Raw genomic sequence first — 144179 nt, 5'->3', positions numbered from 1 at the left:
ATTAGAATATTATTTTTCATATGTAGATAACATATCTTCACAAGTACCTGTAGTTATCAAATTGAATAAAGTGAAGCCTGCAAAGGTGTTAGGTGAATTTTTCTTAGAAACTAAAGAACTAACATTAGAGTCCATATTTAGAAATAATCTAACTTGCAGCTTAAAGAAGGAGGAGAGGATTTTCTTAGATATGGTTGAAGAAAGGAGATTAAAGATGCAAAGGAAAATACCTGAAGGAAAGGAAGAAAAGACAGTTTGGGATGTTGAAAGAGAAAAACATTTGAAAGGAGAAGCTAGTCCAACGATGGCGTTAGATTGGCCTCAGAAAGGGAAGCTGTGTATTAGAAGGAATCAAACTGCATATGATAATTATTTTGTAGGCACAAGTGATTGGCATGATACATATCGAATCATTGGTGGTGGGGATTTAAAGGAGGAAATGATCCAGTTTTTCCTGGATTATATTTTATCTGCGGGAACAAAGCATATTATCGGTTACCAGACCATTGGTTTGGCACATGTTATGTAGGCCTAGTTTTCCCAAAGATATTTCACGTGGAAAGGGGAAGAGATGGTGTACATGAGTTAGATAGGCAATTAACATGTAGAATCTTGGTCAGAAATTGTGGGAGACATTTTTGGAGCATTGATACCAGCAGCGGGAATATCTCTGAATGCACATAAAATTAGAAAATTATCAACAGTAGTGGATCGCTTGTCAACAAGCACTGCTGGAGGATTTTTATTAGTAAATACAGAAATGGTTGCCATGCGTGCCATGGTAATGCAGAATCTACTTGCTCTTGATGTAATGTAATTTTGGCAAAAGAGGGTGGAGTCTGTGGAATGCTGAAAGTTCAACATTGTTGTACTTACATTCCTGACCAAAGTCAAGATCTAAAGACATATATTAAAAATATAACTGATTTGCATGAAGAAAATGTACCACTGGAGGTTGAAGGTGTTTGGGAAAAGATTGGAAAGAAATGATCATCTATTAAAGATTTCTTTTTTAAATTAGGTAGCACATTTATAGGTAAGATCCTATTTCCGTTAACCTGTGTGATATTTTTAGTATTCATTTTAAGACTAGGATGTTTATGTTGCAAAAGAAAGAAAAAACAGAACAACTTAAAAAGAGAAACTTTGAAAAAGAGAGAGAATAAAGGACGAGAAAGAGAATTTGAAGAAATAGTATTAGAAGAAAAGAAAGATAGTATGTATAGAAAAGCAAGAGAAGAAGAGATAGGTAAAATAGAAATGTGAACTAACAAAACTCAAGAAATTTTGAATTCATTTTGTTTTATCTAAATTTTACTAAATTTTAGGTAGTGTTGTGATATAATCACCAAAGGGGGGATTGATGGAGCCGGTAGTGCAAAATTTTGTATACCTCCACTATTCTTGCATGAAAATACTAATTATATAATCTATTAACTATAATATTATTAAACGAGTGTTGCATGTATACTAATCAACATTGTTAAAACTTAAACCACACGTGGGATTTGCTATTTGCATGGCTAAATAACTCTTATAACTAAAATCTGTACGCATATTAATATAGTATATGTGGTAATAAAATATCGCATGATATGTTGCTTTGTGATGTTTGAATCCTCATGGAGGATCGTAAAAGGTGAATATAATGGCTTTAAATGTCGCTAACGGCTAGATAAATACAATCACATAGAGGGATTAGTAAGGGGTTAACATTAGAATCATCCTTTCTATGAATTAATTATTGTTTTGTGTTTGTTTTGCTTAAGTTGGCATCTTGGCCTAATTCAAGATGGCGGCTGACACCGCGTGCAGAAATGGCCACCGTCTTGTGAGGCGCGGAGTCAATTGTGCATAATCGGATGATATCGTGAACTTCTTTGCAACCTTTATACATCATGTTCCCGGTCAAGGATAAGAATTTGGTGGTCAGCCAAGATATGAGAACAATGAACCTTACAGTAAACCGGAACAAGCCGACACTAGAGTGGACAAGTGACCTCACCCCTCGAACTGTACTGAGAATCTGGGAATAAGAATCGGACGATCCCAACCAACCAATCACCACTGTTCTTGGCCTGAAAATGTATCATGTTAACCTGTTCTTTCATTCTAAAAGAATGGTGGGATAGTGAGAAAAAACTTGACTTGATCTTTGACAGCGACGCCTTTTTCTTGATGGCCCATATGCTGCTCGACCGCTTGATGACTGCAAACATTTCCAAATCCCAAAGGCTATGAAAGATGCTTGCACGATTTCTGGTCCTTTGATAAATTGGGGACTGTAACGTGCTGAGCAGATGACTTTGGACTTTGAGCCTTGGTCTGCTTATTCGGACATTTTACGACAAACTCGGTTATGCAGAACTAATGAATTAGAGGATCTCAAATAGCCAGATTAGGTAAATATGATGCTCTGTGATTTACTTAAATTGATCTAGAAATTCTAAACTTTGATGAGACAAAATGCTAATATAAATCATTATGAAAATTTAGATAAGCAAATATTGATTAACAAGAAATATGAGTTTGTGGTTTTTCCTTAAGAGAAATATGGATTCTAATTCTTAAAAAATGTGTTTTAGCTGGTTCTAACTCACCATCAACCAATCCAACTAATCGGTCCGCCGACCAAGTGGGTGGAGTGCCTTGATGTTTGAGATTAGGGATCTATAGGCGACGGATGTTAATGTATATTTATGTAGAAAATAACTTTTTCTCTCCCTATAGGTTATAAGGTGTTCCCCCACATGCCCAGCGCTTCAATAACTCATCCCTCCTGTGTGCGTAGACTCATGAATGGTGACGTGTGTAAGTTGGTGTATGGGCCCCACCAATGAATGCATGTATGAATGAGTGTGTGTGATGACGGCTCTGCGTCGCAGGGAGGATATCGGTATATGTTGTTCCCCATTACTCAGTTTCGCGCTGGATCAGTTTTTCTGGTAGCAGTATGATGGTTATTATTGTATTGGTTTGATGATTATTGCTTGTAAATTGCTTATTGATTATTGGTTGCAGATGTTGGATGGGTATTGGTTTATGTATTAACACTCTATGTTGAGTCCGGTTGATTTCCATGTTGTTTTACGGCTTCTGGGATTACAGGGTGACGTAGACGCTCTTGATTGGTTCCGTTAGTGTAAATCGCGCTACGATTGGTTAAAACGGCAGAATAGTCGTAGGGAAATCTAGCGATTCTGAAAAGACAAAATAAAATCCACCCCCATATCAATCAGATTCCACATTATTGACACCAAGTGCCCCAATGAGAGAAACTCCACTTAATATAAAATTTTAATCAGTACCACAAGAAGTAGGAAGAAACAATCCTTTTAGAGAAATAGAGAAAACACAACTTGGTAAAACGAGTAATGAAAATTCAGCTGAAATAGCGAAAACCACTTTAGAGTTAACTGAAAAGATAAGGGAATTGACCAAAAATTTGGAAGCCGTAACCGTTCCTGTAGCTATAAGTCCTGTAATGCCTTTTTTTGATTAACAGAAGGATAGTGAGCATTGTCTGACGATTCCTTATAACAGTAATAAACAGACCGAGAATCCAGAAAAAAATTCAGATGAAAACCCATGGAGAACAACAACAGGTATTTCAGAACAAAGTATGCCTAAAAATTTGACAGTATATCAAAGTTTAGTGGATAGAATAATAATGACGACAGAATCAGTCCCAGGATCACCAAAGAGTTCAGAACAAACCGGTAGTGAGAAAAAATCTGTAGGGCCTACTTCAGAAGAATTAAGCGAATGGTTGAGGAGTTTACAGCGGAAAGATACAGAATCCCAATCTATAGATGTGGCCAAGCTGAAGATTGTTTTGGAAGAACTAATAGCAGGGACTATCCCCACGGAGAAGTTAAACGCCTATCAGGATGAAGAATTATTATTTTTATGTGAAAGTATGACCTGGAGAGCAAGAAATCTACACAAAAGACTAGAAGAAGTAGCAAATGAAATGGGTATAGACTTTGAAAGAGTAAAGGCTTTACAAAAACCATACCAAGTAGATTTTTCTGAAAAGGATATTGAAAATCTAAATACCGCAGGAAGAACAACTCAGATTAAAGACATAATCATTTTGTTAAGAAAATGGGGAGATGTAGATAAATGGAAAAGTAGGTGGTTTAGAAAACGAGATGATGTCTCAGACAAAACGTTTGCCGCCTTCCCAGTAAGAGAAAAGGAAAAGGTAGTAACAGAATGTCCCATGAGAGAAATTCCAGGCGGAGGATATGTACATGTCCCTTGGACTTGACAAGATATTTTGTCGTTTAACAATGACTTTCCTCGATTGCGCAAAAAAACAGTCGAGTGGTATAGGCAGGTAGATAGGTTTGTAAAGTTATCAGAAGTTTTATGGATTGACTTAAATAGTCTTTTTGACATAATAGTACCAGCAGATTTCTGGACAGAGTGTAAAATAGTGAATAGCTGGCCTACACAAGAGTACCCTAGAGATCCAAAAACGGGTGCCCCTGATGCTGAAGTAATGAAAAAATATGAACAGGTAATTGCCTTTCTGAAAAACAAAGTACCTCCCAAAGAGACTGATTGGGTAAAAATTGACCGAACTCATCAAGAGGCTAAAGAATCGGTACATGCTTATTATGAGAGCTTAATACTCGCCTTTAAGCTGTTTAGTGGTGATGAAAATTTGAGTGAAAAAGATTTAAGTCTCTTTGTATATCACTTTGTATACCGATTTGTATATGGGCTGCGTCCAGAAATAAGTGAAATGATTAAACAGCATACAGTGGACTGGCAAAATAAGAAAATAGATGAAGTATTTTGGTGACGAAATTGAAGCAAAACAGCGTAAGATAAAAGAAAAGGCTATGTGGGCATAGGTAAAAGTGGCAGAAAGACAGGAGGCTCAATTGATTGAACAGGCAAATGGTGCAGGTATGAAACCTAAATTTAATGTTGGGTAAGGAAAGGGACAATTTAATATAGAAGAAGCCAAAAAGAAATGGCCATGTCATAATTGCGGAAGAATAGGGCATTGGAAAACTGAGTGTAAATTTCCCCCGAGTGCTAATGGTGATAATGCATCATTGAATTCGCAGGTGCAGAAAGAGGTGAGTTGTCAACCACAGTGACAGCAGCAGGTTGTTGCCCAACAGAATCAGGCGCCGAAACCGCCTTTTCCACAAAGCGTAAATCCTCAGAAATACAGTAATGAGACAGGATTCTACAACAAAGAACAGGTAACTAAGCTGCCGCGCGCTAGTGCTGTTTCGCAGTATTGGCTACAACTAGATGAGAGTGAGTCGAAAGAAAGCTATTGACGGTGCCGAGGGGAGGAAGAAGCGTGCGTCCTTGGCGCAACTCTAGAAGTAGACCAGACAGGTCCTTTTGTGGATGGAAAGGTAAATGATGAAAATATTATTTTCCTAGTAGATACTGGTGCTACTCGTTTTAGCTGTCAGGTCAGCTGATGTTAAAAATCTTCCTCTCTCGGACGAAACAATCCAAGTAATTGGAGAATCCAACAGACAGATTAAAACGTATCTCACTGAACCAGTAAAAGTTAACATAGGGAAATTTTCTGAAATGCACTGCTTTGTCGTGTGTGATTCAAGCCCTGTAAATTTGTTAGGAAGAGATTTGCTGTGCAAAATGAATTGCGCCATATTTTGCACTCCTGATGGTATTTCATTTGAAACCCCTGATGAGGATGTACTATATAAAATGACTGTGGCTAATATGGAACCTGAGATTACTGAGGCATTTGCTGCATTTAATCCTGAAGAATTACCAAAAGAACTGAAAAAGACAGTAAAAGCAGAAGTCTGGGATTTCACAGGAGAAGATATGGGATTAATGAAAAATGTAGATCCTGTAAAAGTGACTGTAAAGGAAGGAATAAGGCACCCAAATATTCCTCAGCACAAATTGACACTCAAAATAATTGGGTTACTCCTATAATAGAGAAAATGATTAAACAAGGTATTTTGAGAGAAATAATGAGTAGTCCATGTAATTCACCAATTATGGGACTGAAAAAGCCTAATGTAACGTTTAGAATAGTGCAAGACTTGAGAAAAATAAACAAAATTGTTGTGCCATGTTGTCCTATTGTACCAAATCCATCTGTGATTTTGTATCAGATTCCTCATGATGCGGAATGGTACACAGTAATTGACCTGTGTCATGCTTTCTTTCCATTCCATTGCATCATGACAGTCAGCAGATTTTTGCGTTCCGGTTTGGCGAACGTATTTTGGCATGGTGCCAAATCCCACAGGGGTATACAGAGAGCCCCTCAATATTTAACCAGATATTGAAAAAGTCCTTAGAAGATCTAGAAATGTCCGAGAACTCAGTACTGGTACAGTACATTGACGACCTACTTGTGGTGTCAAAAACTCGAGAAGCATGTGTAGTAGATACCTTAGCATTGCTAAATCATCTGGCAGATGGAGGACTTAAAGTATCCCTATCGAAATTGCAATTCTGTCAGAAAGAAGTACAATATTTAGGCCACAAAATTGAAAAAGGACTGAGAAAAGTAACTGCAAGAAGAATCAAGATAATAAAAGGAATGAGAGCCCCAATGACGCAAAGAGTAGTGAGAATGTTTCTTGGAATGGTTGGATATTGTCGTCAGTGGATAAGTAACTTTTCCCTGATTGCAAAACCGTTGGTACGCCTGACGAGAAGGGATGTAAAGGACCCCATTGAATTAAATAAGGAAGAGTTAACAGCCTTTAATCAATTGAGAGACAGTGTGTGTGAGGCACCAGCACTTGGTATGCCTGACTAGGAGAAGGAGTTCGAATTATACTGCAGCGAAAGAAATGGATGTGCACTTTCAGTATTATTACAGAAACATGGAAAACTGAGGAGACCAATTGCATATTTTTCAGCTATACTTGACCCTGTAGCTGTAGCATTGCCTGGTTGTTTGAAAGCTGTAGCAGCCACCTGTAAGAGTCTGGAACAGAGTGAAGGAATTGAGATGGGATATCCTGTGTGAGTGTTTGTACCTCATGATGTGGCAATCCTTTTAACAAGGAGCCACACTCAATTCATGACGCATAGTCGGCTGACTAAATATGAAAAACTCATATTAGGTGCAACAGATGTGAGCCTTGTAAGATGTCTGAATGTGAATCCTTCAACGTTATTGCCTGATGCTGAGAATGTGGAAGTCAGAGACGATGTGGATCATGACTGTTTGGATGTGCTTGATTTCTGTACCAAGCCACGACGTGATATAAAAGATGTACCTTTGACAGAAAGTGACTATGTGATGTTTGTGGACGAGTCATGCTTGAGAACAGACGAAGGAATTCTGAGTGTAGTATAGCAGCAGTAATGGAAGCAGCTTACCTAAAGGGAGTAAAATCAGCCCAGGTTGCTGAACTTTTTGCGTTAACCAGAGCATGCAAGTTGGGAAAGAATGTAAGAGTGACTGTGATAACCGATAGTCAATATGGCTTCGGTGTGGTGCATGATTTTGGCCAAATTTGGTCCCAGAGAGGGTTTTTGACTTCAAGCGGAACCCCTATAAGGAATGCTGAAGTGGTTGGGAAATTGCTTGAGGCGATACAGCTGCCTAAGCAATTAGCTGTTGTGAAGTGTGCTGCACATACAAGGAATGGAGATTATATTTCAGCTGGAAACCAGTATGCGAACGATATGGCTCAATATTGCGCACGCAATCAGAATTCTGTAAATCGGGCAAAAGAAAAGGAAATGAATTCATGTCCCTTGTTGTTTACTAACATTGTGAATACATGGGAAGAAGTGAGGCAGTTGCAGGAAGAAGCAGGAGATGAGGAAATGAGACAGTGGGTAAAAGCAGGATGTGCTTCAAGGGAAACAGATCATGTGGGGGTTTATCGAGATGGAAGACCAGTTATGCCTGACAGCATGGTGTCCGCCATGGCACGGATGTATCATGGACAAGCACATGTTGGGAGAGATGCAATGCTTAGATTGTTTAAACAAACATGGTACAATGCAAAATTCAGACTTGTAGCTGAGAGCCTTTGTCAAAGATGCCTTATATGTCAACAGTTCAATCCTGGAAGAAAAACAGTTGAAAGTCTAGGAACGTTAGGTCGAGAAGGAGGGCCTTTCACCAGAATTCAAATTCACTTCATTGAAATGCCCCCCTGTAACAGGTTGAGGTATGTTTTAGTGATGGTCTGCCTGTTTTCTAGATGGGTAGAAGCATATCCCACAAGAAGAAGTGATGGAATTACAGTAGCCAAACTACTATTGAGGGAGTTCATCCCTAGATTCGGGTTTCCAGTCACAATTGAGTCAGATAGAGGAAAACATTTCCATAATGAAATCTTGAAACTAATTTGTGAAGCATTGAATGTACAACAAAAACTACATTATGCTTATCGCCCAGAGGCTTCTGGTGTGATGGAACAAGTAAATGGCACTTTTAAAAACAGATTGGGAAAGATGTGTTTAGCTACAGGTTTGAAATGGCCTGATGTCTTGCCTCTAGTACTCATGACTATTCGATCAATCCCAGATAGGAACACAGGGTTGAGTCCCCACGAGATTGTGATGGGGAGCGCAATGAGGCATGTATTCATACCAGTCAACAAGCTGTTGCCTATATCTGATGACTTGGTGTTGGATTACTGTAAGGGGTTGGCTGACTCCGTTCATTCTGTGTTTCGTCAGGTTGGATCGGATGCCACCACCCTTGAAAAGAAGCCAGCTCATGATCTAAGCCCAGGTGACTGAGTGAGAATTAAAGTGCACAGAAGAAGGAATTGTTTGGTCCCACCTTGGGGATAACAACGACAAGTGATTTTAACCACGACAACAGCTGTGAAGTGTGCAGGAGTAAAGAACTGGATTCATGCTAGTCATACCTTGCGAATCCCAAACCCAGTGGATAACAAGGAAGGAGAGTACTTTGAAGAATCAGAAACTAGTTCTGAATCTGATACTGAGGACTCCAGAACAGGACAAAATCCTGAAAGGGGGGAGTCAGAACCAAATCCGACCTTTGCCCCAGAGAACATTCCTTTGAGGAGGAAGTTGCAGATTTATGACACCAGCTCAGACTCGGAGACTGAACAAGCACAGGTACATACTGGAAAAGAAAAAAGCAATGAAGACACAATTAGAGACATTTTCGATAAGGAAGTTCCTGATGGAAAGTTGAGAGAAATTCCACCTGAAGTAACCGAAGCAGATGGTCAGGTGCCAGATACAGAAAGTGATGGAAAGATTTTTGCGGAAGACCCCCGAGGAGTTGTAGGGAATTCAAACATCCAATTAGAGGAAGGGACAGTTAGTCAGCAGGAAGGTTGTGTGGAAGAACCACGAGGAGGGACAGAAGTAGGGAAAATAAAAGAAGTGGTGGAAAGGAAAACAGTTGAATGTAAAAGTCAAGTTGAAACAGAATCAGAGGATAGTGCTGAAGAAGTACAAGAAGGTCAAGTCCTGAGAAAGAGAGCATGGCGAGCTGAGAAAAATGATAATTGAAAAGATCAGCAAGAGATGAAATTTAGCCAAACAAAATAAAGAGATTACGATACAGATTGACATGAGTGAATTCATTTAGAGCTGAACAAGTAAACAAAGTATCTAGCCAAGAGATATTGAAAGACGGAGAAAAAACGACAGCAGAGGAAAATAAGAGACCTAGAAAACCTAATCAGAAGTATAAATCGCCGGAATGGTCATATGTGGCATTGCCTGAAAAAAAAGAAGAGGCGGATAGCCAAGAGAATCCAGAGGTGACTGTATCAGAAGTGGTTGAGGAAGACGAAGAATCGGAAATCCTGAGAGTTATCTTGTCCGATATTGGAGAAGAAACGGATGCTCAGGAAGTTCTGTATCAGGATTATGAAAGAAAAGTGAAAGACGATCAAATGCCAAACTAAAAAGACCAAAAGTGATTCCAAATGGAAAGAAAATAATTTACTGGAACAGACATAACTGATAGAACCAAGTAGGTGCTTAGAGACTTAGGTTAGACAAAACTAGTTGTGAAGTAGAAGAGGCTAAGTCAAAAGACACTGATCATTTTTCGAAATGGCAAACACAGAAAGTAGAAAAACTAAATGTGTATTTCTTAGAAGATGGATTGAAATGTGTTGTTGTTGTTGTACAGGATTACTAATGCTTCTATGGAGTGTGTTGGCTGTAATGATTTCGTTTAAGGTTACACTAGAAACAATAGAAGGACATCTTGAGAATAAAACTAATGTAGAAAAGATTCAGAAAGTATATTCGGCTAAAATAGATAGAAATTACTTACATAAAGACAGGTCTATAAATGATTTCTCTAACAATGTATTTTCAAAATTACTATACGAATATGTAAAGACAATGGACGTGAGGGACTGCTATGTCTGCATGCAGTTACCTGCATCTGTGTCTGAGGGAGTGACATATCATCACCTTCCAGTAACATATGGAATAACATGTAGTGTAATAGCAAGTTTGTTTTATAAAATAGGGAAATTAGAATATTATTTTTCATATGTAGATAACATATCTTCACAAGTACCTGTAGTTAACAAATTGAATAAAGTGAAGCCTGCAAAGGTGTTAGGTGAATTTTTCTTAGAAACTAAAGAACTAACATTAGAGTCCATATTTAGAAATAATCTAACTTGCAGCTTAAAGAAGGAGGAGAGGATTTTCTTAGATATGGTTGAAGAAAGGAGATTAAAGATGCAAAGGAAAATACCTGAAGGAAAGGAAGAAAAGACAGTTTGGGATGTTGAAAGAGAAAAACATTTGAAAGGAGAAGCTAGTCCAACGATGGCGTTAGATTGGCCTCAGAAAGGGAAGTTGTGTATTAGAAGGAATCAAACTGCATATGATAATTATTTTGTAGGCACAAGTGATTGGCATGATACATATCGAATCATTGGTGGTGGGGATTTAAAGGAGGAAATGATCCAGTTTTTCCTGGATTATATTTTATCTGCGGGAACAAAGCATATTATCGGTTACCAGACCATTGGTTTGGCACATGTTACGTAGGCCTAGTTTTCCCAAAGATATTTCATGTGGAAAGGGGAAGAGATGGTGTACATGAGTTAGATAGGCAATTAACACGTAGAATCTTGGTCAGAAATTGTGGGAGACATTTTTGGAGCATTGATACCAGCAGCGGGAATATCTCTGAATGCACATAAAATTAGAAAATTATCAACAGTAGTGGATCGCTTGTCAACAAGCACTGCTGGAGGATTTTTATTAGTAAATACAGAAATGGTTGCCATGCGTGCCATGGTAATGCAGAATCTACTTGCTCTTGATGTAATGTAATTTTGGCAAAAGAGGGTGGAGTCTGTGGAATGCTGAAAGTTCAACATTGTTGTACTTACATTCCTGACCAAACTCAAGATCTAAAGACATATATTAAAAATATAACTGATTTGCATGAAGAAAATGTACCACTGGAGGTTGAAGGTGTTTGGGAAAAGATTGAAAAGAAATTATCATCTATTAAAGATTTCTTTTTTAAATTAGGTAGCACATTTATAGGTAAGATCCTATTTCCGTTAACCTGTGTGATATTTTTAGTATTCATTTTAAGACTAGGATGTTTATGTTGCAAAAGAAAGAAAAAACTGAAAAACTTAAAAAGAGAAACTTTGAAAAAGAGAGAGAGTAAAAGACGAGAAAGAGAATTTGAAGAAATAGAATTAGAAGAAATGAAAGATAGTATGTATAGAAAAGCAAGAGAAGAAGAGATAGGTGAAATAGAAATGTGAACTAACAAAACTCAAGAAATTTTGAATTCATTTCGTTTTATCTAAATTTTACAAAATTTTAGGTAGTGTTGTGATATAATCACCAAAGGGGGGATTGATGGAGCCGGTAGTGCAAAATTTTGAATACCTCCTCTATTATTGCATGAAAATACTAATTATATAATCTATTAACTATAATATTATTAAACGAGTGTTGCATGTATACTAATCAACATTGTTAAAACTTAAACCACACGTGGGATTTGCTATTTTCATGGCTAAATAACTCTTATAACTAAAATCTGTACGCATATTAATAATAGTATATGTGGTAATAGAATATCGCATGATATGTTGCTTTGTGACGTTTGCATCCTCATGGAGGATCGTAAAAGGTGAATATAATGGCTTTAAAGGTCGCTAAAGGCTAGATAAATACAAGCACATAGAGGGATTAGTAGGGGGTTAACATTAGAATCATAATTTCTATGAATTAATTATTCTTTTGTGTTTGTTTCTCTTAAGTTGGCATCTTGGCCTAATTCAAGATGGCGGCTGACACCGCGTGCAGAAATGGCCACCGTCTCGTGAGGCGCGGAGTCAATTGCACATAACCGGACGGTATCGTGAACTTCTTTGCAACCTTTATGCATCATGTTCCCGGTCAAGGATAAGAATTTGGTGGTCAGCCAAGGTAAGAGAACAATCAACCTTACAGTAAACCGGAACAAGCTGACACTAGAGCAGACAAGTGACCTCACCCCTCGAACTGTACTGAGAATCTGGGAATAAGAATCGGACGATCCCATCCAACCAATCACCACTGTTCTTGGCCTAAAAATGTATAATGTTAACCTGTTCTTTCATTATAAAGGAATGGTGGGATAGTAAGAAAAAACTTGACTTGATCTTTGACAGCGACGCCTTTTTCTTGAGGGGCCAGATGCTGCCCGACCGCTTGATGACTGCAAACATTTCCAACCCCAAAGGCTATGAAAGATGCTTGCACGATTTCTGGTCCTTTGATAAATTGTGGACTGTAACGTGCCGAGCAGATGACTTTGGACTTTGAGCCTTTGAGCCTTTGTCTTCTTATTCGGACAATTTACGACAAACTCGGTTATGCAGAGCCAATGAATTAGAGGATCTCAAATAGCCAGATTAGGTAAATATGATGTTCTGCGATTTACTTAAATTGATCTAGAAATTCTAAACTTTGACGAGACAAAATGCAAATATAAATCATTATGAAAATTTAGATAAACAAATATTGATTAACAAGAAATATGAGTTTGTGGTTTTTCCTTAAGAGAAAGATGGATTCTAATTCTTCAAAAAAATTTTTTTAGCTGGTTCTAAATCACCAATAACTAATCCAACTAAGTGGTCCGCCGACCAAGTGGGTGGAGTGCCTTGATGTTTGAGATTAGAGATCTATAGGCGACAGATGTTAATGTATATTTATGTAGAAAATAACTTTTCTCTCCCTATAGGTTATAAGGTGTTCACCCACATGTCCGGCGCTTGAATTACTCATCCCTCCTGTGTGCGTAGACTCGTGAAAGGTGACGTGTGTATGTTGGTGTTCTGGGTCCCACTGATGAATGCATGTAGAATGAGTGTGCGTGACGACGGGTCTGCGTCGCAGGAAGGATATCGGTATATGTTGTTCTCCATTTCCCAGTTTCGCGCTGGATCACTTGTGTTTCACCCTGACAGGAATTGTGGTTGCTGCTTGAGTAAGTTTGTACCCCCCATAACCATTAGCTCAATGTCCTACAACAAGCAAATCCCAAATCATCCTGGGCTCGCCCCTCCAGAACCTTGATACAAAAGAGGTCAGGCTTAACTTAGAGTCAATGTGCAAAGTATTTATGCAGCATTTTAAACAGTAACAAAGTGAAACACTGCACAATAAATTTCTAACACCAGTATTGAAGAATAGAATTAATTCTTTATTCTTCCCCTTTTTTCCCATCTCTTAATTTTCCTTGTACTTTTTAGTCACACAGGCAAATATTTGCAGGCATAACATTGATAATGTACTGATGATGATCCTTTATTTTCTGTAAGAATCGAAACGCCATTGACTTGTTATCCACCCTATACAATTTTACTCAAATCCAAATATGTGTAATGGTGGCTGTACTATAAATTGTTTGTGCTTCCAAAATTGTTTTATACAAACAACCGCACTCTGCCTGAGCCTTTCTGTTTTGCTTTTTCGTTTTAATGTTATGTGAGCTTGGACGCAGGCTTGTGTCCCACTGTAAATATTTGTTCTGCATTCTTATGTTTATCTCACATATTGCATATTAAAATACCCCTATCCGGCTGGATAGCGGCTAAAATATAGTACTGATCGAGTCTATATTGATTTACTCTATACTTTCTCTTCATGCCTAGGGACCACTGTTTTCTGAAATAGTGCAATGGAGATGACATAATGGAGTGAAGGCCAGTGCGTGCATCGCCTGCCAATTACTGTACATGAGCGTGGGACCGGAGGTGTCCCCAGCAAAAGAACTGTATTTTACTAATAAAGAGATATACATTTGTAACTAATTTGTGAACATGTGAATAAAGTTGAAATCCAAACCCTGTAAACGCTTGTGCACAAAGTGATGAAGAAAATGTTAAGTCATGGTGGTGTGACAGATCTACCTCCCCTACCCACCAATCACAGTGCTAGATAGAGCATAAATGCAACATTTAAAGGGATGGACTTGTTGATTTAGACTATATATATTTGGGACTTGACAGGAAATGCTGTTAAAAGAGAGAGGAGGGAGCTATGTCACTGTCTGTCGGTTTCCCTGAGAGGCCTAGCTGATCCATGTTGCTCTGTACCTGTGCAGAGTCTCCGTGTATTCCTGATTATCCTTTGGGGAATCTTTGGTCATCCCTTGGGACCAGGGGTGATCTTCCTATTTCCCTTCATACCGTTAGGTTCGTATGTAGCGTAGGTGTCCTTTAAACTTCTTGGCATTAATATATCTGTTTGAACCTTTGTCTCTCCACCTAACCACCTCATCAGCAATGAATGGTTATGTATATTTCTAGATGAATCTATTGTTTCTTCATCAATCTTTCTGTTAGGTATTATAAATATATATTGCTTGGCTTATTCATTTTTGCTGAACCTTTATGACTCTTACTCTATCCACTCCATCATTGCATATTTGTCATTGAAAATCGAGTCTGTAATCAACGTATTTTATTTTATTTTACAGAGTTTTATATAGCGCAAACTTAACCCGAATCGGGTATCACAGAGCTTTACATAGCACCAGTTGCATTACTTGAGGACACAATAATTTTTTGTTAGGCATGGGGAGATTAAGTGATTTGCCAAGAATCACAGGATGTTCAGTGTCATTGCCGAGACTCGAACCCAGCTCCCCAGATTCAGGTCGACCGCCCTAGCTGTTAAGCCAACTCCTCTCCCAATGTATAAGTTCCCATTCATGAAATTTGGTGTTTATGTAAATGTGACCTAAAAGCATTATGAGCATTTTACTTTGATTTGAGATAAACCTCTCATATTAACCTTACCAAGAGTCTGAAGTTTATTTAAACCAATGTTTAGTAAAATCAGTCTTTTATCATTTCCATCAACTATTCAACTAATTGATCCATCAATCAAGTAGAGGAAGAGGTGACAATAAATTAATAAGTCAGGAATGATTTAAATGACATAAACGAACATTCAAAACAAATGGACCCCCGGCGCAATCAGTGATTTCTGGGTTGAATGCGTCTGGGCCATTGAAGTGATTTGTGATGTTCACCATCTTTAGGAGAGGGAGCGCAAGCACTTAGCACTGGTTAGCCGTGATAAAGTGCAGAAAACGGGAGAATGAAGGCAAAAAGTTTAGGAATGACCCTGCAGAATGGGCCGATTCCAACAGTCAAGTTCTAGAGTTTCACTTGAGAAATGTACGAAAAAAGCAAGACTATTCATCCTGTGACTTGAGCTTTACAAAACACCTTTACTTTTCTTATGCCCAGCACAATTACAGCGAGCTACATTGTGGTATGTTTAACAGAACTAAACATTGGTTGCGCTTTGTGTATACTTATTAGAGGAGTTGATACTGTATGATCACTGCTTCACTCTAACAATATACTCAGATAAGAATTATTTCCATAAACGGCTGACGAATAATGTTTCATCTAAAGGAGAATATAGCTCCTGCCATTTATTTATCTGCTGTAGCATGACAGAAAATGTCACAACATTGTATATTTTCCTGACATATCTTTGTGCATCATCAACTTTCAAAGGAGAATGGAACAATTTAAGTCAAATCTGTTGTCCATCTTTCAAACTAATTGATATTCTAAGAACGCCTGCCTCACATTTGCAGCCCATCTCTAAATGTGCCTGCATAGCATTATGCTAATCCTCATAATACGGCAATTTATTTCACCAATAATTCCGAAGATAAAATGGCCGTGAAGGCTCTGTACCATCAGACACCAAGGCTATTTGTTTAGTTTATGTGATGGCCAACTAATTTGCTAATTTACCCAACGACTATCAGATACTGAAAAAGGACAGTTTTTACTAAATTAAAACGGAGCAACTCATCGTGTTCCTTTGTTCGGCAGTAAAGCTGGGGAATCTTGGAATTACTGTACAATAACCAGAGCCATGAATTGTTTTAGAAGCAATTTCATGAAACTAGACGTAAATTAACCCGTTATCGTAAAATGACCAGTTAAAAGGTTTCTAATGCACTCCAATCTGGCTTTGCATTTATTTCAATGAAGTATGCTGCGAGTCCAGCCATAGCAAATGACACAACTAGCACTTAAAAACGCACAGATTGTGAGCCTGAAAATGAAAAGCAGATTACACTTGAATGATCTTCTCCTTTGTATCACTATGCGTGCCGTAATTGCAATCCTGTAGTGTAGTGTGCGTAGAAACGATTTTTTTGTCAAAATAATTTTTCTACATTATGTAAAATCTTTGTTGCCCAATATTCAGTCTCAGCACCTGTGTCTAGACTTTGCTCAATAAAGCAGTAAAACGGGTAGAAGCCATTCCTTGATCGTATCTTCCCTCTTGCACATCTTACATATGGCAAGCACGCGACCTCCCTTACAGTCTTCATTATCGAAGTGACAGACCTCAGGTGTGAAGTAAATGGCGCAGACGAGCCACTGCTTAATTTGTTATTCAATAAGTGCGGGTGCCCAAAGTATGTTCCTCAGGAGCCACTGCTGCAGAATGTTGGCGTTGCCGAATACTGATGGTCCTGCCTCTTTGGAGCACCGCTTTTCATCAGTTTTTTTCGTTTGTTCACTGTCTTTCTCTTTTTACTTTCCTCCTTTACTTTTTTCTCACTTGTTCTAGGTGAAAGTATTTTGTTTAAATATGTGTGGGTCCGAAATCTGAGTGCTGATGACCCCACCTACAACAACCGGCTTAAGTTAAGCACTCTGGAGAGCACATCCTGTAGGCGCGACTTCCAAACAAGTCAGTGGGATGAATTTCACTGAGCAGGAAATGTCAATTAGCTCGCCTTGTCTCACAATGTTTCTTGGTGTTCTAGTTCTGTCCAAATATTGAAAGAAAAATAGTGAAAATTGTGCATTTTGCAACACAATTTTCAAGCACAATTTTTTAGTAAGCTGTGATGTGATTGGCCTTCGGTTTTAGGTACACGTTATCACACTGTGGGGTCAGCCAGTTCAGAACGATTGACTAGGGACAAACGAGAAAGTGTAGGGTTGGGGTTTTACAATCCACTAACAGTGCTCCAACTTCCTGCCCCTGTAGAGCATGTTCTCTGGGCCGCCTGCCTCACCACAGAAGTCCTATTCATGCGGGCAGCCTGCTGTCAATCAAAGTGACTCTAACTGCTGTCCCATCTCTTGCAATGTGCAAGGCACAGCACGACAACTTTGAGGGTTATACCCTCACACACTATGTTACGCCTGCACTGCTTTCCTGTCATAAATAAATAAAACGATCATCAACTGTAGAGGCATGTAATGCTTCATGGTGCCTCCTTTAATTAATGCTTAGTTTTATACATTGTAGGCATTAAGAAACGGTAACCATGCAAAGAAATAAAATCAAAATGCTTATTTTAAGCCATTTTCCTATTTGATGGTGTGCAGGGCTTTACATATTGCTCAATACAGCTTACATTTTTGGCTGACCTCATGTAATCACCGAAAGGAGCCTAAAGAAGCAGGGCCTTATTTACAAGGAATTAACACACCGCTGTGGCTCATGCCATGTGGCTGCACTGCATTAATTCAGAAGCAACGGGATGCATCATATCTACAACGATATGACGGATCCCTTTGCTCTCCCCTGCGCTGGCGCACAATTAGCTGCCATGCGCCGACGCAGGCACCCTTACACCTTCCTGCTCAAAAACAATCACCAGAGGTGATTTCCTCTCCCTACGTGTGCTTTGGAATGCAGCACGCACAGAAAGAGGAATAAACTAGGAGAACTGAAAACACTTCTCCTTGTTGAGCCTCCCTACAGCCCCCGGGGAGGAGTAGCATTCAGACACATTCCCAGGTTTACGATTTCACACCCATAAAATGCCCATTTCACGCAAAGTGCTGCGTGTAAAGGGGCCGTATTTACGAGGACAGGAAAAGCCACGCAGGGTGGCTTTTCGTGCCCTTGTAAAAATGGGGAACAAAAAGCGATGCACCAATGGCACAAGGGGCTTGTGAAAAGGCCCTGCAGCATTGAGAGGGTGACCTTGGATCCACACCTAAAATGAACTTCTTTATGGGCATTTGATTGGGCACCTGTTATCTGAGCTTTTCTATGATGTAGTTTTATTGCTCAGAACTGGCAGAATAATTGCTAACAGAGACCCCATGTCAACTACAGTAGGAAGGTGCTTTACGTTGTGTAACTCTGTGAAGAGCATAGGAGGAAGGGGTCTTTACATTGTGAACGCCATGCAAAACGTAAAAATGGGGTCTTTCATTGCGAGCTCCAAGAAATAGTATTGGAGGTGTTTTACTGTGTAAACTCTAAGAAACATTCATTGGGAAAGAGTCTTACATTGTGAACTCGCAGATGACAACAGCAGGAACGAGTTTTACATTGTGTACTCTGTGACAAACACATTTGGAAGGGGGGTCACATTGTGGACTCTGTAACTAGCAACATAGGAGGGGGCTTTACATTTTTCACACTGAGAGACCTTCTTACACAGATTTGGACACCTGTTGTGGTGACTCACATACTGAGCAGTTCCACTGCTGGTAACTGATAAAGACATTTTTAATGTGGATCATCTGAAGGAACTTAGCATGGAGTAACCCGGTGACACATATAAGCTCAGTACTAAGGGGTCTTACTTTGTGATGTCTCTGACAGATGCAATCGAGTTTTGCATCGTGGGTCCCCAGACACATGCAGGAGGAAGAGGCTGTGCTGTGTGAGCTCAGAGACAACCAGCATCCGAAGGGGCGTTCCATCGTTGAATCTATGAGACCTCCTAAACAGGTCTCTGGTTCAGGGAGGGCTAGACAGAGCTCGCTGGTATTGTGGACATTTCAAATGTTATTTTTAGTATTCAGAGGAGTGCGAGATGGAATACTTTTAGGCCTGGTCATACGCAGCTATAGCTGTCTGTCAGAGCAGATGAAATAATCAAAAATACCCTTACGAAAAAGTGCTGAGAAAGAAGCATTGGTGGTGCTCCAATGTTGATGCTCTTCAATGGACTGGTCAGCAGCTCTGTTATTCTGCTTCCTAAATGGTTTCACTGCAACGCATGGCTGCTGAAGTTACTTCACCGGAGTTGTATTGATTTAATATAATAATTGAATCTGACTTCCTCAAAATCACCCACTCGTGTGGTGCCTCAGTACAAAACGTATTTCATGATGCCTGCATCAGGAACAGCATAGCCAGCTCGACTTCCTGAAGATTCCCTACAATAAAAGTTACTGGCACTTTTGGGTGTTATGAAGTGACACGTCATTGAGCTTCCTAGGCTGCACATTGTATAAAGCAAGAATCTACAGCAGCTCATGAACCATTCTGCTCCCAGCCGCCCTGTCCTGTGTCTGTAAAAACCATAAACACATTTCAAAGGTTACTGCACAATCATGTCTCAATGAGTTTTGAGTGAAGATAATGAACATACAATACAAACACACATTCATGCACACTTCACAGACACACGTTTCTTCTACATCACAAACACAGAGCACACAGATTGGCATCTGAAGATACACAGTATAAACACACACTACAAACATATGTACACACATACGTGAAGACTCCACTAACAACACATCCTGTGGATCACAAAACACGCACACACCCCAGGCACCGTAGACACTTTCTGCTTACATGTTATTGTGTACACCAAGGCATATTTCATTAGTACAGAAAGTATGGTAATATGTGACACCAAACGATCTTGTCGAAAAACAAGGTTGTTTTGTTTGCCTTTAAACAGGCCTGATGGTGTAAAGAGCTTTGATGCGAAGCAATGGCAGGCCTCAAGTGAAAGTTACAAAGTTAGCTGGAGATTAAAATGAAATAGTGGTAAAAAGTGTTCACCATCTTCAAAGTCTGTGAGAATCATTTGCTGGAGCCCTGGACTGCCCATCAAAATTCTCTGGGGTCTCTATCCAAAATCTAGGAATCAAGTAATTCTATCTATTGGTAGATATCACTGAGCCCAACAACTGGAGAGAGTCTTAGTGCACCAGAGCCAGAGAATTGGCATGCTGCATATTTAGAAAATCAAGAGTGATCTCAAAGATTAGGTTTAATGATCCCTGTACAAGTAACTCGTTCGACCCAGGACTTTGCTTTCTCTGGCTAATAATTTTCAGCATTCCAATGTGCATTCAGGACTTCAAGTACCAGAATGCAAAGCAAATATTGGACTGGGAGAGCTACAGTGCCTGAGAAACCTGAAAGCTCAATAATCTCTCACCTAAAAATGTAGAGCCAAGTTGTCAAGTGGTTTGGAGGATATTATGCACAGTTTATAGATGATACACTGAAGCAGCCAGCAGAGGAAGTGACCAAGGCCCCATGATTCTGCAGCCTGGGAAGTGCCTCGTTGTGTTCATGCACTAAGTTATCTTCCCTCAATCAGGACTTATCTAGGCTCGAACTACTCCCCACTGGTTCTGCAGCACAGCACTAGCTTCTGCTCATACTCCACGACTCTGTTAGTTGCTTCAATGGAGACTAGATATTTCCATGGAAACATACCGATCAGCAAAATCCTTTCTTCCTCTTTAGTATTTCCCAGTCACTGTGATTCTGGGGCCCAGTGAATCGAGCACTGCTGCAGAGGTCACTTCATAATCTACAGCTGTAAATGGCAGAACTGTCCAAAGGGCCAGGTTTCACACACAAACTAATTCATAAACACTAATTATGAGTTTGGTGGACCGAGGACCGCCAAACTCACGGTGGTGCAGCGGTGGCGGTTCGGCCACTGCTGTACCGCCGGTCTGACCGGCAGATTACAACTTGGGTGGTCGGACTGCCATGGCACCGCTGCGACTGCCGTGGCACAGTGGTCTGAGGGCTGCTGTATGCTTGGCAGTGCACTGCAGCACCACCAAGCATATTATGACTTTCCTCACCACCATGCTGTCTCATAGAGGTTCTTACTCCATGAAACTGCTGGCAGTAAGGAAACAAAGGGAGCCCTACAGGACCCCCTCTTGGCCCTGTGCATGGGGATACATGCAGGGGGGGCACATGTTGTTCCCCCCTGTGTGAATGGACTTTAGTTCCCGCACAGCATGGACTGCGGAGTCTATGCCGTGCAGGAACTGCATTTGCTTCTCCCATTGCTGTGCTCAGTTTTAGATGTACTCTGTGGGACCTCCAAAGAAACGCCCACAAGACACAAGAAAACTTGTAAACGGGTGGGCGGTACCCACACAGCTTTGGAGAAGTCGGAGCAGGGTGGTGACGTGGTGGCCCCACTTCCACACCACCAGCCCTAAGTCATATCCACCAATCAAGGATTTAACAGAAAAAAATGGAACAACCAATGAAATACACTTAAAAAAACTAACCAATACAAACACTTTATCAATTAAATAATCACTATAATAAGAACACAAAAATGTACATAAATTTACATCAAAAACACCAGTACTTCAACAAAGCGACACTTTGCTGGAAACTACACTGAAATAATGAAGAAACTAAATCCAATAAAAAGAAAGGCAACTCTAAAAAGTAATGAATATAAACTACATACATTATAACTAACACCAATATCCAAAAGATTTAATAAACTCAGAAATTAATATAATACTTTATATTTATGCTTCCATTACATATAGCAACCACCAACAGTGCAAAGCCAATAATTGGAAGACGAAAATAAGAATAATTTTTTTCTAAACTCTAAACTCAACACATTTTACAAGTAAACAGATATACTTTAATGTAAAATGACTAAAGACAGTGTACAGTTTAAAAATAAATATAAAATAAATTAAAGGTTAAAAAATGCAAAATTATTTTGTAAACATCTAACACTATCAACTGTTGATTCTTAAACAGGTAAAAATCAACACCTGCCCTATAACATTTCAACAAAAATGAAGACCTCAACAAAAATCTTTACAAAGTAAAACAACATCAAACCTGTAAGCAAAAATGTAAAATAATGTAATGCACATTTGAATAATAATCCTACTTAAAAATATAGCTATTACAAACATATAATAATATATATTTCTAAATCCCACAGATATAATGTCAGAAAGAGCCACTTATATTATATATCAAAAAGGCAAACTGTTATTAGGGCTGATTACGATGGCGGGCGGACTTGCTCCGCCCGTCACTGTAGCGGTGTTTGGGGCCGCCCGCCAGACATGCGGTGGTCCCACCACTGCGATTAGGATGCGCCCGCCATACTGGCGGGCGCATCCTCGGCTTTTAACATTGTGGGCGGTGCTGCTGACTGCAGCACCGTCCGCAATGTTAAAAGTGCTTGCACCGCATTTCCCTGCACCGCGTGGCAGGCACCACACGGTGCCTGCCCATTGGTGCATTGAACTGCAGGGGGTTACCATGAGTACCCCCCAGTGCAGAGACACCCCCCAAACAAGGGGGGGCCCTCAATGGGCCCTCAAACACAATCCCACCAGCCTTTCCATGGCGGCATAGCTGCCATGGAAAGGCCTCTTCAAACCCAAATCCTAATGTGGCGGACGGTGCCTGCTAGGCACCACCACCATATTAGTGGGCCCACTCTGCCCGCCAGGCAATCAGTGCGATTGCCTTTGGCGGTGAAGCGGCGGACTGACTTTTCATCCGCCGCAGTACCCACCGCCATCCTAATTTAGCAGTGGGTAAATCACTATGTGATGGCGGAAGAACCGGCATCGCCGGCCTGGTGGTGGAGGTCCTTCCACCATCATAATGAGCCCCATTGACACCAATGAGATATACTTACAGTCAAGAGAACACAAGCACAGAAAATACTTATTGGAAATGTGGAAAGTATTATTCCAATGCATGTAATGGGACGGTTATGATTAGAAACGAAATTATACAAAACATTAGAGAGCATTATCAACTGCCAAATGTTACAGAAATCAAAGTAAGAAATGTGTTACAAGCCCTTAGGGCAGCTTGCTATTTTACAAAATATTGTACCAAAAGTTCCTGAACATACTACAGGACAACTCCTCCCAGGCATACCAAAGTTAAAAAAGATCATAGTCAGAACCAGGAAAGCCACAACTGAAACCTCTGCTGCCCCTAAAAAAATTAAAAACATAAATATCCCTGATAATTTAAATACAATATATAGTGAAGAACTCTTTCTTTCTTTAACAATAGCAGAGTATAATAATGTATGCTACAGAAAACAAACTGCTAAGATTAATGCAAAGCAACACATGGATGATAGGCAGCATCTTTAAATTGTCCTCTCCACCATTCACAGAAATATCTACAATCCTTGATGAATAACACAAGACAAACATACCCTTAGACGCACTTTTGCCTAACACACAAAGAGCAACTTATCACAAACTACTAACTCAAATAAAAACTCAAACTAATAATTACTATCTCCTAAAACATAATCATTGACTTTGAATAAGCATTAGTTCTATCATAAAAAATACATACATCTATACAGGACTGTTGATGCAATTTTTAACAGATTACATGGAAAAATCTTCAAAAAGATGCACTAAGGGGCAGATTCATCATTCTTTCATGCCGTGCAATATAGCAATCTACCTTGCTGCACTGTCAGAAAGGGAAAAGGCAAAAATGCACTGTATTTACCACAATAGAAGCATTCTTGTCCTTTCCTAACACTGGCACACTTTGGCTGCCTAATGCCGATGCAGGTGCCCTTGCGTTATGATGCAAAGGTGCCTGCATTGTAGGCAGGATTGTATTTGTACAGGAAGAAACACCTACCTACACAAATGTAGGCATTTTCCATTCAAAGAGGAAAAACAAGAGGAAATAAAGAAAGTTCTCCTTGTTACCCCTCTTCTGGGAAGGCGTAGCATTTTGACGTATCCCCAGGTCTACCACTAATGATAAATCTAGCAATGCGCCAAACTCCATGAGTGGATGCATGGAAACACCCACGCTCCAGCCATGGAACACCTCCCTGCTGCAGTTTAACACAAGGCAGTGATTTGCACTGCCTTGCTTTGCTCTAGATATATAAATCTAAGCAGGGCCACGCAAGATGGCCTTGCCTGGCTTGAGAAATATCCCTTAGATTTTGCATCACATGTGTTCCTTGCAGAACACAAAACCTTGATAAATCTATCCCTTAGTGTTGAGTACTCAACAAACACCCAAATTACCTACCAAACTTAAACAAATAATTGCCTTGGCACACTTCCCAGTAAAATAAATCACTACAACTTGCTAATGGAACCACCGTACTACCAAACACACAAAGACAAACTAAGGGCTTGATTCCGAGTTTGGCGGTCTGTATACTTCCAAACCTGGGGTGGCACAGCAGTGGCAGTGCGCACCGTCATTTCGACTGACATTTTATGACTATGGTGGTCAGAGCTGTGATCCCTCAGCAGTGGCAGGGCAGTCTGGCCAAGCATATTCTAAGCTTTCTCAAAGCCACAGTGTTCATAGCAGTGAGCCTGCAATGAAAACTGTGGCAGTGAGGAAACTAAGAGGGCCTGACAGGGCCCACTGTTTCCTTAATACCATGAGATGCATGCAGGGGGGCACCTTTTCTGCCCCCCTCTGTGCATAAACCCCAGTTCCTCCACAGCATGGACTGCACCAGTCAATGCCATGCAGGAACAGGTTTTGGTGCTCCATCGACCCTGCAGTGCTAAGGCTCACGTATGAGCCTTTGTACTGCACCACCATGGGACCGCCTGCCAGACCACAAGGAAACTCATAATCTGGCGGACGGTTAACAGTCGAGTCTGACAGTTTGGATGCTGGCGTAACCATGCCTTGCTGGAACTTTTTTCTTGTTCCCATTGCTGTTCCTGTTTTCCAGGCACCGCCATGGGAAAGGCAAAGGAGCGTCCATTGTACACGAGTTCAACTTGTAATACGGTGGGCGGTTCTTGCAGAGATTTGACACAGCACTGCTGACGGAGAGCCGGAGCATCTGCACCAAACTCGTAATCAGGCCATTTACTACATTGGGGAAAGTGCTGGGCTTTCATAGGGCTAGATGTACTATTCACATCCCAATCTAAACTATACTGGGAACAGGGTTGGCCATTGAAAGACTTACATTTACAATTTCCACTCCAGTGTAAGCCATCCTGGGGAAAGTGTTGGATATTGAAAGGGTAGATTCACTATTTCCACTCCAATCGAAGTTACATTGTGGAAAGTGCTGGACAGATTGCTTACCGGTTAACCTCATCACTCTTTGTTATACTGGTCCTCGACCTAGTCATTACTAATGAGTAATCTTCAATCAGAGACAGGAAGAAAAACAGGAAACACTTGCTGACCCCAACCGTCCTTCGGCTAAGGGGTATTCAGACAAAATGTCTATTTGTTTTTAGCAAGGAGTAAAAATATAAAGTTTTTAATATTATGATGCACAAATATCATGTGCAAAAATATTGTTGACGAGAATATTGATTTTAAGATAAATAATATTGATGTGAAAAATATCTATGTTGTTAATATCAATGTTAAAAATATCTAGGTTAATATCGTTTACAAAAATATTGTTACTAATATCGTTTTTTAATTTGTTTTGTGTTTTAGCAAATATTTTAATTGAATATGTTAAAATTGTTTGTATAAGTTTGTTGATGTTTTCAATATAGTTTGTACATTTTTTGTTGTTTTTAAATTTGATTTAATAGCTTATTGTATTTTTAGTGTTGTAGCGGGTTGTGAGTTTTATGGGGGTACAGTGTGTGAAGTAGATTAATTATGAATAATAATTATTCATTAAGTAATATTAATTATTTAATTGATAAATAATTATGTTAATTGTGTAACACATTATTTGGACTACGTTACGTTGCAGGTGCAGGTTGTGAGGTTTATGGGGGGATAGGGTGGGAAGTAATGATATTTTTGAATAATTATTTTTTAATTATTAATCATTATTTAATTTATAATTAATTAGGTGAATTGTGTAACTGATTTACATTTTTTATTAAAAATCTTGGTGTGGGTTGTGGTATTTTTAGGGGGTAAAGGGTTTGGAGGAAATTAATTGTAATAACTAATAATTAATGTTAATTAATGATAATTATTTAATAGCTCACACCAACATTTTTAATAAAAAATGTAAATCAATTACACAATTCAATTAATTATGTAAATCATGTAAGAATTTTTTTAAGTTACATATGAGGGGCAGTAGTTGTGTTTGTAGAGGTAAAGGGTCGGAAGTTAATTAAATATAGTTATTCTATTATTATTTAATTCTTAATTGTTTAATTGATAATTAATTATGTAAAATGTGTAAATATAATTTTAAGATATATTTAAGAAGTGTGTTGTAGAGGTATAGGGTAGAAAGTTATTTAAGTACTAATAAACATAAAAATAGTTATTCATTGTTTAAAAAAGTGTTATTTATTATGTTATATGTTAATTGTGTTATGTTTTTTAATCGTGAATAACATATTTGTTGGTTGTTTCTAATTGTGAAAATATAGTGTGGTATGTTAATTATAATATTATTATTTGTTCTATTTAAAATATTTATTAAACATTGTAATAAATATGCACTTTTTATTTGAAAAATATTTTATATATATATATATATATATATATATTTATATATATATATATTATCTACTGGCGGTCACCAGTAGATAGTTAGAGTTAGGACCTATTTTCCATAGGAAATCCGCAACATTCTATTTCCAATAACTTTGGCGCCGGTTGACGAATCTTCGCAAAACTTTCAAAACTCGTGGGGCACTCCGGTCCACTCCTATCCTGAAAGTTTGGGGTGATTCGTCAAGCGGGGGCCCGAGAAAAAAGGGGGGTCCCAAAACGCGTTTTCCCCATGCAATTTTTCATAGGAACCTTTAGCCGCAGCTACAGCCCGAACTACTGAACGGAATTACACCAAATTTGGCAACGATGTAGCCCCTGGTTCAGACTCGTGCTTTTTTGTTAAATGGTGTAAATCCATTCAGTAGTTGCTGAGAAAATCAAAAGTAAAATCATATATATATCTATGGCCGCGCTGGATCCACGCACCCTCCCGATCAAGAGCTGTATGCTAATTGGCTGTCAACACTCCAAATCAGGAAGTGTTGGCAGCCAGAAAGCAGAGAACTAAATGCACAAAACGCAAAAAGGGGGCAGGGTAGAAACACCCTGACCCCCTAGGCCTGCTTAGGGGGTCCCACAAGGACCCCCAGGGCCAAATAATATACATATATTTTTTTAAATCTGCAAAAACCGCGCAGGGTGTGCGGATCCCGCCGATAAAAAAAAAAAATGAAGCGCGGGCTCCTGCGCATCGTTAATATTCAGCCCCCGGGTGGGCCAAATCCCGGGGGCAATGTAAGAATTGGGTGGGGGGCCCAAAGGGGCCCCCCAGCCCCGAGGACTGCCATCTCCGGGTCTTTATCAAAAAATGTGCAGGGGGCTCATAGCCCCCCCATCCCCCGGGTAATGCCAGCTCCCGTGGACCACCACCCCCCGGGGCTCTGAAAATATGGTGCTTTCCATACTATTGCACTTACTGGAGAGGGAATAGTACATTTTACCCCTCTACAATCTATCACTTTCTCTACGTTTGCACAGACTGCAGTGGGATTAGTAAATTTTACCCCTCTGCAATCCAACACTTTCCTTAATGTTGCACCGACTGGCATGGGAATAGTAAATTGCTAACCCTCCACAATCCAACACTTTTCCTACTGTTGCACTGACAGGAGTTGGAACAGTAAGTTTACCCCTCCACAATCCAACAGTTTCTCTACTGTTGGACTAACTAGAGAGGGGATAGTAAATGTTACCCCTCCACAATCTATCACTTACTCTACGTTTGCACAGACTGGAGTGGGAATCATACATTTACCCCTCCTCAATTCAACACTTTCCTTAATGTTGCATCCACTGGTGCAGGAAAAGTAAATTGTTGCCCCTCCACAATCCATCATTTTACCTACTGTTGCACTGTCTGCAGTGCGAATGGTAAATTTTACCCCTCCAAGATCCAACACTTTCGCTACTGTTGCACAGAGTGGAGTGGGAATAGTACATTTTACTTCTCCTGATTCCAATGCTTTTCCTACTGTTACACAGACTGGAGTTGGAATAGTACATTTTAGGCCTCTGCAATCCAACAGTTTCTCTACTGTTACACAGATTGGAGTGGGAATAGTATATGTAGCCCTTATAAGATCAACACTTTCCCTACTGTTGCACAGATTGGAGTGGGGATAGTACATTTTCCCCTCTGCAATCCAACACTTTTACTTCTGTTGCACTGACTGGAGTGGGAATAGTAAATTGATTCCCCATTCTGAGTCCAACATTTTCCCTACTGTTGCACCGACTGGAGAGGGAATATTACATTTTACCCCCCGTCAATCCAACACTTTCCCTACTGTTGCAGCGACTGGAGTGGGAACAGTCATTTGCACTGTTCCTGAGTCCAAAGCTTTTCCTACTGTTGCAATGACTGGACAGGGATTAATACATTTTACCCCTTACCAATCCAACTCTTTCCCTACCATTGCACAGACTGGAGAGGGAATAGTACATTATACCCCTCCTGAGTCCAATGCTTTCCCTACCGTTGAACTGACTGGAGTGGGACTATTACATTTTACCCCTCCACAATCCAACACTTTCCCTATTGTTTCAGTGACTGGGGTGGGAATAGTAATTTGTACCCCGCCTGAATACAAAGCTTTCCCTATTGTTGCACAGACTGGAGTGTAAATAGTAAATGTTACCCCTCCGAAGTCCAACGATTTCACTGCTGTTGCAGAGATTAGAGTGGGCGATTTCACTGCTGTTGCAGAGATTAGAGTGGGACTACTATATATATATATTATTCCTATAATTATATAGTTTTGCTTATATTGTTTACATTTATATTCTGATCTTTCTGTGTATTTAACATTATAATATTTGTATTTATTAATGTTTGTAATATTTAATATATTTTTAGCATGATGTAATTTTTATGTCATTATGCATTCAAATTGGTATGTTTTTTAGAAGTTTTCCCAGTTTTTTAAAAGTTTCCAAACAATGTGTAAATTGTAAAATAAATTAAAATTATTTTATTAATAGTTTTAAATTATATATTTAAATAAACACTCACATATATACATATATGAGGTTTTTTAAATAAGTATAACATGTATACATATTTTGAAATGATTTAAATTACATTATATTATTGTTTAATGTTAATATATTTAATGTTTACTATGTTTATATTAAAAAATGATATTTTTTTGTTCGATATTAGTGTATAATCATATTTTTTCTCGATGTTTGTTATAAAGTATAACATGTATATATAGTTTCAAGTTATTTAAATTACATTATATTACTGTTTAATGTTAATATATTTAATGTTTACTATGTTTATATTAAAAAAACTATATTTTTGTGCTTGATTTTAGTGTATAACGATATTTTTTTCTTGATATTTTTGTTATTTCCATTATAGGTATAGGATAAACGATATATTTGTGATTTTTTTCACACAACAACTATGTCTCACGATATTTGTGGTTTTAATATTTTGTCAGTGAACCGCCTATGGGCTATAATTACCAAGCCTTACTTTAACTCTTCCAGAAATACCAAGCACTATAAAGTCCTGATATCAGGAGGGTGAGTGGGAAGTATGAATAGGTCGAGGACAAGTAGGAATAAGAGTAGTGAGCATTACTGGTAAGTAATCAGGGCATTACATCTACGTCCCCTGTCCTTGACCCAGTCATTAATAATTAGGCATACTAAAGCATACACCCAAGGAATATGGAGAGCTTTGCAAATGCAACACCTGAAATAAATTACAACAAAGGCTATAAAGCACACCCAAGTGCTTTTAATGCCATATCCAAAACTAATTGACACAGTCGACTGGAGTCGAACACTCCAAGGTCTGTAACACACCACTCCCAAAATTCAAGTGACTAGATTGAGCACAATTTAAACGAGGTCTAATAAAATTGTGCTCTGGTGCCCAGGTACCAGTTCATCAGATCTCATGCAAGAACGCTCCTTTAAAGCCGCCAATGTAGCCGAAACTCCTTCAGTGGATCTTGCTTGGATATTAGAAAGATAAGCCAAATCAGACCCCTGACATGCCAAGGCGATGGTGTCTTTATCCAACAACTGCCAGTCACATTAGATGCTGCTTTCCCGTGTCCTGAAAGACCAAAAGTCACGAAGAGACAATCAGAGGACCGAAATGCTGCCGATTTGTCAACATACACAGTCAATGGACATTTAACATCCAAAGTGTGTAGCATTCGTTTTTCTGGAGAAGAAGAGGGGCAGTGACAGGTTAAAACAAGCTCTTGAGAATAATGAAATTTAGGCTGAACTTTTGGAATAACCCCAGAATCCAATTTTAACAGCACTGCATCTTCCATGAAATTTCAAAGCACCTAACAGGAGACAGTTGCCTCAAGTGCCTGGCTAAGAAATTTCAAATCCACCAATGTTAAAGGTTCAAAAGGAGGAGATTGGAGAGCATGCAGAACCAAAGAAAAATCCCAAGAATGATCTGAAGGTTTCAGAGAAGGTGAAGTTACAGAATAACTATGAAAAATACAGATTCTGGAGACACAGCATTTTAAGAAAAGGAAACTGGGTCACTGAACACTCCTCTAGCCACGCACTGATCCTCAAAAGTAGACAGTGCATATCCTTTCTCAAGTCAAATCCATTCAGAGAGAACTGTAAAATAGAGGAAATTGTACAGGAAGTAGGAGAAAGATTATTAAGAGAACACCAGGTGTAAAAATAACCCAATGTTATGGAATCAGTGGTCCCGCTTCCATATTTTGAATGTGACTGCCTTCATGGCAGTCGGAAAGTGCATACTTTCTGTTTCGGCTCACGCTACGAGCAGCAGCACAAGAAATAGGAAATATACACTTGAGAAACATCCATGCACCAAGTTGCAGGCACCATGCAGTTCCTGCGACATAGTGCATAGATGTTCAGAGGGGCACCACAGATGCCCCCCAGGGCCAATAGGGGAGGGCCACGAGAGACAGGTGCCCTTCTAGGGGCCCCAAAAAAACCTTTCTGCCAGCCTTTTCATGTCAGAAGAGCAGACATAAAAAATAATGGCTGAAAGGTGGATCGAACTCTCCATGGTGGTGCCCGAGAAGGCACCACCTCCACTATGGGGAATGCAATCTGACCGACTGCCTCACGGGCTCATCGAGCCCATCAGAAGCTGTTGTTTGGTCCCTCCACCAATGCGGTCCAACCAGCCACATCGTAATGCAGCGGTCTGTACACGGCCACAGATGTCGGTGGGTTCTACAATGACGTGCCCTCATTGTCAGTCCCCTCGATATCGTAATGAGGCACAACAATGTTTTGTATTCCACAATGTAAAGGCAATGGTATCATGAGATATTTCTCAATCAGAAATCACTCAGTCCAAGATGGAAGGTAAGATAGAACCTGCTCAGCAAAGCCTAGATTTTTGCACAATTGCACCACACAAATATACAGGAGATGATGCCAAATAGAAGAGAAAGGAGGTGAAAAGCCCTCCCCTCCACCTTAGCTGCTCACTCTTAATGTGAAAGTCGACATCTGTACTGTGGTGCGTATACTTTTAGGAGAGGCAGTCACAGAAACCGTATAAAATAATTCTGATGTTTGACTTACAGAGTGTGAAGGAGGAAAACTTCTATGCACCCCTATTAGCAAAATTAGCATGAACCCTTGCTACCAAACACAGAGCAAGGGCAGAAACTAATAAGAGTAAACCTTATTGCCTAACCAATGCAGGCATGGCTTCAGAGGATCCCCTGGACTCATGTGTCTCACCCAACTCCTCAGCTAGACTTCAGTCACATTACCTTGATTTAGTAGTTCCCACAACCCAGACAACAGAGAACAAGGCCGATTCACAGAAATAATCTGAGTTAAAATCGTAAACTTACTACTTTTGGTGTTCATAGAAGGCATTTAGTAGTAGTAAAGTTAGGATTCCTAATTTTACTACTACTAAATTCCTTTTGTGAATACAGAAAGTCGTAAAGTTAGGATGTTGTCTCAGTTTAGTAGTAGTATAGTTAGGAGTCCTAACTTTACTACTACTAAATGCCTTCTGTGAATACCAAAAGTAGTACGTTTAGGATTTTATCTCAGATTAGTTCTGTGAATCGGCCCCATCGTAATCAGGTGGTTGGAGCAGCCGACCTGAGGTCGGTCAATCCTAAGTCCTAGACGGTGTCGGTCGGAGGCAACTCTGACCGACATCGTAATAAGCCCTTTAGTGGTCCAAAATTTGCCACTTAGGGCCAGGGTTTGTAAACCATTACATGGCTGCTAGCTATCCATCCAAAATGCCATAATGTATATATCTAATGTGCCTCTTGTTAAGCAAAGCAAGGGGCGACTCCATCCATAACATAAGAAATTCCTGGTGTCTTTTATCATTCATCACTATGTGGCTCCTGCATCACCTCCATGGAAAAAGTTTGAAAATGTATGGCCTTCTGTCACCCTCTTAGATCTCCATCAGATTTTCCAGCCTAGGACTGAATAACATATTCAACCTCCTGCCATCCTCACAATGCTTCTATTCCTGAAATGTAGAAAACAATTTAACATCCAGTGAGAAGGTGGATTATTATTTGGGGTGAATGGTTGTCCAGTGCAAGTAATAATGGCACTATTCTTGCAAGGCCCAGAAATGTTTCAGTTTTTAAACCTGAGCTCAATCCTTGGTAACTATGGCAAAGACAGGCTTAATTTAAGAAAATATTTAAAGCATTTAGAAGTCCCAAAACAATGTAAAAGCCATAAACACAACACAATAAAATCCCACTCCAATTTATAAAAATAGAAACTATTTAAATTAATAAAATGACACCAAAATGACAAAAACCGAATACAGGGAACTGGAATTATGAATTTTTAAAATGTAAGGTAAAAATAGCACAAAATGCCAATAGCGGGCAAATGGTTGCCGTAGACTGGGGCGGAGTTTAAAGCTAGGCAGACTGCGGTCGATCGCTGGTCAGACATATGGACTAGGTCTGTCCTGGTTAAGAGTTTCTTACATCTTTTCTTAGAAACAGTTCTAGATGTTGACAAGTTGTCGATGGGGTCATCGGCATCAAAGTCAGCTGTTTATAGCCAGAGCAGGGCTCAACGGTGCAGAGCCGCAGGAGGATGGAGTCCCAAAGCAGTCTTGATGATGGGGGAGAAGTTAGGATTTCTGTGCCTGGAGGTCTTTGGCGTTGATCCAATCCTTGTTGAGGAAGCTGCAAGATGGAGTAGAAGCTGTCTAGGCGTTGCTGAGTTCTTTTGACTAGTGGACAACGAAGCTGAAGCTACTGCAAAGTCAAGCCCACCAATGAAGCACCCTCGTTGGATCGGTTTGGCAGGTTGATCCTGCTCTTCTGTTGATTCTCCATGCAAAAAAGTCTTGGAAATGTTTCTAAATTCCAGGTTATGGGATTAGGCAGGTGGAGTACACTATAACAGGGCCTCAGGAACACACTTTGGAGTCAGGCCTCACTGCAAAATAAGCTACTAGCGGAGTCCAGGGGAGGTCCAGTTAGGACTGGCATCTAGGCTCTTTGAGGAAAGTGGGCTTCTTGCAGATTTTTTTGACCCTGTAGCTTAACAGAGGATCAGACAACTGACCCTGGAGTCCACTTCTTAATCCTGGGTGAAAGCAGGTCTAAGCATTAGGGTTCTCGTCACAGGTGACAAAAGCAGGTGCAGTCCTTCTGTCTTCCACAGGTTCAGTAGTGTTCTCAAGAGGGTGTGCAGGGTGCCATGTTTATGCCTGACATTAGCCTGTGGGTGGGGGTGTTTCCAGGCCGCTCCCTAACCTATGCCAAGTTTCCATGGGTAACCCTACCCATTTTTACAGCAGTTCTTGTGTGACCTACTACAAACAACCCCACATCACCCCACTTTACCTAAAAACAAGGTGGAAGAAACATTCTTCCCTTGTGGAAAGCTCTTGTTCCCACTCTTGAGGTGTGGCCAGGATAATGGGCAACCCCTCCTATGTGGGTCCTCACAACTGGTTCTGGGGACAGCTCCTCTCCCACAGGGATTGGTGCCTAGCTGGCTGAAAGGACATAAGAACAGGCAGGTGTAGGTGTTAGCTACAGCTGCCTGTGACAGAGTAGTCCTCCTCTATAATTAATTAAGTTCCTGGTCACTGCGAAGATGGTTTTGATTTGATTTGATGTAGATTTATATAGCGCGAATTGCTGCCCAGGGGCGTCCAAGCGCTGAGAATGCCAGATCCGACAGAGGGAAAGAGAACACGGGAGAGGGGGGGCGGATTAGACTGAATTAAACAGGAAGGTTTTCAGATGTTTACGGAATGTCGTAAGGTTAGAGTTGGATCTTAGATGCGGTGGAAGGGTGTTCCAGGATCTTGCTGCGTTGTAGGAAAAAGACCTACCTCCCGCTCTAGATCTCCTTACTCTCGGGGTGACTGCCAAGAAGGACTGATCTGATCTTAGGTTCCTGTTGGGTCTGTAGTGATGGATTAGGTCCTGTGTGATCTTGGGGCCAGAGTTCCAAAAAGACTGGTGGGCTATACATAGGGCCTTGAACAGCACCCTTTGACGCACAGGTAGCCAGTGGAGGGAGACCAACCCGGATCTGACTGACTGCCTACGAGGGATGTCAAGTAGCAGACGTGCAGCACAATTTTGTGCTATCTGCAACCTCCTCAGAGTGGATTCTGGGGCTCCGAGGTAGAGGACGTTATTAAAATCAAGGCGAGATTGAATCAGGCCTTGTATCGCTGCTTGCTTGGCTTCCATAGGAAGAAGGGGGAAGATCTTTTTAAGCATCTTCATGATGCCAAAGCAGGTGGCCGAGAGTTTGGTGGATTGTACATCGAAGGAGAGCGATCTGTCCATCCATATTCCCAGACTTTTAATACTGTTTTTGGGGGTAGGTAGAGGGCCCATGCTGGATGGCCAGAGGGTGGCCGGGAGACTAGAGACCGAGTTGCCGAGGACCATAAGCTCGGTCTTGTCACCGTTTAGTTTCAAGGATGATAGGGACATCCAGGATTTCACCTCCTCTAGACACTCTCTGAGTCTGCTCTGTACAGGTAGGTTGGTCTCCTGTGTAAGGGAGACCACTAGCTGCGTGTCGTCCGCGTAGGAAATGATCTTAATCCCAAACGGACGGACGACATCAGCCAGTGGCCTCATGTACAAATTAAAGAGAGCCGGACTCAGAGAGGATCCCTGGGGGACGCCACAGTTCAGGGAAATGCTGGTGGAAACTGAATCACCATCAAACACCCGGAAAGATCTATCCTCCAGGAAAGACCGGAACCAAGACCAGGCTCTGCCCCTGATCCCAGCCATCACCCATCAGAGGAACAAGAAACCTGGCTACTTCTATGAGGCTCATGGGTGATATCTGAAAGCTCAAACATGTGCTTCTAGCGGTACAAGACATTGGTAAAGGTGACTTTTTCAAAGTTCCCTCTGTATTGTTTAGTACAAGCCTGACTTAACCAATGAATTGCATTTGTGATAAATATTTGAAAAAACAGAGAGAACGTTTTATCTGGTTCCATGGCAGAGATAACTTTTTTTAACTTTATAAGCATATCCCATTGCTTGCTTATGGAACAGCTAATCCTGCTATAGTGAAAATAGTTTTAGGGCAATGTATCTGTAAGGACGTGTGTAACATTAAACTTGTCCTACTTTCAAATATCATGTATCCTGCTTGATGGGAATTTAACGCCTCCTTACAAATGACTCGCTAAAATTTGAAAGGGGGTTTAGGCCTATCACAAGGGACTTATTTTGACAGGTAAAACTTTCAGATTAAACCTGCACAGCCAGCCTACTGGTGGCAGGCCTGCAGTCATATTTTGTATTGTCACTTTATAGGAGGCACAATATGTGCTGCAGTCCACTAGTCACATTTAACTTACAGACCCTCAGTATACTTTGTACCGTACCATTACTAGTGACTTATATGTAAATTATAGATGTGAATTAGTAGTATAGTCCTTTTCAACATGTTTTATTTGTCAGGGCCCATGCACTGGGCCCTGGTTAGTAAAATCTCAGTGCACAGATTGAAAACAATCAACAGCATCAGTCCTTAAAATGGGGATTATCATGCAAAAAGAGACATTTTGTATACACCTCCTTTCACCTTTTTCTGCTTCCCTTTGTAGCCTCCTTGCCACTTAATCACATGCACCAGGATGATTTTCACCTCAAACTTCTTCATATATTAATATGTTTAACTTAACTACTGCCATCTTTCTGCATTGCCCACCCCGTACGGGGGTGGGGTGGGGGTCCGCACCGTACATACGGGAGTGGGGTGGGGGTCTGCACCATACATACGGGGGGTGGGGGTCCGCACCGTACATACAGGGGTGGGGTGGGGGTCCGCACCGTACATACGGTTGTGGGGGTCCGCACCGTACATACGGGGGGCTGGGGGGATGTCGCGGACATAGGGGGGGCTGGGGGGACGTCGCGGACATAGGGGGGGCTGGGGGGACGTCGCGGACATGGGGGGGGTGTTCGGCGCGTATGCGGGCACATGTTTGGATGTCTCCATGGTTGCTGTGGAGGTTCGCTCCGTACGGTGTTTTTACCATACGGTTGTGGATTCGGACAGATCGTACTTCCGCGTTCGGACGTCGGTTTACCGAGTCGTACGTAAAAACGTCCGGGGATGTGTCGGACACTTTTTCCGACCCGAGGACGTGTCGGGGTATATTCCCAATGTGATTCGTATGGTGTTTTTTCCATACGAATCGTACTTGCCAGTTTGTACGGGACTTGTACGATTCGTACGTAAAAAAATCCGGATACGATTCGTACGGGGAATATTTCTCCAGGATCGGAATCGACCCCTATGTGTCTTAATTCTGGAGAAACAGTTAATTGATGCTTGATAGAAGGGTGAAGTAGAGGGATGTGCTACTTTATCAATGGAAGTAACGATTCTGTAGTAGGGCAGAGGTAAGCCCTGCTCTCGGGAAAAACAGGATTCTCGTGAGAAAGGTCTATTGCTATTCTGTGGTTAGCGAAGCAGACAATGGAGATGTTTATATGTTGTAACTAACGGTATTGTAAAATTGAAACAAAGTCTACTGAGTAGTCTTGTAAAGGAGGGGTAGACTGGAGACAGGAGTCAGGAGCAGGAGCTGCCGCAGCGACTGCTGACGTCAGAAAGACCGCGCTGGGATTGGACAGCTAGTTAGAAGTGTAAAACGCCCTGGATTGGTACGTTAGTGTAATGCCGCGCTAGGATTGGAGAAGTACAGGGTGACGTAGACGCTCCAGGATTGGTGCGTTAGTGTGAGTTGCGCTGGGATTTGAGGATTGTGACAGTGACGTAGACGCGCCAGGATTGGTGCGTTAGTGAGAGTCACGCTGCTATTGGACTAAAGATCTACAGTTGAAAAAAAGATTAAGGGTTCACGGGAGAAAGGAAAATGTATTATCATTCAGCCGAGAAGAAGAAAAAATCCTTGTTTAGTAAAATAAAAGGATGGTTTGTGAAAGACAAAGAGATTGTGACTAGGGAAGGACAGTTACTTCCTCCTACGAAAACACCCGCATCCTTCATGGTTGCGAAATATGGATACCATACTTGCATTTGGTTAGACAATTGGGCAAAGTACACAAGGGAAGACGGAGTTTTAGCATTCCCAGAAAATGGTTCGTTTAATTTGGCAATTTTAATGAACTTGAGGGAGAGAATGATGAGCTTAGATCCACGGCCTAGACCGACACAGTTTGAGGCCTTGACTGAGTGGGAAGATGAGATGCATGAGCGAGAAAAACAGAGAAATGGCAGTAGATATAGATATATGTTTGGACGGCCAAATGATCGTGAAACTCATTGTGATCAAATGAGAAGGTGGCGAGACGCAAGTATGACTGAAGGACTGTTTCCCGAAAGAGCTGCAGGAGAAAATGAAGGAAGGAAATGTATAGAGAAAAGACATAATGTAGAACCTAGAAGGTATTAAGCAAATGAATCAGAGGATGATGTCCTAGATGATATGTTTTACAAAAAACCACCGCCGTACAGACAGGAATCAGAGATATTAACCTCAGGTACTCCAGTGAAGGAAACTCTGCGAATCATCAAAACAGAGGTTATGACTCCAGAGGTGAAGAGAAGAAATTCTCTTAGGGAAAGAGAGATGGAAAATAAGTCTGGAAGTGAAAATTCCAGGGAATTAGCAAAAACCACGTTAGAACTAACAGTGAAAATAAGAGAATTGACCAAGAATCTAGAAGCAGTTACAGTCCCTGTAACCATAGGTCCAGTTATGCCCATTTTTGAAAAGAAGAGAGAAAGTGAGCGTGGTCTAACAGTTCCGTATGTAAGCAATAGACAAGTAGAACAACCCCTAATGAGACCCAGGGAGAATCCTTGGAAACACACAATGAGTGAAGGTGAACTAAATGTGTCAAATAACCCGTTTTATAGTCCCAATTCTGTAGAAAGAAACAGAATAATAGGAGGACCAATATTCGAACCACAAAGAGTGACAGAACAAGGGAATGTAGAAAAATCAGTAGGTATAATTACAGATGAATTGAGCGAATGGCTGAAGGGCTTGCAAGGAAAAGAAAAAGAATCCCAAACAATTGATGTGGCGAAATTACGCATGGTGTTAGAAGAATTAATAGTAAGGACAATCCCAACAGAAAAGCTGAAAAATTACCAGGATGAGGAGCTGTTGTTCTTATGCAAGAGTGTCACTTGGAGAGCAAAGAATTTACATGACAGGTTAGAAGAAATAGCAAGTGAAATGGGAATTGACATGGACAAGGTGAAAGCTTTGCAAAAGCCTTACCGAGTGGATTTCATGGAAAAGATATTGAAAACCTGAATACTACAGGACGAATAGGGCAGATTAAGGACATAATCACATTGTTAAGAAAATGGGGAGATGTGGACAAATGGAAAAGTAGGTGGTATAGAAAGCGAGATGATACCTCAGACAGAACTTTCCCAGCATTTCCTGTGAGAGAAAAGGAGAAGGTAGTGGCAGAGTTTCCCATGAGAGAGATTCCAGGAGGGGGATATGTGCATGTCCCATGGACAAGACAGGACATTTTGTCATTTACAAATGATTTCCCTCGATTGCGAGAAAAGCCCGTCGAGTGGTACAGACAGGTGGACAGATTTGTTAAGCTGTCAAAGGTACTGTGGATTGATCTAAATAGCCTATTTGATATAATAGTGCCAGCAGACTTATGGGCAGAATGCAAAATAGTCATAGATTGGCCAGCTAAAGAATACCCGAGAGATCCCAAAACAGGAGCACCAGACCCTGAGGTAATGAGGAAATATGAACAAGTTATGGTATTTTTGAAAAACAAAGTGCCTCCAAAAGAAACAGATTGGGTAAAAATAGATCGAACACATCAGGAAGTGAAAGAATCAGTTCATGCTTACTATGAAAGACTAATACTAGCCTTCAAGCAGTTTAGTGGAGATGAGAATCTTGGTGAAAAGGATCTGAGTCATTTTGTGTACAGATTTGTGTATGGTTTACGTCCCGGAATTAGTGAAATGATAAAGCAGCACACAGTTGATTGGCACAGCAAGAAAATTGATGAAATCCTGAGACATGCCAAATATTTTAGTGATGAGATTGAGGCAAAGCAGCGAAAACTAAAGGAAAAGGCAATGTGGGCACAAGTGAAAGTTGCAGAAAGGCAGGAAGCTCAGTTAGTCGAACAAGCCAATAACCCAGGAATGAAACCAAAATTTGGCCCAGGAAAGGGGAAAGGTAATATAGAAGAAGCTAAAAAGAAGTTTCCATGCCACAATTGCGGTAGGTTAGGGCATTGGAAAGCCGAGTGTAAATACCCACCAAGTACTAATAATGAAAATCCATCATTGAATCCACAGGTGCAGTGTGAGGTGAGTGGCCAACTGCAGCAACAGCAGAAGGCTGTTAATCCACAGATTCAGGTGCCAAAACCGCCATTACCGCAAAGCAGAAATACCCAGAAATATAGCAAAGAAGTGGGATTCTAAAATGATGAACAGGTAAACAAACCGCAACGCGCAAGCGCTGTTTCACAATATTGGCTGCGAAATGACGAGAGTGATTCAGAGGAGAATTATTGACGGTGCCGAAGGGAGGAAGAAGAGTGCGTGCTTGGCGCAACTCTAGAAATAGATCAGACAGGACCATTTGTGGATGGGAAAGTTAATGATGAAAACATTACTTTCCTAGTAGACACTGGAGCTACGCGATCAACTGTCAGGTCAGCAGATGTAAAGAATCTTCCTCTTTCGGATGAAACAATCCAAGTAGTTGGTGTGTCAAACACCCAGATTAGGACATACCTTACAGAACCAGTAAAGGTTAAAATAGGGAAATTCACAGACATGCACCGATTTGTGGTGTGCGACACCAGTCCTGTGAATTTGCTCGGAAGGGATCTTTTGTGCAAGATGAATTGCACTATATTCTGTACCCCAGATGGAATAGCATTTGAGACACCAGATGAGGATGTACCGTATAAAATGACAATAACTAATCAAGAGTATGGAATTACAGGAACTTATGCAGTATTCAACCCTGATGAATTACCCAAAGAATTGAAACAGTCTGTGAAAGCAGGAGTCTGGGATTTTACTGGAGAAGATGTAGGACTTATGAGAAATATAGATCCAGTAAAAATTACATTAAAAGAAGGAGTAGTTTATCCAAACATTCCACAATACAGACTGACACCTGAAATAATTGAAGGAGTGACACCTTTAATTGAGAAAAGGATTCAACAAGGAGTTTTGAGGGAAATAATGAGCAGTCCATGTAACTCAACTCACCTATAATGGGACTGAAGAAGCCTAATGGAAAGTTCAGAATTGTGCAGGATTTGAGAAAGATTAACAAAATTGTTGTGTCACGTTGTCCCATTGTTCCAGATCCATCAGTGATTTTTTTTTATCAGATTCCCCATGATGCAGAATGGTACAGAGTAATTGATTTGTGTCATGCTTTCTTTTCCATTCCGTTGCATCATGACAGCCGGCCGATTTTTGCATTTCGGTTTGGAGAGCGTATTTCGGCCTGGTGCCGAATCCCACAGGGGTACACAGAGAGCCCCTCAATATTCAATCAGCTGCTGAAGAAATCTCTGGAAAGTCTAACAATGCCTGAAAATTCAGTTTTGGTCCAGTACATCGATGACCTACTGGAGGCATCGAAAACACGTGAAGCTTGTGGGACAGACACGATAGCTTTGCTGAATCATTTGGCAGATGGAGGACTAAAAGTATCTCCGACAAAATTGCAATTCTGCAAAAAGGAAGTACAATACCTAGGACATAACATTGAAAAAGGGCTGAGAAAGGTAACAATAGACAGAATCAGAATTGTCAGAGGAATGAGAGCCCCAATGACACAAAGAGAAGTGAGAATGTTCCTAGGGATGGTTGGCCACTGTCGTCAGTGGATAAGTAACTTTTCCCTGATTGCCAAACCATTGGTAAAGTTGACAAAAAGTGAGGTTAAAGACCCCCTTGAATTGAACAAAGAAGAATTGGCAGCATTAGGACAATTAAAGGACAGCCTTTGTGAAGCCCCAGCTCTGGGTATGCCAGACTATGAGAAAGAGTTTGAGTTGTACTGCAGTGAGAGAAACGGATGTGCACTCTCAGTGTTAATACAGAAACATGGAAGATTGAGGAGACCAGTTGCATATTTCTCATCAATGCTAGATCCAGTGGCTGTAGGTTTGCCAGGATGTCTGAAAGCAGTAGCTGCTACATGCCGAAGCCTAGAGCAAAGTGAAGGAATTGTGATGGGATATCCAGTAAGAGTGTTTGTACCTCATGATGTGGCGATCCTTTTAACAAGGAGCCGAACACAGTTCATGTCACATAGTCGGCTGACTAAGTATGAGAAGGTCATTCTAGGTGCAACCAATGTGAGTCTGGAAAGATGTGTGAATGTGAATCCAGCCACACTATTGCCAGATGCAGAGAGAGTGGAGGTAAGAGATGATGTTGATCACGATTGCTTAAATGTGCTTGATTTTGGCACGAAACCCAGACCGGACATAAGAGATTTACCATTGCCAGAAAGTGATTATGTGATGTTTGTGGATGGATCTTGTTTGAGAACGGATGAAGGATTGTTGAGTGCAGCATATGCAATATGCACAGTTGCAGCAGTCGTAGAAGCATCACACTTGAAAGGAGTTAAATCCGCTCAAGTAGCAGAACTAGTGGCATTGACAAAGGCATGCAAAATTGGGAAGAATGTGAGAGTGACTGTGATAACTGACAGCCAGTATGGCTTTGGAGTTGTCCATGACTTTGGCCAACTTTGGCTGCAGAGAGGTTTCCTGACCTCAAGTGGAACTCCTATAAAGAATGCAGAAGTGGTTGGAAAATTGCTTGAAGCAATACAGTTGCCCAAAGAACTGGCGGTTGTAAAATGTGCTGCTCATAGTCAAGGTAGTGATTATATCACTACCGGGAACCGATATGCAAATGACATGGCTCAGTATTGTGCCCGAAACCAGTATTCAATCAATCGGGCCAAGGAAAAGGAAATGTCTTCTTGCTCCTTAATGTTTACTAATGCTGTGGGAACATGGGAAGAAGTGAGGCAGTTACAGGATGAAGCAGGAGATGAAGAAATGAAACAGTGGGTAAAAGCAGGTTGTGCATCAAGGGAGAAAGATCATGTGTGGATCTATCGGGATGGAAGACCAGTAATGCCTGATAGCATGATGTTAACCATGGCACGGATGTATCATGGCCAAGGACATCTAGGGAGAGATGCCATGATAAGGGCCTTTAAGCAGACCTGGTACAATGCAAAATTCAGGTTGATAGCAGAGAGTCTCTGTCAAAGATGCCTGATATGTCAGCAGTACAATCCTGGAAGGAAAACAGTGGTGAGCCTAGGCACAATAGGCCGAGAGGGAGGATCTTTCACCAGAATGCAAATAGATTTCATTGAAATGCCCCCTTGTAACAGTTTGAGGTATGTTCTGGTGATAGTCTGTCTGTTCTCCAGGTGGGTGGAGGCATTCCCAACAAGAAGAAATGATGGAATAACAGTGGCCAAGCTATTGTTAAGAGAATTCATCCCAAGGTTCGGGTTCCCAGTGACCATTGAATCAGACAGAGGAGGACACTTTTACAATGAAATCATGAGATTGATTTGTGAAGCATTGAGTGTACAACAAAAACTACATTGTGCCTATCGACCAGAGGCTTCTGGTGTGGTTGAACAAATGAATGGTACGATCAAAAACAGAATAGGGAAAATGTGTTTAGCCACAGGAATGAAATGGCCTGATGTCTTGCCTCTAGTCTTGATGACAATCAGATCTACTCCAGACAGAACTACAGGTTTGAGTCCCCACGAAATTATCATGGGACGGGCCATGAGACACGTGTTTGTTCCAGTCAACAAATTGATGACAATAACTGATGACATGGTTTTGGATTACTGTAAAGGCCTGGCTGACGCAGTCCATTCTGTGTTTCACCAGGTTGGAGCGGATGCCACTACCCTTGAAAGAAAACCAGCCCATGACCTGAGCCCAGGGGACTGGGTGAGACTAAAAGTCCATAGAAGAAGGAATTGCTTGGTTCCAAGGTGGGGAAGGCCAAGGCAAGTTGTCCTGACCACAACAACTGCTGTGAAGTGTGCTGGACTGAAAAATTGGATACATGCAAGTCACACTTTGAGAGTTCCAAATCCAGCAGACAGCATTGGAAAATAATATTTTGATGATTTGGAATCGAGTGCTGAATCAGACAACGAAAATTCAAAGACAAAAGAAAATCCCGAAAGGGGGGAGAAGGAGCCAAGACTAGCTCCAACTCCAAGAGAAGAAATCCTGAGGAAAAGATTGCAGATTTCAGATACAAGTTCAGATTCGGGAGACGAGCAAAACGCCAGTGGCGAACACAAAAAGAAGAAGAGAAAAGAAAAGAACATTTCAACAGAAGTGACATTTACGCCAGAAGAAAGAGTAAGAGAAGTTCCACCTGAGAAAATTCTTGAAGGGGAGATGGGACAGAAATAGAGAGAGAGGGATAGATTTCTGCGGAAAACCCCCGAGGAGGTGTAGGTACATCCAACACTGAGTTAGGTGAAGGGACAAGCAGCAAGCAGAAAGATTGCGTGTCGGAGACCCAAAGAGGGACAGAAGTAGGGCAAACACAAGAGGTGGAAAAAGAAACTGTTGGAAAAGAAAAGCCAAACGAGACAGAATCTGAAGACAGTGAAAACGAAATACCAGAGGGTCAAGTTCTGAGAAAGAGAACTTGGATCGAGGAAAGAAACAATAAAGAAGGCAAACTAAGAAGAAATGCTAAAGGAGACCTTTGGCCAAACAAAATAAAGAGACTGAGATATCGATTGACACGAGTTAAACCCTCAAAAGCTGAACAAGTGAACAAAGTGACAAGTCAGCTCAAAGAAAAAGAGGGAGAGACAAAGGTGTCTGAAGAAAACAAACGATCAAGAAAACCAAACCAGAAGTATAAGTCACCTGAATGGACGTATGTGGCACGGCCTGAACAAGGAGAAGAGGTAGATAGTCAAGGAAATCCAGAGGAGACTTTACTGAAAGTGGTGGAGGAAGAAGAAACAGCGGAAATCCTGAGAGTTATCCTATCCGATATTGGAGAAGAAGCGGAAATTCAGGAATTTCTGTATGTGGATGATGAGAAGGAAGTGAAAAATGATGAGATGCCAAACTGAGTAATTTCAAGAAGGACTTTGTAGAAAATATAAAGGATTGAATAAGAAATCAAAGGACTGGGATAACCTGATAAGTGCTTAGCTCTTTCAGGGGAAAGAACAAGGAGCGGAGCAGAAGAGGCTAAGTCAAAAGACATGGTCAATTTAACAAGATGGCTAACATAGATGATAACAAGAGTAGATGCACCTTTATGAGAAGATGGTGTAAGATGTGTTGTTGTTGTACAGGATTATTAATGCTTCTTTGGAGCGTACTCGCTCTATTGATCTCTTTCAAGGTAACTTTAGATACACTAGAAGGGCATACAGAGAATATGACTAACATAGTGAAGAGTTCACAATAGCTAGTTCCATTTAAAACAAGCACTGAACATATACACAAGGATAGGTCTATAGCTGATTTTTCTAGCAATGTGTTTTCAAAATTATTGTATGAATATGTAAAAACAATGGACGTAAGGGATTGCTACGTATGTATGCAGTTGCCTGCCTCTGTTTAAGAAGGAGTGACTTATCATCACCTCCCAGCAACTTATGGAATAACATGTAGTGTTTTAACAAGTATATTTTATCAAGTAGGGAGATTAGAATATAATCTGTCAAATATAGATAACATTCGTGGACAATTGCCCATGAATAACGAATTAAATCCTGCTAAAACTGCTAATGTATTAGGTGAGATTTTTATAGAAAACAAAGAACTAACCTTAGAATATATTTTTAGAAACAATTTAACTTGCAGTTTGAAGAAAGAAGAGAAAACATTATTAGATATGGTTGAAGAAAGGAGATCAAGAATGCATAAAAAGGCAGAAGGACATGAACTAAGGAAAAATGCTTGGGACATAGACGGAAAAAAGGAGCTGAAAAATGAAGCTAGTCCAACAATAGCTATAGATACACCACAGAAAGGCAAATTATGTATTATGAGGGAAAGATCCCAATATGATTATTATTATATAGGGACTAGTGAGTGCCATGATACATATTTTATTGCATCCGGATGGGGATTTAGAGGCGGAGAGGATCCAGTCTTTCCTGGATTGGACTACATTTGTGGGAACAAGGCTTATTACAGGTTGCATGACCATTGGTATGGCACATGTTATGTTGGCCTGGTCTTTCCAAAGATCTTTCACATGGATAGAGTAGAAAATAATGGACAAAATAACCTATTAATGCGTAGTAGAAGAGAAACTTGGTTAGAAATTGTAGGTGACATTTTTGGAGCCTTGATACCAGCAGTGGGAATATCTTTGAATGCAAAGAATATTCGGAAATTGTCAACAATAGTGGATCGCTTGTCAACAAGCACCGCTGGAGGATTTCTTTTGGTAAACACCGAAATGGTTGCTATGCGTGCTATGATAATGCAAAATCGACTTGCCCTTGATATCTTATTAGCGAAAGAGGGTGGAGTCTGTGGAATGCTGAAAGTTCAACATTGTTGTACTTACATTCCTGATGAAAGCAAAGATCTAAAGGTTTATATAAAAAATATTACAGAATTGCATGATGAAATAGTACCACTGGAGGTTGAAAGTATCTGGACTAAAATTAGTAATAAGATGGCTGCTATTAAGACTTTCTTAGGTAAATTAGGTAGTACTATATTAGGGAAAATATTATTTCCATTAACGTGTGTAATTTTCATATTATTAATACTTAGACTAGGATGTATGTGATGCAGACATAAAAGAAATAAAAAGAAAATTAGACGAGAAATTATCAAAAAGAAGGAAAAGAAACAAGAAAGAGATTTTGAAGAAATAGAATTGGAAGAATGGAAGGAGAGTATGTATGACAAAACAAAAAGAGAAGATGAAGGGGAAACATAATTATAATTGAGCAAGAAAACATATGAATTTCTATAAAAGGGGAAAATAAATTAATTTTGTGGGTTTTGTTTTATGGTGATAAAATCACCAAAGGGGGGATTGATGGAGCGGGTAAAATGATTTCCTTTTATGTACCCAATCCATTTATGTATGTTTGTATTAAAACGATTAATAATTAATCATAATAATTAACAGTTTGTTGTATGGAAACTAATCAACCTTATTAACCGAGAGAATACATGTGGGATTGCTTTGCATGGCTAAAATAATATGTAAACTAAGTTTGTATGCATATTAATAGGATAAACGTTGCTCATGTGATGTTATCATGAATTATGCTTAAATTAACGAGTATTAATGGCTTTGAACGTTGCATATGGCTAGATAATATACACACACATATGGGTATTAGCAAGGGAAATAACACTGTTTAACCATTTCAAAGTATTAATTACGTTTTTGTGTTTCTTTGCTTAAGTTGACGGTTTGGGCCTGCCATAAAATGGCCGCCGACTGAATCAGACATTTACGAAGTAATATCAATGAAGGGAAAGGAGAAATGCGCCTGCGCGAACTTCAGCAGCTGCGAACTGCCGGTGAACTGACATCGCTGTGCCCATCAAGGCGGCTCTGGGCGAAAGGCCAACCCTTCAACAGAAATTGTTGCAACCTGAACTATGGATTGCTAATATTCCCATACATTCGTTTTGGAACTTTTAATATGTGGGAACGACATCGAATGTTTCCTGATGCATTAGAATGTATTTCAGTTAACCAATGAGAATCTCTGAAAATGTCAATTGCAACATTTGGAATGTAAAATTTAGTATACATAATGGTAGACTAGAGAGGTATCAGCGCGTCACTTCTTGAACGTCATTTCCAGTATCCTGATGTTATGCTGACGGAGAGGACGGTGACTCTGCATGATAGAACAGAACTTTGACGATTTGACTGAGGACTAGATTCTGACTTAGAAAACGACAAATAGCCAGAATAGGTAAATATGACAAAAGATGAAATTTATTAACTAGGATTTAACCTGCATTTGATTTAGATAAAGAAATATTAATTGAATTAATGTGTCGGGTTGTTCTTTATTGACTTTATAGTGACTGCGAAATCACTCTGTCCGTGGTAATAGGGGGAAATTGAAGAATCCGAACTGCATCAATTTAACAATGGTAATTTCAAAACAGTTGAATCGATTTCAGGTAAACTATAAATTGCGAAAAATGAAAAGAAAACAACTGCAGTATACACAATCATACACTCTGCAATTAATGCTTTCTCATATGTGATATGTGATTTGTTTTGTTTGGAGGTTTTGTATTTTACTTTTCTCTTTTTCTTCTCTGATTTCTTCTTTTAAATGGATGCACCATCCTGAGCAATTTCTGTGTAATAAAACGTGTCTATTATTTGATGAGAACGTATTGCAATGATATCATGCATGTATGGACATTATGCATTTCAGATTATGTAATGCTGCATAACTCAAAAAAAATATATATTTTTTAAAACATTGTTAGGGACCTATTCTTTGACACCCTTGATGCCCAGGGTCATAGCCACACTGATAAATACTTTCGTCAATGTGAGAAGGGATCCTATGATGTAGCATGCCACCCGCTAGGTAGGTGAAGACTATCGTTCTATTTCCATAAATAATTTATGATTCAACTGACTTCAAAAGGGTTCCGAGAGACATTTATAGGTTATCCCAATCTCCCCTTGGGCACTTTGTTGTTGTTGGGTTATACAGGTTGTTAGAAATGGGGTCTCTAGTTGGCAAAGGGATGCACCTTGTCCGAGTAGGAACCACAATCCTAGTCAGGGTAAGTCGGATACACAACCTAAATTGACCTGTGCTCACCCTCTGGTAGCTTGGCACAGAGCACTAAGGTTTAACTTGAGAGGCAATGTGGGAAGTATTCTTGCAGCACTTTAATTACAGTAACACAGTGCATACACCATAGAAAAGCTCCACACTAGTTTAGAAAAATAGAGAATATTTATCTAAGTAAAACAAGACCAAAGCGACAAAATCCAATAAGTAGAACTGGTGATATGATTAAACAATAAGCTGCAAAATAGTGCTTCAAAGCCAATAGTGCTCACAGGTTACTTGAGGTCGTGGTGGACTGGGGTGAATCCAAAGTTCAGGCCGACTGCAATGGAGAGCAGGCCGGCTACAGGACCCACGCAGGGCCCACTGAAAAAGTACCTTGGATGGAGCAAGCGTCAGTATCAAATACTCGATGCTTCGGGTTCCGATCCACGCAGTCAGGTAGATGCATTGGTGTTGAGGCTCATAGTCGGTTCCCGCATCATTATTGAACCCCTTTTGATGCAAGTGATGTGTCGTCATCAAGCCTCTCAGCCGGACCCCATGTCGTTGTCAAGCCACACAGCAATGTCCTCAAATCAGCAGTGTGTCGGCATCGAAGGGCACTGCACCGGTTCGGATCAGCGCAATGATGGCACTGCATCAATTGTTTTACAAAAAAGAGGCAAAACCCAAGTTCAAGGCCGAGGCCTAGATTGGAACCTCTTGGCAGGGCAGGACTCACAATTGGCAGAGTCCAACAGCTGAACCAGAATTCGCTTGATGAAACTCGGTGAGATTTTCTTGCACAGCATTAGTGGGCACATTTGATTGAAACGGATTTCGGTGATGGTAAAAACGTTTTCCTGCGTGTTATGTGGTGTGGTCACTGTTCCCCGATGAATGTTTACTCCGATTTGGACGTGATGCTTGAAATATTATACCAATAGGGTACTGTGAGCATTGAGGTGGTGCGTGGATGTGGTGCAAAGAGGGAAGAAGCACCCAGTGGTTTGGATTTTCCACTCCCTGATACTTTGTGGAGGATCAAATGGCAATATAGTAATAATTCTCTCCCCTCTGTCTGCTTTTCTCACAGGTTACCAAGTGTGCTTAAAATAGGGATCTCCATGTTGGAAGGATTGCATTCCTTAGATACCGAAGGCTGGATCTGAGGGTACTACGTTTTGAGATCCGGAGGGTCCTGATGAGTGCCGGAGTGACTCGACACTGTGGGCACGATTTAAACGGCAGAAACATGTCGACCCCTTGGCAGTAAAGAGGGATGAAGGAATCTTAATCTTCTCCTGTCACCACCATCCTTCGCATTTTAAACTTAGCCGGATGGCCCAGGAATAATGTTTTGAGTGGGCACACATTTGAACTAGTTTTAACTTTCACTAGCTGCACTTTTCTTTGGTGATCCCAAATTTTCATTGTTTGTATTATTTTCCCCTCCTCTTTGCTCCACCCTAGGCGTTGGTCTGCGAAGGGGTGTTAGTAAGCAAGGCCAATGATGAAGCATGTCAAACTTTTGTGTGTAAGGGCAGTGTTTTCTCTCTGAGAACTTATTATCCACTTTCCTACTCCTTTGTGTGTGTTGCAGTCATAAATTGGGGAGGTCAGAGCAGGGATGTCACCTCTCCCACTTTCAGGTTGTGTTAAAATAGGGGAACTTGCCAGTTAGACACAGCAGTTTTAAAACTACAAACACAGGTTCTGCAATAACAGGCGTGAGACCTCTTTAAAGGTCTACTTAAGTGGGTGGCACATTCAGTCCTGCAGGCCCGCTAGTAGCATTTAGTTTACAGGCCCTGGGCACATGTAGTGCACTCTACTAGGGACGGATAGGTAAATTAAATATGACAATTGTGGATAAGCCAATGTTACCATATTTTAAGTAGAGAGCACATGCACTTTAGCACTGGCTAGCAGTGGTAAAGTGACCAGAGTCCTAATGCCAACAAAAACGAATTCAGCAAAAAGGGGAGGAGGAAGGCAACAAGTTTGGGGGTGACCCTGCAGAAAGGGTCAGGTCCAACAACTGTGGAGCTTCATTTTAGCAGCTAGAAAACCACAACAGTGATCCCTATGTTGCAGCTACCTGTATTTCAATGCCCTTCCACCATATCAGCATTTGAACATGTTGCTGTAGGTTTATTTTCTTTGCTTGAGGAGAGTACACCAAGGGTTCTAACACAGACATTATGGAGCCTAGGGAATGCCACTGTAAAAGGACTGACTTGTTTGCACTGCACCTTTTGTATTCGTCTGAAAATAAAGATCAAAAAGAGCAAGCTAGTGAGTGTTCTACCAAATCAATAGGAGAGGTTGATCATCGATAACAGACATTGCTGACTATTCAATTGCAATGTATACCAAACAGCAATGGGCTGTAATATCTCCTGCTGCAGGCAGTCGCAGAGTGAACGCTTGTCTGCTGTTTGTTTTTGCTAATCTTGCTACAAGTTGGAGAAAATGCTTCCATCTGCAAAAGGGGTCATCGCGTGTCACTCTTTTGCGTCCACGTAGAAGATAGTGCTGTGTTTTTAATGAATTTTGCCTTCAGAGTGATGGATGTACAGTTCTGTGCTGAAAAACTATCGGCTGGAAATCAATAATGCTCTTCTCCCCGGTCCAGCCTGGCTTTTCAGACACGACGGAAGGCTCGCCAAGAAATCCATATTCCATTGTAAAAGCAACAGACAATGACACGTGCGAAAGTTATTTAGCTGTACACTGGAGGATCACATGAAACTCTGGAATAAAACATGCATATGTTTCAGAATAAATGTTTTACTTAATTAAATCTCAGATGTACATGAATTTGTGCATTTAGCTGGGGCTGTTAGTTCAGTAGGCTTGCTAATGGTTAATCCTGTTTCAATTCCTAGTGGCTCCACTCGCTCTTTCATCCTTCAAATGATGATAAAATGTGCACCGTTAACTTGGATAATAGCAACATAAGTGATTTATTATTAGTGCTAAGATATAATTGCAATGCAGAATTTCGGGTCTAGAAATAGTGTAATACTCTGATATGGAGGACAAAATATGGAGGGTCTAAATACTGAAAAGTAAGTGCATATAGAGGAAGTATAGAGTTACTATTCTTAACTCCACATCTATGCACTTTGAAGATATATATACATATACGTGGAGTTGGGCACAGATACTTGGTGTCCACCATATTTGGTGCCATTGAGATTTCTACCTCGATATTCCAGGGGTACACCCTAAGATCCCAGTTTGAGTGAACATGTGCTCTACAAACATTGCCATTGTGTTTTTTGTGACATCATGATGAAATCTACACCCATGTTATATATTTTAAGGTGTATTTGCAGATTTGGTCTGGAGATTTGGACTACAGGTACTTGCAGATTAAAACCTAATTTTGGGATATTAGTTCCAAATCACTGCTCTACAGATGATTAAAATCAACTGGGCTTGATTCACTAAGCCGTTGACATGTGTCGGTTCAACTTTCTGTTCTCCTTGAAGTTACTGTTTGAATATATTGACATGATTGTGAATTGTTTTGAGCCAGAGTTGTTAGAAATACTCCAAAGCTAGACTCCATTTTGAGCATGTTAATGAAATATTCTAATTCTGTCAGAATTGTGCACTTTATTCTTGCTACAAATACCATGCATTAGTGCTGTTTCTAATTACATTCTGTGCGCTTATTGCTCATGTAATAAGCAACAGGATGAAACATTTATAGTGTGTTTTCTTAGTACAGTGCTTTAGTGTGCTAGTCTAAAGTATGACATTGGGTTTGAATTACCACTGAACCCTGAATCCTTTAAGGGACAGTAAGTAACCTGCACAGACGCCCACATCAGCGGGGATGCTCAGTGGGTTGTGTGGGGCTATGATAACTTGGACTCCACTGCTCAAGCGTTGGTGCACTGAACTCAGTCCCTGCACCCATGAGTAGGCAAGCCCAACCTTGCAGACCTGGGTTAGGGTCCCAGGTCACACAACAGCAAGTGCTGAGAACTTTGAAAGAGGTGAGGCCTGTGTGGGAAGACCAGACTCTCCACCACCAGATTTTTCACCTGCCTTTTCACCATCTGTCACCAACACTAGAAAGAACTGTTTCATGAAATGCAGTAAAAATAAAATCCAAAAAGTGAAAACCTTTAGCTCAAAGAAAAGAGGGCAGGTGTGCGCAGCTTTTTGCAGGCTCCAATAATTCATGAAAGTTCTCCTAAACAAGTCGCCTCTATGAGTTGCTTTTTAACTCTAAGTGGGAGCATGTGCTAGAAAAAGTTCCCTTAAGAGGACTTCCATAGGATTATTAACCATGCTAGCATGCAGGAAGGCCTGCAATGGGTTAACACAGCTTTGCATAGAGGTGTACAGCTCAGTAATAGAATCTATATTTCCTCCCACGCACATGCATTTTCTGAGCTGCTATGTTACTAGTTTTAACTCAGTTTTGTCTTCAGGTCACTTTGCAGCTTTTTTCGGAAGCGCATATTTTTCTACAGGAAACTTGACTCGCTTCAGATCTTGACCTGGTAAATTATCTGTTTTTTGGAAAGCAGGGGCTCCTTCCATGAGGGATCATGTTTAAGGTGAAACAGAAATTTCACTGAGACATTCAACAAGTGGGAGTGCGTCCAACCAATTCTTAAATATAAGTATGATCTTAGTCGAAGGCTTCTAATATAGCAAATAATACTGAATATGAGGTTTTATTGGTTACATTTTATATTCTGCCAGGACCAAAGAACTGGTCACAGTTTTCTAATGAAGTGCCAATTATTGAATCTCTCAACACTGTATATTCCACTCAGTAAGCTTGTAATGCTGGGGGGTTTAATGCACATGTTTCTAATACTAATTATTCAATCCCAGAGGTAGTAAATATTGACAACATCTGAGAACTGGACGAAGCGGGATTGCCATGAACGTCCAACATGGAGCAGAGGGAATTTAATGTCAACAATAGATTATGTGTCTGTTTATTACCTGCTGGCTTTACATTTTTCAAACTTGACAGTCAGACCAAATGCTAAAAGCAATCACCCCCCATTATCAATTAAGATCAATATCAGCTAATTGTATGCTTCAAGCATAATTTTCCAGTTATAAACACTTTGTGAGCGTTTGTCATTACCAAATAGCGAATATTTGCGATTCACTATTTGGTTATCGTAAACACCCATGTACAAATGTGTAGTTTACACACATTTTGCCATTCCCAGTGGGTCGCAAATAGATCTACCTCATCAATATTAAAGCGGTAGGTCTTGGGTGCGACCCATTGGGAACTGAAACAATCACAGAGATGGTGGCCTGCTGTGGTCAGCAGACCATCATGTCTGTGATTGCTTTTGAATAAAGTAATCTTTTTTTTAATGCAGCTGTTTTCTGTGGGACCACTGCTTGCTCTTAAAAAATGTTTTAAAAAACATTCCCTTGCGGACCTCTTCTCATTTGAGGATGGGTTACCACCTACTTGAAGGAGGTGGTAAAATGCAAATGTTTTGCAACTACATTTCTGTCGCAAAACATTCACACATCCCACTGCAAATAAGGGAAGCCCAAAACAAGCCCTTCCTAATTCCGAATCGCAAACCCAATTTGCGAGTTGGTAAGGGGTTACAGAATCAAAAATAGTGACTTGCACTTTTCAAAAAGAATCTTTGGGTTGGCAAATGGGGCGAAAATGTGTATCGGCCCGTTTGCGAACACAAAAATATTTTGTACATCTGGCCCATAGTTCCCAAGAACCATAAAGAGATTACATCCTGCTATAAAGATTGAGGGCCAGATTTATCAGGATTTTGCGTCCCTCTCAAAAGGGGATGCAGGGGCGATGCAAAACCTAAATGAGATTTATCAAGTCACGCAAGGCCACCTCGCATGGCTCTGCATGGCTTTATAAATCTACCTTGCGTTACCCTGCAGCAGGGAAGCATTCAATGGGTGGAGCATGGGTGTTTCCACGCATCCACCCATGGATTTTGGTGCATTCCCAGATTTACCATTAGTGGTAGAGCTGGGAATACGTCAAAATGTGATGCCTCTCCAGGTGAGGTGTAACGAGGTAAAATATCTTTATTTCTCTTTGGTTTTTTCTCTTTTGACGTATAATGCATTCTGCAGCACACAGAAAGAAGAAAATGCTTCTCAGGACTTTTTTTGTGCAGGAAAACCTACCCCAAAAAAATCCTGCCTACAACAAAGGCACCCTTGCACCATGACACAAGGGTGCCTGCATTAGCACTAGGGAGCCCAAAGTGCCTCAGCACTAGGAAAGGTAATAAATACACTGTAAAATGTTAAATTCAGTGCATTCCTGCTCTTTCACTTTCACCAAGGTGGCTTGCTGCATTGAACTGGATGAAAGAATGATAACATTGCTCCTTAATGTTCAAGTTTTTGGGTGAGTCAGCTGTACACCCTGCGGGAACAACAATTAAGGCACACAGTAAAATTGTCATACATGGGATGTATAATGGACAAAATAGCGTTTTCTATCATTTGAAAATCACATGCACAAGGCCCAGACTGTATCCCTGGCACACTTATTCAAGGGCTATCAGTTTGTGCCCTCTTTCTAATGGATGCTTATTTAATTGTGTTACAGAATCACTGAGAGGTAGTTGATACTGCCTGTAAGAAAATGGCTCTTTTTTCATGATCACCCCTGTGTTTGTTTAACCAATGCTGTTGATGGTCGGTCTTTGTACACTGGGGCCCATGGTAACTAGGCCCCAGTTCAAGTATTGTGACCCTTAAAACTTGATGAATTGATTTAAAATCCCAATTAACATATTTAACTTAACTTTAAGTCTCTAATATATAGTACAATAGGGAATACAAGTGAAATGTCGCTAGAGGACTGCATCACCTATTGTGCCACCACTAAAGTCACAGTTCAAAGAATGTTCTTAAGCGTGCCACTTCAGCCTGCATGTGCAGTTTTAAAACTGCAAATTTGACCTGGTAAAATAAACCTTTTCCATACCTAAACTTTCTTTTTCAATACTTGTAAGACATCCATAAGGTAGGGCACAAATGCCCCTAGGATAGGGTGCCTGTTAGTTAAAAAGTAGGGCATATGTGCTTATGTTTTACATGCCATGGCAGTGAAAAATCTCCAAAGGTGTTTTTCACTGTGGCATGTCTGGCTCTCCGATAAAAAAACACCAGGTTAGATTATAACATGTTATATGCAGACCTTGAGTTTGGGAATAGCTAGGACAATGATTCAAGGACTCAAATTATTAGTAAGTTAAAAACCCATCTGTTGGAAAATGGTCCTCTCTGAAGAGCCACCCCAAAGTGTTTGCCTTCCTCCTCTCATTTTCTCTGAACTTTTTGTTGGCTTTAGGACTCAGAGCACTTTATCACTGCTGACCAGTGCTAAAGTGTGTGTTCTTGTACCCTAAACATGGTGACATTGGTGCATACTTGATTGGCATATTTAGTTTACTTATAAGTCCCTTGTAAGGTGACATACCATATACCGAGGGTCTATATTCTAAATGTTACTAGTGGGCCTGCAGCACTGGTTGTGCTAATCATACAAGTAGCCTTTCAAACCTGGCTTAGGCCTGTCATTGCCTGGCATGTGTGTCCAGTTTTCTGCCACTTCTACTTGGCATTTAAAATCACTTCCCAAGCCTTAACATCCCCTTTTATCACACATAAGCCACCCCTAAGGTAGGCCCTAGGTACCCCTAAGGGCAGTGTGCTGTGTAAGTAAAAGGTAGGACATGTATGTTAGAAGGTGGTCTATTGGTAGTGGTAGGTAGGCACTTTAACACCAGAAACAAGGCCACCAACACATTACTGGGTCCTAAATAGGGTCTCTATAAATTAGTTCCTAGCAAAACTCTTGGTAGCTGACACCAAGCAATAAGGCTTAACTTAGGAGACATGTAAAGAATTTAAAAACACCAATACAGTAAATAAGTAAGACACAACACACAATAAAAATCCCACACCAATTTATAAAAATGGGAAATATTTCTGTCTTTAAAATAACACCAAAACAACTAACATCCAATGTAGAGTACAGGAGATATGAATTTGTAAAGAATAAATACTTTCAAGTGCTTAGAAACCAATTGCGCCACTTCTGGACATCTTGTCCCGCTTGACTGGGACAAAGTTAAAGTTTGAGGCCGACCGCAATGGAGCCCTGCTCGCAAATCCCCCATGCGTGGGAGGCCTCATCAGACTTTACTTTCGCACTTAGTAACATTTCTGGAGATTTTCTGCTGAGGCCCTCGCTGCTTTCCACCAGTCCGGATTCAGTGAGGGTCCGCAAGCTTGACATTCATCCAGCTCTGGTTAAACTCTGAAAATCAGATCTCCAGAGCTCTTCAGCAGGATGCACCTGGATCCGTGCGGGGTCACGGTTGAAGGTGGCTCACTTGACTCTCATGGTTGGGTCAGTCACCTTATGGAGCTTTTTCTAAAAAGATTCTCAAAATACACCAAACCTCTGGAGGTTCTTACAGAACGTCTCCTGGCGGGTTCCAAGTGTCCAAAGCACAAATGCGAAGGTCAGGATTCTCCTAGATGGTCCTTGGCAGGTCTGGACTTCACTTCCCACAATGCACTTGGTCAACCCCTTAAAATTCCACTGGACGTACTCCAGGAGGGGAACTCTGGCTAAAGAAGGGTTAATTAAGATCTGTTAACCTGTCACTGTAGGGAGTCAACTCCTTACACTTTCTTGAAGCAAGGCAAAGTCCTAAGAGCTGTAGTCCCAGATAGTGTAGCAGGAGCAGTCTTCACCAGGCAGGCCTTTGGGTGCAGACCAGGAATCCTCCTTCTTCTTTTAGTTTCAGGCAGCAGAACTGACAGGCTATGCACCTCTCACATATTAAATCTCAGCTTCTGGCATAAGGGGAGTTCCCCTGACCAATGGGATGCAGGGTGCCATCCAGGCGCATGACCACTTCCTCCAAAATGTGGCATATACTTGTCCCAGAAAGCACTATTCCTTCAAAATCCACCATACCAGAAATCTCAGCAGAGCAGTAAGAGCTAACTAAACCAATTCTCAATGTGGCTCATTTCCTTAGCTCTCCTCCCTGTAACATCTGCAAACTCCTTCCTTAAGACTGCAAGCTGGCTGGAGTACAGGGACAGGGGGTAGGTAGGCTTGGCATTTCCTACCTGTCTTCTCCTCCTTTGAAGCCTTATGCTTTACGAACCCTCTCCTCTGCCCTGGCATTACTGTGTAGCTGCATTGCTCTGTCTCCAGGACATAGACTCTCCATTGGATAGCCACTTATCACCTAATCCAGGTAGACTTGCTAAGTCTGTTAGAAAGGACTAATTAGGGAAGACTGCAGAAGGGCTGGATTTTGGCTTACAGACAAGAAAGTGTTATAACTTATTTTCTTTATGAGATAGGATACATCTAACAAGAGTAATCTGTTGGATTTATAAATGTCATTCTGTTAAGTCTTTGAATGATATTTCATACTTTCCTAGCAATAGTTATGCATCCGTGAAATATTGACATATTAAACCTATGAGGCCAAGTATCTACAATGAGGAAAATGAAATGTGAAGTTCCTCCTATGTCAGGGTTTATAAAACATCTTCTATAAGGAGCCTGCACATAGTTACTGGATCCTCCCATCCCTGGGACACCTAGGGGAGACCTGGGGATTGCCTAATATGTAACAATGATGTAGATTAATACTTCACAGTGCCCACAGCACCAAGGTCGACTTTGCAGGGGATTTTCTACACTGGGGGAACATAAAATGGGCAGTTTTCCCTCACCAAGGTTGATAAAACATATTTTATAGAAACCCTGCTTATAGATACCTTACCCCCCACCCCTGGAACACCCAGGGGAGACCTTGGGGCACCTGATATGTAGCAAAAATTGTAGATTATCACGTTTATAGTGTCCCTGCCACCAAAACCGAGTTTGCAGTGAATTTACTTTTCAAATGAAGAGCTGCACCTCAGGGCTGCTTTTAAAATGATCCCAGGCTCTCAGCAGTGTACGCATTCAAGTGCAAAAAAAGGCTGCTGGAGACTTATAGGTAGTTTTTCATTCCCTTGCCCTATTATCTCCTAAAGACTTATTAGGTTGGTCATGTCAAATATAAGTGTACTCTAATGGATGTGTGTGTGTGTTTAACATAGCACTGGACCTTGGTCTGACTAGCAGGGCTCAGGAAACAGTCACAGTCAGCTACTTTCAGTACCTGTCAACTCACAAAACATGGGGGTGAAGAGGCTAAAAAGGTGACTTTCTAACAATGTACTGTTATTTTACATGTCCTGGTAGAAATAAACAGCCAAATTAGGTTTTCACTACTGTGAGGCCTACTTCTCTCAAAGGCTAGCATTGGGAATTCCTTCATACGCTTATAAGCTATAAATCCCGATTAGAAAGTAGTACCTACCACCATGTTTCATATCTTTGGAATGGAATTGATAAATCATCTTTACTGACGAAGTTGGATTTAAAATTACTATTTTAGAAATGCCACTTTTAGAAAGTAGACATTTCTTTGCTCTTACTGCTTTGTGTGCCATGCGACCTGTCTCCAATACCGGTCTGGGGTGGGTGACAGCTACACTTTGTACAGACACACACACAGAAAGGGTGAGTGTGACAGAGAAGACATCTGCATTCATCTGCATTTTGATAGCTCTTTCTGGGCAGGAAGAGAGAAGTGGAGCTGACACTTACACCTGAATAAGCAGTATGCTGCGTTATTATTATTACTATTATTAATAGCAATTTGTAAAGAATAAATGTTCACCTGACAGGTATCATGGTGCTATCAAACCACCAAACAATACAAAATAAATCTGTCCAACAGAAGGCACAGTGGATTACATCCTCTACTTAGGGAAGAATACATTTTTTAGGTTCTTCCTGAAACGCAACAGACTTGGAAAGTTCTCCGACATAGCCTTATTTTCCTAATCGTAAGATTGTGAGAGCCTCAAAGGTCTATAGTGGCAACATTTCATTGTAGTTTAAACCTTTATGAACTATATACATAGCTTTGAAAATACTTCTTTCTTTGACTGGTAGCCAGTAAAGCTTCTTCGAGGTACCTGATGCCGAGTCAAATCTGGGTTTGTTCACTGCCAATTTGGCACCCACCATTTGTATCCTGTATAACCTTTAAAATAGTAAATAATCTGGAGCTCCCAAGAAATGTGCATAACAGTAATCAATTCTACTTAATACTGTACATCAGTTTTCTTGCTGGCTGTGGTAGTAGTGGAACCATTTTTCTCAATTTTCTGATCAGTCCAAGGGAGGTAGCCACTGTTTTATTGACATGGGTTTCCATAGAAAGCTTTTCATCAACATGGACCCCTAGATTTCGGAGGGACTGGGCTGTTCTCATCACTGGTCCAAGGCCAAAGATTGCCAGAAGGGGATGCAGCACTTTGACAGGGGAACAGCACAGAAACTCTGTCTTAATTCTGTAACATTTTAGTATGTTTCTTCTGAGCCAGTTTGCCATCTCAGTTAGGCAGGAGTGTGATTTGTCTATCTGGGTCGAGCAGTTATTGTCTAAGGACAATATTACCTGGGTGTCATCTGCATAGTTATAAATGACAGCCCAAATGATTTAATCAGAGTCAGCAGTGGGCATAGAAAGACATTAAAAAGTATAGAGCTCAAGGCTGATCCCTGCAATACCCAAAATGTAATTTCCTTGAACTCTGCCCGAAAGGTAGGAAGAGAGATTGTTTGATATCTCCCCGATAGATATGATTCGACTCAGTTCAGGAAAGTGCATTCCACCCCTATCTCCTTTAGTCTACTAAGTAGGATCTTATGGTTGACAGTGTCAAATACAGCCAATACGTCCAATAATATCAGAACTGCAACCAGACCACTGTCAACCATCATCCTCAGCTCATCCATTTCAAGGATTAATGCTGTTTCTGTACCATGGGCTGATATAAAGCCCATTTGCTCTGGTTCTAGAACTGCATTGTTTTCTAAAAAGCCCAGTAGTATTTTATTGTCTTATGTTTCAACAATCCTTACCAGGTATGGAGGCTGGGAGATTGAGCGGTAGTTACTAGGGTCGTTAACATCGGCCAGTGTTTTTTTCAATAAATGGGTGACTAACGCTTTCTTACAAGTGGATGGCACCTTACCCATTGACAGGGATTGGTTACAGATGTTTAATAGTTCTGGGTGGAGTTTGGTTGCTCTATCTTTCCAACGCCTGAGGGTAAATTGATCTAATAGGGAACCTGATGACATTGACATAGCTAACGTTCTGAACTCTTCTTCTTTTAGAGTTTCCATTTTGTCCAGTTTACAGCGGATCCCCTCCTTTTGTACATTTCCACTAGGTATTAAGGTGAAATTCATTGGTACACCATCACTCCAAGATTCCTTTCCATGCTGAGGATTGCTGTCCTTTTTTATATTATCAATTTATTATTATTTATGATTAAATAAATGTTGTTATTTCAAAAATCGGATAAATTATTGCACAGCTCTTGTGATGGTTCTACCGATTGCCTTATGCAGTCTGGCTTCGCTAGTTTTTTCACTATATAAAATATTCTTTTTGATCTGTTAACAGTGTCAGTGATGGTTGTCATATAGTAGCTTTCATTAGATTTCCTAATTTCCGTTTTGTAGTTGTTTAGTGCAGTATTTAATTGTGACTTATCATTATCGGAATAGGATCTGCGCCATTGACTCTCTAACTTTCTGCAGTTGGTTTTCCTTTCCTTCAAAGTTTCTGTACACCATGGATACTACTGGATGAGACCCTTCTGTACCGACTTCAACTGTTGCCTTTTTCGGGCCCCCCGTCATGCCAAACAAGTGCTGTCCCAGCTTCTTGCTGATCTCCAACAGCATGACTAACCTGCTCTCTTTGTCTCACTGTAACCACCAGCACATCAGGAACAGGTGCTGCTATATGATCAAGGGATTTTGTGAAAGTTCACCGATAGAATATCGATAGTAAAAATACCGATACTAAAAATATCGATGTAAAAATATAGATAGTAAAAATATCGACTCACTATACTTAAACAGGTAAGTACAAAAATATTGAATCAAAATATCGAAGTTAAAAATATAGATGTAAAAAATATCGATTTAAATATATAAATATCCCTGACATCCTCACGAGGGTCCACTATTTTACAGATATGGAGGCCATCTTGAATAAGATCCAGGGGATTAAATCAATCTCTTATAACGGCCTATCGATACAAATCTTCCAAGATCTGGCACTTTCCACTCTCCGACGGAGGAAGGAGTTTAAACCTGTTACAGATAAATTGAGAGACCTTGATGTTAAATACCAATGGGGCCACCTCTTTGCCTTGATGTTCCCCTGGAAGGGCAAACGACGAGTTCTTCAATCACTGAGAGAGGCGCAGCAGCTCCTCCATCTCCCTGTAGACCCTGAAGATGAAGACCCGCCTTCATCACAAGAACGTCGCACTGGAGCGCTTCGTCCGGAATAGTCTACTGTTCCCCCTCCAAGATCCAAACATCGAGTACAGGGACTTGATTTGTTGCAAAGTAAACAGGACATCATAAGCCACATCCGCTCCTTGAGTGGCGCTCCTTCTCCAACGAAATCGCCGCTGCCAGCTGAATGACATTTTATAACGTGATGAGTATCAAAAGGAGAGTGAGGAACAGAAATGGCTAGTTCACTTCCCCTGTAGGATTATGGTGATAATCAAAAAGAGCAAGCTGTACTAGTAAGGCTCATGTAGTGCATGTCAGAGAAACATATTAGTTTGCTGCGACCTCTGTTTACAGCGGAGTGGATAGTGTTAAGTGAGTGTGCAGTGATGGTGTTAAGGGTGTAAGTTAAAAAACTGTCCTAAGGGTCCCAAGATCCACAGGATAATTTATTCATGGGCCCTTGGCAGTGTTTAAAAGCAAGGCTAGAGGATGTGGTTGGAGATACTTATGGGCTCCCACATCCGGTGTGGTCAACTAGTTTCAGCCAGGCCCCGTGTTAATTCTGGCTTTCATCAGGACCAATGTGTGAAGGTGAGTTAAAAGGGGGTTTACAGAGTATGTATATGCTCCTTAGTGACGCACTCGCTAAGGTGCGGTAATTGTAAGAGGATGTTTTCCTCTAAGTTTGTACTCTCATGTTCAAGGGGACAAACTCCATGAGTCCCTGGAGGGGGTCCGGCATATGAGTAGGACTTTAGTGACTGCTCAGGACCCACGTCTCAACCTAATGTGGCCAAACACTCCGTAAACAGACGTCGCAGCACACCCGAGGCACACTCGGTGCCTTGCGTGGGGCCCAATGATGAAGCATGCCACCAAGTAGGTTGGTGGGTGAGGGCCTTCATAAAAGCTGATATGTTTTTCTGACACACACTACATGAGCCTCACTAGTACAGCTAGCTCTTTTTGATCATCACCATTTTATAACATGAGCTAGTCCTCATTCTGTACTTGACACCTCTTACATCTTAGGCCCGGTGGCCTGTTTGAATTGTGCTTACTTTTCCTTCGCACGGGATGCAGGCGGCAGATGCATTCAAAATTCTGTGTGTCTGCCACCCCCCCACAGCAGAGTCCCACAGGGGAGGGACTTCTCCGGAATGGCCTGCCTGAGTGATCCTGGGCTGTTCCTGTCAAACTCTGTTATTGCTGGCCCGGTTCACCACTTGTTTGTTTTTTTCTTCTTTCTTTCTTTCTTCTTTCTTCTCATCTTTCTCCCTATCCATTTGTCTATCTCCTTCCCTTAGACGCGCTACTGGGGGGGGTCGTATTCTTTAGATCCTCGGACGCTATACTGGGGGGGCTTACTCGTTTATGTGCTGCTGGTATAACGATTAAGGGGGCCTTTCTTAGTATCGCACTGTAGAGACTGACTCATGAGGATGGTACAGACGTTCTGGGCTACCGACCTGCAGGTGAAGGGTGCTACATTCCCCTCTAGGCACCATGATTAACCCTATTAAATTTCTTTCTCTAAATGTGAAAGGGCTGAACTCCCCTAATAAACGTCACCAGGTCTGGAGATATTTACTCTGTAAGGACCCTGACATGATTTTCTATCAGGAAACTCATTTACTTTTGGCGGACACCAACCTTATGTCACACCCTAAATATCCCCTTCAATATTGGGCTTGTTTCTCCTCTAAAACGGATGGGGTGGCGCTTCTCTTGAAATCGGGTTTACAGGCGGCGAACCCTAAGACTACAGCGGATGCTGAAGGGAGATTTCTCAGAGCACACGTGTCCCGGGGTCAATGGACTCTAACTTTGGTTAATATATATGCCCCTAATCAAAATCAAGATGCATATTTCCATTCGCAGCCCATTACAACCCCTGTTGTCCTCGGGGGGGGGGGGGGGGATTTTAACTTGGTCTGGAACCCGGAATGGGATCGCACTGCACACGCATTTCCATCAACCTGGGCCATTTCAGCGTCTCTGCGAAATGTTCTTACCGACTCCGGGTTGATTGACGCCTGGAGGCATCTTCACCCAGATTCTCAGGACTTCTCCTTTTTTCCCCATGCACATTGCTCATACTCATGGATAGATTATTTCTTTCTTTCTCTTCCATTGATACGTATGCTTTGCAGCGCCGAGATATCGGATATCTCTATATCGTATCATGCACATGTCCAGTTCTCCCTCCAAACCCCTGATTCACAAAGGGAATCTTTACCTAGGTGGAGACTACCCTCTCAGGTCCTTCGGGATCCTGTTGATGTGGCGGACCTCCGTAAAGAGATTCAGGCCTTCTTTCTAGCCAATACCCTCTCTGATACCCCCGAGGATTTTTGGTGGGAGGTATTCAAAGCTACCATTCGAGGGGCTATCACGTCCGTCTCGATTGCCAGGACTCGTGAGGCACGCTTGGTGGAGTTCACACTCTCTCAGGATATTAAGGACTTAGAATGTAAAGATCACACACACCCCTCTCTCAAACAGAAATTCTATGCGGGGGGAGACAAAGTTGGGGCGTGCTTGTTGCGACATCTTCGGAGTCAGACTGCGTGGGCTCACATTGCTAAACTTAAGTGCTGAGATGGCACTTGGGCCATCTCGGAAGCTGACAAAAGCCTTGAGTTAGAAACTTTCTATAGAGACCTTTACGTAGATGAACCATGTTCACCTGATGCAGTTTCTGATTTTCTCGACTCTTGTCCCTGGGAACCGATCGACCCTCACTTCGCGAAACTACTTGGTGACCCTATCACTCAGGATGAGATATCCAGAGCCTTGGGGAACTGACGGATGCACCCGCAGGCTAGCCCAATGTCCTGCTGGTGCTGAGGCACGCTGCCCCTTCCCTTCCTCTTTATTCGTGTTTCTGGATGAACCCTGGGGTCCGCGGGTGGTCTTGGTAGTGTGTACATGATGTTTGGGCTGTTTCCTGAAGCTACAAGGAGAGCTGCGTGTTGTGACCCTGGGGAGTGGAGTCACCTGAAGCCGTAGTCATAAGTGTCGTAAGCGACTTACCCCCCGCAGCGTGTTGTAGCCGTGCTAAATTCTCAGACCCCCAGGTGGGGGTGCCGCGGTTCAGTGGCAGAGGCCGCAGCTGCTACTGCAGGATGCTTGCGAGAGGTGGAGTTCGACGATCAGCGGTTTTCATGTGAGCTAGAACCGTTGAGGTGCAAGGCTGTGAGCAACAGGCAGCAGGCAGCGGTGTTATTCAGCTGCCTGTGCCACCTGGCTGCGGAGTTACAGAGCACAGAGTACAGAGAGCAGAGTGAGAGTCACGGTTGGGGAACTACGAGGCAAAGCAAGAAGAACAAGCTGTGGATGGATACAATGTGGTGAGGGGATTGCTGCTTCGTATGCAATTTTTAAAGTGATGTCAGTACACCTTTTTGATTACACTATGCACCTGTTGACACTTCCTGGACATAGCCTGTTATAGTTGTCCCGTAGCTGCCCTTTAACTGTCTCTCGTGTGGGGCTTGCTAGAAGGAGGATTTCTTTTGGGGGGGTGGTCGGATGCTCATTTTGTTGCTCAATCTGTGCTCAATCTGTGCTGGATGGGGTAAAAAAACAATCACTTTCTTCAAACGACGACAAAGTGCCCCTATGGAAAACCATAAGCTTTTTGCCTAAGGGAAGGGGAAGAAAACTAAGGGCTTGGACTTCGAGCTATGTGGCAGATGGTCCTGAGAAGGTCAACGACACGAGCAGGAGCTGGAGCTCCAGCCACAGCCTCCACTCCTCCATCGCTGACGCAGAGGGCCAAGCAGCACAGTCCCGTATTTTGGCAGCCAGGAGAGGCAAAGTTAACCATTAGATAAGGGGAGAAATAAATACTATGAGCTCACAAGTGTCTCAGAAGTCTCCTCCCACTTTTTCAGACCCCCCTGGGAATTCTCCAGGTCTATTATGGTCCTCCCCAGAAGTAGGGACTGGGATCAGAGATAGAGGTGAAGTGGCAGCGGTCGGGTCTCAAATGGGGACAGAGGGAAGCCTGGATAAAGTGGTAGAGGAGCTAGCATCCCGACACTTAAGTACTATGCAGTCTGGGAGTCTGGATATTAATATTAAGGAATCGGAACGAGCCACCACCTTTGGCAGATAACAGGTGCCTAGAGTTGGATAATCCTCTTAAGGAGTACCTTGTTTTTAAAAAAAATTGTAAGCCTAGCCAGATATCTAATATGGTGGCCACAGTGGAAGGGGTGCTTCCTGAAGATGTTGCCTCTGTTAATCATGAAAAAACTTCTGCCATTACAATGGTTACTTTGGCTTCCCCAGGCAAGAAAGCGGAGACCCCCCGATGAAGGTGCTGTGGATCAAGTGCAATCTACTCAAATGATGGGATCTGTTCAAGGAGTAGCGCTGGAGATAGTGAGACGTAAGTCCAAGACGCTGGATGATCTACATTACAGCCCTCTGCTGGGATCTAGGCCAAAAGCAACAATCATGGCCCCCCAGCAGGGGGGGTAATAATGGAGATGGCAGCAATGAAAGGGCTACAAGTACTGCTACTATGGCCCAACCTTCATTTGTCCCGATGGACCAAATGCAGCAGCTCTTTGAGACCATCCTGGGGGAAATTCGGGAATGTAAGACCTCGCAGGCCCAAGAAATCTCTTTATTCCACCAACGTTTAGATAAAATTGAAACCACGGTGTAGCAGATACCAGAGAGATTCAAAGAACTGGAGCAACGAGTATCCGATATTGAGGACTGTTCTGCGCTATGCAACTCTGATATTGTCTCTCTCCAGAAGAAGCTACAGGCCTCTCAGATCAAGATAGATAAGATGGAAAATTATGCCAGATGCTCTAATCGACGTTTTACAGGGATTCCAGAGAACAGTGAACGCATTAACGGTCAGCCCAATCTGGTGGCCTACATCAAATCACTAATTAGAGATCATGTGCTCGAGAAGGCCCCCGAAGATCTCTCTGTGATGGGGGCCCACAGAGTCCCATTTCAGAAAATTCCAGGGGCGAAGTATCCTAGAATACAACAACACAGACCTGGTAACAGAAAGGCACTACTTTAAACAAATTAATTACATGGGATTCCTAGTAGGGTAATGTATAAATCTATTACTCCTTCATTAGTAGTTCTTGTCGTGAACTATCATTAAATCCCCAGTGTCATACAATTTAATATTTATTAATTCCCAAAAAAGTGAAAATAACCAGCCATGTGTTAGAGTCACTCAACCAGCATCTATAGGTGACTATAGTGCAATAATTAAAAAGAAAAAGTGAGGAAAAAATGAGAAAGTATCTCATGTGCGCAACACCAGAGGAGCTGCTGGCAGGTTCTAACCAGTTTGCTCACGATTTTATCATCATAGATATCATTCTCATGAAAATAACTGTGTATCCCATTTAGGAAAGTGTGAAAAAAGTATAAAAATAAAAAAGGCAAACCCCATGACCAAAAAAGAAAGACCAGTGAAGTCTTGAATAAAATTAGGTCTGACTCACGTATGTAATTCCACCTTCTTTATTTCATTATGTGAGTCATCCCAAGGTTAAAAACACGGTCATGTCATGTAACCACATTCAGGAATGGCCAACATGTGTCATTGCCTTATCAAAATAATGGCAAATTCATCAGGGCATCGAGGGTCTGCGTTCCCTTTCCCTGGACTTTTTCTATTTAAGAAAGAGTGACTGCAAATACGCAAACAGAATAAAAAGAAAGTATCCTAGGACAATGATTGTAAACTTTTCGGACTATTGTATTAGAGAGGCAGTGCTCACTAAGGCAATCCAAAAAAAGAGAAATCGTTCTGCCTAATGGGGGCCGAGCACGAGTGTTCTCTGACATGTCGGCAGTAGCTGCACAAAGAAGGAAAGACTTTGTTGGGATGTAGAGTCAATTTAAGTCTACAGGAGCACAGGCTTCTGTTGTCCAACAGTCCAAAATGAGCGTTCTATGGAAAGGAAGGTTTCATCTGTGTTCTCCCCTTGAAGAGGTCCACGATCTACTTCAAGAGATTACGCAGGCAATTGCAAAATAAGGAGTTTAAGCGGAGAACTTCCCGATTCCTGTGTATTACAACTTGTCCATTGTCATAACTGTGGGTTTTTTCATTTGCCACTTTTGCATTTTTTGCATTTTTCAGCTTTCACTCCTTCGGGGGGAGGGGGGGATTTGCTGCCCTCCTGTATGGTGCTGAAGAATTCCGTGGATGGCTCTCTCTCTTGTTTTCTTTTGCTCTGCCAGAAATGTAATGGACCTGATACGTTGTGTTTATTTTTCTAAAGGTGTTTGCAAAGGCCAAGAGATTTTTTTGCACTAATGAATTCCGCACACTACACTTTGCAGTAGGTTTACAATTGTAAACATTATTATTGCACTAAGGCACTATCACACTTTACCTTTCCTCCCTTCTTTTCTTGGAGGGGGGAGGGATGGTATTTTAGCCCAAAAAAATTCCATTGGGGGGAAGAAAAGAAAAAGAGAGGGGAGGGGAATGAAAAAAAAGAAGAAATGAAAAAAAAAGGGCAAAAAAAACTTTTTGCACTTTCTTTTACCTGCTTTCCCTCAATGACGTTTCTCTTTTTTTCTTTCTCTTTCTTCTTCTTCAGTCTTGGACTATTGAAATATTGGAGTGCTTTTATACTGGTATACTGCTGCATTATGTGTATGGTTGAAAAATTTGCACTTTTGCACTATTGCACTTTTGCGCTATTGCACTCTTGCATTTTTGTACTTTACCTCATCTTCCTGTTTAGTGGGGAGGAAAAATACAACCTCCATTTTATAGGTGTTTCAATGGGGGTAAAACCCTCCCTTTTGAGCTTAGAGTAGGAGGGTTATATATAACACTAGGAGTTAAAACCTAAGCCTTGATGTAGCTCCATGTTTATTGATAGGAGTATCTAGTAGTGGAGGAAGAGACTCCACCAGGATTTCTCCAAGGCACCAGCAGTATTGGCAACTCAATAAATTCTGTTTGTTTAACCCCTTCGATGCTCATGACGGAACGGTTCCGTCATGAGCATCGGTTGGGCTGTGCTCATGACGGAACCGTTCCGTCATGAGGACAGCCCCCGGGGGAAGCGCTGGCGCTCCCCCCCTTTTGCCTCGATCTTGCCCCCCTTTACGGGGGTGGCAGCGGAAGAGCTTCCGCTGCCACCCCCGACCCCCCCCGAGCCCCCCCACGCTTTCTGATGACGTCAGCGCGCACAGCGCGCGCCGGCGTCATCAGGAAGCGTTGGACGCGCTGGAATCCATTTCTTCCAGCGCGTCCAAGGCAGCAAGAGGTAGGTTCCGTTGTCCGGTGGGGGCCGCGGGGGTGATTTCTTTTGTATTGAGGCATCGGGGGAGAGGAAAGAGTATTTCCTCTCCCCCGATGTCTCAATACAGGGCATTCCTGCTCCACGATCGCGCACAGCGTCGCGATCGTGGAGTAGGGATGCCCCACTAGACACCAGGGATTTGTTTATTTGGATTTGGGAAGCGACCCCTTAGGCAAGGGTCGCTTCCTTGGGGACGAAAATTTTGCAAAGTCTTTTCTGCCCCCCCTGGGGGCAGATCGGCCCGCTTTCTGCGCGTTTCTGCCCCCGGGGGGGGCAGAAAAGCCCACTAGTCACCAGGGATGCTGTTCCTACTATGTAGGAAGCGACCCCTTGGGCAAGGGTCGCTTCCTTGGGGGCAAATTTTGTTGAAGTCTTTTCTGCCCCCCCTGGGGGCAGATCGGTCCGCTTTCTGCGCGTTTCTGCCCCCGGGGGGGGCAGAAAAGCCCACTAGACACCAGGGATATTGGTTATGCTATGTAGGAAGCGACCCCTTAGGCAAGGGTCGCTTCCTTTGGGGGCCAAATAATTTGAAGTCTTTTCTGCCCCCCCTGGGGGCAGATCGGTCTTCTTTCTGCCCGTTTCTCCCCCTAGGGGGGGCAGAAAAGCCCACTAGACACCAGGGATGTCTATTTCGTTATGTAGGAAGCGACCCCTTGGGCAAGGGTCGCTTCCTAGGGTGGTAAAGTGATTAGGAGACTTTTCTGCCCCCCCTGGGGGCAGATCGGTCGTCTTTCTGCCCGTTTCTGCCCCCAGGGGGGGCAGAAAAGCCCACTAGACACCAGGGATGTCTTTTTCTTTATGTAGGAAGCGACCCCTTGGGCAAGGGTCGCTTCCTTTGCGGCCTAATTTTTTAGAATACTTTTCTGCCCCCCCCTGGGGGCAGATTGGTCGTCTTTCTGTCCGTTTCTGCTCTTTGGGGGGGGGCAGAAAAGCCCACTAGACACCAGGGATATAAATATTATTGTAGGAAGCGACCCCTTGGGCAAGGGTCGCTTCCTTGGGCCCCTAAATGTTTTGAAGACTTTTCTGCCCCCTCTGTGGGCAGATCGGTTTTATTTTTTTGCCGTTTCTGCTCCCATTGGAGGCAGAAAAGCCCACTAGACACCAGGGAATTAGTTCAATTAGAAATAGAAGTGACCCCTCGCTTCCAGGGTGCAATTTGTTATATGTATTTGGGTCACCTGCCCCGGGACTGAATAGCCTTTTTTTTCCTGCTGTTTTCTGCCTGACCTGGCACACAAACCGATTGACCATTTGGGTAGTGACATGGCATGTTATAATGTTTATTGTTATATGTTTTGTGATTTCCAATTGTAATGTTTTTTTTGTTTACTTTTTTGTTCTAGGTGAAGGCTTTTCTTCTGTTCACGGTGACATTTTGGTTCTGGTGGTTTTGCTGTTTGTGTAGTTTGGTAAGAGACTGTTTTTTTGTACAATGCAAATGTGTTTGATTTCTCTGCCTGTTTTTTTTTGCAAATGGTGTAATAATAGCAGTATGTTTGGTTTTTGAGTTTCAAAAACTTTTTGCATTGGTGCATGATGTGTATTTTGTTGTCTTGTGAGTAATTTGTTTTTTTTTCTTCTTTCTAGTTTGATATCGTTGGTCTTTGCTGTGTCACTGCAGAGTTTGTTTCTGGTGAGTGTAGCTGTCTCTTTTGATTTTGGATTGTATAGTTTTTGAGTACATTGATCTTATTGATATAAGGTACACATTTCTTTACTTACTTGGTTTGCACATTGTTGGTTGTTGTTGACTTGTTTGTGCAGTCTTCCATCTTAGTAGGTATAATGGCTAGCCGCAGGATGACTGCTCAGCAGGTTGTTGGTTTGCTGTTTGAGTCTTCCTCTGATATTGGGTCAGAGACTGACTCTGCTTCTGAGGGAGAGGGGGCAGGGGACGATTCTGGCAGTGAGTTTTCTCTCCGTATGGGGTCATCGGATGATGAAGATACTCTTAGCGCGGATGAAGTGCCTGTGTTAGAGGAGGAGACTGATGTGCCGATAGTGCGGCAAGAGGCATCTGGGCTGCAGCCTGCGCCTGCAAGGCTTCCCGTTGGTGTAGTGCGGCAAGAGACATCTGGGCTGCAGGCTGGGACTGCAAGGCTTCCCGTTGGTGTAGTGCGGCAAGAGGCATCTGGGCTGCAGGCTGGGGCTGCAAGCCTTTCCGTTGGTGTAGTGCGGCAAGAGACATCTGGGCTGCAGGCTGGGGCTGCAAGTCTTCCCGTTGAAAGTGATGACCTCTGGGTTGCCCCTGGCATGGTGCAGCCGGAATTTCCTGAGTTTACTGGTGTTCCAGGGTCTAGAGTGAATACCGAGAACTTTTTGCCTGTAAATTTTTTTCAGTTGTTTATGGACGATGTGTTTTTGGCAGAGATTGTTGAGCAGACTAATTTGTATGCCGAACAGTTTTTGAGGGACAACAGTGCCAGTCTTAAGCCACACTCTAGAGCTACCCGGTGGACTCCCACAAATGTTGAAGAGATGAAGAAGTTCTTGGGTTTAACTTTTTTGATGGGCTTGCTAAGGAAGCCATCATTGGCTTCATATTGGTCTAGCAGTCCCTTGATGGCAACGTCTATTTTTCCGGCAGTCATGAGTCGTGACAGGTATTTGCTTCTGCTTCGGATGATGCACTTTGTAGATAATGGTTTAGCGTTGCCACGAGATCACCCTGATTGTGACCGTCTTTTTAAGATTAGGCCTGTCCTTGATCACTTTGTTGATCGATTTTCTGAGATTTATGCCCCTGGTAGAGAAATTGCAGTGGATGAGTCTTTGGTGTTGTTCAAGGGCCGCTTGGTTTTTAGGCAATACATTCCTAGTAAGAGGGCACGCTATGGAATAAAGCTGTATATGCTGTGTGACAGTAGGACTGGATATGTCTCTAATTTCAGGGTGTACACCGGTAAGGAATCTAGGTTTAACCTCCCTGGTTGTCCGTCCACTTTTGGAGTGACTGAGAAAATTGTTTGGGAACTTGGAAGAGGATTTTTTAACAAAGGCCACCATTTATATGTAGATAACTTCTACACTGGTGTACGGTTGTTCAGGGAATTGGCCAAAGTGGACACTTTTGCTTGTGGCACAGTCCGCTGTAACCGTAAAGGTTTTCCGAAAGAACTTGTTTGTCAAAAGCTTGTGCGGGGACAGTGCAGTGCGTTGCGTTGCCAGGAGCTTCTTGCTGTGAAGTTTACAGACAGGAGAGATGTCTACATGCTGACTTCCATCCATGATGAAAGCACTGCACCTGTGACTGTTTGGGGTCAGGTCGCTGAAGCGCGCAAACCTGTATGTGTTTTAGACTATAATAGGTACATGGGTGGTGTTGACAGAGTAGATCAGAGGTTGGAACCTTACACTGCTCTTCGTAAGGCTTACATTTGGTACAAGAAGTTGGCTATCCATCTTTTCCACTTGGCAATGTTTAATGCTTTTGTTGTGTTCCAGGATTCTTGCCCTGAGTCAACGATGACTTTTGTTAAGTTTCAGGAGTCTGTAATAGGCAGCCTTGTTGTAGTGGAACAGGCAAGTGTTCCTAGAGTTGGACTGGTGGAGGATGTTGCTAGATTGAAAGAACGCCACTTTCCAGATCACATTCCTCCCACACCCGCAAAAGATTTTCCCAGTAGGAGATGTAGAGTCTGTTGGCGAAGAGGTACGCGGAAGGAGTGTCGTATGTACTGCCCCGATTGTCCCTCTCATCCTGCACTGTGTCTCTCTGCTTGTTTTAGAGCGTACCACACGCGAAAAAATTTTTGGGAGGATTCTTGAGTGGTAAAGTGAACTGGCTGGTCTGTATTCTTTGGATAATTTGATTCTGTTTCAAGGTTGGTGTTAGTGCAATGTATTTAGTTGCTGATTTTCTGTTAGAAAATTTGTATCTATTTGCGATTTGTTTGTGTTTTTATTTTTTTCTAAAAAAATCCAAAATGTGATGGCGGTGTGTGTAGGCTTGCGCTTGGCTGTTGGTGTGTGTGGACTGGCACTTGGTTGGTGGTGTGCGTGGAATGGTGCTTGGCTGACGGTGTGCGTGGACTGGCGGTGTGCATGGACTGGCGGTGTGCGTGGACTGGTGCGTGGCTGGTGGTGTGCGTGGCTGGTGGTGTGCGTGGAATGGTGCTTGGCTGGCGGTGTGCGTGGAATGGTGCTTGGCTGGTGGTGTGCTCGGAATGGTGCTTGGCTGGCGCTGTGCGTGGACTGGTTCTTGGCTGGCAGTGTGTGTGGACTGGTGGTGTGTGCGGACTGGTGTTTGGCTGGTGGTGTCCGTGGACTGGAGCTTGGCTGGTGGTGTCCGTGGACTGGAGCTTGTCTGGTGGTGTGTGTGGACTGGAGCTTGGCTGGCGGTGTGTGTGGAATGGTGCTTGTCTGGTGGTGTCCGTGGACTGGAGCTTGGCTGGCGGTGTAGGTGGATTGGCGATTGGCTGCCGGTGTGCCTGGACTGGCGATTGGATGGTGGTGTGCCTGGACTGGCGCTTGGCTAGCGGTGTGCGTGGACTGGCGTTTGGCTAGCGGTGTGTGTCGACCGGTGCTTGGCTGGCTGTGTGTGAGTAGTGACTTTCTGCTGGTCACTACACACACTGCTAGCTGAGTGCCACTCCACGCAATCCTTCTGCCTGTGTAGTTGCTGTGTCTGGATTGTGGGCGTGTGAAAGTGATGGGCCCTTGAATGGCGCTGTGTGCCGGTGTGAGTTTTGTTATGTGATGGGCCCGCGGCTGGCGGTGTGAATGGTTTTGTATGTCTCACACGTATGAAAGGTGTATGAATGGCCTGTAAAGAGGTTGGTGCCTTGTCGTGGCTTTACAGCTCACGAGCTGTGAGTCAATGGTTCAGTTTCTTGCCCTTTCAATTATTACCAGTGCATTTCATTTTTTGTGAAATCACTTGGTAATACAATTTTATCTACTGAACCATCACTCACCCTCGTGCCAAATCCAACCAGTATGTGCGTGTGCTTGCGGGTTAGATGACTGTGCAGTAATATTTGTTTTTTTGAAGCAGGGTGTACCTTGTCCCTTTTTGGTGATTTTTGTACTGTGTTGCTTTTGTACCTGGTGGTGCGAATGGTCTTGTTTGTATCACGTATGAAAGGTGTGTGAATGGCCTGTAAAGCGGTTGGTGCCTTGACGTGGCTTTACAGCTCACGAGCTGCAAGTCATTGGTTTGGATTTTTGTGAATTTAATTATTGACAGTGCATTTCATATTTGTGAAATCTCTTGTTAATAAAATTTAATACACTGAACCATGACTTGCCCTCGTGCCAAATCCAACCAGTATGTGTGTGTGTTTGAGGAATAGATGGTTGTGCAGGAATCTTTTTTTTTTGTTTCTCTGCCAAGGTACACTTTCCATGTAAGAATAACCCACCAACTGTAGATATTGTCGAAAACCTTTGGGAGTTCATGGTGATGTCTCTCTAGTGATTTGAAAAATATTTTTTATCCCCATTGTCCTGTAAACCTCAAATTGTCTGCCACATTTTCTTTGCAGTATTATTCCTAAATTCTCACGCTGTAGTAACAATAGGTAATCTGGTTATGCAAGGGGGGTTACTTTTGTTTTTTGCCCAGGGCTCGGCGGCCATCTAGGGAAACCTACCAAACCCAGGCATTTTTGAAAACTAGACACCCGGCGGCTTCCAGGGAGGTATGGCTTGCGTGGATCCCCCAACGTTTCCTTACCCAGAATCCCCTGCAAACCTCAATTTTTGCCCAAAAAATCACTTTTTTCACACATTTTGGGGTGGGAAAGTAGTGGCATCACCGGGCTCACACAAATTTACCACCACCCAGCGTTCCCCCAGGTCTCCCGGTAAAAATGGTGCCTCACTTGTGTGGGAGGCCCAAGTACCCGCGGCAGGCAAGGGCCCCAAAGGTAGTGAGGCCACCTCAAGATGGCCTATCGCCAAACCACCTGGTTTTGCAAGGGGGGTCACTTTGGTTTTTGGCCCGGTGCGCGGCGGCCATCTAGGGAAACCTACCAAACCCAGGCATTTTTGAAAACTAGACACCCGGCGGCTTCCAGGGAGGTATGGCTTGCGTGGATCCCCCAACGTTTCCTTACCCAGAATCCCCTGCAAACCTCAATTTTTGCTCAAAAAATCACTTTTTTCACACATTTTGGGGTGGGAAAGTAGTGGCATCACCGGGCTCACACAAATTTACCACCACCCAGCGTTCCCCCAGGTCTCCCGGTAAAAATGGTGCCTCACTTGTGTGGGAGGCCCAAGTACCCGCGGCAGGCAAGGGCCCCAAAGGTAGTGAGGCCACCTCAAGATGGCCTATCGCCAAACCACCTGGTTTTGCAAGGGGGGTCACTTTGGTTTTTGGCCCGGTGCGCGGCGGCCATCTAGGGAAACCTACCAAACCCAGGCATTTTTGAAAACTAGACACCCGGCGGCTTCCAGGGAGGTATGGCTTGCGTGGATCCCCCAACGTTTCCTTACCCAGAATCCCCTGCAAACCTCAATTTTTGCTCAAAAAATCACTTTTTTCACACATTTTGGGGTGGGAAAGTAGTGGCATCACCGGGCTCACACAAATTTACCACCACCCAGCGTTCCCCCAGGTCTCCCGGTAAAAATGGTGCCTCACTTGTGTGGGAGGCCCAAGTACCCGCGGCAGGCAAGGGCCCCAAACGTAGTGAGGCCACCTCAAGATGGCCTATCGCCAAACCACCTGGTTTTGCAAGGGGGGTCACTTTGGTTTTTGGCCCGGTGCGCGGCGGCCATCTAGGGAAACCTACCAAACCCAGGCATTTTTGAAAACTAGACACCCGGCGGCTTCCAGGGAGGTATGGCTTGCGTGGATCCCCCAACGTTTCCTTACCCAGAATCCCCTGCAAACCTCAATTTTTGCTCAAAAAATCACTTTTTTCACACATTTTGGGGTGGGAAAGTAGTGGCATCACCGGGCTCACACAAATTTACCACCACCCAGCGTTCCCCCAGGTCTCCCGGTAAAAATGGTGCCTCACTTGTGTGGGAGGCCCAAGTACCCGCGGCAGGCAAGGGCCCCAAACGTAGTGAGGCCACCTCAAGATGGCCTATCGCCAAACCACCTGGTTTTGCAAGGGGGGTCACTTTGGTTTTTGGCCCGGTGCGCGGCGGCCATCTAGGGAAACCTACCAAACCCAGGCATTTTTGAAAACTAGACACCCGGCGGCTTCCAGGGAGGTATGGCTTGCGTGGATCCCCCAACGTTTCCTTACCCAGAATCCCCTGCAAACCTCAATTTTTGCTCAAAAAATCACTTTTTTCACACATTTTGGGGTGGGAAAGTAGTGGCATCACCGGGCTCACACAAATTTACCACCACCCAGCGTTCCCCCAGGTCTCCCGGTAAAAATGGTGCCTCACTTGTGTGGGAGGCCCAAGTACCCGCGGCAGGCAAGGGCCCCAAACGTAGTGAGGCCACCTCAAGATGGCCTATCGCCAAACCACCTGGTTTTGCAAGGGGGGTCACTTTGGTTTTTGGCCCGGTGCGCGGCGGCCATCTAGGGAAACCTACCAAACCCAGGCATTTTTGAAAACTAGACACCCGGCGGCTTCCAGGGAGGTATGGCTTGCGTGGATCCCCCAACGTTTCCTTACCCAGAATCCCCTGCAAACCTCAATTTTTGCTCAAAAAATCACTTTTTTCACACATTTTGGGGTGGGAAAGTAGTGGCATCACCGGGCTCACACAAATTTACCACCACCCAGCGTTCCCCCAGGTCTCCCGGTAAAAATGGTGCCTCACTTGTGTGGGAGGCCCAAGTACCCGCGGCAGGCAAGGGCCCCAAACGTAGTGAGGCGACCTTTGGGATAGGCAATGTTGATGTTGCCTCACTACGTTTGGGGCCCTTGCCTGCCGCGGGTACTTGGGCCTCCCACACAAGTGAGGCACCATTTTTACCGGGAGACCTGGGGGAACGCTGGGTGGTGGTAAATTTGTGTGAGCCCGGTGATGCCACTACTTTCCCACCCCAAAATGTGTGAAAAAAGTGATTTTTTGAGCAAAAATTGAGGTTTGCAGGGGATTCTGGGTAAGGAAACGTTGGGGGATCCACGCAAGCCATACCTCCCTGGAAGCCGCCGGGTGTCTAGTTTTCAAAAATGCCTGGGTTTGGTAGGTTTCCCTAGATGGCCGCCGCGCACCGGGCCAAAAACCAAAGTGACCCCCCTTGCAAAACCAGGTGGTTTGGCGATAGGCCATCTTGAGGTGGCCTCACTACGTTTGGGGCCCTTGCCTGCCGCGGGTACTTGGGCCTCCCACACAAGTGAGGCACCATTTTTACCGGGAGACCTGGGGGAACGCTGGGTGGTGGTAAATTTGTGTGAGCCCGGTGATGCCACTACTTTCCCACCCCAAAATGTGTGAAAAAAGTGATTTTTTGAGCAAAAATTGAGGTTTGCAGGGGATTCTGGGTAAGGAAACGTTGGGGGATCCACGCAAGCCATACCTCCCTGGAAGCCGCCGGGTGTCTAGTTTTCAAAAATGCCTGGGTTTGGTAGGTTTCCCTAGATGGCCGCCGCGCACCGGGCCAAAAACCAAAGTGACCCCCCTTGCAAAACCAGGTGGTTTGGCGATAGGCCATCTTGAGGTGGCCTCACTACGTTTGGGGCCCTTGCCTGCCGCGGGTACTTGGGCCTCCCACACAAGTGAGGCACCATTTTTACCGGGAGACCTGGGGGAACGCTGGGTGGTGGTAAATTTGTGTGAGCCCGGTGATGCCACTACTTTCCCACCCCAAAATGTGTGAAAAAAGTGATTTTTTGAGCAAAAATTGAGGTTTGCAGGGGATTCTGGGTAAGGAAACGTTGGGGGATCCACGCAAGCCATACCTCCCTGGAAGCCGCCGGGTGTCTAGTTTTCAAAAATGCCTGGGTTTGGTAGGTTTCCCTAGATGGCCGCCGCGCACCGGGCCAAAAACCAAAGTGACCCCCCTTGCAAAACCAGGTGGTTTGGCGATAGGCCATCTTGAGGTGGCCTCACTACCTTTGGGGCCCTTGCCTGCCGCGGGTACTTGGGCCTCCCACACAAGTGAGGCACCATTTTTACCGGGAGACCTGGGGGAACGCTGGGTGGTGGTAAATTTGTGTGAGCCCGGTGATGCCACTACTTTCCCACCCCAAAATGTGTGAAAAAAGTGATTTTTTGGGCAAAAATTGAGGTTTGCAGGGGATTCTGGGTAAGGAAACGTTGGGGGATCCACGCAAGCCATACCTCCCTGGAAGCCGCCGGGTGTCTAGTTTTCAAAAATGCCTGGGTTTGGTAGGTTTCCCTAGATGGCCGCCGCGCACCGGGCCAAAAACCAAAGTGACCCCCCTTGCAAAACCAGGTGGTTTGGCGATAGGCCATCTTGAGGTCGCCTCACTACGTTTGGGGCCCTTGCCTGCCGCGGGTACTTGGGCCTCCCACACAAGTGAGGCACCATTTTTACCGGGAGACCTGGGGGAACGCTGGGTGGTGGTAAATTTGTGTGAGCCCGGTGATGCCACTACTTTCCCACCCCAAAATGTGTGAAAAAAGTGATTTTTTGAGCAAAAATTGAGGTTTGCAGGGGATTCTGGGTAAGGAAACGTTGGGGGATCCACGCAAGCCATACCTCCCTGGAAGCCGCCGGGTGTCTAGTTTTCAAAAATGCCTGGGTTTGGTAGGTTTCCCTAGATGGCCGCCGCGCACCGGGCCAAAAACCAAAGTGACCCCCCTTGCAAAACCAGGTGGTTTGGCGATAGGCCATCTTGAGGTGGCCTCACTACGTTTGGGGCCCTTGCCTGCCGCGGGTACTTGGGCCTCCCACACAAGTGAGGCACCATTTTTACCGGGAGACCTGGGGGAACGCTGGGTGGTGGTAAATTTGTGTGAGCCCGGTGATGCCACTACTTTCCCACCCCAAAATGTGTGAAAAAAGTGATTTTTTGAGCAAAAATTGAGGTTTGCAGGGGATTCTGGGTAAGGAAACGTTGGGGGATCCACGCAAGCCATACCTCCCTGGAAGCCGCCGGGTGTCTAGTTTTCAAAAATGCCTGGGTTTGGTAGGTTTCCCTAGATGGCCGCCGCGCACCGGGCCAAAAACCAAAGTGACCCCCCTTGCAAAACCAGGTGGTTTGGCGATAGGCCATCTTGAGGTGGCCTCACTACCTTTGGGGCCCTTGCCTGCCGCGGGTACTTGGGCCTCCCACACAAGTGAGGCACCATTTTTACCGGGAGACCTGGGGGAACGCTGGGTGGTGGTAAATTTGTGTGAGCCCGGTGATGCCACTACTTTCCCACCCCAAAATGTGTTAAAAAAGTGATTTTTTGAGCAAAAATTGAGGTTTGCAGGGGATTCTGGGTAAGGAAACGTTGGGGGATCCACGCAAGCCATACCTCCCTGGAAACCGCCGGGTGTCTAGTTTTCAGAAATGTATAGGTTTGCTAGGTTTCCCTAGGTGCCGGCAGGGCTAGGGTACAAAATCTACAGCTAGTCACTTTGCCAAAAAAAGGGTCATTTTTCACTCCAAAACCACCTTGCGTTTTGCGCCGTTTCCTGTCGCGGGCACTAGGCCGACCCGCACAAGTGAGGTACCATTTTTCTCGTAGGACTTTGGGGAACGCGGGGTGGGTGGAAATTTGTGGATCCACGCAGATTCCAGAACTTTCCATCACAGAAATGTGGGGAAAATGTGTTTTTTTTGTCAATTTTTTACGTTTGCAAGGGATTCTGGGTAACAGACCATGGTGGGAGGCAGTCAAGTCACCCCATCCTGGATTCCCCTGGGTGTCTAGTTTTCAGAAATGTATAGGTTTGCTAGGTTTCCCTAGGTGCCGGCAGGGCTAGGGTACAAAATCTACAGCTAGTCACTTTGCCAAAAAAAAGGGTCATTTTTCACTCCAAAACCACGTTGCGTTTTGCGCCGTTTCCTGTCGCGGGCACTAGGCCGACCCGCACAAGTGAGGTACCATTTTTCTCGTAGGACTTTGGGGAACGCGGGGTGGGTGGAAATTTGTGGATCCACGCAGATTCCAGAACTTTCCATCACAGAAATGTGGGGAAAATGTGTTTTTTTTGTCAATTTTTTACGTTTGCAAGGGATTCTGGGTAACAGACCATGGTGGGAGGCAGTCAAGTCACCCCATCCTGGATTCCCCTGGGTGTCTAGTTTTCAGAAATGTATAGGTTTGCTAGGTTTCCCTAGGTGCCGGCAGGGCTAGGGTACAAAATCTACAGCTAGTCACTTTGCCAAAAAAAGGGTCATTTTTCACTCCAAAACCACGTTGCGTTTTGCGCCGTTTCCTGTCGCGGGCACTAGGCCGACCCGCACAAGTGAGGTACCATTTTTCTCGTAGGACTTTGGGGAACGCGGGGTGGGTGGAAATTTGTGGATCCACGCAGATTCCAGAACTTTCCATCACAGAAATGTGGGGAAAATGTGTTTTTTTTGTCAATTTTTTACGTTTGCAAGGGATTCTGGGTAACAGACCATGGTGGGAGGCAGTCAAGTCACCCCATCCTGGATTCCCCTGGGTGTCTAGTTTTCAGAAATGTATAGGTTTGCTAGGTTTCCCTAGGTGCCGGCAGGGCTAGGGTACAAAATCTACAGCTAGTCACTTTGCCAAAAAAAGGGTCATTTTTCACTCCAAAACCACGTTGCGTTTTGCGCCGTTTCCTGTCGCGGGCACTAGGCCGACCCGCACAAGTGAGGTACCATTTTTCTCGTAGGACTTTGGGGAACGCGGGGTGGGTGGAAATTTGTGGATCCACGCAGATTCCAGAACTTTCCATCACAGAAATGTGGGGAAAATGTGTTTTTTTTGTCAATTTTTTACGTTTGCAAGGGATTCTGGGTAACAGACCATGGTGGGAGGCAGTCAAGTCACCCCATCCTGGATTCCCCTGGGTGTCTAGTTTTCAGAAATGTATAGGTTTGCTAGGTTTCCCTAGGTGCCGGCAGGGCTAGGGTACAAAATCTACAGCTAGTCACTTTGCCAAAAAAAGGGTCATTTTTCACTCCAAAACCACGTTGCGTTTTGCGCCGTTTCCTGTCGCGGGCACTAGGCCGACCCGCACAAGTGAGGTACCATTTTTCTCGTAGGACTTTGGGGAACGCGGGGTGGGTGGAAATTTGTGGATCCACGCAGATTCCAGAACTTTCCATCACAGAAATGTGGGGAAAATGTGTTTTTTTTGTCAATTTTTTACGTTTGCAAGGGATTCTGGGTAACAGACCATGGTGGGAGGCAGTCAAGTCACCCCATCCTGGATTCCCCTGGGTGTCTAGTTTTCAGAAATGTATAGGTTTGCTAGGTTTCCCTAGGTGCCGGCAGGGCTAGGGTACAAAATCTACAGCTAGTCACTTTGCCAAAAAAAGGGTCATTTTTCACTCCAAAACCATGTTGCGTTTTGCGCCGTTTCCTGTCGCGGGCACTAGGCCGACCCGCACAAGTGAGGTACCATTTTTCTCGTAGGACTTTGGGGAACGCGGGGTGGGTGGAAATTTGTGGATCCACGCAGATTCCAGAACTTTCCATCACAGAAATGTGGGGAAAATGTGTTTTTTTTGTCAATTTTTTATGTTTGCAAGGGATTCTGGGTAACAGACCATGGTGGGAGGCAGTCAAGTCACCCCATCCTGGATTCCCCTGGGTGTCTAGTTTTCAGAAATGTATAGGTTTGCTAGGTTTCCCTAGGTGCCGGCAGGGCTAGGGTACAAAATCTACAGCTAGTCACTTTGCCAAAAAAAGGGTCATTTTTCACTCCAAAACCATGTTGCGTTTTGCGCCGTTTCCTGTCGCGGGCACTAGGCCGACCCGCACAAGTGAGGTACCATTTTTCTCGTAGGACTTTGGGGAACGCGGGGTGGGTGGAAATTTGTGGATCCACGCAGATTCCAGAACTTTCCATCACAGAAATGTGGGGAAAATGTGTTTTTTTTGTCAATTTTTTACGTTTGCAAGGGATTCTGGGTAACAGACCATGGTGGGAGGCAGTCAAGTCACCCCATCCTGGATTCCCCTGGGTGTCTAGTTTTCAGAAATGTATAGGTTTGCTAGGTTTCCCTAGGTGCCGGCAGGGCTAGGGTACAAAATCTACAGCTAGTCACTTTGCCAAAAAAAGGGTCATTTTTCACTCCAAAACCACGTTGCGTTTTGCGCCGTTTCCTGTCGCGGGCACTAGGCCGACCCGCACAAGTGAGGTACCATTTTTCTCGTAGGACTTTGGGGAACGCGGGGTGGGTGGAAATTTGTGGATCCACGCAGATTCCAGAACTTTCCATCACAGAAATGTGGGGAAAATGTGTTTTTTTTGTCAATTTTTTACGTTTGCAAGGGATTCTGGGTAACAGACCATGGTGGGAGGCAGTCAAGTCACCCCATCCTGGATTCCCCTGGGTGTCTAGTTTTCAGAAATGTATAGGTTTGCTAGGTTTCCCTAGGTGCCGGCAGGGCTAGGGTACAAAATCTACAGCTAGTCACTTTGCCAAAAAAAGGGTCATTTTTCACTCCAAAACCACGTTGCGTTTTGCGCCGTTTCCTGTCGCGGGCACTAGGCCGACCCGCACAAGTGAGGTACCATTTTTCTCGTAGGACTTTGGGGAACGCGGGGTGGGTGGAAATTTGTGGATCCACGCAGATTCCAGAACTTTCCATCACAGAAATGTGGGGAAAATGTGTTTTTTTTGTCAATTTTTTACGTTTGCAAGGGATTCTGGGTAACAGACCATGGTGGGAGGCAGTCAAGTCACCCCATCCTGGATTCCCCTGGGTGTCTAGTTTTCAGAAATGTATAGGTTTGCTAGGTTTCCCTAGGTGCCGGCAGGGCTAGGGTACAAAATCTACAGCTAGTCACTTTGCCAAAAAAAGGGTCATTTTTCACTCCAAAACCATGTTGCGTTTTGCGCCGTTTCCTGTCGCGGGCACTAGGCCGACCCGCACAAGTGAGGTACCATTTTTCTCGTAGGACTTTGGGGAACGCGGGGTGGGTGGAAATTTGTGGATCCACACAGATTCCAGAACTTTCCATCACAGAAATGTGGGGAAAATGTGTTTTTTTTGTCAATTTTTTACGTTTGCAAGGGATTCTGGGTAACAGACCATGGTGGGAGGCAGTCAAGTCACCCCATCCTGGATTCCCCTGGGTGTCTAGTTTTCAGAAATGTATAGGTTTGCTAGGTTTCCCTAGGTGCCGGCAGGGCTAGGGTACAAAATCTACAGCTAGTCACTTTGCCAAAAAAAGGGTCATTTTTCACTCCAAAACCATGTTGCGTTTTGCGCCGTTTCCTGTCGCGGGCACTAGGCCGACCCGCACAAGTGAGGTACCATTTTTCTCGTAGGACTTTGGGGAACGCGGGGTGGGTGGAAATTTGTGGATCCACGCAGATTCCAGAACTTTCCATCACAGAAATGTGGGGAAAATGTGTTTTTTTTGTCAATTTTTTACGTTTGCAAGGGATTCTGGGTAACAGACCATGGTGGGAGGCAGTCAAGTCACCCCATCCTGGATTCCCCTGGGTGTCTAGTTTTCAGAAATGTATAGGTTTGCTAGGTTTCCCTAGGTGCCGGCAGGGCTAGGGTACAAAATCTACAGCTAGTCACTTTGCCAAAAAAAGGGTCATTTTTCACTCCAAAACCACGTTGCGTTTTGCGCCGTTTCCTGTCGCGGGCACTAGGCCGACCCGCACAAGTGAGGTACCATTTTTCTCGTAGGACTTTGGGGAACGCGGGGTGGGTGGAAATTTGTGGATCCACGCAGATTCCAGAACTTTGCATCACAGAAATGTGGGGAAAATGTGGTTTTTTTTTCAATTTTTTACGTTTGCAAGGGATTCTGGGTAACAGACCATGGTGGGAGGCAGTCAAGTCACCCCATCCTGGATTCCCCTGGGTGTCTAGTTTTCAGAAATGTATAGGTTTGCTAGGTTTCCCTAGGTGCCGGCAGGGCTAGGGTACAAAATCTACAGCTAGTCACTTTGCCAAAAAAAGGGTCATTTTTCACTCCAAAACCACGTTGCGTTTTGCGCCGTTTCCTGTCGCGGGCACTAGGCCGACCCGCACAAGTGAGGTACCATTTTTCTCGTAGGACTTTGGGGAACGCGGGGTGGGTGGAAATTTGTGGATCCACGCAGATTCCAGAACTTTGCATCACAGAAATGTGGGGAAAATGTGGTTTTTTTTTCAATTTTTTACGTTTGCAAGGGATTCTGGGTAACAGACCATGGTGGGAGGCAGTCAAGTCACCCCATCCTGGATTCCCCTGGGTGTCTAGTTTTCAGAAATGTATAGGTTTGCTAGGTTTCCCTAGGTGCCGGCAGGGCTAGGGTACAAAATCTACAGCTAGTCACTTTGCCAAAAAAAGGGTCATTTTTCACTCCAAAACCACGTTGCGTTTTGCGCCGTTTCCTGTCGCGGGCACTAGGCCGACCCGCACAAGTGAGGTACCATTTTTCTCGTAGGACTTTGGGGAACGCGGGGTGGGTGGAAATTTGTGGATCCACGCAGATTCCAGAACTTTGCATCACAGAAATGTGGGGAAAATGTGGTTTTTTTTTCAATTTTTTACGTTTGCAAGGGATTCTGGGTAACAGACCATGGTGGGAGGCAGTCAAGTCACCCCATCCTGGATTCCCCTGGGTGTCTAGTTTTCAAAAATGTATAGGTTTGCTAGGTTTCCCTAGGTGCCGGCAGGGCTAGGGTTCAAAAACTACAGCTAGACTCTTTGCAAAAAAAGTGTAAATTTTCAGTGTGAAAATGTGGTGTGTTCACCTTAGGTTTTGAGCCACTTCCTGTCGTGGGCACTATGCCTACCCACACAAGTGAGGTACCATTTTTCTCGGGAGACTTAGGGTAGTTCAAATTTGTAAAGCTACTGTTATTACCTGTTGATTTTTGATGCATTTCTCCCTTCCAAATGAAAGACATTGTGTAAAAAAAAAGTCATTTTGAAAAATGACCAATAATTGTCATGCAAATATGAGTATTCCCAATTTCGAAAATGTGCAAATATGCACTGTTTCTGAACTCTGTAATTTGTTCCCATTTCAGAAATACATAGGTGACTTTCATACCGATTTTTCCAAGTATACATTTTCCCACAATAATTGCTATATACCCGGACCAAAAAAAAAAAACATTACAAAATGCTGCTCATTTTTCTACTCTGGGTTCGTTGGGCTCTTGATGAACCTACAAGTCCTATATGTCCACACAACCAGGAAGGTCTACCGGATGTAACGGTACATTGCTTTCAAAGAGATGTCATAATTCGAAGAAGTTACAGGTAAAAACGTTGACTCAAGAGGCTGCTTTTTTCAACAAATTTTTAATTTCTCATATATTTGCCTGTAAATTTCTATAAAGAAACCTTGATGGATCTACGCAAATGACCCCTTGCTGAATTCAGAATTTTGTCTACTTTTCAAAAATGTATAGCTTTCCAGGATCCATTATTGTTTTGTTACCCTTTTCTACCGTTAACTGGAAGGAGGTTGAAAGCACAAAAAATAGCAAAAATAGGGTATGTCCCAGAAAAATGCCAAAACTGTGTAAAAAATGTTGGTTTTCTAACAAAAGTCTGTCATTCCCTAAAAGCTGGAGAAATTGTGATTTCAGCCCCACAAACCCTTTTTTGATACCATTTGCAGAGAAAAACCCAGAAGCTTTCATTTGCAGCCCGTTTTTCACATTTTTCACAAAAAAAAAAAAAAATTGCTGTATTTTGACTAATTTCTGTGACCCCTCTAGGAGAATCCACAAACCCTGGGTACCTTTAGAATCCCCAAGATGTTGGAAGAAAAGGACGCAAATTTGGCGTGGATACCTAATGTGGTCAAAAAGTTACAGGGGCCTAAGCGCGCACTACCTCAAATAGCCCAAAAAGGGCTTAGCACAGGAGGGGAAAAGGCCTAGCAGCGAAGGGGTTAAAGCACTCTATATTGGAAACACCCCAGGTCTTAAGTACTTTAATTGTTTTGCCCATAGGGGAAGGGGAGGGAGGATGTGCCCCCGGGTGCCAAGTCAAGGCACCTTGAGGTTGGAGGGAGGCTGTGGATGTGAGGAAAGGGCTACCTCACTCCACAGGCAGTTTCTGGCGGGTAGGGGTGGGGGTGGGGGGGAAGAGGGGTGTTGCATTAAAAAAATTAGCGTATATGCAGTGGACAAATTGAGGATAAAGGGTGGATTGGTAAAATGGCTGAATTGGAAAGCTAACTTGAAATTGGCACGGTCTCTGCCAGCAAGGGGCTATATCTGGTTTTATTTAAAGAACTGATACAGTTGGAAAATAGACGAAGGAGAGAATATAGTAGACTCTTTCTAGAATGGCATAATTTGATTGAGGAATGACACAAGTGCTAAAGGTAGTTACATTTAACGTGAACGGTCTCTTGAATGTACAAAAAAGAAGAGCAATGTTAAAATGGCTAGAATCCTTCTCTCCTCAGATGATTTTTTGCAGGAGACACATCTTAAAACTAATTTTCCCAACTTCACTCTCCCCAAGAAATATGCCCAAGCATATTTTGCTTCGGCGCATGCGGCTGTGCGTGGAGTGGGTGTTCTTCTATCCACAGAGTTAGATTGGGTGGTGGGTAAGGTGATACGGGATGAGGGAGCTGGATGGATCAGCCTAGAAGTTTTAGTTAATGGGGTAGCTGTCGTCCTGCTTAACTATTATGGATCAATTGGGAATGGCCCTGGAGCAGAAACATGAGCTGTTGGCGAATGCGCATGGGTCTATAATTATGGGAGGAGATTTTAATATAATACATGATCTGAGCCTAGATACCTCTAACAAGGGAAAAAAGCAATTAAAATCTAAAACAGATTTATAAAAGAGGATTTTGCCTTATTAGACCCATGGAGGGTAGATCATCCAGGTGATACCGAGTACACGTGCTCCTCAGCAAGATTTAAAACAGCATCGGGTCGAAAAAAAAATTTGATAAGCAACCATCTTGTAAGAGGAGAATCTTTGATTCTTTCTAATCCGTTCTCAGATCACTCTCTGGCCTCTTTGATTCTACACTTGTTCCCCTCAAGTGTAGAAAAAATAGGTGGCATTTTGACAAAACACTACTATCAGGCCAAAAATGGATTGATGAAACCCCTGATTTCATAAACGTGGTTTTTTAAAGAAAATGTGAATATGGCACCAGGTTTTATGGTATAGGAAGCTTTTAAGGCCACATTTGGGGGAAGGGTGGTGGCATATGGGGCCAAACTTCACAGAATAAGAAAACTTAAGATTTCTGGACTCCAGGAGGCAGTAGAGAAGGCTAGAAGTGTGCTCTCAGGTAAGATATCAGGGGAACTAGAGCAAGATACATCCCAGCAGGAATTTGTAAGAGCAAAAGAGGAGCTAAAAAGATTTTTTATACTTGAGGAAATTGTGGGAACTAAGGCTTCTTGACAAAAAGTATACAAAGAGAGCCAGCACATCAGTGAATTCTTAGCCTGGTCCACAAAAACGCAACAGAGTAATCAGTCTATTCCACAAATTAGGGATCCCAATACTAGGTGGCTGGTGTATGATAGAGAGGGTATTGCTGTTTTTTTTGTCTCACTTCCGCAAGATTTATGGGGAAGTTCAGACAGTAAATCATCGGGCCCTTGTGGATTATTTTAAGACAGTCCAGCTACCTACGATCTGCGAAGAGGAATGTAACCTTTTGAGCGAATTAATCACAATTGCAGAACTAAGTGGAATTATTTTAAAAATGCCCAACGAGAAGGCAAGTGGGAACAACGGGATCCCTATTGAGGTGTACAAAATGTTTCTGAACGAACTCGCCCCGTTCTTGATATCATTATATAATCAAATTATGGCCAGAACTGCAGTCTCAGATAGATTTAAAGAGTCAATTGTGGTCTCAATTTTAAAGAAGGCTAAGAACCCTGAAGACCTAAGTTCTTATCACCCAATAAGTTTATTAAATGTAGACTATAGGCTTTTTATGAAAATCTTGGCAAACAGAATTGCGGGCTGTTTGCAACATCTGGTATATGCAGAGGTATATGCAGACCAAACAGGGTTTCTGCCAGGGAGATCTATGGCTGCAAATACTTTTTATCTGATTCAGGCTATTGACTACTTCTCTGCTAGTAAGGATGCTGCTGCCATCTTAATGATGGATGCGGAAAAGGCGTTCGCCTTGGTGGGTTGGCAGGCCCTTTTTTTTATTCTGGGCAAGTTTGGCTTTCCACGCCAGCTGATAGAGATGCTAGAGGGAATGTATAAGAGAGCCAACACAAAAATAATTATAAATTCTGTGGAAGAGGGAGAAATGGTGATAAGGCAGGGTATTAGGCAGAGATGCCCCCTTTCCCCCCTTTTATTTTCACTCTTTATTGAGCCACTAGCAATAAGAATCTGTTCAAACGGATTAATTCAAGCTCCTTTAGTAGGAATGGCAAAAATCAAGTTGTTTGCTGATGATCTGATCTTGTACCTGAACCTGGCAAAATCAAAATATATATTGGGAGAAATCCAGGCGTTTACAGAACAGGGGGTCTACAGGATTAATCAATCTAAAACTGAGCTTCTCTTATTTCATGCATCAGGAATAGAGATGCCGGAAGGATTAACATTTCTTCCTCATAAACCCATTAGAAATCTGGGATTGTACGTGACAGTGGACTTCTTTTAACTTTTTCACCTGAATTATGGTAGGACACTTACGAAGATAAAAAGTCTGCTAGAAAGATGGACACTCTACCCCTGTCGATAATAGGACGAGTTTCCTTGATAAAGATGTCGATACTCCCCTTGTTGATATTTTTATTTCAAAACCTTCCCTTAAAGATTCCAATCTCATATTTTAACGAAGTGGACAAGGGGATTCGGCAGTTTATCTGGGCTAAGAAAAAACCTAGAATCAAGTTATCTATTTTACATCTGGATGTAGAACAGGGGGGCCTCGCACTACCTCATTTAGCTTCTTACTATCAAGCTGCGTTACTTAGCTTAACAACTGAGCTATTGGCTCCCGTCTCGAATTTTGATAATTTTTTATTTGACCTTGTGTTAAGGGAGAGTACAATTAAGCTACCCGCATTCCTCCGCACTGTAAAATTACCAAAAAAGACAAGATACAAGGTTGTTAGTTCATTTCTAAGCCGCATGCAGCGGTTTAATAACATTTATAATATTCCATTATGCCACGCATATTCCTCTTTATACAACTGTGAGCTATTGGGCCTCGAGCTCTTGCAAAAGAGGGTCCAGCCTTAAATTATGTTGTTTTTTTCTAAGTTAGGCGTACCCCAATCCTCGCGTATGTACGGGCCGTACATATGCAATGTTGGGGTACGCATCGTACATGATGACACATACGATGTGGTTGATGGCGTGTATGTCGCGTACCGGGCCCCCTTTTCGCCGTGCATTGCAGCGTACTTAGCTTTTCCGGCACTTTTTGGCTCCCGTAAAAAAATAGCCGTGCGGAGTGCTGTAGGTACGAATCGTACTTGCTGGTCCGTAAAACGCTGCCTGACTCCGTGCGGACATCGCGTACATGCTGTCCAGGATCAGAATAGTAGGTATTTTTTAGCCGTAAGGTGTTTTTTACGATTCGTACGGAAATGGTATTTCTGTACGAATCGTACTTGCTGGTTTGTAAGGTGGATTTCCCGGGTACGAGTCGTACGGAGAATACGCTCCGTACGACCATTCGTACCCAGGTTTTACAGAATCGGAATCGGCACCCAAATGTCTATTTTAGATGTAACTTTTAGATGAAACTGCCAGAGGCGGGAGACTGGACGCATATATTTTTCACTTGTTGGAAACTACATTACTTTTGGAAGGAGGTGTTCAAGTTTATTAGTAAATGTCTGCCAATGGATATCCTCCCAGATGCATCATTGGCACTATTTGACTTTTCCTATGCTGTGGGGCAGCTGTCATTATATAGGCAAACTTTTGTCTTTTTAGCCATAGCAGTAGCCAGATCCTCATTATTACAGAATTGGAGATCTCAAAAAGTCCCAAAGCAAGATCTCCCCCCCTCTGAAGGAAAATAATTTGAGGTCAGGGAGAAGAGGGGAAGAACCAAACATACAATAAAGGGCTCCCTCAAGACCCATATTTCTTTTATCACAACAAGACTGAGTTCAGCATGGGCTCGATAAACAGTTAAATCACATCAACAAGGCTAATAAAATAGATTTTATCATTGCTGTTTATTTAACTTCTTTGTATATTTAAATGTAATTAATTTCTTTCTTTTTTCTCTTAAAACATTTATATATATATATATACGCGCTCACTCCCAATCTCTTCAAGACTCGGAAAGCACTCTACGGGAAACTCCTGCAATCTTTTAAAACCTTTATTGTGTTGCAAGCATGAAAAACATGACGCGTTTCGGCTATGCCTTAGTCGAATGCTCTCATTGAACTCGCCAAAAAGCGGCATATTTAAAAGTACATTACGTGAATCACATGACAAAGTAAGGCATGGAAATTAACAAAGGACAATCTCCTTACAAAATATGGTGCCATATTGGAGTGTAGTTTTGGAACGCTCAAATGCAAATTCACAATAATTTCTAATCAACTACTTACATCTTCTAAAAAGTTTTTTCTCATATTAACTTCCTTATTATGAAGGAGACCCATAAAACTATATCGCCGTGTATCGGCATTACCGGTGTCCATATTGCATTATAGCACCATAGATTGGCAACCACTTACTCCTTATTAGTGTCATGGCAACAGACTGTTGATTTTAGACAGCGTATGATTAAACATTTTACATATTCCTCAATTCAACGCCGTATATCTGCTTTCTCGATAATATGCTGAACTAACAATTATTACGCCGTGTAGCGGCTTCAACTTCATCATAGTTCATAACATCACCACAGTCTGCTGATTCACATAAAAATGTCACATAAAAATAAATGTACAAGGAATGATCAAAAATAGAGCACTTAACTGACACAAATTATTAGTAAAAAATGTTGTCGTAATTTTCATAATTCATACAATTAGCATCGGCATATTCAACCAACAAAACTCCATTGTATATTTCATTTGGTTCAGTCCCCTAGATGAACTGCCAGTTCTTCCCCTACATTCATACCGAAGGGGTTCTTGGTTCCCAGGTCTATGATGTATCGTGATTCTAACCTGCAAAGTTTTCTAATTCTGTCCCCCCCTTATACTTATTGGGACATAATCCAACCCATAATAACGTAACAGCTCCCTGTTACTGTTGTGTTTCTCAGAATAGTGTCTCGCAACGGGATAGGTAACATCCCCCTTAGTTATGGCACGCATGTGCTCCAAGATACGTATCTTGACACAATGGATCATGCTACCAATGTAGCGTAAGCCACATGGGCACTCCAAACAATATACCACATAATTAGTGTTGCATGTTAGAAACTTCTTAATAGGCCTAGGTTTCTTTAGGCCAGTTACTAGATAGGTGGATGTCCTCTTACTGCCCACGCAAGCCTTGCATTTTCCACAAGGGAAAAAACCCTTAAGATCCCTTAGGGTTCCGGCTGCCTTGGGTTTCGTAGGAAAATGACTCTGTACCAGACTACCCCTTAACGATCTGGCTTTCCTGAAAGTTACCAAGGGGACAGAAGGAATATCCGAGCCTATGATGTTATCAGTTTTTAGGGTATGCCAATTCTTTCTCAAGATCCTTCTTAACTCATTAGCATCACTTGAGAAAGTCGTCACCATCCTGAATTTGTTTTCACCTGCCTCGTTTACCTTTCCTCTCTTACTTTCTTCTTCCTTTTTATTTGTATTTTTGTCATTGTTTAGTAGAGTAACTCTAGGTATGTTCCTGACTCTTTGAAGGGTTGTATCAAGATACTCTTTATTATACCCTCTCGCTAAGAATCTATTAGTACTCTCTTGTGCCGCATTATCAAAATCACCTTCCCTACTGCTATTGCGTTTCAAACGCAGAAATTCCCCATAAGGGATATTCCTGACTAGCCCAGGGAGATGATTACTAGCGGCATGCACGGTTGAATTGCCTGCCGTGGGTTTACGGTTACAAAGACACAAACAACTGATTGTTCTCCACTCTGATTTTAAGATCTAGGAAATTAACTACTTCTGAGCTTACTTCCCCACTGAATTCCAGATTTACAACATTCTTGTTCAGATTATTAATAAAGATGGATGCCGATTCATCTGATCCATTCCAGATTATACAAAGGTCGTCGATATACCTATACCAACAGATCACCTTGCTCATATCAATTTCACCAGGCGTTTTGGACACCTGCTCCTCCCACCAGTCCACGAACAAGTTTGCGTAACTGGGGGCGAAGCAGGTGCCCATCGCTGTACTCGACCTCTGAGGGTAAAACTCATCACCAAAGACAAAGATGTTGTTATTTTAAAAAAACTCAGTAAATTGGAGAATCATTTTGTTGTGTTCCTTAAATTTCAATGGCTTTTTTTTCAAAAAATGAGCTACAGCTTCCAAACCATGTTCATGCCTAATCCTCGTGTAAAGACTAGTAATGTCTAATACAATAAGTTTATATCCAGGATCCCATTGTTGTTTCTCAATTCGCATCAAAAAGTCCTGTGAGTCCTTGATATACGCAGGTAAGGTCTTCACTAGTGGAAAGAGGAAAGAGTCAATAAAAATAGATAAATGTTCTGTTAGACCACCCTGAGAAGAAACAATAGGTCTCCCCGGAGGATTATCTTTGTTCTTATGGATCTTAGGGATGTGATAAAACGTGGGGACCACTGGATTGAGACATCGAAGGAGCAAATACTCCTCCATACTCAACATAGATTTATCAAGCCACGATTTGATGATATCATGGTATCTTCTAATGCTGTCCAAATACATCTCTTTGGAGATTTTCTGATAGCTCTCACCAGCCGACAGTTGCCTGATAGCTTCCGTCTCATAGAATTCCCTGGTTTGTAAGACCACATTGCCCCCTTTGTCTGAAGGTTTGCAAATCACTGTGTGATCATTTCCCAAATTGTCAATGGCTGCACGTTGATCTTTAGTTACATTCTGCTTGTTATTAGAACGTGTGAGTTTTTCTCTCAGGGCTAAAAGATCTTTATTAACCGCCTCCGCAAACACATCAATGGCGTCCGTGGGCAATTGTGGTAAGAACTGTAAAGTTGGTTTAAATCCACTCTCATCCTTCACCTGATCAAATCCCAGTCGTATTACTCTGTGCATTTGGTCATATTCTTGGGTACTCCCATCTTGTCCATCCATTAGGTTATCCATCCGAAGTGATTCCATCGTTTCAATTGCAGCCAAATCTTCACCTGTTAAGGTATCCGTCACTTTGATTGTACTTGGATGTTTTTTAGTTTTTAGAGAGTTAGGCTTCATTTTGAAGTATTTGTGAAGTTTGAATTTCCGTATGAGTTTGAAAAGGTCAATGCGTGTCTGTGTATATTCCATTTTATTAGAGGGACAGAAAGTTAAACCCAGTCTCAATACTTCCTCTTCCGCAGATGTGAGAATCTTGGGTGTTAAATTAATAATGGTAAGATTGTCTAGTTCCATATTTTTCCTTTCCTGTTGGGTGAAGTTCTGGTGGGGGCCTTTGACCCTTCGTTGTCAAACCGCCCCGCCTTGTTTGTCTTTTTCTTTTTCCCCCTCGGGCTGTCTGCTTTTTCCGCCTCTCAGCCACGTTTGCCTCATTATGCGGAATTCCTCCTGAAAAGAAGTATGAGTAGGTTTTAACTGGCCTGCTGTATCGTCTGAGGACTCCCACCGGTGAGATCCGATTCAGAGGTTTCAATTCGGATTGTATCGGGCTCATTCTTGGAATACGGTATACGCATCTACACCATCCCGGCTCCAGATCCTAAACTTTTGGATGAATGGGCAGCTCACACTGCTGAGTCAAGCAAGGGTATGCTGATTATACTAGTTAAATTCGCCTGGAGTGACAGGGATAAAGCCTTGCTTGAGATAGAGAAAATGGAGAGTGAAATTGAGAAAGAGGAGGACAAAAAGAGAATTGAAGAATTAAAGGAACAAATGAAAAAAAGACTTGTGAAATATGAGGCCAAAATTATACTGAGGAAGCAAGAAAAATTCGAACGCGATGAGCGCGACTATGCCTTGGGCAGAGTTTTAACGTTTGCCAAGAGGTTTGAGGGCCCACGCAAAGAATTAAAGGCAAGGCAGAATGAGCCCGATACAATCCGAATTGAAACCTCTGAATCGGATCTCACCGGTGGGGAGTCCTCAGACGATACAGCAGGCCAGTTAAGACCTACTCATACTGCTTTTCAGGAGGAATTCCGCATAATGAGGCAAACGTGGCTGAGAGGTGGAAAAAGCAGACCGCCCGAGGAGGAAAATGAAAAAGACAAACAAGGCGGGGCGGTTGGAAACGAAGAGTCAAAGGCCCCCACCAGAACTTCATGCAACAGGAAAGGAAAAAAATGGAACTAGACAATCTTACCATTATTAATTTAACACCCAAGATTCTCACATCTGCGGAAGAGGAAGTATTGAGACTGGGTTTAACTTTCTGTCCCTCTAATAAAATGGAATTTACACAGACACGCATTGACCTTTTCAAACTCATACGGAAATTCAAACTTCACAAATACTTCAAAATGAAGCCTAACTCTCTAAAAACTAAAAAACATCCAAGTACAATCAAAGTGACGGATACCTTAACAGGTGAAGATTTGGCTGCCCTTGAAACGATGGAATCACTTGGGATGGATAACCTAATGGATGGATAGGATGGGAGTACCCAAGTATATGACCAAATGCACAGAGTAATATGACTGGGATTTGATCAGGTGAAGGATGAGAGTGGATTTAAACCAACTTCACAGTTCTTACCACAATTGCCCACGGACGCCATTGATGTGTTTGCGGAGGCGGTTATTAAAGGTCTTTTAGCCCTGAGAGAAAAACTCACACGTTCTAATAACAAGCAGAATGTAACTAAAGATCAACGTGCAGCCATTGACAATTTGGGAAATGACCACACGGTGATTTGCAAACCTTCAGACAAAGGGGGCAACGTGGTCTTACAAACCAGGGTAAACTATGAGACGGAAGCTATCAGGCAACTGTCGGCTGGTGAGAGCTATCAGAAACTCTCCAAAGAGATGTATTTGGACAGCATTAGAAGATACCATGATATGATCAAATCGTGGCTTGATAAATCTATGTTGTGTATGGAGGAGTATTTGTTCTTTCGATGTCTCAATCCAGTGGTCCCCACGTTTTATCACATCCCTAAGATCCATAAGAACAAAGATAATCCTCCGGGGAGACCTATTGTTTCTTCTCAGGGTGGTCTAACAGAACATTTATCTATTTTTATTGACTCTTTCCTCTTTCCACTAGTGAAGACCTTACCTGTGTATATCAAGGACTCACAGGACTTTTTGATGCGAATTGAGAAACAACAATGGGATCCTGGATATAAACTTATTGTATTAGACATTACTAGTCTTTACACGAGGATTAGGCATGAACATGGTTTGGAAGCTGTAGCTCATTTTTTGAAAAAAAAGCCATTGAAATTTACGGAACACAACAAAATGATTCTCCAATTTACTGAGTTTTGTTTAAATAACAACATCTTTGTCTTTGGTGATGAGTTTTACCCTCAGAGGTCGGGTACGGCGATGGGCACCTGCTTCGCCCCCAGTTACACAAACTTGTTTGTGGGCTGGTGGGAGGAGCAGGTGTCCAAACCGCCTGGTGAAATTGATATGAGCAAGGTGATCTTTTGGTATAGGTATATCGACGACCTTTGTATAATCTGGAATGGATCCGATGAATCGGCATCCATCTTTATTAATAATCTGAACAAGAATGTTGTAAATCTGGAATTCAGTGGGAAAGTAAGCTCGGAAGTAGTTAATTTCCTAGATCTTAAAATCAGAGTGGAGAACAATCAGTTGTTTGTGCTTTTGTACCGTAAACCCATGGCAGGAAATTCCACCTTGCATGCCGCTAGTAATCAACTCCCTGGGCTAGTCAGGAATATCCCTTATGGGGAATTTCTGCGTTTGGAACGCAATAGCAGTAGGGAAGGTGATTTTGATAATGCGGCACAAGAGAGTACTAATAGATTCTTAGCGAGAGGGTATAATAAAGAGTATCTTGATACAACCCTTCAAAGAGTCAGGAACATACCTAGAGTTAATCTACTAAACAATGACAAAAATACAAATAAAAAGGAAGAAGAAAGTAAGAGAGGAAAGGTAAACGAGGCAGGTGAAAACAAATTCAGGATGGTGACGACTTTCTCAAGTGATGCTAATGAGTTAAGAAGGATCTTGAGAAAGAATTGGCATATCCTAAAAACTGATAACATCATAGGCTCGGATATTCCTTCTGTCCCCTTGGTAACTTTCAGGAAAGCCAGATCGTTAAGGGATAGTCTGGTACAGAGTCATTTTCCTACGAAACCCAAGGCAGCCGGAACCCTAAGGGATCTTAAGGGTTTTTTCCCTTGTGGAAAATGCAAGGCTTGCGTGGGCAGTAAGTGGACATCCACCTATCTAGTAACTGGCCTAAAGAAACCTAGGCCTATTAAGAATTTTCTAACATGCAACACTAATTATGTGGTATACTGTTTGGAGTGCCCGTGTGGCTTACGCTACATTGGTAGCACGATCCATTGTGTCAAGATACGTATCTTGGAGCAAATGCGTGCCATAACTAAGGGGGATGTTACCTATCCCGTTGCGAGACACTATTCTGAGAAACACAACAGTAACAGGGAGCTGTTACGTTATTATGGGTTGGATTATGTCCCAATAAGTATAAAGGGGGGGGGACAGAATTAAAAAACTTTGCAGGTTAGAATCATGATACATCGTAGACCTGGGAACCAAGAACCCCTTCGGTATGAATATAGGGGAAGAACTGGCAGTTCATCTAGGGGACTGAACCAAATGAAATATACAGTGGAGTTTTGTTGGTTGAATATGCCGATGCTAATTGTATGAATTATGAAAATTACGACAACATTTTTTACTAATAATTTGTGTCAGCTAAGTGCTCTATTTTTGATCATTCCTTGTAGGTTTATTTTGATGTGACATTTTTATGTGAATCAGCAGACTGTGGTGATGTTATGAACTATGATGAAGTTGAAGCTGATACAGGGCGTAATAATTGTTAGTTCAGCATATTATCGAGAAAGCAGATATACGGCGTTGAATTGGGGAATATGTAAAATGTTTAATCATACGCTGTCTAAAATCAACAGTCTGTTGCCATGACACTAATAAGGAGTAAGTGGTTGCCAATCTATGGTGCTATAATGCAATATGGACACCGGTAATGCCGATACACGGCGATATAGTTTCATGGGTCTCCATCATAATAAGGAAGTTAATATGAGAAAAAACTTTTTGGAAGATGTAAGTAGTTGATTAGAAATCATTGTGAATTTGCATTTGAGCGTTCCAAAACTACACTCCAATATGGCGCCATATTTTGTAAGGAGATTGTCCTTTGTTAATTTCCATGCCTTACTTTGTCATGTGATTCACGTAATGTACTTTTAAATATGCCGCTTTTTGGCGCGTTCAATGAGAACATTCGACTAAGGCATAGCCGAAAAGCGTCATGTTTTTCATGCTTGCAACGCAATAAAGGATTTAAAAGATTGCAGGAGTTTCCCGTAGAGTGCTTTCCGAGTCTTGAAGAGATTGGGAGTGAGCGCGTACATGTAAACGCGGATGCACCTTCGCGTTAAAAGCACCCGTCCAGAGAGTGCGCTGTCTCAAGGTGCAGATGGAGCAGTGATATATATATCAATTCAATTCAATTCAATTCAAAGAAGTCTTTATTACGATTATTCATCTTAAAAGACATATATATACAGATAAAACAGTGTGAAATACCACGACCATAAATTGGATATCACAGAATATAAAGGTTTTACACTACCAATACCATACATTAAAAATTTTAAAATATCCATTAAAATTTCTTTTAAAAAACAAAAAGGATAGAAATTAACAAGCTACTATAGTCCGCCATTTCTTTCGTGAATAGCCCAAGCCCAGCTAAGGAATTTGGCTACCCCTATAATAATTATTTCGTTTTCACCATTTTTCAGTAACGTTTTGGCAGTCAGAGCAGATGTCGTACCAAGAGTTCTGCTCAGGGGTTTGAGCCACATGCTCCTAGCTGAATGATAGGCTGGACAAACATAGAGGAAGTGGCTTACATTTTCTATACAATTAGGACAAAATGGACACCTATCTCCCTTACCAGTTTTCCATTTGCTGGTAAATTCCCTAAGTGGGAGTGTTTCTACCCGAAATTGATGGTACAAGCTGCGGTCTCTAGGTTTAGTAATTAAGTCCCAATAAGATTCGAGGAATGGTTCATCTTTAAAGTCCCAGAAGTCTCTAGTCAATGGAGAGCCTACCAGAGTAGAGTATCTCCTAAGTTTTACTAGGCTCCAGTATGCTACTCTAAATTCTGTTTTAGTTGGGAAAACAGCCGCTTCCGGGGATACCCACAAACCCCTCATTCCCATATCAATGAGTAGGGTTTTGATAATTTTTAGCCATATGATCTTGTTTGAATGGTCCAACCCCCTTACTTCAAGCAGGGCCTTTGCGAATAGATGTAATTCAGGGATAGACCATAGCCTTCTCCAGAAGAACAACATTCTAAGCTGTGCAATATCCTCAATGGGATTGCAACCAAGATCGAACAGAAGAGGGATTCGTGGAGTCGATCTTGGGAGGCCCACAATTGATCTTAAAAATTTATTTTGGGCCAAGACTAAGTCGGACAGATTACTACAACCCCAGATCTCAGCACCATATAAAATAGCAGGGACTATTTTCAGGGAGTACAGCTTAACAGCTGGAGCCACTGGCTTAGTTTGAGAGAGCCTATGCTCCCTTAAAAGGGCTCCTGCTAGCTGTGAGTGTTTCAATGCTAGGAGCTTCACCTGAGGAGTCCAGCTCAACTTTTCGCCAAGGGTAATGCCTAGGTAAGTAAAGACTTTGGCCTGCTCCAAGAGCTTCCCACACATAAAAACGTTTGCCGAAACAGTGCCTGCCCCGTGGAGTACCATGAATTTAGTTTTCTCCACATTAACCACTAGCTCATGTTCGCTGCAAAAGGCCTCAAAGCGAAATATGGCCCGCTGCAAACCCTGCCGCGTTTTAGATAATATCAGGATATCATCAGCGAACATGAGCAGGGGCACCCTTTGGCCAGCCAACTTTGGAGCATCAGTGGGGTAGTTGTCAAAGTACTGTACAACCCCGTTTATAAACAGGGAAAACAGGGTTGGGGCCAGGACGCACCCCTGGCGAACTCCTTTCTCTACTTTGAATCTTTCAGTGACCTCTCCTGGTTTCCCCCAACGAACCTGAGCATAATTGGAGCTGTGAAGCTTGATCACGAAATCCACTAGTTCCTTAGGCATCTCTAACCCTAATAAAACATCCCAAAGTTTAGATCTGGGGACAAGATCAAATGCGGATTTTAGGTCCACAAATGCTGCGAAAATTAGCCCCTTACCCAAAAGGACCTCCTTCCAATAAAGTAGGACGAACCTAAAAACCTGATCCAGTGTTCCCATGTGAGCCCGAAACCCTACTTGAAGATTAGATAATATATGCTTTTCATCCATCCAACTTTGGATCCTTCCTAGGATGACACGGGCAATGATCTTTTGTAAGGCATCGATAAGGCTGATTGGCCTATAATTGCCCGGTGCGGAGCGATCCCCCTTTTTAAAAATCGGGATTATTTCCGCACCGGACCAAGAATTGGGAAATGAAGTTCCCCCCGCCAATGAGTTCATCAGATTCATTTTATAGGGGACACAAAGATCACCATCCTGCCTAAATAGGTCTGCTGGAATACAGTCAGGACCGGGTGCCTTACCACTCGGGATATTCTTCAGGACCACCTCAACCTCCTTGGTACTAAACCGTAAAGGAGCGTCTATGAATATGGATGGAACAGAGGACACCCTCTCCGAGCCCTGCTGGTATTGGGCCACAAAGTGGGCAACCCAATGGTGGGGGTCCACATTATTATTAGGGATTATCGACCTATACCCATTCCCCCACTTTAATAAATCCACAAATTGGGTCATATTCCTGCCTTTACATGCTTTCAGCAGGTCCTTCCAACGTTCCTCGTCCCACTCTCTTTTAGCATGCCTTAAGGTGGATTTATACAGAATCCGGGCCTGTTTAATTATAGGGTGATTCCTAGATTTGATAGCGGTCAAAAGGGCTTTATGAGTAGACCTACATTGCTCGTTGTACCAGGAATTGGGTTCAGATTGTTGGTTAACCCTCATAGGCTTTGTATTAATAAAATAACTCTTCAGCCTACTAGTGAGCTCCATATTAATCAATGGCAATTTAGCATTGAGAATCTCCTGTGAACTACACTCATTTAACTCTCCTAGGGCCCTTGAAACCAGGGCCCTAATTTCTAACACCTTTGTCTCATCAAGTGCCACCTTAGCCCATTTGACCCTTCTCAAGTTGTTGCCCATTTCTAACAGGGCACAACAACTTACTGTATTCCCAACAGCCGTGGGACTAAAGCCTTGAATATCCATAGTGGGGACCAAGGGGTTGTGGTCGCTTTCAGGGTGAGTTTGTACTACCATATCTAGCACAATGTGCCAGATTTCCAGGTTTACCAGGATATGATCGATCCTACTTTTGTATCGACCGTTATCAAAAGTCGGTGCACCCAAGACATCGGACTTAGTCCTACCATTGGCGGCTCTAAGGCCCCATTCCAGGCACATCCCTTTTGCCTGGAGCGCTACCTCAGTCCATTTCTTTATGGGTTGTAAATCCAACTGAGGCACGCCCCAGAGAGCGTCCTCCTCTTCACTAAATTTACCATCGTCGCTATCCAGGGGCTCAAAACAAGCATTAAAATCCCCCATAATAATCAAATTGTTATTAAAGGGGCCCTCGGCTAAAAAGGTCTCAAGTGCTGCAATAACCTATGAGCTCTTGCCACCCACTTGGCCCCTGGCATATATATTAAGCAAAAATAGGTTGGGGCCACTCTGAAATCTAACTCTGATCCCCAAAATGTCCGGGCTATCAAGGGGGATCTCGTCTACTGTAACCCCCTCAGTTTGCCTAACCCAGAATGTCAAGCCCCCCACCGGTCTCCCCCTATGTCCCCTAGTTGCGGGTTTCGAGAGATTTAGGTAGCCTACATGGAAGATGTTCTCCACTGCCCATGTTTCTTGGAATGCCCAGATGTCAACTTCATTAATATATGATGACCAATCTGCAAGGCCAGCCTTAGATTCCAGCCCGGCAATATTCCATGAAGCAATGGCCATGGGTTTCCTCAGTACTGAGTTTATCGGGTACCCAAGGAGGGCTATTGGCTCTACTAAAGGGCTGCCTGGGCTCATTGTGAACGGGGGGGAAACCCGAATTTGGGCATCGGGCTCTGATGAATTAGCTTGGTGGGCTGCAGGGGGCCCTACGTTAATTCCGATACCACCCTCCACAAGACTTCCCGAACCACCCCACCCCTGTCAATCTATATCTTCTAAGGTAGACAGGACCTATATATATATATGTAAATAAAAGTCAACAGTATTTCCACATAGAATTCAGGAGTACATACAATATACTATTGAACAAATAACCATCGGAAAAGAAACATTTACATATACCAAAGGGACAAAATACAAAACTCATCCAGACACATACGGACTCATACAGCATTCACAAAAAGACGCATCTTGGAAAAGGGGAGACTGAAGATTGCAAGATCTCCACAACCAAGTGTGATGCATATGTTCGCCAGGATCTGAACATTAGGTCGACGCACATTTCAGTGGCATAAAAGGAGTACTACGGCCACCTTCTTCAGGACCTTTCAAGATACCCACAAGAATCACAAAACACCCTGGGGACAGACTATAGAAATGGCTACTAGACTGCTGACAAAATGTGTAGCAGCGTCTCATAAAGATGATTTATAATCTAGAACACTTTCATGTAGTGTCCAATAGATGTAAAAGTCGTGTTTCAACAGAGACAGTGTCCCGACGGGACTCAAATTTCTAGTTCGGTCAAGCAAGACGTTTATACACATACTTTTATTTCCAAAGTCATATGGCTGCTAGTTGCACTGAGTCCAACAGCTCTCAACTGTGTAAGGTTTTAAACGATATCCTCCTACCAGCAAGCTGCCGAAATAAATCGGATAAATCTGCTGTGCATACATACGTGGGTCAACGTTCCCCCAGCAACAGTATATTGTATGTACTTCTGAATTATATGTGAAAATACTGTTGACTTTTATTTATATATATATATAGGGTACCTGCTTCGCCACCAGCTATGCTAATTTGCATATGGGCTGGTGGGAGGAGCAGGTACTTAGGGTTGAACACAAGCAGGAAATGACTGAAAATGTGGTGCTATATGTAAGATACATAGATGACCTGTTTATTCTTTGGCAGGGTTCAGAGGAATCTGCTCTTACATTTGCCGAAGCAATCAATGAGAATTCTTTGAACCTAACATTTACGTGTCATACTAGCAAATCATCTATTCAATTTTTAGATCTTGAGGTCTTTGTGGAGAATTCTAAAATAGAAACTAGAACCTATAGGAAACCCACTTCTGGGAATTCTATTCTTCACTACAGTAGTTTCCACCCCACCTCTCTAAAAGAAAACATCCCATTTGCAGAATGTCTTCGCATGAAGCGAAATTGCAGTACTGAAAGTAGTCTTATCAATGCCACCAATACCTTATTTGACAGACTAGAATCAAGGGGTTACAGTGTCAATACTTTAGGCAAAGCAAATGCCAAAGTTAAAAATGTCACTAGAAAAGAACTTCTGTTCCCTAATCTTGAAGAAACCAAAGAAAAAGGAGTAGAGAAAAAGAAATATCATGCATCAGGAACTCCAAGATTTATAACAGGTTTCAATACATATCATGACCGTTTTCGAAAAATATTGTACAAACACTGGCAGATTGTATGCAATGACCCAATTTTGGGTCAAAAAATGCCAAAGACACCCCCCATCTCATTCAGGCGTGCAAAATCCATGAGGCAAGAATTGGTATGCAATGTACCCAGTGTTAACAAGGGCTCTGATTGGCTCAAAACCAACAAAGGTTTCACAAAATGCGTCAAATGTAAAGCTTGCCGACATGGCATTAACATCAAAGAAATTAGATCCCCACTTAGACACTCTCCCTTTATTATAAGGGGGAGTTTCAATGGCAAAAGTGAATTTGCTGTGTACATGTTACAATGTACGTGCAATAAACGGTATATAGGGAGTACCATTCACCCTGTCCATGTCCGTATACTTCAACATCTACGGGCCATCAACAATGATGACCCTAATTACCCTGTGGCCAGACACATTAATCAATACCACAGTGGAAGAGCCAGTGATCTCTCCTATTGTGTTATTGACAATGTACCGAAGAATCCAAGAGGAGGTAACAGACAACAGATTTTGCGTAGACTTGAATCTAAATACATAATTCTGTTTAACACCAAAATACCTATTGGTATGAACACGGATGAGGCTTTATCCGTACATTTATGATTCTAACCTGCCTGTCTCTAAACGCACCCAATTTCTGTATTTTTATCCCAGGCCCACCCTACCTTATTTTTCCATTTCCCATGTGTCTTGGTTTTTGTTCTATACCCAGATTTTTCAGACAGACGTTATTCCCACTATGGGATTATACCTTGATACTAAGTTATTCTCCTCCCTATTGTTTTTCATATGTCCATATTCAGAGGTATTTAGCTACTATGTTACTCTGTGTTCATTTGATTACAAGATAGGAGATTGTCTAGAGGTATGGGATTCTAAGCCCACTAGGGCTCCACTCTGTGATGATACTCAATGTTTCTACATCATGTTTAATTTATATTACAATGTGTAATTTATTTATTTTAGCAGGACAGAAAAAATGAGAAAAAATGAGTAAACAGTCTGTCTTTTAATTACATATCAGGGTAAAGACCGTATTTCTAAGTCTATTGTTTACCGTTGTCATGACGATGTTCCAAGATACCAGGTACTTAATGGCTGTTGATGGTGTTGCCTGTGGTATTGACAAAGGTGGCTTGCCGTCGAAACGCGTCGTGGCCTTTTGGTGGAAATAAAACCACCCCTTGCTTTATCCTCACGGAGTCTACGCCTGTTTTGATTTTCTGTAACAGGAATGGTCGCATATATATATATATATCTATATATATATATATATATGTATATATATATATATATATATATAAAGTTTTAATAGAAAAAAGAAAGAAATTAATTACATTTAAATATGCAAAGAAGTTAAATAAACAACGATGATAAAAATCTATTTTGTTAGCCTTGTTGATATGGTTTAACTGTATGTCGAGCCCATGCTGAACTCAGTCTTGTTGTGATAAAAGTAATATAGGTCTTGAGGGAGCCCTTTATTGCATAGATCTCAAAAAGTCCCTACATTGGCCCAGTCGCTACTTAAGCTGGAAAGGACTTACAAACTTGAAGAGGCCTTTGCGAAGAGGATAGGGGCAGTGCGGAGGTTTGGGATGATATGGGAGAGCTATGCTATATCTACGTATCCAAATGATAAGGTGTAACTCATGTATCTTTGGTATAAATGTTTTGGACAGCAGTGGTTGTCTTAGCCTTTATATGCAACTGTAATAGTTAAAAGGAAGGTGGTCCCCATAAGTAAAAAGGGGGCATATGTGCTGCTATTTAGAATGCTGCTACTCCATTGAAAATTAGATATAAAGTTGCATTATTTTTTAATGCACAGCTGAAAAATGAGACCTAATATTACATAGGTCTTCTCCTTTTGTATATGTTTTTGTATGTCTTTCTTATTGTCTTATTCTGTACAAATGGATTATGCCTCTTGTTTTATTTGTTGTTTATTTATAATATGAGATTGGGGAGTTGGCAGATTTATTTGTTTGCTTATGTATTCTGGCTACTATGCTTGCCATGTTTTTACGCTCAATAAAAAATGTAAAAAAAGTGATATCCGAAGCCTTGAAACAACTCCTAGTTGGTAAGACCCCGGGCCCTGACGGTTTGACCGTAGGTTTTTATCGTGTCTTCTACCCGCAGCTTAGAGATCACATGCTTCATCTCTTCAATAGTTTCACTGATAGTTCGGGTCTCTCCTCTACAATGAACGAGGTGGAAGTTGTACTTATTCCCAAACCGTGTATGGACCATACCCTACCGGCTTCCTTTTGCACCATTGCCCTGTTGAATACTGACGCCAAGATATATACGAAGATTTTGGCGAACCGCCTGAAGCCACACTTGCCGGGTCTTATTGACCCCGATCAGGTGGGGTTTGTCCGTCACCGTCAGAGAGCAGACAATATCCGCCGGCTTGCCTACTTGGTGGAGAAGGTGCGATTCAGAAATATCCCCGCTTGTCTACCTTTGCTGGTAGATGGGCAAAGTACACCGCCTTTTCTTCCTACTCATCATATTCTCGTGGTGTTGCCATTCTGGTCAAGCGAGGAACACCCTTCATTCTATTGGGTACGAAAAGTGATACCCAAGGCAGGTACTGCCTGATGTGGGGTAGACTGGGGCATAGAATGGTCACCATGGCCTGTCTCTACGGCCCCAATGTTGACGACCCTTCCGTCTTCGTAGACCTTGGCGCAGACATAGTGGGTGTGGGCACGCAGCACCTCATATGGGGGGGAGATTTCAATATCACGCTCGACCCGACGTTGGACAGATCCCACCCGGCCCCGCATCATTATACCCGGTCCCGGGGGGCGCTCTCAGAGATCATAGAAGAGCATAGACTGATTGACACGTGGAGACACCTCCACGCGGAGGTCCGTGAGGGCACACACTTCACGGCACAGGAACGCTCCTGGGCCCGGCTCGACTATGTCTTCCTGGCCCCACAGTTTCATGGGGCGCTGGTGGGGGCGCGACACCTCCCGCGTACCTTCTCGGATCACGCGCCAGTACGAGTTACCCTGCGGGCTGCGGCCCTTGGCCCCCCGCTGACGGCTTGGCGCCTGCAGCCCATGATGCTCCTCGATGCCCCCTTCCAAGAGGAGCTGCGGGAGGATTGCCTGGATTTCTTTAAGCGTAACAAGGACTCCGTACAGGATGTTGAGACCATTTGGGATGCGTTTAAGGTTACCCTGCGTGGTCTGTGTATTGCCAAGGGGTCGGGGGTGCTGAAGTGTATTATGGCGCGTCTGCGCGCCTTGGAGACTGACCTTAGGGTGCTGGAGGCGTCGTTGGCTTCAGGCCCTGATGATGCCACGCTGGCAAGCATTCGTGACAAAGTAACGGAGTATACTGCGGAGGCCGCTAGGGAAACGAAATTTAGAAGCAAATATTGGATCGCCCGGAGTTATGGTGAGGGCGAGAGGCCGGGGAAGGCCTTGGCTACGACAATGAGGCTAGTGCCACCGTCTAATACTATCATGGAGATTGTTGGGGCTGACGGCACATTGTACAGGGATACTGCGCAAATTCTCAACGCGTTTGTGACACACTATCGCGTGCTGTATGCGTCAACTAGGACTGAGGAACTTCGACTTGACGAATATTTGGAGGATGTATCCCTGGGGTGGCTGAGTGACTCGCAAAGAGAGTTTCTGAGTTCCCCCTTTGAATTGGACGAGGTGCGGGAGGCCATCATGCACATGCGGTCAGGCAAGACCGCCGGACTGGATGGGATACCTATCGAATTCTACAAAACCTACATTGACTTTATGGCACCAGTCCTAAGGGAGGTTTATGAGGATGCATTGGAGGTGGGCCATCTGCCCTCTTCGATGCGCATGGCCCTCATTACGTCGCTCCTCAAACCGGGGAAGGAGGCGGCTGACTGTGACTCCTATAGGCCTCTCTCCCTGCTCAATTGCGACGTGAAAATCCTGGCCAAGCTCATAGCCACTCGCATTAATTTGCTACTCCCTAACCTGATCCTGCCCGATCAGGCCGGGTTGGTGCCAGGCAGGGCCACGTCCCATAATCTTCGCACCTTCTTCTCGATCCTCAACTCTGTGCATGATGACCTGCCTATGGCCGCCGTGTTCCTTGACGCCACGAAGGCTTTTGACTCCCTCGAGTGGGACTACTTGTTCCAAGTTTTGGGCCGCATGGGCTTCCCGAGTATATTTATTTCATGGATCAGGTTGTTATACGTCGCTCCTGAGGCAAAGGTACTTGTGAACGGCCAGCTCTCCTCTGCATTTCCTATTACCAGAGGCACTAGACATGGGTGTCCTCTTTCACCCCTGCTGTTTGCTTTGGCCATGGAGCCGCTTGCGGCCAAATTGCGGCAACATCATCGGGACAAGGCGTTGCGCTGTTTCCAGAGGCAGATATTAGTATCCATGTACGCTGATGATATCACCCTCTACGTGCGCGACCCGAAGAATAATCTCAACCCGATCCTCCGGGAATTCGTTCGATTTGGTATGATTTCCGGAATCCAGATCAACTGGAGCAAGTCCTGTCTGTTCCCCCTGACGGCTTCTACTGGGCGATTTGGTATGGACTTCCCCCTGGCCTGGTGTGAGGGGGGCTTCAAATATCTTGGAATCCGTATAGAAAAAAACAGGGAAGAGCTCCTGAGGGCCAATTATGGGACAGCGATGTCCCGTATTACGGATTGCGTTACTCAGTGGATCTCTCTGCCCCTCTCCATGGCTGGCCGGTCGTCATTGATTAAGATGGTAGTCCTTCCGCAGCTTTTGTACCTCTTTCTGAATATTCCTTTCTATCCCGGTACCTTTTTCTTTCGACAACTCCGCTCGGAACTCATAAGACTCGTATGGGGTGGGAAGTCGCCCCGGCTCAAATGGGAGATCCTTATTAAGCCCTACGACCAGGGCGGATTCGGCATCCCCAACTTTGAGCTCTATTATCAGGCGGCCCAAGCGCATTACGCTTACTTCTGGATACGGCAGCCTCAATATATGCCGCAGCTTGCAGCTGAACACTGGCTGGCGCACCCCATTCCTATAGAGGGAGCGTTGTACATCCCTGTGCAGGGTAGAGACAAGACGCCCTCGACGTTGATTAGTACGGTATCCGCGTGGAACCAGCTGGCGACGGCCCTGGGGCTTGACCTGGTATACGCGCCACTTTTTCCTCTTGTTTACCACCCGAGTATGCCCCTGCTGCAGGAGGCGGGCTTCCGGAAATTGCTTCAGACTATCCATGTGGAGACATGGGGGGACCTATACCACAATGGCACGTTCCGATCGATGGAACACTTGTTTGACAACATACAGCCTACTCCCCTCGATGTTTTCCTATACCTCCGCCTCCATCAGGGAGTGAGGGCACTCGTTCCAAGCTTCCCACAGGAGCCCCCGCATATGGCTCCACTGCACCGCATGCTTAGCGATGACACGCCAGCCAAGCTTGTTTCCAAAATATACCGATCGGTACATTCCTCGACGCCTGCAGCGCAGTTGGCAGCCAGGGAGAAATGGGACCATGAGTTGCAGGCCCCATTGACGGATAAACAGTGGCTATTCTGCTTAATGCAGACGGACCGCGTCTCCTCTAGTAGCCGCCTCAGAATTATCCATTATAAATACATTCAGAGACTGTACTATACGCCGGTCCGACTTCACGGCTATCGACTCCGCGAGGATGATAGATGCGAAAGATGCAAGGCCCCTGGTGCGGATTTTCTCCACCTGGCATGGGCATGTGACTCAGTGCACCGCTTTTGGTGCCAGGTGTTTGAAGCACTCTCTAAAATGATCGACACAGTGTTGGTGCCCGCCCCCCTCCTGGCCCTCTTGGGCTATGTAGAGCCTATTCAGGCGACGCATCGTAAATTCATTGCGCTTGCTTTTTTACTTGCTAAGAGAAGGGTGGCGTGTCGTTGGGGCAGAGGCAGGGCCCCCAAATTTAAGGACTGGATGCGAGATCTTGTGTACTGTCAAGACCAGATTTGTACGTACTCTGAGCTTATGCCGCCAGCGTCGAGGCCCACAGACATTTGGGCTCCGCTGCGATGCTATCTCCTGGCCAGGGCGACGGCTGCGGACGACATGCTGATAACTGGGTGATCCTGAGCTTTTGACCTTCAGTGCTTGGAGGGGTGACTTCCCGGGGTTGTAGTCTGGGTGCTGTGGTTCTATGGGAGCTGAGGCTGTGGATCTCCGATTCGGCTTGCATGATGCGATTTTCTTGTACGGAGTGTCAGAGTGTTGCCCCGCCCCCCCCAATCCCCCCTCCCGGGATGAGTACACCATGATATGACTGATGTGGATATGTCCCTGGCTGTTGCTTTGCACTGGTCGCATAGTGTTGATATCGCCGGCCCTGCCCGACCTTTACTACCTTCTCCACCTCCATGTTTTTCTCTGTATTCTCCATGATATTATGTGTACCTGATGTCGCTCTTTCGAATGCAGCTGTATGTTTTTTTTTGTTCTAAAATTGCAAAAATAAAATTAAAAAAAAAAAAAAATTGTATAGAATTCAATTACTTCCCACCCTATTCCCCCATAAACCAATAACCCACTATGGAACTAAAAACGCAAAATTCATTGAAAAAAAATTATTAACTGATAAAATTTTAACACATTTGGGTGCCGATTCCGAACCGTTAAAACAAATAACCGTACGACTCGTATCCGTATTTTTTTACGTACGAATCGTACAAGTCCCGTACAAACGGCGAAGTACGATTCGTACGTGAAAAATACATACGAATCGCCTCGGGAAAAGTCTACGAGACGTCCCCGGACAGTTTTACATACAAATCGTAAAACTGAAGTCCGAGCGTGCAAGTACGATTCGTACCGCCCGTCCGAAAACACAAGCGCATGGAAAAGGCCCCGTATGGAGTGAACTTTGCATGACCCCTACCCCGAGTACACTTGTGCCCGGGGTACGAGTCGTACGGCCCCCCAGCCTCACACCCCTCCCGCGTACATCCGCACCATACCCCCCACCCCCCGTATGTACGGACTGAAGCCCCCACCCGCGTATGTCCGCACCGTACCCCAGATGTACCCCCCCACCCGCGTATGTCCGCACCGTACCCCAGGCGTACCCCCCCACCTGCGTATGTCCGCACCGTACCCCAGGCATACCCCAATCCTTGCGTATGTATGGTCCGTACATACGCGAGGATTGGGGTACGCCTGGGGTACGGTGCGGACATACGTGGGTGGGGGGTACGCCTGGGGTACGGTGCAGACATATGCGGGTGGGGGGTACGCCTGGGGTACGGTGCGGACATACGCGGGTGGGGGGGTACGCCTGGGGTACGGTGAGGACATACGTGGGTGGGGGGGTACGGTCCGTACATACGGGGGTTACAGTCCGTACAAAGGGGGGGTGGGGGTACGGTCTGTACATACGGGGGGTTGGCGGTATGGTCCATACATATGCAATGTTGGGGTACGCACCGTACATGATGACACGTACGATGTGGGTGATGGCGTGTACGACGCGTACCGGGCCCCCTTTTCGTCGTGCATCGCAGCGTACTTAGCTTTTCCGGCACTTTTTGGCTCCCGTAAAAATATAGCCGTGCGGAGTGCTGTAGGTACGAATCGTACTTGCTGGTCCGTAAAACGCTGTCTGACTCCGTGCGGACGTCGCGGACGCGCTGTCCAGGATCAGAATTGTATGTATTTTTTAGCCGTACGGTGTTTTTTACGATTCGTACGGAAATGGTATTTCTGTACGAATCGTACTTGCTGGTTTGTAAGGTGGAATTCCCGGGTACGAGTCGTATGGAGAAAACACTCCGTATGACCATTCGTACCCGGGTTTTACAGGATCGGAATCGGCACCATAATAAAAATACAAACAATGGTTTATACAAAAAACAAATATCACACACATATAAAATATATACTAAAATACATAACATTGATAAAAAATCGATATTTTTAACAACTATATTTAACACTTGATATTTTTAAAATCGATATTACTTACCTAAAATTGATATTCTTGACCACGATAATTTTTCTGTCGATATTTCTGACCTACGATGTTTTTACCTCGATATTTGTGCAAATCAATATTTTTACATTGATATTTTGCCTCTGCACCCTTTATGAATATGAGCAGCATGTACTCAGCTGGGGAGACCGCCGTACTTCACAGCTGTTGTGGTGATGGTGACTTGGTAGGGGCCATGCAACAAAGTCTCTAAACACGACTTGTGCCTGTGCTTCTTTACCGTAACCCAGATACTGGTACTGAGATCATGGCACTGCTCCTCTTGAGGTGCGCTTTAGCCTCTCCAACCTGGTGAGACACAGAAAGCATCACATCAGCCAGTCCTTTGCAGGGATCGAGAATCATGTCATCTGTAATGTTTACAAGCACATTCGTAGGCACAGTTGGCAGTCTCATGGCCCTTCCCATGATGATTTTATGGGGTTAAAATCCTGTCCTCCGATCTGGAGTACTGCGTAGACTCATCAACACAAGAGGCAAAGCATCAGGCCATTAGAGGGACATTGAAGCACACACTTTAGCTAATCTGGATGTTTAAAGTGGCAATCACTTGCTCCACAATTCCAGAAGCTTTAGGTCGGTAACTGTAGTGGAGCCTCTGTTCGAATTGCAATACTGCATATTACATCTTCAGGACCTCATTATTAAAATGACTTTCTCCTGTCTGAATCGAGAGAAGTCGGAAAGCCGACATGGGTATTAATTCCCTCAACACAACTTAGCCACTGTGAGACTATCATTTCTCCAGGTCGGTTAAGCTTCACCCCAATGTGAGAAGATGCACACAATCACTTTCAATGTAACCACATCCATGACCCTTTCTCTCTCCAGGACCTTAATATTCCCTCTACTAGCTCCAGGATTTCTACTTCCAGTCGGGTGTCTATGTCTCTAAGCCAATCATCAAATTCTCGGGCAGTAAGACCTGATTGTTCTGCCGAGGTATTAAGAATTGTCTCTCCGCTATAGGTACCACTACTTGCATTTGGCGGTGAATTCAAAAGAGACGTGTCAGAAGTTGGCGTTCCCATAGGTATCTCTGTCCTAAGGGGACTGCAATTCACATTTTGATGCTCATTCATTCTAGGGAGGAAAAAAGGTGATGATCTCTGAGGGAATCTTCTAGAGGGGTCAGATCCTGTCTGATTTACTGTATGGTCTGGTCTTGCAGTACAGATGATATTCCCTTGTGTTGTAATCATAGGTGTCTAAGGAATCAGTCTCAGTGTTGAGCCCACTGAATTGCTAGCTATAGCATTCATTCCAGTAGGAATAGCCAAAGTACGTGCAGTATTTCCTACTGATCCAAGTCTATACAAAAGAACTACAGGACCAATGTTGACAAGAACAGTCTTTAGAGCATTTAGAGCAAGTGAATTAGAATGTATATTTACCGGTGCTGTAGTCACATTAAAAGTCTCACCAATAAATATATTACTCGCTCATCCAGTATGGATTACGTTGTATGGAGGTGGATGGTTCAACAATAGTTTGGTTATAAAATCCTCATTAGAATCACTGATCGACAGAAAAATTATCGTGGTCTTCTGCTCTAGTCTCTGTGCCATCTGGCTCTTTCTTCTTTTTCTTATCCTTGCATTTACCCTTCCCTTCTTCCTCACTTGTTAGTGCAGGAATTAGTCTAGCTCCATCTATCATGTCAGCTATCAAGCATTTCTGTTCTGCATCCCATCTAGCATCCACACCAGTGTGTATAGCTTTCTTGACCCTTCCTAGAAATCTCTCTCTCTCTGTCTAAGATGGGCTGTATGTTCAGAGGCATTAAGTGCTTCATATTGTGTAGGTCTAGGAGGCGGTCTCATGTCATACAACATCCTCCGTAAATGCTCAATGATTCTCAAATTAAATGTCCCACAACAAGGAAATGTCAAAGGCCATCTTTCTAGGTGATCTTATGCCATTGTGTAAGTCAAATTTGTGTGAAGACCCACATCTATAACCATAATATGACCCAACGAACATTTGGGTGTCTCTCCCCCTTTCTAACAGGCACAGTCACATCTACCTTCACTAGGCTTTGTAATGCTTTTCAAGAATTTCATTTTCAATCAACACTAGGCAATATTCACAAATGATTTTTCGTTGAAACCAGGACATGATTTTCACCCACCAGTGCAGCTCTTTATGATGTATCCAACCAATACCAGTGTGGCTCTTCACCAACAGTCCTAATCCAGTGCGACACACTGTGATGTCAATCTCACTTCCTGCAGAAGCCCTCCTTTATAATTTTTACAAACATGTTCTCTCAGCAATTTACACACACTCAAATGCAAGCAATTTCAACAACTAACTGTCTGCTCCACTAAAGAAATTAAAGGTTTTCACTCACACAAACTGGTGCTCAGGTCTGCGCCAGAAAATCACATCATGATATGGCCTCTGTTTAAAAATGGATTTGCACACATCTGTTTGTACAGGTGCAGTCAACAGACACACAGCTCTAACTGTGCAAATGCATGTATGCAAACCTATTTTTATACATACACATATCATTTACGATAAGCCCCCAGGTGCTATTTCACCACATTGAACTGGGCCATTTGAGCCCAGCCAGCTACATGGCACCCCTGTCTAAGTTTATTAATAATGCTTTAATTAATGAAATTGGAACACAGCTGCCCACTCTGGTTCTAGCAGAGAGGAATGCACACTTCGGATGCAGCAGAGAAGCAGACAAATGCTACATGCCAGGGGGGTAACAAACCTTTGCAGCACCTGTGGCGCAGGGAGGCACACAAACCTTCAAATGGGGCTACCCTTCAGCCCAAGGGCAATGAATATCTGTAAGATATAGGAGGCTCGGTGCACCTCCTCACACTCTGCAGGGTGGCCTATCATTTTGCATTATGCCATTGACATGCCTCAGGTTTCTTTACGGACTCTGCCACCACGCCACCATATGACAGAGTCTAGCACACCACTCCCGGCGCTAAAATATCTGTATTCTAGCTACAGTGATTGGCACTGTTGCCTCTGACAAAGATCTATTTTTCAGGTTTTACTAAGAGATCCTGCAACATCTTTGACCCTTCCCTGTTTATAAGAACCAAGTACTAATTGTCAGGCCTCCCAGGCACTTAAACACAAGACAGTTGCATTACTCAAACAATGGAAATACAATCGCATTATTTCTAGTTACATTTATTTGTGTATTTATTTAGCTATTTGGGTACTTTGTATAGTGCTCGAAATTATCTTATGATAATGTAAGAAGAAGCAAAAAAAAAGACAAACACTCTCTGTTGGAGCCCAGGCAGATGATGCAAAGAATTCTGTCCTTCATCACTCACAAATGAAAACGCCTTCAGTCAAATGATCTCATGAATAGTTCTGTTTTAAGGACTTTTCCAAGTGAAATGCTTCTGCTTTGAGGTATAGATCCGGCTAATTCCAAAATAGTTGCAATGTTTTTGCTGAAGAGCGTTGAAGGACAGATTTAAGCTTTCTGGTGAGTATATATTTAAGGATAAGAAGTGTAGATATGCAGGACCTCTGTTCCAGCAGGACCTTACAAAAAATACAAAACAAATGTAAACAGGGCTTACTTGATGTGGAACATATCTCCACAACATCAGACGTGTCCTGATTGTATTTAAGTATTTATAGTTCATAGTCTATCAGATACTTGAAAAGGGCTGTATAGATCACATTGCAGTAGTTTCATTGCCCCATGAAAAGACATCCTGTCAGGTCAATCGGATGGGTGTTTTGCAGGTGCAGAAGAATTTTCATGAGCATTGGGTGTTGTATATTGACACCCATACCTCTAACCGAGGCATTGATCAGATGTAGTGAAAGAGAGCTTTGAATTAAAGAGGATGTCCAAGTTCTTACCTTTGTGAGAGGTGGTAGGAGTAGGCCTTGTTTAGAGAGAAGTCAAATAGAAGAAACCCTTGGCCAGATTCACAAAGATAACTTATACGTTTGAGTAATTACACTTTTGATAAAGTTTACTACTTTTTACTTATTCACAAACTCAGAGTGTAATACGACTAAAATAAAACACAGTAGTAAGTCCAGCACCACATATGGCCACCCACTGGTACTCCAACACCCTTCTATAGAAAATAATTGGGTAGGGAATTAAAAACAAACACCATAGGAAATAATGTTAAATTAAATATATTATTTAAAATAGTTAACAATAAAAAAATTTTTTTTTAATCTTAAATATATATAAAAATAGTACATATTTATTATTTAGTTACAAAATATTGAATACCCTATATTGAATGTAAAAGTTAACTTAACAATAAAATGACTTAAAACTGTAAATTACTCGAAAGTGTAAATTACCTTTGTGAATTCGGCCTGTTTCTCAAAGATAACTTACACTAGCTAAATTAGGGCTGATTCACAAAGGCTAACTTATACTTTTGAGTAATTTACACTTTCTAGTAAATTTCCCACTTTTTTGCTTTTTCACAAAATCCAAGTCTAGAAGGGGTCATAACGATGGCGGGCGGACTTGACTCCGTCCGCCATCTATGCAGGGACTGGGACCGCCCGCCTGTAAGGCGGCGGTCCCGCAACCCCACTTACGATGCGACCGCCACGGTGGCGGTTGCATTGTGTATGGTTAACATTGCAGTGGGTGCTGCTGGCTGCAATATCAAAAAAACATGTTGTGAGTTTCCTTGTACTACGTGGCAGGCAGCGAAATGTAGCTACCCTCCCAGTGCCCAACCACCTCTCTGAACACAAGGCAATCCCCGCCAGTCTGTGAATGGCGGTTTCACTGCCATACTCCGGCTGGCGGGAATGCAGCATCGTAATATGGCGGACTATGCCTGCTGGGTACCGCCACCATATTGTAGATGCGGGGTGGGTCCGCCAGGCAATTGTAACGATTGCCTGTGGTGGACCCATGGCGGGCAGACTTTGCGTCTGCCATCACACCGCCCATTATCATAATAGGGTGGGCAGAGAAGTGCTTCACGATGGCGGTGAAACCGCTGCCGGCAGCCTTCCAGTGGTGGTTTTACCGCCATCGTAATTGGCCCCTAAGTTACTACTAAAGAAACAGTAGTAAGTCTAGCAACACACATGAACAATCACTGGCACTGCAACACCCTCCCACAGAATATAATGGCGGTAGAGAATTCAAATAAAACCCCAAATAAAATAATGTTAAATTATTTAAAATAGTTAACAAAAAAATAGAGAGCTAGGTGCCGATTCCGATCCGTTAACAAAATTTACCGACCGACTGGTATCCGTATTTTATTACGTACGAATCGTACAAGTCCCGTACAAACAGCGAAGTACGATTCGTACGTGAAAAATACATACGAATGACCTCGGGAAAAGTCTACGACATGTCCCCAGACAGTTTTACGTATGAGTCATAAAACTGAAGTCAGAGCGCACAAGTCCGATCCGTACCGGCGTCCCGAATACACAAGCGTATGGAAAACGTCCCGTACGGAGCGAAGTTGGTACGACCCCTACCACTGGTACACTTGGGCCCGGGGTACAAGTCGTACGGCCCCCTCCAGCCTCCCACCCCTCCCACGTACATCCGCACTGTACCGCCAGCCCCCCGTGTGTACGCACCGTACCCCCAGCCCCCGTATGTATGCACTGTACCCCCAGCCCCCGTATGTACGTGCCGTACCCCCAGCCCCCCGTATGTACGCACCGTACCCTCAGCCCCCGTATGTACGCACCGTACCCCCAGCCCCCGTATGTATGCACTGTACCCCCAGCCCCCTGTATGTACGTGCCGTACCCCCAACCCCTGTAGCGCTGGGGGTACGGTGCGTACATACGGGGCTGGGGGTATGCGCTGGGGGTACGGTGCATACATACAGGGGGCTGGGGGTACGGTGCGTACATACGGGGGGCTGGGGGTACGGTGCGTACATTCGGGGCTGGGGGTATGCGCTGGGGGTACGGTGCGTACATACAGGGCTGGGGGTATGGTGCGTACATACGGGGGCGGTGGGTACGGTGAGTACATACGGGGTTGGGGGTATGCGCTGGGGGTACGGTGCGTACATACGGGGGGCTGGGGGTACGGTGCATACATACGGGGGGCTGGGGGTACGGTGCATACATACAGGGGCTGGGGGTACGGTGCGTACCGGGCCCCCTTTTCCTCATGCATCACGGCGTACTTAGCTTTTCCGGCACTTTTTGGCTCCCGTAAAAATATAGCCGTGCGGAGTGCTGTGGGTACGAATCGTACTTGCTGGTCCGTAAAATGCTGCCTGACTCTGTGCGCACGTTGCGTACGCGCTGTCCAGGATCGGAATTTTATGTATTTTTTAGCCGCACGGTGTTTTTTACGGTTCGTACGGAAATGGTATGCTTATTTTGTTTCGTCGAGCACTTAAAACTCTGCTCTTCTCTGAGGCCTATCCCTAATGTCTCTTTCCTGCTACTTGGCTGATTGTTTCCATCATCTGCGCCTTGACGCTGTGGTAAATATTTCGTTACCGGTACTATTTTTTTTATGCGGTAAAATCTATCAAGAATAACTCAGTAAATATAAGAGGCAGAATCCGTGGTATTAGAGGGTTTAAAATGCTTTATTCCTATAAAAAGGAAGACAATTCGAATTGTGGGCCTTCTGTTCCATCACCACGAAAGTTCAGGAAGGAAGGGAGCATATATTATTGACAGATAGGCAGTTTTATAGAAAATACATTACAGTGAAACAGATGCAAGAGGCGTAACAGCTGGGCGTAGGATAGAGATTGTAGATGCGGGAAAAACTGTAGAAACGGACGGGTCTGTTGGAACTTGTGTAGGAGTTTGTAATTGCGGGGATACAGACGGATGCTCTTGGTGTTGAACACCATCGGCAAGCGGTGTGGGTGGTATGGCATTAGCATACTCGGGAGCTGCGTCATCTAAATAGGAGGAAAGAAAAACGTCCTTTGCTGTTTTGGGATGTGATTTGGGATGTGCTTTTATCGGAAACAATGGAGGTGGCAAGTCTTTTGGTATTTCCTGAGTAGCCTTAGGTAACCCTTCGGCCAGAAGTGGATACATACCATTCATAAGGGCGTTTCTTTGTCTATCTACTTGTTCTGAGTTTACTCGAGTACCTTCCTCAAGTAATATATTTTCTCGAGTTTTATTTGAATTCTCTCTACTTCTCTCTTCCTGTCTGTGTGCTTTTTCTGTACGTCTGTATGATTCTTTACGCCATAATTCAATGGCATCTTTCTGTGACTGTCTGGCTTTCTTTTTCCATAATTCTTCTTCTACTCTCATGATGCAATCTGCATCCCAGGTCCCCGCTGCGGGCCATTTCTGACTCTCTGGTAATTCTTTGGTGTAGTCCACCCATAAATCAAGAAATAATACGGCATCTAGACCATGCTTATGATACATAAAGTATCCTGGAGTGTCCCTAGGTGGAATAGGAACAGCTTCTTCGAGTACACCTTTTCTAGTTTTAATCTGTCTTAGTTTCGAAAAGAGCGGCATCTTTAGATCTTGTTTCTAGAACACACTTTATACAAGAAAACACAATAATGAACAGTCATTCACACCACAATATATAGAACGTATTAAAACATTTTAACGCTTAATAGTTTTAACGAACAATGATAACTAATAGAAAACTAGTTACTGACATTATACTGACACTAGATAATACTTATTTATATGCGAAACATACTATATATACTGCTAAACAGTACAGATACACTGCTAAAACAGTGCAGACCGGATTTGTGTACCCAAACCCGTCTTGACCGGCACAGACTATGTGCACGTAAAATGCCTCCCCGGTAATGGTACTCACCGGGTAGCTCGGAACGGAAGGCCTCGGAACGGAACTGAAACTGGACCGGACTGGACTCGACTCGACTGGACTCGGAACTTCGGAACCTGGCGGGACTCTGTATACCTCGGATCTTGCTCTCTCAGCTAGGCTCTGGTCGGGATACTTCGCACTTCTCACCGCCTCGTCTGGGTGTTGATCGCAGCCTCAGTCGTCCCCGCTTGGCCGGAGGGAGATACAGGAAATCCTGCGGGTACGCGTTTTTTGTCCGTTCAGCTGTGGCAGGAGACCGGGCCTGCAACGCACCGCCGGCGCGTGAGATGAGAAAGTGTCCCTGTTCGGGCGCCAATTTATGTGGTAAATATTTCGTTACCGGTACTATTTTTTTTATGCGGTAAAATCTATCAAGAATAACTCAGTAAATATAAGAGGCAGAATCCGTGGTATTAGAGGGTTTAAAATGCTTTATTCCTATAAAAAGGAAGACAATTCGAATTGTGGGCCTTCTGTTCCATCACCACGAAAGTTCAGGAAGGAAGGGAGCATATATTATTGACAGATAGGCAGTTTTATAGAAAATACATTACAGTGAAACAGATGCAAGAGGCGTAACAGCTGATAAAAGGTGCATACGTAGCTAATAGAGGGCGTAATTCAAGAAACGTCACTAAACATGATGTCACAAGTGGGTGGATCCATAAAAGAATCCTGCAATGTCAGCAGAAATGTTTGGCAAAGATGCGCACGCAGCCGCATGACGTGTGATTGACGTGCAACTAGAGGGTGAAGGGGACTTGACATTTAGCTCTACATGTGGAGACAGAAGTCTGGGGTTATGTCAACCTAATTCCAAATCATATCTAATATCCTATGTTTAAAGAACTGTGTTATCCAAAAGGAAAGGTCTCTTAGGATAGAATCTTATTCTATACTGACTATACTGACTGTTAGTGCGTGTACAAGCGTCTAAGTGTCTACACTAGATGCGAGGGGGTAGGAATATTCCATGGTAACGGGGCTATGAATTATTTGCATGAGGACAGCGAGGCCTGGCCCTTTGCACGGTAGCTGGAGGAATGTTTACCTAAACTGCTAGACAGGAATGCATCGGATGAGGAGCGAAGGAGATAATCTCGAAGGTGAAATACAGTTTTTGGCAGGCAATAGGCTGGATCAGGCACCGTTAGCCGTACAAGGAGTAAGGCAAAGTTCATGGTCACAGATGCAGGCTCAGACTGGAGCTTTCAGAGGCAGAAGGCAGGAAAAGGCTTGATGACAGAATTCGGGCCTACTCGCCTGAGTCTGTAAAATGTGGAAAGTGAACCATATAAAGTCGGTGGCCTTTCATACTTAGGAATGGAATATCTGACCCATTTATGGCGGGTCTGAAAGAGGACATGTTGACGGTGGACGCACATATATTTGCGTCTTCAAAACTGGAGCAGGAGGGAACATACATGTACTTATAGCATGCACATGGAGCCGTTGGGGTCTACGATAGGGGACATAACTGATCACAAAATTCATATTTCCTCAACGCCCTTGGGCAAAGTAGCGCAATACAAATCCCTTATCAATCAATCAATCAATCATATGCTTAGTACGACCATTTGTACCCGGGTTTTACAGGATCGGAATTGGCACCCTTATGTTAATAAATATATGCAAACAGTACATATTTATTATTTAATTGCAAAATAAGTATTACTCTATTTTGAATATGAAGATTCAGATAACAAATTTACTTAAAATTGTGTTTTAGTCAAAAGTGTAAGTTACCTTTCTGAATTAGGCCTTCTTCACAAAGGTCGCTTATACTTATGAAAAATGTAAATTTTGGAGTAAATGTACTACTTTTTCTTCCTAACAAATCTGAGTGCTAAGTTACTAGTACAAAAGAACAGTAGTAAGTCCAGCAACATAACCAACCACTACTACTGCAAAAACCTCCCATAGAAAGTAATGGAGGTAGAGAACCAAATAAAACCTCACAGGAAATAATGTTAAATTAAATTATCTAAAATAGTTAAAAATATAAATAAATATAATGTAATATTAAAACATGCACTTTTTCGAATGTAAAAATTTATGTAAAAATATGTTTTTTTTTCTTTTTTTTTTGCAAAAACAATTTTTATTGCATATTTTCAGTTACAATTACCTTTCATGAATTACCCTCATGCTGATGGACATATCCGACTTCCGGAAATCAATGTGTTATATGATCTAATTCGCTGTCATCCAGATATTCTGTACCCATCAGCACTCCTATATGCATATTCACCCTCCCCGCCCCATGTCAGTGTGCCATAATACAAGGTATAAGGATGATTCTCTCTTTTTAAGTTGCTGTGTTGTTGGTTGTGGGCTACTCCCCACTTCAATAGTCAGGCTCAGTTCTGTAAGTAAAAGTGGTGTACTCGTTCCATCGCTTGTGTTCTACCTGGTACATCTCTATTACTGCGCTTCCGCAGGCTGCTCCACTGTATCATCGTCCCCTACTTCATCCGTTACCCACCCTTGGAGCTCAACCACTAGTGCCTCCCATGCACGTGCCATGTCCAGCGCCTTTTCATCGTTCCCCCGCAGTGCTAACTGTAGCCTGAACGTGCCCTCACTACATGCCCATTTGGCGAAAGTCGCTCTCCATCTCGCAAAGCTGGGACCAACTCTCGATTTCCAGTGCAGGGTGATTTCTCTTTTGGCCATAACTAGCCCTAAATCGCAAAACTTGCTCGTAATTTTTGTACGCGGAGTGTGGGGAATCCATAGCAGCAAACAAACTCCCAGGTCCCGCCCTGTCACCTGGTTTAAGCAATCAATAACCTCATCCCAGTAGCGACTTAGTGACCCACAGGACCAGAACATGTGTTTGAAGTCAGCCCCCTCCTTCCCACAGCGAGGGCATTGCGGTGTAGGGCCCCCGAAATACTGAAATAATTTAGCTGGCGTCAAGTATGCCCTATGCAAGGTGAAGTACTGCACCAATTGAAACCGGGCATTACGTTTGCTTTTCCAGGCATGTAAAAATATGTTTTATTAAAATATAACTAAGATAGTTTTAAATATTGCTATACATCACTTTTAATAATTACTAACGCATAATAAAAAACTATTTGAATTTTTTTTTATGTAAACTTCAGAAAAATCATTTTTATTTATTTTATGTTTCCATTAAGTAAAGGAGTATTTCAAAATTAAGTTAATAGTGCTGTAGCATCTTTATTTTGTTGTGAGTTTCTGTAAATATATATGTATATATTACCTACTGGCGGTCGCCAGTAGGTAGTTATAGTTAGGACCTAGTTTCCGTAGGAAAAGTGTTTTTTGGTTTCCCAATAACTTTGGCGCCGGTTGACACATCTTCGCGAAAGTTTCAAAACTAGTGGCCCGCTCCGGTCAGCTCCTGTCTTGAGAGTTTCGGGGTGATTCAACAAGGGGGGGGCCGAGAAAAAAGGGGGTCCCAAAATGCATTTTCCCCATGTTAATTTCCATAGGAAACTTTAGACAAAGCTACAGCCCAAACTGCTGAACGGAATTACACCAAATTTGGCAAAAAGGTAGCCCTTGATTCAGAAAGAGATCTTTTTAGTTAAATGGTGGAAATCCATTCAGTAGTTCCTGAGAAATTAGAAACAGAAAAAGTTTCGATATCTGGGGCAGCGGTGGGTTTGCAAACCCTCCCGAGCACGAGCTTCACTGTGATTGGCTGCCAACACTCTAAATCAGGAAGTGTTGGCAGCCATCTTGTGACTCGGTAGAACCGAGTCACAAGAAAACAGTAAAACAAAGATGAAAAACAAGAAAAGGGGTAGGGTAGAAACACCCTGACCCCCTAGGCCTTCTCAGGGGGTCTCACAAGGACCCCCATGGCCGGCCGAATTCACGCGGGGTTCGCTAAAATAAAAAAAAATGAAGCGTGGGCTTCCGTGCTTCATTTTAAAGAGGCCCCCGGGTGGGCCAGGTCCCGGGCGCTTTGTGAAAAAATAATAGCAGAGGCTTGTGGGGGGCCCCCGGCAGCCCCGGGGACCGCCACCTCCATGGGGCTTATTAAGAAAATAGTGCATGGAGGTCCAACCCCCCATGCTGCCCCGGGGACCGCCACCTCCCCGGGGCTTCATTAAAAAAGGGTGGGGGGCCTCGCGGGCCCCCCAAACCCCGGGGACCACCACCTCTCCGTGGACGTAATAAATAATTTATGTGGGGGGCTTGAGACCCCCCACACTGCCCCAGAGACCACCACCTCTCCGGGGCATTTAGAATTTAAATGTGGGGGTCCGTTACAGACGCACCCAAGCCCCAGGATCCCCACCTCCCTGGGACTTTAAATAGTTGGGAGGGAGGCCACGCGGCCCCCCTCCTAGAGCCCTCCATGGCCCTGGGGACTGCCACCCCACAGGGCCGGCTCCTGCGGAGTCCCGGGGTGCCCACCCCGAGACACTGCTGCTTGCTATGGCATAGCAAACCCTGCTTTGCTTCATTAAATTAAAAGCAAGAGCAGGAAAACCTGCTCTCTCTTCAATGAAGCAAAGCAGAATTGCTTTTCCACAAGGGGAGCTGCATGTCAGCATCTCCCCTTGTGGAAAAGCAATGCTGGCTCCCGCAGGAGGCGGGGAGCCGGCGGGACCGTGGGGTCATTGGGCCTCCCCCACGGTCCCCAACGTAAAGGGCCGGCACTGGGGGATGGAGTCCCCGGGGCCAGAAGTAGCCTGGGAAGGGGGCCACGCAGCCCCCCTCCGGCATTAAAATATATATATTTTAAATAAATAGAGGCACAGGCCTGGGAGAGGGGGTCCCCGGGGCTAATAGAGGCCTCAGGAGGGGGGCCATGCAGCCCCCTTCCTTAAAAAATTATTTTAAATAAAATGTAATATATGGCCATGCCCCAGGGGATTCGGGTCCCCGAGGCCAGAATTGGCCTCGGGAGGGGGGCCCCTTCCTGTTTTTTTTTTAATTGTAAAAGTCAGGTCAGGCCCTGAGTGATGGGGTCCCCCAGAGCCTCAAATATTGTAAAAGAAGGGGGGCCACACAGCCCCCCTTCTAAAAAAAAAGAAAAGCCGGCATCGCGCCGGAGGCCCATTCCCCTACCTGCAGCACACAGCAAACATGCCCCCTGGTGCGTTCTAAGTTGGGGAATTAGTTCTCCTTGAATACCAACTAGCCCACCAGGTACCTCCAGTATGTGCCCGTGAGCTGCGTTACAGAGAGGTGGTCCAAGGCCACGCCCCCTTTTTACACCTCTCTGCAACGCAGCTCTGTGGCACTTACTGGAGGTACCTGGTGGGCTAGTTGGCCCCCCGGGGACCCTCAGGATTCAAGGGAACTTAATCCCCCAACTTACAACACTCTAAGGTGCATGTTTGCTGATATTACAAGTGTGGAAACACACCCCCTGGCGCTTTGTAAATTGGGGGATTAAGTTCCCTTGAATCCTGAGGGTCCCTGGGGGCCGACTAGCCCACCAGGTATCTCCAGTAAGCACCACAGAGCTGCGTTGCAGAGAGGATGTCCAAGGCCATGCCCCTTTTTACACCACTCTGCAAACGCAGCTTCTGGTACACTGCTGGTGGGGCTATGAGGTCCTCTTGTGTCCTAAGGACCTCAGGACACAAGTGGACTTCAGCGTCCAAACAGCAGTACACCAGTGCCGCGTTTGCAGCATAGTCACTTGAGATGTCATCAGTGATGTCACTGACCATGTCATGAATTATGTAATATGTGACGTTATCAGCAGTGCATTGCGGTGGCGGGAGCTATAGTTAGCTGAACTAACTATAACGGCAAAATTTCTATGGTTTTGTAAGAGTGAAATGTACAACTAACTATAATGTCCCTGAAACCTATGGTTTTTTCAGTGAATTTCTAAGGTTTTTTAAATGCTAATTTCTAGCTATAACGTACCTGAAACCTATGTTTTTTTCAGTGAATATATATATATATATATATTCACTTAAAAAACCATAGGTTTCTCACATGTTATAGTTAGCTGGACATTTCACTCGTAAAAACCCAATGAAATTCCCCCGTTATAGTTACTGCAGGCAACTATAACTCACGCGACCGCAATCCTCTGCTGATGACGTCAGATATTACATCACTGTTTTTAGACACTTATTTACCCATGTCTTCTTCCATTAATCTTTAGCTATACATATATTACAAATATTTATTTTTCAGAAAGACACATATGTCATCAGTGATGTAATATCTGACGTCATCAGCAGAGGATTGCGGTCAAGTCAATTGTGTTTGAATGTTCCTAATACTTTACTATGTGGAGATCTCTACTGGACTGCAGAGTCTCCCTGTTGTAAAATATTGGAAACATTAAAACAAAATATTATAAATATTTCTTCTATGAAATATTAACGTAAATTAATATTGTATATTTATTTTAATTGTAGAACAAAACAAACATGCTACATCACTACAAATTTAAGTTTGAAATAAAACTTTAATTAATGGTAAACATATCAAATTATATTAAAATTATTTTTCGGAAGTTGAAATTAAGAATTTAAAGAAAGAAAAAAACCAGTATGCATGAATAATTTACTGATTTAAAAAAAATATATATTTCTATTGTTTTCAAACACAACACAGTATGAATGCAGGAGCAGTACATCGAGACTTCAAAAGATCCTAAATCGAGCAATACATTCTGTGCTCCTAAAGCCCTCCCTGCTCAGCATGATTTAGGTGTGGAGTCCGATCCTATGCGGGGCCTAACATATCGGCTCTCCACCTATCTCTCCACCCTCTGCCACATAGCTCTATCAGGCGTACTTTTCTATTGCTCACCTCGTCTTCCATGCCCCATGTCTCCCATATCTTCTCATATTTTTTATCGCATCCTCGGTCCTTATAGACCTCTTTTTCAATAATTTTACAGTGTGTCATCCCTTCCTCGCAGTGTCTGAAAGATGGAGGCATGTTGCATCCCCATTTTTGACCTACGTCCCTCTTAGTCACCAGGATCTTCTGGTACCTTGTGAGTCAGATGGGTCCCATTCAGCCTTCCCCATCCTGTGAAGCAGGGTAATGGTATAATATGTCCTGTGCAGCACCTTGATGTGTATTAGCCTAAAGCTTGCTTTATGGCCCTTCTGCTGGGAATGCCAGAGCTTCCTGCCAATCCTTGTCATCAAATCCCCCTAAATCTGCCATCCTCCTTTCTTTGAGAGTGGTCAAAGACCCCTGTGTATTCTGCATTAAGTCCTGTATGTCAGCAAAATCAGTTTGTGCCTGATCTGGCCGTCTAGTAACTTGCGTTCCAACGGGGACTCCTTCTGGGTCTTTGGTAATACTGCATGAGTGCATGTCTCAACTGCCTATATTTCAGCGTCTGTACAGTAGGCATCTGATACTCCCTATGTAGATGATCAAAAGGGACAACCCCATTTGCATCCCACACCTCTGCCAGCGTGTTGATGCCTATTCTATCCCTGCCTAAGAAGCCCTTCAATTCAGCCACTTTTCTCAGACAAGTCCCAAATGGGAATTCTGGGTGTGAGCCTTTTGTCCCACTTCATCTCCCTCAGCACGCTGTTCCAAATATATTGACCCGTGGTTGTGGCCAGGCATGCCTGCCTGTCTAAGGAGCCCCCATATAACACATGTACATAACTGTGGTTTCCCATTCCCCATTTATCCACGTAAACAGCTAGGTCCTCCGCCCCCCTATATACCCAATCATTCACTTCCCCCAACTGTGCTGCCTCATAATACTTTCTAACATTGTGCAGAGCGATCCCCCTGTCATATTTAGACCACTGCAACGTAGACATTGCTATGCGGAGCTGTCCCCCCCTCTCCAGAGCAGCCCACATGAGTGTCCACTCATGAGAAGAACATCTTCTGGAGCCTATAACAGCAATTCTGCAGCACATATGGCAGGTGGGGCAAAGCTTTCATCTTAAACATTGCTGCTTTCCACTTTAATGGCAGGGGTAGTGTGCTCCAATGTTTTATGTCCTTTTCTAGCCTCTGGGACCAGGTTGGTACGTATATGTGAGTTGGCATCTCTGGTGATCCATATGCCCAGATATTTGAAGCTATGTGACTCGACTCTCAGCAGAAGGGGCATCGGTTCTGTCTGGTTCCAGTTCACCATGGGAAACAGAAGTGACTTCTACCAGTTGATTGCCAACCCGGAGAACTCCCCGTATATCTGGAAGATTTCACAGATTTGTACCAATGACTGGTCTGTGTGGGTCAGATAAAGCAGGATGTTGTCCGCATATAGTGATACTCATTCTTCCCATCCTGAGTCCCCCATCCAGCCCCATATTCTGGCATCCACCCTCATAAGGGTCACCAGGTGCTCTATCTCCAAAGTGAAGAGCATTGGGGAGAGGGGACAACCCTGCCTCATTCCCCTCCTAATAGGAAATTCCCTCGAAAAACAACTGTTCACTCTTACTTTAGCACGGGGTTCCTGATAGACAAATGTTATCTAGTTAATCAAACAGGGTCCAAAGCCCATTCTCTTCAAAAGCAGGAATAAAAAGGGCCATTCCACTGAATCAAATGCCTTATTGGTGTCTAAGGATACCACCACCCTCTGGTGGATGATTCCTTCTGGGCATTAGACTGTGCTATGTTATTATGGAGTTTTCGCAGAGCCAGCCTGGTGGAGCATCAGGGTATAAAACCTGTTTGGTCCAGATGTATCAGCTCTGCCACTACCCTGCGCAGTCTACCCACCAGAGTCTTTGCCAGAATTATTTGCCTCAATGTTAAGTCACAAGATTGGTCTATAAGAGTCACACCTCTCTGCAGGTTTCCCTGCCTTGGGTTTAAGGACAATGGTTGCCAGTCACAGGCCTTCTGTAAAAGACTCCCAACGTAGGGTGTGTTCAGACATAAGGAGCATCGTATTGGCCATTTTCCCAACTACTTTGCTGAAAGATTCCACAGGCAATCCGTTAGGCCCTGGAGCCTTTCCTGTCTGCATTTGCACCAGGGCTTCTGTTAACTCCACCTCAGTGAAGCCCGACTCTAATCTTTCCCTCTGCTCCAAAGACAGGGTTTTGGTTGGGCAGTCTGTCACAAACCTTCTGATTTCCGACTCTGTACCTCGGATCCTGTGGGAATAGAATGTCTCTGCGATCTGTTTGCTTTCCTTCAACACCTGCCCGGAGCTCAATCTCAGTTCTTTAACATGTGTGGATTCCATTTCCCTGCTGCCTATCCAAGCACGCAATTTGCCTGCCTTGTCTCCCGTTTCGAAAATGTACTTCTGATTAACTAGGAAAGATGTTTTGACTGTGTGGTGTACTACTTCCTTTTATTCTGCACATTTGCACTCTAGTGTCACAGAGAGGGATGTCTCTGGTGTGTGGTATGTCATCTTTCCAAGTCTACAATCTCAAGTTCCAATTTCTCTAGGCACTGTTCCCTATCCCTCTTGTCTCTTATCTCTCCAGCAATCAGCACCCCCCCTAAGCGTGGCCTTATTCGCCTACCATATCACACTGGTGCTATCCAAAGTACCCACATTTTCATGGGAATAAAGGTCCATGGCCTTACCTAGTTCCTTCACAACTTGTTTATTTGCTAGTCTCCAGGTGGCCATCCTCCATGAAAGGGGTTCCCTACTTTGGCAGTAGTTATGATAACCTATAGGGGACATGGTCAGATATCCCCCTTGCTAAAGAGCTGGCTTCCAAGATACTCCCTGCATTACCCCTGGGTACCAAACTATAATCCAGTCTGGAGGACATATCATGCATGTGGGAATAATAAGAGAAGCCCCGTTCTTGACCATGTAAATCCCTACATGCATCCAGTAGACCAACAAAGCCCTCCAGTTTTCCTTTCGTACTTTCCCCTTCCAGTCTTGTACTCATCCTACCCAGGTGTGTGTCATGAACTAAATTAAAGTCTTCCCCGATGATTGTGAAAGTCTGTGGGAAACTCCTTAAGAGTTTACCTATTTTTTGTAGTGTAGGTGATTGAGACCTGGTGGTGCATAAATGTTGAGGAGAATCACCTTTTCGCCATTCCATTCCCCCATTATTGCCGTGTAACATCCTGCATCATCCGACCATGTGCGGAGCATATGGAAAGTCAGAAATCTTTTCAGTAAAATGACCACCTCATGTGAACTTGGAGTGTGTGGCGCACATGAGGCAACCCTGTATCTGCTCCTTCCGAGGCTACTGTGTTGTGCACCTATCAAATTAGTCCATTGAAGGAGAATTAAGTCAGCCTTATATCTATTGAAGGCTCAAGCCACCAGGCTTCTCTTCAGTTTATTACCCAGTCCATTTACATTCCATGAGACTCGGGTTAAGTTATGTGATTGAGCCATAGTATGTACCCTTGTCCCTGTTCTCCTTGCCTACTTTCACAGAGGGGGTTCTATTGCTCCTCTGCACCCTGATTTAATGTTCATGTGTCAACTCCTGCATGAACTGTAACATCCTCTCCAACTCAGCCACCTTACCTTGCTGTGAACATAGCTCGACCAACCCCCCAAATTCATGGTATGTGTGAACCCTGAAACCTCAAAACATGTTAACCCTTCAACTTTACAATCAATATGATCCGACGTCACTGGGGTAATCACCGGCAGGGCCTCATCGTCAGTCTCTGTAACAAATCCCACAGTTTACGCCCCTCCTTTTGTAGCCAAGGCTTTCCATTTGTTATTGTCTAAAATGTCCCTGCTGTTCTTGACAACATTCAACGCTTGTGCTTTCTCTGCTTTCATTTGCTCCTTTGTAGGAGAGGATCTACGACCTGCAGTCCTCCGTTTTCTGGGTTGTTGCCATTCTGAGTCATTCTGCAAGGTTTCTGCCTTTTCGGATCGGAGTCCTTTCGCCTCCAGCCATTGCCACTCCTTGTTCACCAAGAGTAGGAAATACAACTTCTCCTGATAGACCACTCACAGTTTTGCCAGGAAGAGGAGGGCATATTTGAGGCCCAGTTGGCGCAGCACCTTTTCGATAGGCGTGAAAGCCCCCCTTTTACTTTGGACCAGGGACGTGTAGTCTGCATATATGTTAACTTCCTGTCGCTCCAGCAGTCACGGGCTTTGCCGTCGGTAGAGTTGAAGGATATTGTTCCTGTACTTGAAGTTCATTAGGCATGCAATTATCATTGGAGAGGTCGCCCCAGGGTTGAGACCCTGGCCGGTATGCGCTGTGGTCTCTCCACCGAATAAAAGCGTGAGGGCTTACCCTGCAGCACTGTCTTCGCCAGCCAGTCCTCTATGAAGAGTTCAATTTTCTGGCCCTCTGCTTTCTCCAGAACGCCAACAAGTCTTACACTGTGTCTCCTAGACCTGCCCTCGCCATCCTCAAAACGGTCCGTACCATCATTGTAGTGGTGATGTAGGGGTACGCGTGGTATGGACCGTACCCACGCCCTCAGATTGTGGGTACGGTCCGTACCACCATTGTAGTGGTGATGTAGGGGTACGTGTGGTACGGACCGTACCCACGCTCTGAGGGCATGGGTACGGTCCGTACCACCATTGTAGTGGTGATGTAGGGGTACGCGTGGTACGGACCATACCCACGCCCTCAGACCGTGAGTATGGTCTGTACCACACATACCCCTACATTACCACTACAATGGTGGTACGGACCATACACACAGACTCAGAGCGTGGGTACGGTCCGTACCACCAATGTAGTGGTGATGTAGGGGTACGCGTGGTACGGACCGTACCCACGCTCTGAGGGCGTGGGTACGGTCCGTACCACCATTGTAGTGGTGATGTAGGGGTACGCGTGGTACGGACTGTACACACGCTCTGAGGGCGTGGGTACGGTCCGTACCACCATTGTAGTGGTGATGTAGGGGTAAGCGTGGTACGGACCATACCCAACCTATGAATGCGGTGGTACGGACCGCATCACCTGTACCCCTAGGGCACCAATACATTTGTGATACAAGGCGTACACACGCCATGAATGTTGGCTTAGGGCCTGGTGAGGCATATAACCAGTACATTGGGGGGTGTATGCCCAGGACAGCAGTGTACTGCACCAAGGGTGCGGGTGGGTGGGTGGGTGGCTGCCTAGGATTCCCAGCAGTGGACAGGACATGTGAGGTGTGGGTGCAGAGGAATACCAGCAGTGGACAGAGACATGTGAGGGGTGGGTGTAGAGGAATACCAGCAGGGGACAGAGACATGTGAGGGGTGGGTGCCTATCACTCCTAGCAGTGGACAGAGAAATGTGAGGGGTGGTTGCAGAGGAATACCAGCAGTGGACAGAGACATGGGGTGGGTGCAGAGGACTCCCAGCAGTGGACAGAGACATGTGAGGGGTGGGTGCCTATCACTCCCAGAGGTGGACAGAGACATGTGAGGGGTGGGTGCAGAGGAATACCAACAGTGAACAGAGACATGGGGGTGGGTGCCTATCACTCCCAGCAGTGGACAGAGACATGTGAGGGGTGGGTGCAGAGTACTCCAGCAGTGGACAGAGACATGGGGGTGGATGCAGCGGACCCCCAGCAGTGGACAGAGACATGGGGGTGGGTGCAGAGGACACCCAGCAGTGGACAGAGACATGGGGGTGGGTGCAGAGGACTCCCAGCAGTGGACAGAGACATGGGGGTGGGTGCAGAGGACTTCCAGCAGTGGACAGAGACATGTGAGGGGTGGGTGCCTATCACTCCCAGCAGTGGACAGAGACATGTGAGGGGTGGGTGCAGAGGAATACCAGCAGTGGACAGAGACATGTGAGGGGTGGGTGCCTATCACTGCCAGCAGTGGACAGAGACATGTGAGGGGTGGGTGCCTATCACTCCCAGCAGTAGACAGAGACATGTGAGGGGTGGGTGCAGAGGAATACCAGCAGTGGACCGAGACATGTGAGGGGTGGGTGCAGAGGAATACCAGCAGTGGACAGAGACATGTGAGGGGTGGGTGCCTATCACTCCCAGCAGTGGACAGAGACATGTGAGGGGTGGGTGCAGAGGAATACCAGCAGTGGACAGAGACATGGGGTTGGGTGCAGAGGACTCCCAGCAGTGGACAGACACATGGGGGTGGGTGCAGAGGACTCCCAGCAGTGGACAGAAACATGGGGGTGGGTGCAGAGGACTCCCACCAGTGGACAGAGACATGGGGGTAGATGCAGAGGACCCCCAGCAGTGGACGGAGACATGGGGGTGGGTACCTAGCACTCCCAGCAGTGGACAGAGACATGTGAGGGGTGGGTGCCTATTTGTATTTGTGTATTTATAAAGCGCAAACTTTCGCTCCGGAGGGAGCATCATGGCGCTGAGCATACGTATAGGGTTCGGGTGATGAGAAATCTAAATAGCTGCCAACACATAAGTATCAGATTGCTGATAAATCCAGGTCTTCAATTGTTTCCTAAAAAGATGCTCGGTCTCTGTCAGTCTAAGGTTTAAGGGCAGTTTGTTCCAAGCCCTAGCTGCTAGGACTGTGAAAGTTCTTCCACCCCTAGTTTTGTATTTGTATCTCGGAATCCTGGTAAAGTTAGCGCCTGAGGATCGTAGGCATCGTGCGGGATCATAATGAATGAAGCGTTTAATGAGGTATTTAGGACCTATATTTTTCAAGGATTTGAAAACTGTAAGTAAAAGTTTAAAAAAGATTCTCTTGTGGAGAGGCAACCAATGAAGGGAATTTAAAGCAGTTGAAGCTGAGGATTTCCTGGGGAGTTTTAACACCAATCTTGCCGCAGCGTGCTGTACACTTTGCAGCTTCTTCAAAGTAGACTTTTTCACTCCTGCCATCAACCCATTACAGTAATCGAGTCGGGAAAGTATCAATGCTACCACGACCGATTTCCTAGAGGCAATGGGAAGGAAGTCAAAAAATTTCCTTAGGGATTTAATTAGACCGAAACAGCAGCCGGCCGTAGTCCTGACGTGATCGTCAAAGGATAGGGTTACATCAAATTGCACGCCCAGATTGCGCGCGGAGGACACTACACAAGGTGGGGCCTCTGAGTCTTTGGGCCACCAGTCCTTCGGGCAAAAGAGAGAATCCCGGCCTAATGGAATGATTTCGGTTTTACCACTGTTGCACCTCAAGTGGTTTCTATTCAACCACTGAAATACCTCCGTGAGACAATGCTGAAACCGAAGCTCTGCACCCGAACAGTTTTTATCGATGGAGACGACAAGTTGGGTGTCGTCGGCATATGATGTAACGAGGATCCCATGAGATTCTATCACAGTGAGGAGGGGTGCCATATAGATATTGAAGAGAAGTGGACTTAATATGGACCCCTGCGTTACTCCAGATGTAATGGTTTTTTCACTGGACAGGTAGGGACCCAAAGATATAGATTGAGACCTATTGGACAGAAAGGATTCTACCCATGCCAGAGCTGTGTTTGTCACACCGATCTCTCGCATCCTGTTAATCAAGATGACATGAGAGATAGTGTCGAATGCTGCTGTAAGGTCGAGCAGGATGAGGACGGCTTGCCTTCCTTCATCCTGCAGGAACTTGATGGAGTCAGAGAGTTCTATCAGAGCCGTTTCAGTGGAATGGCTAGGGCGAAACCCAGATTGCTGGGGATGAAGGATGTTATGGTTCTCCACGAAAGCCTTAAGTTCCCAATGCACAATCTGTTCAGTGATCTTTCCTAGAACAGGCAAGAGAGAGATGGGGCGCATGTTCGTCAGGTCCGTTGGAGATTTATTCTGCTTTTTCATCAACGGTTTCACGATGGCCTTTTTCCATTCCTTAGGTACTATCCCTGATTCTAAGGATGCGTTTATGATGGAATTGATGGTGGGATTGACCAGCTCGATTAGGTGGTGCAGAATGCAAGGAGGACAGGAGTCGGTTGGTGCTCCTGATTTGCAGGCCAAGATCGCCTTGCGAGTCTGTTGGAGGGAGACAGGTTGGAAACTGCAAAGGGAATGGTGGTGATTGACTGATTGTTTTTGTTTTTGGGAACACAGGATGGGGGAGATCAGGGGGGGCGGGAAGTCATTTTGGATTTTTGCGATTTTTTCCCCGAAAAAATCTGCAATTTGGTTACACAGAGTTATGGAAGGCGGTATTTGGGGCTGGAGAGCTTTGGGGTAAATAAAGGATTTGACAATGGAGAAGACGGTTTTTTGTATCTGATGGGCATCGTTGATAGCTTTTGTGTAGTATGCCTTTTTAGCATCCTTTATGCTAGAGAGGTATAGTTTCCTCTGTTGAACATAGAGGGCTCTTGAGGCCTCGTCGTATGTTTTCCTCCATTTCCACTCCTTTATTCTACAAAGTAGGTGGGTCTCAGTTAAGGCCTGGGTGTACCAAGGGGCACTTTTCTTCTTTTTGAGGCAGTTCACACGGTCGCCTTTTGGGTCGGAATTATCTGAGATGATCTGATCCATCCAAACGTGAAAATTGTGAGAATCGACCGATACATCTCCCGTCAGTTTAGGGGCCATAGCCAACGGCTGGATGTCTAGCTTTATATGGTCAATCACCTTTCTCCAGTTAACCAAGGAGGAAGGTTGGGAACACTTTATTCTTGGGGAGGCTAGGACTTGTTTCTTAATGACAAAAGGGATAAAATTATGGTCAGTCCAAATTTGCGGGATAGGGGGGGACGTAATCATGGAGCTTAAGTTGGAACAAATACCATCAAGAGTGTGGTCAGCTAGGTGGGTAGGGGCGGTCACTAGTTGGGTCAGTCCAAAGATGCTCAGGGTGTGCTGGAAGCAAATAGCATGGGGGTCGACACGCGATTCCAAGTGCATATTCATGTCTCCTAGTAAAGTAAAATGAGGATAACGTAATATTAGTGACCCGAGAACTTCATCTAGGGAGTCAAGGAACGGGGTGGCATTACCCGGGGGGCGATAAATTAGGGCTCCCGAAAAGGAGGAAGAGGCATCGAGTTTGATCGAGAAGCCGATGCTCTCACTACCCTTAAGAGGGCCCAGATCGAATGTATGACACACAAAGGATTTTTTAACAAGGAATGCAACACCCCCTCCTCGTCCAATTGGTCTGTCCTGCCTGAAGATAGTGAAGTCGTGAGGAAGGGCAATGACCAAATCGGGATTTGAAGAGTCGTTGAGCCATGTTTCTGTTATAAAAAGGGCATCAAGATCATGACATAATATTAGATCGTGTATGTCTTGGCTGTGACTACACAGAGAGCGGGCATTTATAAGACCTCCCTTAAAGCTATTACTGCCGTGTTTTGAGGGAGCAGAACTTTTGGGCATTTCAGGGGATGTCCCGGAGGGGGTCCAATTGCAGTGTAAGCATGAAAAGGGGCCCCAGAGAGAATCCGTGGGGGGACAACCCTTACACTGAACACCTATCTTAAGACGCAGTGCTAATAGTTCCCTGTTGTCATACCTGATGATAGATGATTGTAACCCAACGTACCCTGCGACCGGCGCGATCCTGGCGCGGACGGGCGCAGACGGGCTTGGCTTAGGCGCGGCTTCGGCGCCTAAGCCAATCACCCCCAGCAGTGGACAGAAACATGTGAGGGGTGGGTGCAGAGGAATACCAGCAGTGGACAGAGACATGGGGGTGTGTACATCATTATCAGATGACCACAACTCCATGGGTGTATGTACGCATCCCTAATTTTCGACTATGTTGATAGTGCCATAACAACACATCACTGACAGCAGTGTCCCACTCTCATGAGGATGGATGTCTTTCCCCCACTGCATGACACACCACATGTGGGTGTGAGGACAAATGACACATGCATACCCACCCCTACCGGATGCAGCACAATACACACACAGAGATCATGCCACAAGACTGTATAGTCATGTCAATGCCTACTAAACTAAGAGAGCCAAAGGGAACAAACACTGTCATGCACATCACAGGACTGATAGGAATGTACAGGTGATGGTACAGCCACCAAGATGTTGTCTCACATGGAAGGAATAGGGTGGAGTACACACAGATACAATGCCCACAATTGTCAGTCAGGTGCCCAAATACCCTGCAGAACAAGTACCATATGTGTGCTAGTCTGGGATTACACACATGCATAGTGCGGAAAAGGGAGAATTACTCCCTGGAGGCATGGCAACATACTCAATACACAAGTACAGTGACTAGCAAGGATGGCACAGACGATGCAGCCGGAGACATTGCTGAGCAGGCATGGCCATAGTTGAAGGGATCCGTCACCAACAAAGGGAATGTATACATAGGTCAGCACAACAATTGTGCATCTCTCTGCAGGGAAGATGTCATGTGCCACGGAGGAAGGGACACTCCTTGGTACAATGTCTCAAAAAACAAATAACACACACGACCAAAGATCCTTTGCAGAGACCTTGTGATGGCACGCAGATCCCATGGGCCACCTCCTGACCATCAGACTCGAACCTCTGCCCGAAACATAACACATTACCACAAACCCAACTCCTGGAGCATCAGCACCAACATCAATACCTGAAATGCAATAGTGTTCAAAGTCAAAAGAAAATGCTTTAATCAGCATAAGAGAATTTTTTTTTCAACAACACTATATACAAAGGCCAATGGCCAGTCCAGAATAGAAGTCCTTGGGGGGACACATGGGCACGTGTCTCCCCTAGCTTGCCTGCACATTAGAACCCTCAGGTTCGTCGGTCGACTGGGGGGGGGGGCATCATGTGGGGAAGGACCAGGCACCGCAGGGACAGGAGGTGTAAGGGTAGGTGTGGTGGGTACAGGGCTGGACGCCTCCACCACAGGGGTGGGGCAGTGCCAAAGGTGGAGGTGAGCTCGGCGCTGCACACTTCTGCCAGGGCGTCCAGAGTATCCCCTGCACCGGAAGAAACCACAGGCACAAAGGAGGGGGTGGGGTTGGAGGGATGGGTGCAGCGCTACTGGGGGAGGGGGTGGACGGGGGGGATCAACTCCCCTACCCGGGGAGTGCCTTGCCCGTTTGCGGGCTGGTGAGCCAGTGGGGCTGAGGCCCAGCACAGCCAAGTAGCTCTCCTTGTCTGACTGTGTGGCAGGGGAGCCAAGGGGAGTGCCTTTGTAGGGACTGGGTATTGAGGCATGCGGACTCAGACTGTGGCTGCGTGTATGCCTGTGTGCCCCAGACCCAGTGGGTGTGCCTTTATCCCCCTGAGTGTGCGTGCCAGGAGGTGTGTGCTTGCCCTTACGTTTTTGTGTGCTGCCTGTGTCTGGTGGGGTACGTGCTTGGGAATGTCTGGGTGTGCATGGGACAGGCATGGGAGTGGGAAATGTGGATGGTGCAGGGGTAGGGGGGACGAAGCGCTGCAGGAAACTCACTGCTGCCGTCAGTGAAGAGTCCATGGACCTCAGCAACATCTGTTGGTCAGACATCGCTGCTGACATGCCCTCCATGAATGATACCATCTGTGTCAGCAGTGTGGTGTGGCCATGGAGGACATTCAGCGTCGATGTCTGGCCAACCTGCAACTGCCGCTGAATGTCCACAGACTCTGCAGTGAGGGCAGCAGGGGTGACAGGGGCAGGGGGTGCAGTGCCTGGCACAAAGGAGATATGCTGGTGCCCTGCACGGACAGAAGGGACCGGAGCAACTGGGAGGGCGGTGATGGGAATGGAGGAGGCGGCGACAGATGTTATGCTGCTGCCAGGTGTTGTAGCAGTCTCCGCCCCCTTGAGGAGTTCAGCCTCGGACCCGTCAGCGTCGTAGTCGGTGTCGCCACCAGACAGGTCCTCCGCCTGACTCCCCTCGCCCTCCGTGCCACTTGCTCCCGCAGACTCGCCAGCAGTGGTGGCACCGGTGCTGGATCCCTCCTCAAAGGTCCGTGCAGGTGTCTCCCTTGGTGTCCTCCGATGATGCTGTGGGCAAGGTGAAGAGACAGAAAATAATCAGTCACCTGTATACATCTGACACATGAGTCCAAACAAAATAGGTCACAGTGCATATCAGGAAATGCATCATGAGTAACATCTAGATTCCTCCACACATATTTAAGCCCTGCACTCCACAGTTGGTTGACCCACCATGCCACTTGGAAACAAGGAAAATTAGGACAAAACAGCAAATAACTTGATATCGAATTATACTGAGAAGCTAGTGTCTGGGAACAGTTGAGCACAGCAATACTATGAAGGCATGCCACCTCTTGTTTACTGTGAACGAAACAGTATTGGTGCACCCGAGGCTAAATAACAGACCGCAATGCTGAAGGTGTCCCCACAATCAGAGACCTGTGAGTACTTTGGAAACCCAAACGAAATATATTGTGATCCCTTTGGAATCACAACACTTTACACAATCTACATGTTTAGAATGTGTGAATGTGCCACTTTGTGAACAGAACACACATGTGCCTGTATAAAAGAAGTCACACAAGGAGGTGCATACAAAACTACATTTACACAGTCATTGTATGAGCTGCCAGCCTTATTCAAATAAGTCACTGTTAGAAAGAAAAAAGGTTTCAGTAAGTACATATACATGGCCCCACGGCGGTCTGAATGACTTGACACTCGTAAGTTGGTATCAGCAACAACCAAGGACTTACCCAAATGCCACCACACTGTGGGAACATGGATATGTATAATCTTTAAAAAAGTGTTATTCGAACTGTGCCTTTCTTTAATATGTGCCAGCGTGTCCCCTGAAAGTGTCAAGGTGGTTTCTTGTGCACTTCCGTGGGAGACATCTGTCATGCAGGCACATTCTTGTCCTTCCCAACAAAACATCAAAGTCAAGCATTGAAAACATGAAGACATGTTGACAAGTGTAGTGAGTGCCAAGGTACAAGATTTCTTGACTAACAACTTGAATCATGCCACCTGTCACATGGCCATCCGTACCATGATTACACAGTTGGCAACACATCTGACCCACTGCCTATCATGTGGAGTGGCACACATGTCCAAACACAGGACAATGCATAAGATAATGGGCCTGCAATTGTGTCGGAATAAGGAGCACCTGCACTGAGGAGACACACTCATGGCAACCAAGAATTTCCACACAGATGTAAGCACACAAAGACCAAACTACGTAGCATCTGGACCACACACTGGTGCCAAAAATGGATGAGCAGGAATCATGTATTTAAATTTTTGACACATGCTGCAAAGCACAAACATTAAACCCTGCACAACATGACTGGGTCACTGCATGTTGAGTGTCTGTCCAGACAAATATCACAAACAGGTCAGACCTGGCAAGGAGACATACGGTTTGGACATGTATGCCTGGCCCGCATAAACCCCCCATACCTGAGACAATGTGATTGAGACAGATCAAGAAGTTACACCTCTTAATCTGGGTTTACTAAAATGTGCATCAAGAATTACTAAATGTACTACACATCACCTCGTGAGGCTGCCAACACATATTTGTGACAAACAACCATCAACAGATAGTTGTAAATAGACACACAGGCACTGCCCAGTGTGAGTATGCACAAGCCAAATGGGGTCACCCATGTAGCACACTTTAGATAAATACAAATGAGGCCAGGGAACAATGCCACAGAGGCAAACCTATGCCGAACACACAGAGAATGGGCACAGTGTTGGATGACACACATGATTCAGAGGCAAGGGTGTCACAGGGGACTGTAGTGGGCACACTGCTCCATGGTCCTGGACTGATCTGACTGTAACATGAGCAACTGTCCCAGCACTATGCATATCTCCCACTCATGCACATCATGTCTGAGGCCACAACATCGGTCATGCATGCTGCAAGTGTGTTCATTTGAAACCTCACACTCCTATGTTGAGAGTCAGCATCAGTGCCAAAAAATATGGACCCCCAAATGACTGAACAGGACAGGGCACAGGCAAGGTACCAACACATGTCACACACCATCCCCAGACATGATGCAGAAAGCAATGTGCACTTGGATTAACTGGCAGCCTAGATGACCATGTGCAATAGTGTTTACACACAGACCAGGGAACACATGTCAAGGAGGGGAAGAGAGGAAGAAAAGCACCGGTTGACTTGGGGGAAAAGGATGTGCGCTGCACATATAAACTCTGGCAGTGTATCCAGGCGACTGAGCACTTCCAAAAGCTGGTGACACACAACAAACACACATGTACCTAACCCCTTCCTGCTGCTGCATCTACTGTAACCGCCTATCCATGTCAGGGAAGACCACCGCCAGGACACACTTCATCTGGTGGGTCAGGCATCGGCGCCCGCCGTGGGGGAGTGGAGGTGAGTCCTTCAGCAGGACCCGGGTGATCCTCCGGGTCCAGCACCGGATGTCCTGCCACCGTTTTCTTACTTGGGCTAGGTGCCGACTGCGACCCTCCACCGATCTCACGGCCCTGACGGCCTGCTTCCAGATCTCCCCCTTGGCGTAGGCAGTTACCTGTGAAGATGACAAAGTGAGACAACATCACTACACCTGCTCCATGTCAGAGAGACACACATTTGAACATCTTTGATATGTTGAACAGGGCATAGGATGCTGCCAAGGAATAGCATCTTAGTCATATGGACATTGGCCTCTGTGGAAGCCCCAATGCACTACATGGCATATAAAGTACACAGGTGGAATGAGGGGTGCGACACACTCCATGAACATGGCACACACTGTGCATCACAAGCAACACCAGGCTGATGGACAGCACCTCCAAGCAGTTACATGCCCCAGGCCACTGACGCAACCTCAGCAGAGTACACAGACACACGCAGGCACAGATCAATCACATGCCATTGGCAACAGCGGATACAAACCTCACTCTGCACATGTGCCACTTGCATGTGGGGTGTCACAGGTGTGGGGCTAGCTCAGCAAGTCAGACACACAGCACGGCTTACTTCGCACATCAGATGGGTAGAGCTGTTGCCTCCTCCATGCAGCTGTGGTGCAACACTTCACATAGACACTCACCTACATGACAAAGAACATTCACACACATCAATGTCCAGGGGCGTACACATCACTTGGACATTCTCACCACAGCTCCACTCAACTCACATACATCTGTGGGTACAGTCACCTGTCACACCGGGGGGACCACTGAATCACCTCAGGACTATAGACAAAATATGCCACAAAGGATTAGACTGGCTGAATGTGTCATGCACTATGCGGTGAATGTCACAGTAAGCACAATGCAAGTGAGGAGTGCACACATGAACTACATCATGCTCTGAATGGGAGACACAAGCCATTCCCCCCCCTGGGACCCACTCTAAACAACATTGCATGTCTGTCAAACCTGGACACAATGCCAGAAGTGACAGTCACAAAAAAGGTGCACAGTCAAAGCTAGTGGAGTCAGCACTCACCTGCTCCCCTGGTCTCCCATACAGGCTGGGGTACTGTGGGAGGATGACATCCAGCAATGCCTCATTCTCCTCCTGGGTGAATGGCTGGGCCCTCTCCACAGACCTTGACATGGTGCCAGAGGAAGCACAGACAGCAGCAGTGTTGTCGGCAGGAAAGTTGTGCAGGCATGTGCCCTCTCATGGGTTCTGGCTGACTTATATCTGTCCTGCTGAGGGGCAGTCATTTGGAGGAGTACATAGTGATTGGTCAGATTCATTCGCATCTTACGTTTACTCCAATCCCTTTCCACATACACCAGTGACAGCATTAGCATCGTTCAAAATTTGAGCATCATGTCAAGTCAACAACCACTTTGAAACATTATATTTTGTGGCCAACTGACTTTTCCAGGCCACCTGATGGAAAATTTGAACTGAAAACTCTGTATCCATGACAACCAGCATGCATTTAGTGCCTAATACTTGTCCCTTATGTGTCCCCTATGTAATTTTCAAATCCACACACAGGTACAGTGCGTTTCACACATACCCCTACGGCACCAGTTGCACAGTGCCTTTGACACGTACATGTACGCACTGGTAGTACACGTACGTACCGCAATGGTAGTACGCGTACGGGTATGTGTACTACCAGTGCCTACAAGTACGTGTCCGCAATGGTAGTACATGTATGGGTATGTGTACTCCCAGTGCCTACACGTACGTGTACTACCAGTGCCTACACGTACGTGTAGGCACTGGTAGTACACGTACCCGTATGTGTACTCCCAGTGCCTACACATACGTGTACTACCAGTGCCTACACGTACGTGTCCGCAATGGTAGTACACATACCTGTACGTGTACTACCAGTGCCTACACGTACGTGTCCACAATGGTAGTACACGTACCCGTATGTGTACTACCAGTGCCTACACGCACGTGTAGGTACTGGTAGTACACGTACTCGTACTACCAGTGCCTACACGTACGTGTCCGCAATGGTAGTACACGTACCCGTACCTGTACTACCAGTGCCTACACGTACGTGTCCGCAATGGTAGTATACGTACCCATACGTGTACTACCAGTGCCTACACGTACGTGTCCGCAATGGTAGTACACGGACCCGTACGTGTACTACCAGTACCCACACGTGCGTGTACTACCATTGCCTACACATACGTGTCCGCAATGGTAGTACACGTATGGGTACGTGTACTCCCAGTGCCTATACGTACGTGTACTACCAGTGCCTACACGTACGTGTCCGCAATGGTAGTACACGTACCCGTACGTGTACTACCAGTGCCTACACGAACGTGTCCGCAACAGTAGTACACGTACGGGTACGTGTACTCACAGTGCCTACACGTACGTGTACTACCAGTGCCTACATGTACATGTAGGCACTGGTAGTACACGTATGGGTATGTGTACTACCAGTGCCTACACGTACGTGTCCGCACTGGTAGTACACGTATGGGTATGTGTACTACCAGTGCCTACACGTACGTGTAGGCACTGGTAGTACACGTACCCATACGTGTATTCCCAGTGCCTACACGTACGTGTACTACCAGTGCCTATACGTACGTGTCTGCAACGGTAGTACGCGTACCCATACATGTACTACCAGTGCCTACACGAACGTGTCCACAATGGTAGTACACGTACCCATACATGTACTACCAGTGCCTAAACATATGTGTCCGCAATGGTAGTACACATACGGGTATGTGTACTCCCAGTGCCTACACGTACGTGTACTACCAGTGCCTACACGTACGTGTACTACCAGTGCCTACACGTACGTGTCCGCAATGGTAGTACACGTACCCGTACGTGTACTACCAGTGCCTACACGTACGTGTAGGCACTGGTAGTACACGTACCCATACGTGTACTACCAGTGCCTACACGTACATGTCCGCAATGGTAGTACCCGTACCCGTACGTGTACTACCAGTGCCTACACGTACGTGTCCGCAATGGTAGTACACGTACCCATAAGTGTACTCCCAGTGCCTACACGTACGTGTCCGCAACGGTAGTACACGTACCCATACGTGTACTACCAGTGCCTAAACGTATGTGTCCACAATGGTAGTACATGTACGGGTACGTGTACTCCCAGTGCCTACACGTACGTGTACTCCCAGTGCCTACACGTATGTGTAGGCACTGGTAGTACACATACCCGTACGTGTACTACCAGTGCCTACACATACATGTCCGCAATGGTAGTACACGTACCCGTACGTGTACTAGCAGTGCCTATACGTACATGTAGGCACTGGTAGTACACGTACGTGTAGGCACTGGTAGTACACGTACGTGTGTATGGTCCGTACCACTAGTGCTCCTACGGCCACACAACTCTAGTGATACGGACCGTACACACGCCCTCAGAGCGTGTGTACGGTGCGTTTCACACGCTTACACTGTTGATAGGATGCACACACGAAAGGAATGGAGGTCTCAGACCCGCTGAAGGATGTACATCAAGTCATTGTCATTGCTGTCCTACATTTTCAGGGCCTAGGTGTGTCAGCAGGGATATTGCACATGTCTCCTCATCTATTTGCACAATTGATGTGTGATGACCTGTGTACACATGTCATGTGTGATGGGGCACTATGTGGCACACTTCCCCTTCACACTTTGCACATATGTGCATGTAGTACAAACGTGTCAAGCACAGCATCACTGGTATGGCACAGTCACCACCACCCGCAACTGTCCCCTGATGCCAGGGACAGGGACACTTACAACTGACATTTAACGACCAGCGTGCAACGATGTGACT

Source organism: Triturus cristatus, chromosome 6 (genome assembly GCF_964204655.1).
Source record: "Triturus cristatus chromosome 6, aTriCri1.1, whole genome shotgun sequence".
NCBI lineage: Eukaryota > Metazoa > Chordata > Amphibia > Caudata > Salamandridae > Triturus > Triturus cristatus.
The sequence above is the reverse complement of the archived record's forward strand: the minus strand, read 5'-3'. Positions refer to the sequence as shown.